The 121,896-nt window shown below is 41.4% G+C and overlaps 2 protein-coding genes across 3 annotated transcripts; one reads left to right on the plus strand and one right to left on the minus strand.

Moving 5' to 3' along the window:
• The first annotated feature begins 6,186 nt into the window (after positions 1–6,186).
• Positions 6,187–72,774, plus strand: LOC124554714 (thioredoxin-like protein 1). Of its 2 annotated transcripts, none has more exons than XM_047128359.1 (5): positions 6,187–6,382; positions 26,499–26,609; positions 35,476–35,598; positions 35,758–35,918; positions 71,401–72,774. In XM_047128359.1, exons 2-5 carry the CDS (start codon positions 26,574–26,576, stop codon positions 71,609–71,611), a joined length of 531 nt encoding a protein of 176 aa, XP_046984315.1. In that variant the 5' UTR covers positions 6,187–6,382; positions 26,499–26,573; the 3' UTR covers positions 71,612–72,774. The 2 variants fall into 2 exon arrangements, with proteins under 2 accessions (XP_046984315.1, XP_046984316.1); XM_047128360.1 differs by having other exon boundaries at positions 6,187–6,378.
• Positions 72,775–81,918: 9,144 nt separating this feature from the next.
• Positions 81,919–121,472, minus strand: LOC124554715 (uncharacterized protein C9orf85 homolog). Its single transcript, XM_047128361.1, has 4 exons — positions 121,377–121,472; positions 105,938–106,083; positions 83,127–83,577; positions 81,919–82,697 (listed from the first exon to the last, which is right to left on the minus strand). The coding sequence occupies exons 3-4, from the start codon at positions 83,575–83,577 to the stop codon at positions 82,561–82,563; spliced, it is 588 nt and encodes a 195-aa protein (XP_046984317.1). The 5' UTR covers positions 105,938–106,083; positions 121,377–121,472; the 3' UTR covers positions 81,919–82,560.
• Between the last annotated feature and the right edge of the window lie 424 nt (positions 121,473–121,896).

Raw genomic sequence — 121,896 nt, forward strand, 5'->3', positions numbered from 1 at the left:
GCGAGACAGCGTTCTGACATCATCACTTCGTCAGCAGTGTGGTACTGACACAGGGCCCCGAGCAGGTCGTCATGGGGCAGACAGCCTCTGGAGAAGGTAGCTGTGTCAACTGGAGTTGATGTACAGGTCAGTGCGGAAAGCAACAGAGTGTCCAGAGTCGAACAGTGGGCATCAGCGTGGATGGCAGAGTCCTGCGGCGATGGAGTGTGTCCACAGAAGACAGTGAGCGGCAGAGGCTGTCTGTACGGGTAATGACAGCTAGGTAGCTACTGTATGTGGCCCAGGAGTGAACCACAGACGCAGAAGTAGGAACCCTGCCGAGGATGGAAGTCAGCCAGCAGGTGGTCCTCCAACTGGTAGGCACCAAATCAGCAGCAACTGGACTCAGGTGTGACTAACAGACCAGAATCTAGTGAAAACGGTATTTTGCATTGTCGGCTAGATTACACATTTCAGGATGCACCTCCTCTAAAACTGGCCAAGAAAAAGTTTATGTTTTGTGCAGGGATGCTCAAATAAAGGATTATTCATGTTTTATTCGTTGCTGTAGTATCATTCTCAGTCTCTATCGTTGTCTGGCCATCACTTTTGTGTATGAAGTTATATGCAGGAGTATATATGGCTAGGGCGAATCACAGGATGGCAAAACGGCCTGCTTGACAGTAAATTTGGGAAGTATCTCGTGAAAGGATGCACATGGCTGAACTGATCATTAGCAACCAGAAATTTGCATCACATGGTCATCACTTCAGTTTGCGCATAGTTGTAATGACATGGTTCTGCAGTCCCACCACTCACAGTAGTTTTTCCAGTTACTGTAGACTTTGGACAACCACGAACTCGTCACATGGACAGAAAATAAATGCATATATAGGGTGTTACAAAAAGGTACGGCCAAACTTTCAGGAAACATTCCTCACACACAAATAAAGAAAAGATGTTATGTGGACACGTGTCCAGAAATGCTTAATTTCCATGTTAGGGCTCATTTTAGTTTCGTCAGTATGTACTGCACTTCCTCGATTCACCGCCAGTTGGCCCAATTGGAGGAAGGTAATGTTAACTTCGGTGCTTGTATTGACATGTGACTCATTTTCTGTGAACGTTTGGACAGACATTGTTGGTGATGTCTTGATTGGGCCCCATGTTCTTCCACCTAGGCTCAATGGAGCACGTTATCATGATTTCATACGGGATTATTCATGTGCTGCTAGAACATGTGCCTTTACAAGTACGCACAACATGTGGTTCATGTACGATGGAGCTCTTGCACATTTCAGTCGAAGTGTTCGTACACTTCTCAACAACAGATTCGGTGACCGATGGATTAGTAGAGGTGGACCAATTCCGTGGCCTCCACGCTCTCCTGACCTCAACCCTCTTGACTTTCATTTACGGGGGCATTTGAAAGCTCTTGTCTACGCAACCCCGGTACCAAATGCAGAGACTCTTCATGCTCGTATTGTGGACGGCTGTGATACAATACGCCATTCTCCAGGGCTGCATCAGCGCATCAGGGATTCCATGCGACGGAGGGTGGATGCATGTATCCTCGTTAACAGAGGACATTTTGAACATTTCCTGTAACAAAGTGTTTGAAGTCACGCTGGTACGTTCTGTTGCTGTGTGTTTCTATTCCATGATTAATGTGATTTGAAGAGAAGTAATAAAATGAGCTCTAACATGGAAAGTAAGCATTTCCAGACACATGTCCACATAACATACACTCCTGGAAATTGAAATAAGAACACCGTGAATTCATTGTCCCAGGAAGGGGAAACTTTATTGACACATTCCTGGGGTCAGATACATCACATGATCACACTGACAGAACCACAGGCATATAGACACAGGCAACAGAACATGCACAATGTCGGCACTAGTACAGTGTATATCCACCTTTCGCAGCAATGCAGGCTGCTATTCTCCCATGGAGACGATCGTAGAGATGCTGGATGTAGTCCTGTGGAACGGCTTGCCATGCCATTTCCACCTGGCGCCTCAGTTGGACCAGCGTTCGTGCTGGACGTGCAGACCGCGTGAGACGACGCTTCATCCAGTCCCAAACATGCTCAATGGGGGACAGATCCGGAGATCTTGCTGGCCAGGGTAGTTGACTTACACCTTCTAGAGCACGTTGGGTGGCACGGGATACATGCGGACGTGCATTGTCCTGTTGGAACAGCAAGTTCCCTTGCCAGTCTAGGAATGGTAGAACGATGGGTTCGATGACGGTTTGGATGTACCGTGCACTATTAAGTGTCCCCTCGACGATCACCAGTGGTGTACGGCCAGTGTAGGAGATCGCTCCCCACACCATGATGCCGGGTGTTAGCCCTGTGTGCCTCGGTCGTATGCAGTCCTGATTGTGGCGCTCACCTGCACGGCGCCAAACATGCATACGACCATCATTGGCACCAAGGCAGAAGCGACTCTCATCGCTGAAGACGACACGTCTCCATTCGTCCCTCCAATCACGCCTGTCGCGACACCACTGGAGGCGGGCTGCACGATGTTGGGGCGTGAGCGGAAGACGGCCTAACGGTGTGCGGGACCGTAGCCCAGCTTCATGGAGACGGTTGCGAATGGTCCTCGCCGATACCCCAGGAGCAACAGTGTCCCTAATTTGCTGGGAAGTGGCGGTGCGGTCCCCTACGGCACTGCGTAGGATCCTACGGTCTTGGCGTGCATCCGTGCGTCGCTGCGGTCCGGTCCCAGGTCGACGGGCACGTGCACCTTCCGCCGACCACTGGCGACAACACCGATGTACTGTGGAGACCTCACGCCCCACGTGTTGAGCAGTTCGGCGGTACGTCCACCCGGCCTCCCGCATGCCCACTATACGCCCTCGCTCAAAGTCCGTCAACTGCACATACGGTTCACGTCCACGCTGTCGCGGCATGCTACCAGTGTTAAAGACTGCGATGGAGCTCCGTATGCCACGGCAAACTGGCTGACACTGACGGCGGCGGTGCACAAATGCTGCGCAGCTAGCGCCATTCGACGGCCAACACCGCGGTTCCTGGTGTGTCCGCTGTGCCGTGTGTGTGATCATTGCTTGTACAGCCCTCTCGCAGTGTCCGGAGCAAGTATGGTGGGTCTGACACACCGGTGTCAATGTGTTCTTTTTTCCATTTCCAGGAGTGTATTTTCTTTCTTTGTGTGTGAGGAATGTTTCCTGAAAGTTTGACCGTACCATTTTGTAACACCCTGTATACAGACGCATAATTCATTTACTTTTCTCTTCGTTTCTGACCTCTGTTTCAGTAGGGTATGTGTAGTTGACAAATTAGCGCAGGCCCTGAAGTTATTAATTTCTAAAAGTTATTAATTTCTACATACAGTAGCTACCTAGCTGCCATTAATATTTTCTATCTCTTGCGTGTGCTCACTTGTTTGTGTTATAAACACCAACACATCGCAACAGCATAAATCGATGTAAGCAGCACTCTGCTGTAAATGTGCTAAAGCATTTCACTGTAGCCTGAATCTCGTGCACCTTTGAGAAGTAATTCAGAGTAGCTTGTTCAGCATTTATAAACACCGGCAACTGTGGTCTTGTGCTGTAGCGTGATTGAAAAATCCATGAATTTTTCTGGTTCAGAACAGCTTGTTCACTCTTTACGACCGAAAGCAGATGTGGACAAAGTAATGGGGCATCCAGCTCTAGCATTACTTTTCCTCAACAGTAATCGTCAGTACCAGTATTATTTTTCGAATTTTGGACAGGTCAGTATTATCACAGCCACTTTTCTAAAACTTTCCTATAATTTTATGCACAGTATGTTATATTTCAAGCTAAAATTTATGAAAAGGAATTACTTTATTTTGGATGTTATGATCGATAAGTACTAGTTCTGAATGTACAGTTAATTTATTTTAGAAACATTTGAAATTACGAATTATTTGGCACACTTAAAATGTCTGTCATTAATTACGCAATCTAGTACTATTTACTACATTTATTTCTAGAATCATTTAAGAAATAATAATAGAAATTGATTTGTCAAGACAAATTGTAAACCCTTTGGAATATTGTTATTTCGGCGGAGTGAGACAGTAGTAAGCATGCTTCTGATGGGATCGCACGTATTTTGGTATTTTGTGCGAACAATGTAATTTCAGCTTTGTTAATGTGATAAATCAAAAGACTGTATGGTATACTAAAATGTGACAAAGTGTATTAACGTAACAACAAAAATTCTGCTACAGTCTTCAGATTTATTTAGATCAATTCAACCATGAGGACCTAAAATGTAAGAGTTTCAGCTTCAAGCATCAGACCTCTAGATAAGAAGAATTGGAGCCACCTCTGCGTAATAGTTCAGTCTGATGCCAACTTACTCATTTTCTGCATTTTATTCATTGTCATTAAAACTTTGTGTGTTTGATATTATTGGGTAGACAGACTGCCAGGTACTGCACAGAGATTAGTGCCAATTGTACACAGTGGTCACACAGAATACACTTTATCCACAGATTTTGAGTGCATTTGGTTATTTATGGAGGTGAACGAACCAAAAACCGGTATGGACAAAGCTCCTGGCTACACTATTACTAAATGGTGGGAGGAAGGGGTGTGGATCAAGACATTAAGGTCCAGGGCAGGAGATGGGGGAATGTCACGGAGATAGGCTTGAGGAATGTACATATGATCGCCAGCCACATACGACATGAACTGAACGAGCTCAAGGCAACATTCCTTGCAAATGGGTACAGTAACAGAGACATACAATGAGCTATGAGGTACATTGAAGACAATATAGACAGAGGTACAAGAGATACTCTTCCTGTTCGTCACTTACCTTATGTAAGAGGCGTTAGCGATGGGGTAGGCAAGGAATCAAATCTATATTTCATAGTGGCCGCAGTATCCGAGATTTGTTGAGGCCCACTACCATAAGGATCTAGTGAATGCTCTCCACACGGTAGGCATCTACGAACTTCGGAGCGAATGTGTTGAAGGCGAAACCTGGAGACCCATTAGCACTCGTCTATTGGAGCACAAATGTTATGTATGACTGGAACAGAACAACAAATCAGCTGTATTGGAACACCGCCAGGAATGTGGCCGTTCTATCAGTTTTCAAGAAATTTGTGTGCTTGCTTGGCAACCATGGATGCAGCAACCGACAATAAAAGAGGTTATGAAATAATTAAATTGCATAACAATATGAACAGGGAGGGTGGCTACAAGTTACCCATGGTCTGGTTGCCAGCCATTCCAGCCAAGCAGATCACATCTGTTCGCCAGCCTGCAACACCGCTTGACCCAGGTTTAACACTATAAGCAGCGGCTGCAAGAGAACTACTGTGCGACCTTAATGCTTCACTGCAAGAAAACACTATGGCCTGGATACATGCTGTCGATTTGCTACTGCCTTCCAATCGCCAACGAGAGATTGCCTATCAATTACCAAAGTGGCACAGGCCACAGCGAGCTTATACAGTACTTCCTACCGATCATCTACTAGAGCTGCCTTCCAGTAAGTCACCCAAGTAACAAAGTCTGTAGCCTACTGTACAGTCACCCCTTCCATAATGACCTCTCTTCAAATCGTCCAATGGCACCCCAGTCATGTGACGTCAGTAACTATCAGATAACCAAAACAGACAGTATATAAGCGAAGACATTCACTGATGTCCAGCCGTGAACTGACACGAAAAGAACCGCACAAAATCGGTCGCAACGTCGGGAATTTAGTGTCTTTAGTAGTTTGTAACGACGCGGCCCAATATGCAAAATTATTTTATTCTAAATAGCAATGTAAATGGCCAAGTGCAGAGAGAAAGCTACATATTATTACAAAAGGGTGTAAGAAGAAATCAGTAAGTCTGTTGAATTAACCTTAACAATTTTTTTAACTTTTTTCCCTTTTGTAGAAAAAAAGTAGACAAAGATTCAACTTTGCCGATCTATCTACTTATTTTTCATGAAAGAAAGAAAATTCTTCATTTAAATCAGCAACAAAACTAAACGTTGCCACGAAAAAACAAACCAAACAGCGACAATGAAGTAACAACCCGTAAGTCATGTAAATGAAATGCACAACATTCCGGTTAGACACAAAAGGGATGCCCACGTGATGTCAATTTCCTGTCAAGAAACGTCAACGTACCGGGTTCATTCTTGCGCGAGACTTCCGCGCAAAATCTTCTTTGGTAACATCTGTAGACTCCCAAGACTCTTTGGCGCAATAGTATCCGGTGAGTCAGCGCAGGGTTAGAATGTGTTGAAATTGCATCTGTTATGAATTTGGTGTATTTATTTGTGGACGAAGAACATGTGTGTCACAGTTGTAGTGAGTGATAGCATATTGTGGTCGGAATTGTCGTCGTCGCCTTCTTCCAACAAACTAGTTGTGGACTTCACAGCAAGTTGGTAAACAAATTAAATGCATTTTTGTAACAAAGTAAATTTTTAGTATTGGCGTGGGAAACGTATGTTACGAGCATGAACATCGTTATGGACAAGAAAATACATATAAATAAATAAAGAGTTTAGTCACAAATCGTCATGTAGGCCACACACAATAGTACGTTGGGACAATAACTTCAGTAACGTAGGAATTATAGTGGCTGAAGTAGCCAATCGCTAGTAGGCTTCAATTCATGATCAAGTTAAATTCCAACAAAAAAATGCTTCAAATTTTCAAGTATTTAGAAGCTGTCCGGTGCCTGGTAGTGAGCAATGTCACTCCTTCATAAGATACTTGAAATGAAACCGGTATTGTCTAATTTTACTAAGCAGTTCAGCTAACTTAAGTATTTTAGTTAAGTTATCACTGGGGTTAGCAGTATCCAGTCCACTTTGATTGTGACATATTAAAATCTAATTGACTACTGTATTCAATTCAGTAGCAAAATTTCGACCATCGAAGCGTGTTACAATAGGGTAGTGAGGGTTAAGTGTAACGAAGCTATTGGTGGCAGCAATGTAATACAGTTACAGTTCTGATATTCGCAAGCCTTAAATCCGAACTTGGATGAGGGATCAGTGATAGCATGCCAATTTATTGTGGTAGAACTGGTTAATGAAGTTTTACTGCCAGATCAGTTACAAACTTATGGGGAGACACCAATTAGTCCTCTATAAAATCAGAGGGTACTGTACCTGGTTGTGTAAGTACGTATTATTCCCCATACGAGCTACATATTAAGGACCTTGCTGTGGATTGTCAGTCACTACCTTGTATTGATACTGTAATCGAGGAAGGAACTTTGTTACTGTCAGTGTAGGTACACAAAGTATCATTCCTCTCTTCATAGACAGACCTGGCAGAGGTAGCTATGCATGTGGATTTACTATGCACACACAAATATCTTTTTCATTCCTGAGAATGCCAGCAATACAATGTAACGGTGTAGGCTGTGATATTCTCAAACAGTCAACTATTAGAATTTTTTTCCTATATATACACTGATTATATTTAGTTAATGCTATATTTTCAGGCAGTTACAAAACAAGAAAAATTTTCTCAAATTAGCGTTAAAATCTGACTGCTTTTGCTGTTGCTATTAACAGCTTAATCTGCCAAGTTACTGGTATAATTTAGTGCTCTTTTTTTCTTTCTGTACTTGACTGAAAGGTGTAGCCCCCCCCCCCCACTCCCTCTCAAAAAATATACTCTCACTTCATTTAGTTTTATGCATGCCTAGTTGCCACAAGGAATCAGAAGATGCAATCCCCCAAAACTGTCAAGCTCCTTCAGTTTGTTAGCTACCAGTAGGCCTAATAATGAAGAGCAGTGCAAGACCTTCATACCAGAAAATAGAGCAATGTAGTGCAGTTGTTCCAAATCCCAATTTAGCTTTCTAGGTTTAGATTTTCCACACATTTCATAAATTAAGGCAAATAACAGTTTGAGTCTTAGATAGAGGGTAAGGCGGATTTCCTATGTTGTCCTATCTGAGCTTAAGCTATGCATTTGATCATCTTGATGCTTATGGTAAGGTAAACCGTAATGTGCCTTGCATAAAAAGTTCTTTGATTACCTGCAGCTTCAGATTTGGATAAAATCACTAGCTTTAGATTATTGCCGCCATCATCGTTGTCACGGGCTGATGAGTCTGTCAGTTGTGAAAGTCAGAAGGCTTCCACTTTTATGTCAAATGGACATCTCTATGACATAATTAAGCCAATCAGATGCCATCCTCTGGACATATAAGGTGGAGTCTTGCCAGTTTCGTGACAGGCAAACTGCACCGCTGGCATTGATAATGCAAGCAATAGCCTAAAGCTTCGGATTTTATCCGAATTTTATGTGATTAGTTAACCAAGACCTTTTTACCCAAAGACACTTGCCACATAAGATTTCTTACCCCTAATGTATATTCTTCCATGCCAAAAAATTTGGGTTGCATCAAATTATGAGAACATGAGGGTGGCTGCAGTAGTATAGGACCAACTCCAGTATATTGTTTGTAGTTGGTCACTAGTTATCATGTAGCAACTTACAATAATATGAGCAGTAAACAATATTTTGTCTGTTCTTTCTACATGCATGTTGTATCATTGCGCACTTAGTCATGAGGTAATCATTTGCTGACAATGATTACAGCACACACAGAGGCATTCAAACAACAAATGGTACAATAGGACATACCCTCTGCCAGGCACTTCAGGGTGGTTTGTAGAGTACAGATGTAAATTTAGATGACCCTGTTTGTGATTTGGAAAGAGATTTGTATTGTGGAATTGGAGTAAATCATAACCTTCGATATTTAGGAGGGTCGTAGTGTTTTAGAAGGCTCACACTTATTGGGTACAAAAAGTGTGTATGCCCTACCTCAAACTAAAGGTTTATTGTTGTATGGTTTTAAATTTTAACAACAATGGACTTTCTTCTAACTTGCTATAGTGAACTGAACCACACTCAGATCTTCTATCAGAATTCTCAGCCCATACTAGCTGTGTACAAGCATGTCAGTCTATCAATTACCTTTTTCATGGACTATGGGTGTTACTTTCAATTCATAATCTATAAGAAGGTAAAAGATTCCAAGGCTGGTAAAGAACGCTAGTCATAGGTATATTCTCAAAATGTGATGCCATATTTTGTGAATAAAACTGTCTATATCACTTAACTCACAAAATAACCACATTGCTCACAGATTTATTCAGGATATTTATTTCCTTTATTATTAAGGTTACATATGTTTCTTAGATGGCATCTGAGACATATTCATTTGTAAACTTTAATTTTACGTATCGCTTGTGTGTTTTGTTTACAATATGTTGATTAGACTATTGCTTGTGAGTGGAGGGTAAGGTTGTTATGTTTCCTAGACCTATATAGGTCTAACAGAGATGGTGATCCATTGAGGGGGACAGTATTTTGTGTTGTATTGTATACTGCACCTGTATATGTATTTTATAATGAGGCTTCAGCAACAGGTTCTAGTCGCATGGAGGGCCCGTAGTCAAATTTTATTTTGCTAATGTTTTCATATTATCAATTATAAATCATCTGTCATTTATTAAGACTCATATGTGTCCCATCTTAATGATATTGATCTATTTGTCAAGTACTGTGTTATTTAAAAAAAAAAGAACTGGGATTGCCAGGATGGTTTCCATCATCACCTAGATACTGATGTGACAAATGTGGCATCTACAGTTGAAATAATCAAAATCCCAAGTGTGACAAGTTATTTACCAGAAATATGAATGCCTCCGAAATTAGTGCAATCACATACAATGTGCCATTAAACTTTTCATAGAAATGAGAAGTAGGATCCTTCCTTGAAAAGTATGTCAACATTCCACACCATGAGGGTTTTGAGAAAATCATTGGGTCACTGAAATCTCTTAAATGTTCTGCTAACGGCTACTTGCAATGGACGAAAGTAGTGCATCTACATAGATACTCTGCAAGCCACCGTATGGTGTGTGCCAGACGGTTTCCTGTCTCACTACTAGTCATTTCTTATCCTGTTCCACTTGCAAATAGAGGGAGGGAAAAAGACTGTGTGTATACCTCCATATGGGCCCAAATTTTTCGTTTCTGGTCTCCATGGCCCTTACGCGCAACATATGTTGGCAGTAGTAGAATCATTCGGCAATCGGCTTCAAATGCCAGTTTTCTAAATTTTCTCAATATTGTTTCGGGTCTAGTGTAGCAGGGGATACAACCCGTCGGCTTTGGACAATGACGTCACAAGTCGCCAGAGAGCAGTTTACCGTTTTCGCTTTTGCTGTTATGTTTCAGTTTAGTTTCTTTACTGATTGCTTAATAAAGTGGATCTGTGTATTCTATCTCGTGAGATTTTTTTTTTTTTTTTTTAAGCCAAAAAACACTTATCAGCCACTGAAGGGAGCTACAATACTAAGAAGAATCGCTTCTCGATTGGTGACTTGTGACGTCATTGTCCAAAGCCGACGGGTTGTATCCCCTGCTACACTAGTCCCATTGTTTCTCCTAAAAAAAAAAGTCTCCAGGGATTCCCATTTGAGTTCCCGAAGCATCTCCGAAACATGCGTTGTTCAAACCTACGGGTAACAAATCTAACAGCCCGCCTCTGGATTGCTTCAATGTCTTCCTTCATTCCGACCTGGCACGGATCCCTAACACCCAAGCAGTACTCAAGAACAGGTGAAACCAGCACCCTATATGCAGTCTCCTTTACAAGTGAATCACTATTTCCTAAAATTCTCCCAACAACCCAAGTCGACCATTCGCCTTCGCTACAACAGTTGTCACATGCTTGTTCCATCTCTTATCTCTTTGCAACTTTATGCCCACATATTCAAACAACGTGACTGTGTCAATCAGGACACAGTAGTACTGTATACAGACATTACAGGTTTGATGTTCATACTCATCCACACCGACTTAAATTTTTCAACATTCATCACACCAGATGGAAATTTTGCTTAAGTCATCTTGTATCCTCCTACAGTCACTCAACTTCATCACCTTACCATGCACCACGGCAAATGACCACTGATTCCTGCCCACCTTGTCCATCAAACCATTTATTTATATATATATATATAGAGAGAGAGAGAGAACAACAGTGGTCTTATCACACTTCCCTGGGGCACTGCTGATGATGTCCTTGTCTCTGATTAACACTCACCGTCGAGGATAACATACTGGGTTCTATTATTTAAGAAGCCTTTGAGCCACTCACATATGTGTGAACTTCTTCCATATGATCATACCTTCATTAACAGCCTGCAGTGGGGCACCGTGTCAAATGTTTAAAGGACCCACTTTTCTGGAAACAATGCTCTTCATTAAGAGCTTTACCTCCACAGCATGGTTCATTTGATCTTCTTCTTCCTTCTCTCTCTCTCTCTCTCTCTCTCTCTCTCTCTCTCTCTCTCTCTCTCTCTCTCTTTTCCCCCAGCATGTATACAGCTTACAAATACAAGGACAGCATGATGTAAGACAAGGACTAAGGACTAGGTTTTTGAGTGCTAATAATTTTGTGGCACCAGTTTAGAGTGAGCGTGGTAGATTACTAATTATACTCCTACAGCAACACTAATTAGATTACCATTGACCGTATGCAATCGTGGTAATTGGTCGTCTTAAATTCCTGTTTGCTGTGGTGTCATAGGCAGAGTGCAATATCTGTGGACAGTGTATAATAAAAAGTTTTGTGTGTTGTCTTGCAGCTGGCCGAAGTGGCCGTGCGGTTCTAGGCACTGCAATCTGGAACCGCGAGACCGCTACGGTCGCAGTTTCGAATCCTGCCCCGGGCATGGATATGTGTGATGTCCTTAGGTTAGTTAGGTTTAACTAGTTTTAAGTTCTAGGGGACTGATGACCTCAGAAGTTGAGTCCCATAGTGCTCAGAGCCATTTGAACCATTTTGTTGTCTTGCACAAAATTGGTAAAAAAAAAAAAAAAAAAATGGTCAATAATTGGAAGAAATAGGTTACCTCATTTGGAGAATAAGGAAACTACATACATGTGAGATTGCTGGAGCTTCCTACCCCCGCTCCCTGCGGATCTGTGGGTTAGAATAAGCCCGCAGTATTCCTGCCTGTCGTAAGAGGTGACTTACAGGAGTCTCACGCATTTCGACCTTTATGTGATGGTCCCCTGTAGGGTTTGACCTCCATACCATAAATTTTCCCAAAGAGCGAGCCAATTGAGGAAGAGCGCCTTACATGATGCAGTGTGTCCATCGTGCATGGAGATCTTTAGCCCTCTTTCTCATCGTCGCATTGCAGTCTCACTCACTCTCCATCTCTTGGGTGGGGATACATACTTGGGTGCAGTTTCTGCCATCCAATATGCTATGTCGCTTTCTGCGCCGACGATGACCATGGACATCTTTGCACCTGATATCCATCACAGTAGCCAGTCCATTGTAGTGGGGTCGCCGTGTACCCTGTTGGTTGTAGCCCCCTGACAACACAGGGATCGCTTTGCTGATGCCTATGCCGTTAACTCCCCATGTATGCCAAGGAGTAGACGCCTATCTCCCTGGGGAATTGGGACTCTCAGCAACGGCCTTCCTGCCAGATGGCCCCTGCTGCGCCAGGGTAGCGCCCCTGGGGAAGGCCCTTGGTTGGAGTGGGTGGCATCAGGGCGGATGGCACGCAATTAAGCGTGGCACATTTCTCTTGCTAGTGGCCAGCCACCAGCAGTCTCTAAGCATTCCAGGACTCAATTTAATGCAAATATGTATGACCCCAAATCGTTTCCCTTTCTGGCCACTCCATGGGAGCAGCGAAAGGCTAAGAATGGCAGCGAAGCTTATTCGCCATGCTGCCTAGTATGTACAAGAGCTGATGGGGAATCCTTTGTGTCCATGAAGCCTTAGTTCTTTGTAGAGCATTTAGAGAACAAGTTTGGAGAGGTGGAAGGCTTCTCCAAAATGTGCTTTGGGTCAGTTTTGATAAAAACAGCTTCCTCTGCCCAGTCATGGGCATTACTCGCTTGTGACAAGTTGGGGGCTGTCTCAGTTACCATCATGCCCCATAAGTGTTTAAATATGGTCCAGCATATTATATTCCACAGGGACCTTCTTTTGCAGTCTGATGATGAGCTGCTCGCCAATTTAGAGCAACAAGGTGTGCATTTCGTCCAGCGCGTTCATCGGGGTCTGAGGGATAATCAGGTTGCCACCGGTACCTTCATCTTGGCCTTCGAGGGTGATACATTGCCTGAGAAGGTCTAGGTGATGGTCTGCCACTGTGATGTCAAGCCCTATATCCCTCCCCTGATGTGGTGCTTTAAGTGCTGGAAGTTCGGCCATAAGTCTTCTCGCTGTTCTTCCAGACTCACATGTAGAGATTGCAGGTGTCCATCACATCCAAATACTCCATGTGCCCTGCCTCCCATCTGTGTCAGCTGTGGAGAGCATCATTTACCTTGCTCACCAGACTGTAGGATTTTACTGAAACAGTGGAAAATCATTGAATATAAGATCCTGGACTGACTGACCAACACTGAGGCTAAGAGGAAATATGAACGACTCCATCCTGTGTGAATGACTTCCTCTTATGCCGCCACTACAACAGTGATAGCCCCATCAGTTCAGCAAATTCCAGTCAGCTCCCTGGGCCATAAGGCTACACCTGCCCCCTTGACTGTGGGGGGGGGGGGGGGGGTACTACCCTCCCTGTTGCTCCTGCACCACCTACTTCGGGAGCAACGCCCCCCCACCCATCGGGGATGTCCATCCCCACTTGTAAGCCAGAGAAGCGTCCAACATCTTCAGCTCCTTTCACTCGGAAGGGGTCCCTTGGGTCCCTCCCTTCGCAGGTTTCCACCAGTGGAAGGATGATGCCCACCAGTGGCGTAAGTGCCCAGAAGCAGCTGGTCGAAGGCTTCACAATCGTCCTCAGTCCTGGCGAATGAATCAGTGAAGCCCTCCCAGCCAGTGAACCCCAAGGAGCAGTGAGAAAAGTCCAAGAAGAAGACCTCGAAGACCAAGGAACTTGTGGTGGTGCCCACCCCACCACAACCTACAAGCTCTGCGTGTGAGGATGGGGTGGAGACTCTGGCGTCTGCTGAGGACCTAGATCTCAGTGGACCCTCAGACACTATGGAAGTCGATTGCACGGGTACTCAGTTGGAGGTAGCATGTGATCCACTGGCGTAATCTGCCTCCTCGCTCCCTTCGTGCCTTTTTGTACCACGGACAATGTCGTCCTCCAATGGAATTGCAGCGGTTTTTTCCACCACCTTGCTGAGCTCCAACAACATCTCAGCCTTCACCCTTTCTTCTGCATTGCTCTCCAGAAAACTTTGTTTCCAGCTATGCAAACTGCTGCCCTCTGTGGCTATCGGGGTTATTATAAGAATCGGGCAGCTTATGAGAGTCTGTGTCTACATCCTTGACTCTCTTTACAGCGTGTGCATCCCTCTTCAAACACCTTCAGAGGCTGTCGCTGTTTGGGCGTGGACACCTCAGGCTGTTACTCTATGCAGTCTCTATCTTCCACGGGATGGTGACGTCCCGCAGCTTGTATTGGCTGCACTGATAGCCCAATTGCCACCACCTTTTCTGTTATTGGGCGACTTTAACACCCATAACCCTTTGTGGGGTGGATTGGTGGCAACAGGCCAAGGCACTGACGTTGAGCAAGTGTTGGCACAGCTTGACCTTTCTCTTTTAAATAATGGTGCCTCCACACATTTCAGTGTGGCACATGGCACGTACTCAGCCATCGACCTTTCGGTCTGCAACCCTGGCCTTCTACCGTTTGTCCGATGGAGTGTGCATGACGACTTGTGCAGTAGTAACCACTTTCCAGTCTTTCTGTCACTGCCCCAGTGTCACTCACCTGGGTGCATCCCCAGATGGGCTTTGAATAAGGCTGACTGGGACTTGTTTGCGTCCATTGCCACTCTTGAGCCTCTTTCTCATGGCGCCATTGATGTGGTGGTTCACACAATCGCCACCGGCATCCGTTTCTGCCGCGGAATCTGCAATTCCCTGTTCTTCCGGGTCCCCTCGGCGGAGGACTGTGTCTTGCCACTGTTGGCACCCGTACCTCTCCATTGCAGGTTTGGTGCAAGATTAGGCGACTTCACGGGTATCAGACACCTGTCAGCGTACCTGGGCTTTCTCTGAATGGAGCAGTCTGTACTGAATCAGACACGGTTTCAGAACTCTTAGCAGAGCATTATGCTCAGAGTTCCACTTGTACGAATTACCCACTGGGCTTCCACTCCCTGCAAGAGCGGTTGGAAAGTCGGAGCCTTTCATTCCATACACGCCACCCCGAATCGTACAATGTGGGAATTCCGCAGTGCCCTAGCCGCTTGCCCTGATACAGCTCCTGGGCCGGATCGCATCCAATACCAAATGCTCAAACACCTCTCAGTGGACTGAAGGTGACACCACCTCAACCGTATCTGGATTGAGGGTGATTTTCCATCTCAGTGGCAGGAAAGCATTATCATCCCAGTGTTGAAGCATGGTAAGAACCTCCTGGAGGTGTACAGCTACCACCCCATTAGCCTCACCAAAGTTATGTGCAAGTTGCTCAAACACATGGTAAGCCGGAGGTTGAGTTGGCTACCTGAGTCTCGGAGCCTTCTGGCTCTGTCCCAGGGTGGGTGCCGTAAGGGCTGCTCTGCCACCAATAATCTGGTCTGCCTGGAGTCTGCTATCCACAGGGCATTTGCCCACCATAATCATCTGGTTGCCATCTTTTTTTACATGTGTAAGGCGTACAATGCGACACCATGCTTCATGAATGGGTTCTTGGGGGCCCGCTCCGCTTTTTATTCAAAATTTTCTGTCGCTTCATTCGTTCTGCGTGCAAGTTCCTTTGTCCCATAGTTCCTCCCGAGTCCAGGAGAATGGGGTCCTGCAAGGCTCTGCCTTGAGTGTCTGCCTCTGTTCAGTTGCTATCAATGGACTAGCTGCAGCTGTGGGAATGTCCGTATCGGCGTCTTTGTATGCTGATGACTTTTGTCTGTACTATAGCTCCACTGGCATTCCAGTTGCTGAGGCTACAGGGCGCAGTCTTGGGCCATTGCGTACGGTTTCCAGTTCGCGGCTGCCAAGATCTGCGTCATTCATTTCTGCTGACGTCGCACTGTTCACCCTGAACCACTGCTTTATCTTGACGGCGAACCTCTTGCCATGGTGAAGACACATTGGTTTTTGGGCTTGCTTTTTGATGCCTGGTTGACTTAGCTCCCTCATATTCGGCAGCTTAAACAAACGTGGCACCATCTTGAGGAACGCTGTTTGTTGCTTGAGTCACACCAGCTGGGGTGCCGATTGGTCTACCCTTCTACGACTGGATCAGGCGTTGATTCAGTCCCATTTTGATTATGGGAGCCTGGCTTACAGCTCTGTGTCACCTTCCTCATTGCGGTTGCTTGACCCCATACTTCACTGCGGGACCCGACTCGCAACTGGAGTTTTCCGCACAAGCCCTGTAGACAGTCTACTTGTGGAGGCTGGTGTCCCTCCGTTGTGGATCTGGCGCCAACGACTACTGGCTGCTTAAGCTGCACATGTTTGTAGCTTTCCCAGGCATCCAAATTACTGTCTCCTGTTCCCCACCTTGGTCGCCCATCTTCCAGAACGGTGGCCCTGGCCAGGGTGTACGATCGCGGTTCTCGTCCGGGCTCTTCTCTCTGGACTTGAGTTTTTCCCTCTCCCACCTCTTTTCCGGGCTCATATACATATACTCCTAGGGTGTGTGCCCCACCCATGCCTTTGGCTGGATTTGGCACAGGGCCCGAAGGACTCAGTCCCTCCTGAGGCCCTCTGCCACTGCGTTCTTTCCATCCTTACTGCATTTCACAGCTCTGACGTGGTCTATACTGACGGTTCGATGGTTGCTGGTCAAGTTGATTATGCTCTTACTCTTGGGGATCATTCTGAACAACACTCATTGCCGGTTGGCTGCAGTGTTTTCACTGCCAGGCTGGTCACCATCTCTCGTGCCCTACAGTATATCCACTCCTGCTCAGGTGAGTCCTTCATTATCTCTAGTGACTCCCTTAGTGGGTTACGAGTTATTGACCATTGTTTCCCTCACTCTCGTGTGGTGATGGCTATCCAGGAGTCCATCCATACTCGTGGCCATTGCGGGCACTCCGTGGTTTTTACGTGGACCTTGGGTCACACGCTGGCCAAACAGGCTGTCGGTGCACTGGCTTTGGAGATTGGCCTTTCAGAGTGTGATCTCCGTGTAGTTTTGCGGCAGGAGGTTCTTGGTACCTGGGATGATAATGGCGCACCCTGCCTTCACCCAACAAACTTTGGATCGTCAAGGAGACCACCGGTGTGTGGTGCTCCTCCTTGTGGGCCTCTCACAAGGACTCTGTTGTACTCTGCACATTGACGACACCTGGATGACCCACAGTTATTTATTGCGCTGCAAGGACCAACCTCTCTGTCGCTGTGGTTCAGCATTGACAGTGGTCCACATTTTGTTGGACTGTCCACTTTTAACTGCGCTCAGGCAGACATTTGCGCTGCCTGATACGCTCCCTGCCTGTTTAACAGATGACGCTGCCATGGCAGGCTTAGTGTTGAATTTTATTCATGCAGGGGGTTTTTTCGCTCGATCTGAGGGTTTGTCTCTTTCTTTTGTGTTGAGTCTGGCCTTTGGCCTACAGTGTTAGATTGGGCTTTTTAGTATGTCTCTTGGTGGTTGGCTTTTGCTTTCTTTTGTTTCCATGGTCGGCCAACCACTGTAACACTCTAATTCCTCTTTTCTGGTCTTTGTGTATGTCTTTCTTATTCTGTGACATCCCTTAAACTTGAACTGCAAGGTAAATTTAAAGCAGTCTATATTAGATTATGAACAAGTCTCCAGCAAGTATTTTGATGTATGCTTTTTACAGATATCATAAGTAACTAGAAAAGATGGAAAGGGGCGCCAGTACGTAACTTTTGCCGTTTTTTTGTGTCATGCATACAAATGTCAGGAGCCTTTTTTATGTATAAAGTGCCATTCTGTAATGCCATTTACTCACCCAAAATTTTTAATATTATTGAAGACTTAAATAACTAAAATGTCCACCTCCCAAAACTCAGTTTCCTGCTGGGGTCTTGATATTTTGGTAGTTAAAGTACACGTGATTGTATGACCATCACTCACCATACTGGTCAGAATTGAACTTTGTGTTGTATTCTTCAATAGTTCTAATTGATCACTGAGGTGCCTACCACCCCTATATTGTGTTAGGCTTTCAAATATTTTATGCCTATGTCTAAGAGGACCTTTACTGTTGTTGAACTGCAATGAATCCCAGAAATTAAATAAGTGACTTATAATGGATTGTGTGAGCCATTGATTTGTACCAGCTACCAACTTACAAAGATAGATTTTGTGGCTAGGGCACTGATGACGTTACCACATAGCACCATAAAACATAAAACACCAATCGTATCATATCCTTGGCTATTCCTGTACAGTTAGCAGCAAATAATAATAGTAAAATGATCCAGCTTGTATGTCAGATGCTGTTTGTTGAGAATGTGTGTTCCTAAGGGACTGGGAGGCTTAGTGGGTACTTTGTAAAATGTAAAGAGGCTTCTTAACAGTCCTCACCTTGTTGTAATGCATTTAGGGGAAGAAACATTGTAAGAGTAATGTGTCGAAGGAGGATTAGGAGTTAATTTGCCGTCAATAACAAGGTGATTAGAGACAGAACAAGCAAAGATTTGGGAAGGAAATCAATAAAGTCAATTTCAAAGGAATCTTCTTGGCATTTGCATTAAGAATTTAGGGAAACAATGGAAAAACTGCATCTGTTCTGTTGTGGTTCAATAGTCAGGTACTTAAGTGTGAATTGCAGAGTAGTCATGTAGATGTACTCGTACATGTCTGGATTGGTGGATGGGGATTTGAACACTGGCCCCCCAGATGTGTGTCATGTCTTTTACCAATGTACCTACTTGCTCTGAAGAGATATGGAGTTACAAAACTTGTTCTGTAAAAATATGGAGTTATGGAACACTTTGAACTTTGTAAAAGAGTTGATACATATCAAGATCTTCCCCTCAGAGAGCCCAAGCTATTGCAACATCTACTTCCTCTCCTGTGCGGCAGTCACTCATCTCTGAATATCCTTCCTTCTCTTACTCTCTTTCTCATGGTGACAGCTTTCGATGCCAACCCAGCTACTCCCTGGATTTTGCATTCCTTTCTCAGGACATTCATTCGCGTACTTTGCATCACATTTTGACTTAAGTAATTTTTGGTCATTTTCTAGGTTTGACTTTCATTTTCCAAGTTTTTTCTATGGTGTGCGCACTATGTGCATAGGCTCTTGTATACACTTAAGTCAACTCAGTAGCCCATCTGACGTAATGGGGTCCCACTTCAGTGGTGCCCATGGCTCCTTTCCTGCTGGCGATCTAACACTCATCCCCCGATCTCGTGGCTTTGCTACATTGGTCACTACATGATGACCTTTCTGACAGTGTCCACTTTCTCATGATGCTGTCACTTCCTTGTCGCAGATGAACCAACTACCATGTTGGCGGCTTTAAAGAGCTTACTGGCAGTTGGATGAGTCTGCTGTTACCTTACCCCCACTCCGCCCCTGTCAGACTGTCAACGAGGTTGTGCAAGGCATCTCCAACGCAATCAACCACATCACTGGAACTGCTATTCTTCTTTCAACAGGTCCTGTTCATCACCAGCTGGTGCCATGGTGGATCAGAGAAATTGCAGTAGCTGTTCAGGATCAGCAGCATTTCAAGACACACCCTTCGCAGACCAACCTCATCACTTTTTAAGTGACTTTGTGCTAAGGCTAATTATGTAATTAAATACAGTAAGAAGGAATGTTGGGAGTGCTATGTCTCCTCCCAGAGAATGAATGCCTCTTCATCCTGCGTGTGGGCCGAGCTCCATAGTCTTCTAGGCCACCAAAGATCCAAAACTCTGCCGGGTCTCTTTCTTCAGGAGGGTCTCTGTGCTGATGCATCAGCTTTTGCTGAACACTTTGCAATGGTTTCGCATCCTCTTCTTACACACCTGTCTTCCACATGCATCAAGTGACAAACTGAAGATGTCCTCCTCTCCTTTGTCCCCTTAGCATTCCGAATTATATCATGACCTATTCACAGGGTGAGAACTGCTTCAGGCTCTGGCCTAGTCTCACAATATGGCCCCAGGCTGAGTCCATTCACAGTCAGATGATTCAACATGTGACTGTTGCTTAACAGCTCCATCTCCTCAGGATCTTCAACCATATTTGGCTTGATTGTGTCTTCCCTTCGAAATGGTGAGACAGTCTCATCATTCCAATCCTTAAGCCCAATAAAGACTAAACATCTGTTGGCAGTTACCAACCCATTAGCCTGAAAAATGTGCTCTGCAACCTGCTTGGAATGATGGTTGTCCACCGTTCATGCTGGGTTCTCGAATATCAGGGCCTTTTGTCCCCCTATCAATGTGGTTTTCAGGGAGGGATGATCCACAACTGACCATCTGGTGAGGTTGCAAACAGCAAATTAGACAGGCTTTTTCTAAACGCCAGTCTTTCTTGACCTACATAATGCATATGACACCATGTGGCACCATCACATTTTATTTGACTCCCAAGACTAGGACATTCAAGGCTCCCTGCCAGTTTTTATCCTGTCAGTTGTTCCAGTTAGAGTTGGCCCTTCAATCAGCTTGCCATCGGTCGAAGAGAATGGCATCCCTCAGGGCTCTGTACTGAGTTTGCTCTCTTCCTCATTGCCATCAGTAGGCTAGTGACCTCTGTCGAGCCATCAGTCACCCTGCACCATATGTTGACTTTTGCACGTGGCACAGCTCCCACTCGGTACCCCTCAGCTAAAAGCCAGCTCCAAGCTGCCATCTGACAGGTATCTTCTTGGACCCTTTTCCATGATTTCCAATTCTCTCCTGAAAAAACGTGGGTTGTGCATTTCTTGTTGTACCGTGGTCCATCCTGGCCCAGAACTCGGATACACAACATGTGGACATTGTTACACAGTCCTGATTTTTGGTACTGCTCTTTGACAAGAAGAATACTTTTGGCTGCCACATATTTGTAAACTAAAACTAACTGCATGCAAAAGATCATGTTATCTTCTTCCTTGCCCATACCTCATTGGTCAGGGATCACGCCACATTCCTTCATAACTGCTGGGCCCTAGTCCAGTCCTGCTTCAACTATGGTAATCAGGTTTATGGCTCCATGGTGCCCTCAGCTTTGAAATTGTTAGACCCATTCCATCATTGTGGAGTTTGACTTGCCACCGGCGTCTTCCAGACTAGCCCCATTGACAGCCTCCTTGCTGGAGTGGGGATCTTCTGTTTTGAGTTCTGACGATACCAATAATTAATTGAAACCCTCAGCTGCCGACAGGTGTTGTTGACATACCTTGATGGGGACAGCTGAAAACGTGTGCCCCGACTATTAGGAACATTACGTATGTAGATTGTGGACAGTTGGGATTGCGGATCTCGCGGAAAGCGTGCAAGGGGTAAGTCCGTGCAGTCACGCTATTAATCTGTGTCCTTGGTGGCTCAGATGGATAGAGCGTCTGCCATGTAAGCAGAGGTTCGAGTCCCAGTCGGGGTACTTATTTTCAGCTGTCCCCATCAAGGTATGTTAACAGCAGCTGTTAGCAGCCGAGGGTTTCAATTAATTATCATTTATTCTAGAGAAGCTCCGCGGTCATCAATGGTATTTCTTCTTTCAAGAACAGTTACTATCTTCAGACATAAAATGAATTAGCAACGAACATAAATCCTGGTTACTAGCAATAAATTTTGGGACTCTATTTTCAAAGAAGTAATTGAATTCTGTGTTACTGATAATTTAATCAACAGGCACACAGGCTTCCAACTGGGCAAGGCAAGGGTGCCAATACTATCCTCCATCAGAGCAGAAAGCAAGATTCAGAATGCAAGGTGCAACAGGGATGGTGGGCGGAAGACAACTGAAACTCTCCCCCCAATAATGCGGCTGCACACACCCCACCACTGAGCACAGCGCGGGGCCGGTGAAGCCCAAACTCTGGACCAGCAGGCATAAATACCATAGGCACACAGCAGACGCTCATTCCATCAGCACCACGTTACAATGGCAGAACAGTTATTCACCAAAATATTGTGCACCTTCAATGATTGGATCTGGCAGTACATCTGAGAACCTTGTAAGCAGGATAGGATATGTCGGATCTCAGGAAATTGTCGAATGGTGATTGCATAGCTGAGGAAGAATTGGTACTGTCAGAACTCAAAACAGAAGATCCCCACTCCAGCAAGGAGGCTGTCAATGGGGCTAGTCTGGAAGACGCCGGTGGCAAGTCAAACTCCACAATGATGGAATGGGTCTAACAATTTCAAAGCTGAGGGCACCATGGAGCCATAAACCTGATTACCATAGTTGAAGCAGGACTGGACTAGGGCCCAGCAGTTATGAAGGAATGTGGCGTGATCCCTGACCAATGAGGTATGGGCAAGGAAGGAGATAACATGATCTTTTGCATGCAGTTAGTTTTAGTTTACAAATATGTGGCAGCCAAAAGTATTCTTCTTGTCAAAGAGCAGTACCAAAAATCAGGACTGTGTAACAATTTCCACATGTTGTGTATCCGAGTTCTGGGCCAGGATGGACCACGGTACAACAAGAAATGCACAACCCACGTTTTTTCAGGAGAGAATTGGAAATCATGGAAAAGGGTCCAAGAAGATACCTGTCAGATGGCAGCTAGGAGCTGGCTTTAGCTGAGGGGTACCGAGTGGGAGCTGTGCCACATGCAAAAACCACTTTTGGTTCAGCATGTTTTGGCTATGTGTGTCTTTCAGACATGATAGCTCTCAGTTTGGCTGGAGATCTGTTCACCATCCTTGCTGACATTGACACCAGTGGTACATGAGTTCTAAAATTATGTGAACTGTTTGGCCTTTTCCATAAAGTGCTGAATAGGAGTATTGGACTTCAAAGGATTGTAAACTACTATGCATGCGGGGACAGCCTTCATCAGTCCATCCCCCTTTCCGCTCCTCGCCACCATGTGAATGGCATGTTGACTTTTTGTCGGGGCATTCATGAGCACAATTCTGAGCACCACACATCCACAGTTGGCATCATTATCAACAATAATCCCTGTTAAGATACTAGGACATGATTTATGATATCTGAACTCTTACCCAAAAACATCACATAAATATAATGCAAAGTCAGTTCTTAAGAATCTGGGTGGCAGAATATCAACAGGAATGAATCTGACTGGCTATCATTGACAGTTTTCTGTTGTTGTGTTTGTTACAGAAGACTTTTAAACGTGGATTGATACATATCATTAGCAATAAAAAGTACTTCAGATTTTCTAGAGTCTAAAGGTAGAAACAGCAGCTCTGTGTGAGGCCTACGTGTACATTTACTATAGCAAAAAACTGTCATTACTGCTCCCCCCTCTGCAGACATATATCTTAGTGTGTCACAGGTATTCTCCTTGGAGACACTGGATGCTAATGTGGCCATTGACAGGCTGAAACAGAAAGTAGATTGATCTGACTAAGGAACTGTTCGCAATGTTTTCTGGTGTAATGGTTAACAAGAATACATGTACAGGTTACCTTGCGCAGAGCCCCATTTTCTGCAGTGTGTTATGAACAGTATGTTTTCAAACACTGCTTCCATCCCTAGCACTTTTGTCTACTACCCATCGTGATACAGATCACTGCGTATTTCAGTTTACAGCAAATACCCATATCTATACTAATAATTAAACTGTAAAGCTGTCATGGTTAGATTAGATTAATACTTGTTCCATAGATCATGAATACGACACTTTGTAATGATGTGGAACGTGTCAGGTTAATAAAAGATGTCTGTACAAGATATTACATTACACAAAATTATTATATATATATATATATATATATATAATACAGCCAATGAGTAGAAGGAGTTATCTAAAAATTCTTTTAATTTATTTTTAAATGTTAGTTGCCTATCTGTCAGGCTTTTGATGCTGTTTGGTAGGTGACCAAAGACTTGAGTGGCAGCATAATTTACCCCTTTCTGTGCCAAAGTCAGATTTAACCCTGCATAGTGAAGATCATCCTTTCTCCTGGTGTTGTAGCTATGCACACTGCTATTACTTTTGAACTGGGTTGGATTATTAACAACAAATTTCATAAGTGAATATATATACTGCGAGGATCCCTAGATCCTTAAATGTCTGTCTGAATTTGCTATTCTCCAAAATTACTAGATGAATTTTCGTGGGGTTTTCACAGGTAATTTGGCATAGCTTAGGCCGACATGTGCTTTATTTCATCAAAAACAGAACACAGAGGAAAAAGATACTGTCATTCAGAGTTTTATCTAAAATCGTCTGCTTAGTGCAGTAGTTCAGATGTTTAATCACCATGGTTTAGTATACCAAAGAAGCAATAGTTGGCACTGTTAGTTTTGTAGTATACCAAAGAACCAATACATAGTGACAGAATTAAGCGCCACAATCTTATCTTTACAAATAAAAACTAACATTGAATTTACTTGGCTAGGATGTACAAATTTACTACTTTCATTTTGTGTATTAAAAACTTTATGACATTGCTTTGCCTCTTTTGAAAGGTTTTATGCACGTTCTTTGCTAGGAACAAGGGATTTATTAAGTTTGTGCTGTGATTTGGGTGTGTACTCATTACATTTAGATTTAGTGTTGTTTACAAATAAAAATGCTGTGATACAGTCAAGTGTTTCTGAAAACATTAGAACAATTAAGACTGAAGAGTATGCGGCCACAAGAACTCAATGAAGATTGTGAGGCGAGACTTGCTGCAGCATGAGAACATGAGCCTTTAACTTGCTCTTTCGAAAGTACTTCTGGAAGTGAAGTGTGACATAACTCTGATCTAGAATGTCACACATTATCTTGCTCCTCAGAACCCTTCACTTACAGAGGCATAAAGTTATGTGTCTGGTATGTAACAGCAGAGAAGGTGAAATTTTGATGAGAGTGGTGCAGGTGAAAGAGTTCCACAGCTGAACCAGGAAGATCTCGTGTATTGACAGGCATGGACTGTAGAGCATCAAGGAAAGTGTTGTAAGAGATCCCATGAAATTAGTGGAAGGAATCACTCACGAGTTTCAAAGTGCTACCAGCAGTGCTCACTGTGCATAGGGAGTTAAAAAGAATGGGGTACATTGGTGCAGCAATTCCTCATAATCCATGCATTTCGGCTAATGCTGAGCAATGCTTGAGTTGGTGTAAGGAGCTGGACAGTGCATTACTGGAAACGAGTTATTTGGAGTGTTGAAGTATGCTGTACCATGTGGCAATCTGAATGAAGGGTTAGGGTTTGGCAAATATTTGGAGAACTTTATCTGTCATGATGTGTAGTGCCAACAGTGAAATATGGAAAAGGTGGTGTTACAGTATGGAAGGTGTTTTTCATGATCCCCTTATTGCCCTTAATAAAATGCTAAATATGGAAGGATATGAACACATTTTACAGTATTATGTACTGCATACAGTAGAGGCACAGTGTGGAGACAGTGATTGATTGTATTAGCGGGGCAATGCACCCTGCCATAGAGCATCTGCGAGACAATGGTTTGTGGATGACATCTTTCGTGAAGCAGACTGGCCTCCTCAGAGTCCTGACCTGAACTCAATGGGACACTTGTGGGATGACTTAGAACATCCCAGTATCCAATGTAGACGCCTTCTCTTGTTTCAGCTCTTGAAGAAGAATGTGCTGCCATTTCTTCACAAACATTGACACGCCATTGAAAGGGCCCCCAGCATAGTTGAAGCCATGCTGAAGGTGAAGGGTTGACAAACTGCTCTAATAAGTGTCCATACACTTTGATCAGATAGTGTAACTCAAAGGTGGTTAGTTTAAACTCAAATCTCTGAAGTAGTTGTGAGACTGGTGCCATTTGCCAATCAATGGTGTGAAACTGTACAGGACTGCAGAATGTTTTGTCTCCACATCTGGACTACAAGTGCAAAGATAACGAGATAGTGTATATTGTGGTACAGCACGTGACCCTCCTTTGATGTGATCAGATTTAAATAGCAATAAAATCACCAAAATTCCGGGTGGTTACATATATTACTGGGTTCAGTATCTGAACACTGTGACATATACTGCCTAACAAACCTGAATAGTGTGAAATTCACCTACCCAGCCCTATTACAGCTGGTTATATGGTCCCTTTCAATTATAGAGGTGCTAGTATTGCTTTGTATGTGTCATGAGCTAGTTTTCGTTGTCTGACAGTGTTAACTAATAGTTTTGTACTCTGCATGTGTATGTGTGGCCATATACTGAAGTTAGTTAGTATTATCAAATCTTGGACATATTATCATGGTTGTACTGTTTCATGGGAAGTAGTTATTTGCATAATTACTGATGATATGCATACAGACTGGATGATGTCACAGTGGAGCTATTCTATTTTGGTATCCTACTTTCAGTGTACTCTCTCTCTCTCTCTCTCTCTCTCTCTCTCTCTCTCTCTCTCTCTCTCTCTGTGTGTGTCTGTGTGTGTGTGTGTGTGTGTGTGTGTGTGTGTGTGTTTACATTTATGAACTAATGTGTTAAATGTTTGTTTGTACGCCAGGTAAAAATTAATACAGTGAGAGGTGCAGACCCAGCAGGCCTATAAAGGAAAATATAGCAGCCCATCTCAGCAGGAATGTCAGGTGAAGCGGAGACTAGTGTACAGGGCCACGTAAGTTGTGTTGACCAAGTTTAAGTCATGATACGAGAACCTGAAATATTTCACACCTAACATTTTCTTATGCTTTTTGTATGTTGTATACAGTGTCAGGACTGGGAAAAGAAAATTGAGAGTGAAATCTTCTGAGTTATTAGTTTGTCACTTTCTCTGATGTTGTTATCTCTGTGCCAATATCTTTTTCCAGTCTTTTGTTATCTGCATGTGGCCAGAAACTCAAATAAATTATCTACACTTACAAGATTACCTGTAGAATTTCCGTCTCTTTTTCACACTGAATATTTTACTCAGTGTTTAAATGTTGTACTTTTTAAAATGTGTGTATACAAACTTTTCGCTCTAGATGGAAATCTTAATTACTTCACAGAGTGCCAAATGAACTCAGGAAATATGTATCTTTTTTGTAGATACTATAAAAGTTTAACTTCTGTCTCTCTCTGTCCTGGCGAGTAATTTGTTTTTAAAATGTGTGGATAAAAATCCTAGGTCAATATTGCTAAAATTCCTTCATTGATTGCTAGTTTCAACTGACTGGTGAGTTATGATACTGATACACACTGAATGAAGTAATAATTTTTGTTGATCTGAAGATGGCTCACCAATTACCTGAAACTAGTAATCAATAAAGGAATTTTAGCGATCTTGACTTAGGATTTTTTTTTTTTTTTTTTTCACCACACATTTTAACGTAACAGATCAACTGTCTTCCAGTTGACAATGTCAAATAACAATGTGATTTGTTTTTCTTAACAAGAATTAACTTGAATTCTACCAATATTCAACTTTCCAAACTCACAAAAGGCAAATAGCATGATAGTTTGTAACAAAAGAGAGCTGTGACTGAAATTTTAGATGTTAATTATTCTAAATGTTTAATGGCTTTCAGAAGGAACTGTAAGTTTCAATATCCTTTACAAATAGTCAAATGTGTCATATGAGGGTGCCAAGATTTAACAAACAGGCACGAGGTGATGTGGTTGAGATGTGAGACTACTATTGTTTCAAATTAAAAATGTAATAAAATGGGCTAGGCTATTTTTATTATATTTTTAATGGAATTTTATGACCACTGACATTACTTAAAACCATGTTTCAAAGAATTTTATTGTTTCAAAATTGCAATTTGTGTTCGTGAAAGAATGGCAGGTCAGAAATTGGCAGAGTATTTTATTTACCGTGAGCATTTAAAGGAACAGCATTTTTTTAAAATGGAAATTTAATGTGAAGGTACTTGTTCAGTGATTTATTATTATTATTATTATTATTATTATTTGTGTAAAAGCTTAACAACAGTGCCTTATATAACTTTGCTTAACTTTTGGTAATCAATCAGTATTAGAAAAAAATGGTTCACAGTATTTCTTCAAGGCTTCCATCAGTGATAAGTTTTGTGAAGGTCAGTCAAAATCAGTTGTTGTTCTTCCCAAAAATAGGCAATATCATGCACGTGATCGAGGGCGATTGGCATATGGCCCACCGTGAGATAGCTAGGCGCCCTTAGCCATATTAAAGACTGCATTCATCTCACTTTGCATGAACATTTAGCTGTGAAAACATCTCTTCATGATGGACTCTGCACAATTTGACCAAAGCTCAAAAATGGGCTGCGTCAATTGGCGTAAGGAAATGCTCAAAAATTTGACTGAGGAAAGGCAAAATATGTAGACAACATTTAACAGGAGACAAAACTTGGATAGAATTGGGGAAATAAGCAGCAATCAACTCTTTCAGAGTTCCCAGGTGAAATGAAGCCAACAAAAGTGGTTCATTAACAAAGCACTTCCAAGAAATATCACTTTTCTTATCAAACAATGGAAAATCCAGGATGGAATGATGACAATGTTATCAAAAGGATAGATTGGCTGTTTGGCTGAAACCTCACTTCTTAAGTCTTTTTTTTGTAGAGCCTGTCTGCAACTTAAAATCTCTGCTAGATGGTGAGTAGCAATATATTCTTTTCACAATATTGTCACTCTTTAATCAGGTTACATTGGATGTGGCATTACCATTCTTTCAGAATATTGACGAATGTTTGACAGTGAGCGGTATACAGTGATTTGTTTGCCACAAGTCCTCAATGAAACCAGGCAAAACAAATAAAAATGTTGTGTTCTCAAGCAGAATAATGTCAGCAATCCAATAGCATGTCAAACAGTTGATTATTTGATAGAGAAAAACATTGAATAAATGTCTCATTGCCCCTATGCACCTGATGTATTTACTAACAACTTCTTTTTGTTCCCTTATGTCAGACAAAAAATTCAAAAACAGCAATTTTTGTACTCTTAAAGAAGCTGTTGAATCCCTCCAAAACGATGTTTTTTTTTAAAAAAAAGTTCCAACATCATAGTGGAAATAATGTTTCCAGAACTTGACGCATTCCAAAGGGAATAAGCTTTAAAGATCCAGATTTTGAGAAAAAGTAAAATGAGTACCAAAAATTGCTTTTCTTTCATTGTTTTTGTGGAAATTTGAAAGGTGAGTTTCATATTCAAGTGCTATTCACTGGGTTGAAGTGTTAGGTTTTCTAAGATAAGACATTGTCATACTGTTAAAATGCCAATATAGTCCATAGGTTAATGGCACTGTCAAATGCCAGGATATAAACTCAGAATGATGAACACCCCCCAGGGGGTCCACAACTCTTTTGTGGATACATGCGTAGCGAGCACGGGACCCCGAGCTAATGTGACCCTCCTTCCTTTCCAGACTGCATACCTTCCTTTTCCGCATCCTTCCCTATCCCCCGTCTTCGCCCCCTCCCCTCACCTCTGGCTCTTTCCTTCCCTTTCTCCCCCTCTGGTAATATGGTTTGTGCCTACGTCCGGAGACGGACGCTCGTAAGTGTAACGCATTCTTCGCCTTTTCTGCTTGTATGTCTTCATCCTTCCTTTGTCCTTCTTTTTTCCTTACCTTTTCTCTTTCCCCTTTTCTCCGCTGCAGCATTTGAGACCTCTCTTCTTTCCTTTCCCTTTCTTTGTTTTTCCCTTTCTCTTTCTTCCTCCCTGTGCTTGTCTGAAGGCCGACCCACGCATTTTTGTGCGTAGCCGGTGACAGGGTAAGGCGTAATTCCCCGCCCCGGGTAGACAGGTAGGACACGTACGTACCCCCTGGTAATGGCCAGGCCCAGGGAGGGGTGATTACCCGAGCTGATACCTTCCGAAAGTGCCGATTGGTCCCTCCGTCCATTTCTCGGGAGGTGTGACCTGAGGTGTGAACAATCACCGAAGGTGGGGGTGCCCTCAGAGAGGGCCCCCACAAGGAAGAAGCACGCCATCGGAGACGCCGGTAATCATGGGGGATACTTTCGCAATGGTTTCCTCATCTTCTACTATGTCTGCTCACAAGCGTAAGTTCAATGAGTCTCAGCCACAGACAATCCTTCCATCGTTGCCACAGTTCCTTGTTGTTTCTCAGTCTGACGAAGGTCGTGACTTCTCCACGGTCAACCCTTTCATTATTCAGAAAGGTGTCGACACAATTGCAGGTCCTGTAAAGTCTTGTTCCAGATTACGAAATGGCACCTTGTTGTTAGAAACAGTCAGTGCCCTCCAGGCACAAAAATTGCTGTGTACTTCACTGCTCCACACCTTCCCTGTCCGGGTTGAAGCGCACAACACTTTAAATTCCTCGCGTGGAGTCGTTTATACACGCTCCCTTGATGGATTGTCTGACGAAAAATTCAGCACTACCTGTCTGACCAGGGCGTAACGGCTGTTCATAGAGTTATGAAAAGGGTTGACACGAACATCATTCCAACCCGCACTTTCTTCTTGACATTTGACAAAGTTCAACTCCCATTGAAAATCAAAGCAGGCTATGAGATAATTTCCGTTCGCCCTTATGTCCCAAACCCTACGCGTTGCTATCGGTGTCAGCGGTTCAATCACACCAGCCAGTCCGGTTCCAATCCGGCCAAATGTGTTACATGTGGCAAGGATGCCCATGAGGGTGCTTGTCCACCTCCATCCCCTCGCTGCATCAACTGTATGGGTGACCACGCTGCTTCCTCTCGAGATTGCCCTGTTTTTAAAGATGAAAAGCTCATCCAGGAAATCAGAGTGAAGGAAAAGGTGTCGACCTTTGCTGCTCGAAAATTATTCGCCAGTCGACAGCCCACCGTGCCTCAGACAGGAAAATACAGCACTGTCCTTGCTTCTCCTCGGCCAACAAAGGAGGCGGCCACGCAGACTTGCGACCTCACCTTTAGTGCCACGGTCGTCAGATTGGCCAGCACAAAGATCGCCCGCTCAACCTCACCACTTTCGCCTGCCCACTCTATGGCTCACCCTTCATCGGGTTCTGCTAAATCTCGAGCCCAAAAGTCAGACACCAAGACTTCGAAAAAAGAGCATACTCGTGAAGATTTTTTACGTACCCCAACTTCACAACCATCGGTTCCTCCTTCATCTAAACATCGTATTTCCAAGAAGGCTACTAAGAAACCCAGTTCATCTCCTTCTCCGCCAAAGCGTGTCCCATCTACAGCACCACCTGGCGGAAATCACCCTCGGCCGTCTTCTGTGTCACCGAGGCGCACTGCTGGCGGCCAATCAACCAGCCAATCGCTGGTGGCAGGAGCTGCTCCTGAACAACCTATGGATCAGGATCTTCTGCCTTCGGCTGAATGCCATTCCATGCTGTCGGTCGCAAGCTCTGAGCAGTTGTTGAGTTGACGGCAACCTTGGTCACATTCCTCCATTTTCTGTTCACCCCATGTCCATTATCCACTGGAATATCCGCGGCATTTGAGCCAATCGGGATGAATTGTCGATCCTCTTACGATCCTACTCGCCGGTCATCTTCTGTCTTCAGGAAACAAAGCTGCGTCCCCATGACCGCTTTGTTCTCCCCCTTTTCAGTCCATCCGATTTGATCTCCCCTCTGTTGAAGGCACTCCAGCACATGGAGGACTCATGATTCTTCTCCATGATACTCTCCATTATCACCCAGTCCCCTTAAACACTTCCTTCCAAGCTGTCACTGTCCGTCTTTCCCTTTCTGGATATACCTTTTCTCTTTGTACTGTATACATTCCATCGTCTACACCAATGGCATGAGCTGATCTCCTTCATCTTCTTGGTCAGCTTCCACCCCCCTATTTGCTGGTTGGGGACTTCAATGCCCACCACCCGCTTTGGGGATCTCCACATCCTTGTCCACGTGGCTCACTATTGCTAGACGTCTTCCACCAAGCGGATCTAGTTTGCCTCAACACTGGGGTCCCTACATTTTTGTCTGCCTCCACGACAAATTTCTCTCATTTGGACCTTTCGGTCGGTACTGTTCCGCTAGCTTGGTGCTTCGAATGGTTCACCCTTGATGATACACACTCGAGTGACCACTTTCCATGTGTCCTTAGACTGCAGCCTCAACTGCCATAGATGCGCCCGTGACACTGGAAGTTTGCCCAAACCAATTGGACACTTTTTTCGTCTCTAGCGACATTCGATGACCGTCACTTTCCCAGCGTCGACGATGAGGTCACACATATTACCGACGTTATTCTTACAGCTGCGGAGCGTTCAATACCACGCACCTCCGAATTGCCCCGGCGCCCCCCAGTTCTTTGGTGGAACGAGGCGTGCCGTGACGCAATACGTGAGCGGCGACGTACTCTTCGCGTTTTCCGCCACCATCCTACTTTGGCCAACTGTATCTGCTATAAGCAGTTCCATGCGCGGTGCCGTCGCGTCATCCACGATAGCAAGAAGGCAAGCTGGAAATTCTTTATTAGCTCATTTAACACCTTCACTCCCTCCTCGGAAGTTTGGAGTCGGCTTCGACGGTCCTCAGGCGCGCCTAGTTTCTCCTCGGTCTCTGGGCTCACTGTCGTGCATGATACTTTAGTGGACCCCGTCGCAATTTCTAACTCATTGGGTCAGCGCTTTGCTGAGATTTCGAGCTCTTCAAATTACCCGCCAGCATTTCTCCCGAAGAAACGTGCAGCAGAAGTGCGACCTCTTGCTTTCTCCGCTCAAAATCGCGGAAGTTACAATACTGTTTTCTCCATGTGGGAACTCCAACATGCACTCTCTTCTTCTCGCTCCTCCGCCCCAGGACAGGATGGTATCCACGTCCAAATGTTGTTGCGTTGAAGCATGTGGCTGCATTAGGCATTTCTCTGGCAGCAAGATGCAATGTGCTGGACAGATAGCAGCTCTGACGGAAGGCCAAGTTCAAGAGACACCTAGTTGAGGATTGGGAACCCAGGACCCCTCAGAGATGCCCAGGAGCCTGATGATTACCTGAAAGAGACCCCAGCAGAACACCAGCACAATTAAATCTAGAAGCAACCCATAAGCCAGCAGTTAGCAGAGGCAGCAGCTAGTTGGAGATGAGGTTGGGTGGTCCACATTTGGCCAACAGGGCTAGTGCATAGTAGTCCTCGGCATAGACAACAGACAAAAACAAATCCCGCTAGGCCCATACGGTGAGTATTTATGGCAAACTTGCCCAGCTTTGTTATGACTGGGGCCATGCCACTGGTCATGTAAGGGGGGTGGAATTTCACAGGCAGTATACTGACCTGCCCGGCTAGGGTTGTGAAGTCTGCTAGGAAGAGTGTTTCGCAATGATACAGAAGTTGCATTATTGCTCCGAAATTTGAAAGTTGCAGAGTGGATGCCATCTGCATTTCCCTCTGATGATCATACTAGAAATGATGATTTTTGATGACAGGCACTTTTTCATTGACCGTGTGTGACCTTAGAGATAATTTCAAATGATTAGCCCTTATGGAACTCGCTCAGTTTGGCATACCTGGGTTACTGATCTAGGAAGTGGTTTATTCCCACTAACTATATACCACTGTGAGCTTTGTGCATGTTCCAGTGTCTACCATGGGACACGACAGTGGAAATTTGTTTTTCCCCAAGTACTTTTCTCTATTTATAATTCAGTGGAGGTAGAGATATCTATGGAACCTTCTCAAACTAAAGTTCACTGACTTTCAAGTTTTTCTCTGTGCAACTGCTGTGAATCTTCAGCTAAGCCCAGGAAGTATTATTGTAATTGGTCAGGAGGAAAAATCACTCAAGTCTGAGAAAAGTAAGGCTATCAACATGATAAATGTGCTACATACAGTGGTCAGTTTTTTCCTTCTGCGCACGCAACACACAGGAATGGTTCATGTTGTCTAAGGTGAGACTTCATCTCCAGCCCACTGGTGTGGCCTCGTCACTCTCCTGAGCTCAACATCTCACTAATCATTGGAAGATGCTGACTCAGTTTTTCAGGTGGATTGAGGGAAGAATGCGAAGACATTTATGAGGTATAATTGTATGTTTACAGGCTTGGAGTCGGTGCTAAGGGCGTAGGAACAAGTTCTTGGTCCAGGAGTCACAAGTGGTTGTCCGTAGCATGTGCAGTGATGAGGTGCAAAACTATATTTTTATATTATAAGTTAACTGGAGCAAATTGTATGTAAATCGAAGAACATCGTACAATAAGGGGCAACTGAATGAGGCCATCTTGATTTAGGCTTTCTGTAGTTTACCTAAATCACGTAAGGCAAATGGCAGGATGGTTCCTTCATTGAGTCAATGGCCGGCCACCTGTTCTCATAAAAATTATTTTATGATGACGAAGCTTGTATCATTGTGAGATGAACCCTGGATATATAAATAAATAAAATACATAAATGCTGTAAAGCTACAGAATATAGAAACGCTATGTTCACTCACACTAGAAGATGTGAATTGTTTTGGTTATTAGGCAACCTGAAGTGTAAGCTTTCGAGATTGTATGTATGAGAATAAAACTGAACAAATCATGAAACAGAAGTTTTATTCTAAAGACAAAAATCCCTATATGTCTCTTAAAACATAAATTTCTTCATCAACAGCAGTTTATCAATTCATACATAATATTGCTCAATATAAAATTCATCCGAGGTATCATCTGATTCAGGCTTTGAGCTATTAATTGACCCATACTAGAATTTTGCTTGAACACTGTTACGTGGTCCTTAACCAACATTATTTTGTTACCTTAGGTACACAGGCACACTTTGTTCCATGGGAAGTTGTAATTGATTTATATTTTGACAATTAGTCAAGTTGCACCATAAATTTCTTTTCTGTCGTAATTTGTTTCAGTACCTCTCCCCATTTGTTATTTGATCTACCCTACTAATCTTCAGCACTCTCCTGTAGCACCACATTTAAAGATTGTCTATTATCATCTTCTTATGTGTACTCTGTATCATCAATGTTTCACTGTCATAGAAAGCTACACTCCAGATGGATACATTCAAAAAATAGATGCTAACATTTAATCTTATTTTCAGTGTTAATAAACTTCTCATTTTCAGAATGGCTACTGTTGCTGTCACCAACCTGTATTTTACATCATCTTTACCATTGTAACTTGCTGCCCAGTTAGCAAAATTCATCTACTAATTTTAGTGTCTCATTTCATAATATAATTCTTTCATCAGCGCCCGATTTAAAGTGATTGCTTTCCACTGACCCTTTTCTTTACTTTTGTTGTTCTTCTTACAACCTCTTTGCAGGACGCTATCCATTCCATTCAACTGATATTCCAACTGTTTTGCCACCTCTGACAGAATTACAATGCATTCACCAAAATTAAAAGTTTTTATTTCTTTCCCTGAACTTTAATTCCCTTTCAAAGTTTGTCCTTGGATTTCTCTACTGCTCACTCGATGTGCAGATGAAATTACATTAGGAATAGGCATATTGTTAATGAGAAGCAAAATGAATTCTGTGTTTGTGATAAGTGAAATATTTTTGCATGAGTGTAACTGTTCAAACCATATGTTCAGTACTATGTGTGTGCACATTTTTACCAACACAAATTCTTGTCGCCAGCTGATATATGCCATATGCCTTTTCAGGTGGATCTGGCCAGTTTTTATGATAAAAAGCAGTGTGAATGTTTGAATGAATCTGACGAAAATGGATTTAAAAATTGCCTCACAAATTCTCCAAGTTATCTGGAGTCTGACTGTGATGAACAGGTTAGTATCAAAACACACTATGAAAAAGACTGTCTACACATTTGTCGATTATAAAAGTTATTTTCATGTCCTGATATGAAGAATATCAACTGTATTATCATCATTTGTAAATGAAGAAATATGTTACATATTTATTCTTCCCATCCCTTATCTTTGCAGCTTATAATATCAATTTCATTCATGCAACCTGTGAAAATCCATTCAATAAAACTTAAAGCTGATAAAGAAAAAGGACCAAAAACCATAAAACTCTTCATTAATCGCACACAGACCCTTGATTTTGACTCGGCAAATTCTTATGCCCCAGTTCAGGAATTAATGTAAGTATGTTTACTGCTTTTGCTTATATTTGATGTATTTATGAGGTTAGTTACAAACTAAATTTGGAGTGCTAGTCATCATTAGCCATTCATACATGTGGGCCTCAGCCTTATTTTTCTTTTTTTTTAATCATTATCAGTTGTGCAGTGTTGAGATGGGGCTGACAAGTGTTTTGATGAAATATTTGCTAACAAGAAATTTGTGATATACTTTAATTGTAATAGGCTTGGTCATTTTACAGTATATTGATAATTTTTACTTTTTGGACCATCTGACTACCACTGAATGAAGTTTGCAGTGACTTTTAATTGCCCTGATGATGTGTGAAAACAGTGGTTTCAAATATTTTTCAAAAATAAGGATCTTGGGAGTGTACTGGTTGGGAACTGATAACACACAAATGTCTCCCTAATAGCAGCGTTGTAAGAGATTTCTTAACACAAACTTTATCTGAAACTAATATGAGTAAAATTACCTGCAAGTGTTAATGCAATGGTTGACCTGAACTGAAGCTATGGTCCCTGTGCTGTCAGATAAAGTGTTGGGCATTGTCTCAACACAGCCCCATATTTATCATCCAGATAAACAAAGCAAGCAAGCCAGCTAACCCCATCTATAAAGATGTCATCTCTAACACATGAAAAACACACTGAAAAGCACTGTGTACCGAAAAGGCATGTTCAAAGTCATTCGACTGGTCTCGTCAGAGTCGGAAGAACACCAACCGATAGATGACAAGGACTTTAAAGTCTGCTTGAGAAAACAAACCATTCCCTCTGTTAGCACCCCACGAATGTGGGTATACTGTGACAGAAATTTAGTAGGAGGAAGGATAATGCAAACTGTTAAGACAGTTCCAATCCTACAATAGAATGTAAATTGGTTGAGGGTACATGTGTAGTAGATTGTAGATTGTATTTTATTGGTCCTGTTGTCTACATAGCAGCTTATGCATAAGACATTGGACAAGTCAAGTTATAAATATACAGTCTGAAAGTAATTTCAAGGCATACATATTTAAGCTTACAATAATACACTTTACACATAAGTATTTATATAACACATTTCATAAATATAAATATTCTTCAATGGAGTAGAAGCAGTGATGCAGTAAATATGACTTTAGAGATTTTCCAAATGTATTGACCTCAGTGATAGCTTTTATGTTTTCAGGAAGTTTGTTATAAAGCTTAACTCCCATGTGAAAAGTACCTTTTTGGCACAGTGCTGTGCTTATTTGAGTCATATGTAAGTTTCTGTTTTGTCTGGTAAAGTGCTCATGTATATCACAGTTTTTTTGTAGTCTCTGGTCCTTGCCTATTACATTTAATTTAAAGAACAAAAGGGTTTCCATAATGTATACACATGGTAATGGGGGAATACCAGATTTCTTAAACAAGGGTTTACAAGAGTCTCTAGGCTTGCACCCAAACAAGATTCTAATGGCCCTTTTTTGTAGTTTAAAAGTGCTATTAGCTATTTTAGAGTTTCCCCAGAAGGTGACCCCATATCTAAGACGAGAATGAAAGTACGCATGATATGCATTCAATACTGTTTTCTCACTACAGCATGATTTTGATGAACAAAGAAGATAACATGTTTTGCTCAGTTCTGCATTGAGATATTCAATATGCTTATTCCATCTGATGTTACTCTGCAGCCAAAGTCCTAAGAATTTGGTTTCAGTACTGTTACCAACTGGTTCATCATTGATAGAGACTGATGGGATAAACATGTCCTTATTAGGAACATTGTGGAATTTTAGAGCAACAGTTTCCTTACTGTTTATTACAAGCTGATTACTCTGTGCCCAGCTGCTAAGTTGTTTCGTGACCGTGTTAGTAGTTCAACTGTTAGTACAGAATGGGCTCCTATACTTGTTTGTACAAGACACACATTTTAGTGTCGGACACCTATGCGCTAAGAAGTTAGCGCCTCCACAGAAAGGTCATCATCATCGTGACAATGCTAAAGAAAAAAGCTCTCTTTGTAGATAATGCAACACCGCCTCACACACACACACACACACACACACACACACACACACACACACACACACAAAATCAAAAACAAGCAGTTGTTACAAGATTGTTCAGGGTGTACATAAAGTCCGGGAACACTTTCAATTAAAAGTTTTTTTTTTTCATGTATACTACCACAGCGTAGTTTGGTAATTTGCCGATAGTCAGCGCTAGTCACAAACGTGGAAAGTTCAGGTGCGGACAGCTATTTCATGAAATGGCCTCCCCAATCACCAGATCTCACTCCGTGTGACTTTTTTCTGTGTAGACACATTAAAGACCTGGTGTATGTACCAACTCTACCACGTGATGTAGCAGAGCTCTGGGAGAGAATACGGAGAGTATACGGGAAGCGACTGCCACAGTCGACGATGCCATGCTGGGATGGATATAGCAAGAATTCAATTACTGTATTGACATCTGCTGGGTCACTCATGGTTCACATATCAAATGTTTGTATACAAAAAATTAAATTAAATTAAAAAAAATTCAGCGCTTCTCTTCAAAATGCAATATGTATGACATCTGTACAATGTTTAGTTCTTGTGCAATAAATAGTGTGTTCCCGGACTTTATGTACACCCTGTATGTGTTTATAATGTCACTGCTCCCTCCATCCCCATCATCAACAAGAAACTTTCACTATTCACACCACCCAGTTTCCCCATCCATTCCTTGTGTTTAAGGCTGGAGGAAGGGAGATTAATAGCATTGTCCCATGTATTCAATAAGCCACTTGTGTCAGACGGGTCGCATTAAATAGTGAGTACCTCACCTCATGAAGCTCTGTCGTTCTTGGGCTGGTTATGAGTTTAGAAAACCCCTGGGTTCCTGTGCTAGGGACTGGTGACCACTGCCAATCCTCTGTATAGTCTGTTAACTGAAAAGCAAACGGTGCTTATAGTGGGAGAAATGTCCTCTCCTGGAAGAATGCCACAACTTCCATGCTGGCACATTGAGAATTACTTTCCTCATTACCCTTGTGACAGTGAAGTGCAGTGCATTGTGTGATGATTTACATAGATTCTGTTTGTTTGTGATTGTATCTGTTAACCACTGTTTATTTCTGTTTATATATTTACTGGCAAACTTAGCGATTTAGTGAGGGAAAACAGTGAATAAACTTTCTAGACTGCAAGACAGTGTTCTCAATACAAAAAAAAAAAAGATATCTGCAATGATCCTACCCCTCTTCTGTTGTTAAAGATTCAGAAAATGAAGGTTACTCAATATGATTCAAAATTGTGTAGTTACCATATGTGCAGCTTCCTTATAAAAAGTTATCCATGTAAAGCATTAAGTAATTGGACAGTAAAATAGGTAAAGTTGTAACTCAGCCACACACTACATAATAAACAGTATTTATTTCAGATTGGATCTCACACATTTAGTCACTACACGCATGTGTTCTGCTAATTATCTCATGAACAGCAATCCAGTAACAATAAACCTTTCTAGAATGTGCAGTCGCAGTCGCTTCGAAATAAAGTAATAAGCACTTCTTTGCAGCCCATACTTCGTGGTATTCAAGCCATGTGATAAACTTGTTAAGTAAACAGAATAAAACATTGAGCTCTCTGATGATATTGCTTCATTACACACAATAAAAGTAATTCTTTTTATCGCAAAGGAAAACCTGAAACAGATTGTTATTCATGTAAAACAACTAGTTTACTGTTACCAGTCATTGTTTATTTATATCCACGGTGCATTTTGAAGGTTTAAACTTCCATCAGGTGGATTTAAATGTTTTAGTACAACATGTGTTGTGTTAAGACTTTGGGTTAACTTGTGGCACTGTGTCCAATCGTCAAAAGTTCCTTTTTCTGTCGTGACACATCATATGTAAATTTTCATATTTTGTAAACAAAGATGGTGTCTGTATATTAGTGGCAGGTCACCACAACATTTGAAATCCACTTTATATGAATAACATTTATTGTGCAATTTTTAATTTTGCTAAACATTTGACATTGTTCTATTGGATGTGACTGGTGAATGTTTTGAAAGGCAGCATGCCACAAGTATGGGTCATTTAATATGTGGCTAAATACTTCATTACCATAGGTGTCTAGGGCTAATACCTTTAGGTGTGATCTAAAAACTCTTCACCGTGTCCTGTCAACTTCATTCCACCCACAAAACTTGTTTATAAATCCACATAATTGGAAGCCACACTTTAAGCAACAATCCATATTAAGACATACATTGTAGTTAAGTTGCACACTTCATTGTCTCCACATATTAACACTTTGTTTTGCTGTCTTTCAGCTGTGATACATTGGAACATTGTCTTTAAAAATTGATACCTCGCACTATTGTCTTTAAACAGTAACGATTCACCACATTGTCAGTATCCAAGTCTTCCAGTAAAATATCACTTCACGCCACTTTGTCCTTACAAGTGCTAAGTGTTAAAACACCCCAAAACTAACTTCAGAGTCTGAATTTATCTTAGTTATTCTCAGCTATATTGCCAACTGTAACTGAGCAAACCTCTAACATGTTTACAGTAAAATCCCAAATTAACGAACCCACTTTTAAGGAAATCTCACTTTTAACAAAAATTTCAGTCAGTCATGGCAAAACTCCTGTGAGTACAATGTTATTTCTCCCTGCCTTTAAGGAACCACACTGTAATAAAAAGTCTGCTTTTAAGGAATAAACACACAACATTTTGCAAATTGAAATCCAGTTTTTTTTACATGATTCCCAACAAGTTTCTTTCATTTCATACAGGTCGTATATTTTGTCGTGTGCTGCAATAAATGATGATTGATTCATCTGGTTGACACGCTTAGTCATCAATAACTCGACTTACCTTGTAGCAATACCACCAGATACGTTGACAGAATGGGAAATAGACTCCCTTGTGACTTAGGTCACATGGTTGACGTCGTAGTCTCTGCACCAGAAATACTCGTGGGCCTCACACTAAATTTACGAAGCACGAAAAGTGTGGTTGTTTGTTTACTGAAGTTTTGAAGTTACCAGTTTTACTTTTATGCAGTTATGGCCTGCAAACATTGAAAACTCACAGTGCAGCAAAAGCTGACGTCAATGACAATCTTAAAGAAAATATTTCCGACATGGCAAAGAAATGTAATTTAGTATCATCTACATGTGCAGCATATTCAGAAATACAGACGTGTTCTTAAATGCCAAAGCTAATGATTCCCATGGGTCCAAAGAGTATGAATATCTGTAAGCCTATGTTCAGTGATGTGGAAAATATTCTTCTAAAGTAGTTTCAATGACTTGAGGAGTGGAAGCTTTCCTGTGAACAGAAATGTACTGCAATGAGAAATCTCTCAGATTATCAACATTGAAAACCCCAGTGCATCAAATGACTGGTTGAATCATTTTGAAAAACATCATAATCTGTTGTTTCAAAGTGTGTGTGGAGAAAGTGTGGCTCGGGTCATAGAAAATGTAAACTATTGCTACGATTGATACAGGGTTATCAGCCCAGATACATTTTCAACACTGATGAAACTGGCGTCTTTTATAAGTTACTGAAAAATCATATTCCATTATGGGAGAAAAATGCCACAGAGGTAAAGAAGGTAAGTAAGTGTGACAACACTATTGTATGTAGATAGCGATGGGAGTGCAAAGTTGCATCTTCTGTTAATTCCCAGATGTTTCCAAAAGCTGAAATGCTACTTTGTACTTATGAGTACCTGGAAACGTCAGAAGTCTTTAGGACTTTTTCATGCATGTAAATGCCAAGATGGGTGCAGCATGAAGGAATCGGACTTATTCTTGATTTATGCCCTGTACATCCGAAGGAAACATAATTTCTGAGGAATGTAAATGTTGTGTTCTTTCTTCTGAACTGCATAAGCCATCTGCAACATCTGGACCTGGCCATAATACACATTATTAAATCCAGCTACAGAGTAGCAGTTATACAGAAGTCAGTTTCATTCTTTGAGAGGAAGGAAGTGGTGAGACTCGGGCTTGTACAGGCTATGCCTATGTCTGTTGCTCCCTGCAATTCTGTAACACAATAGACAGTGTTAAATTGCTTTACAAATGGTGGCTGTGATACATGAGTTGCTGATGAAAACAACATTGTTCAAAGAGAAGGAAGGAGTAGCAAAATTTGTATTTCTGAAAATGCAACATTCCAGGAGACAGTTGTGATGATGATGTGATGACTTCTATACCTGAGATTGAAACAAGTGAAATGCTTGTAAGGGAACATAGGTTGCAGCTGGCAGTGACATTGAGCTAGAAGTAGGAAAAAGAAGGTGGCTGTTGCATCAAGTTTTGCTGCTGCTGTGCAAGGAACTGATACTGTTAAGATTTTTTCCCCTCTTTTAATGTAGATGAATCAATTTTAACTTATATCAACTAGCTGGAGCAACAAATTCCTTTACTACAAGATGTCAAAAGGACAAAACAAAGACGACTTCTTGATTTAAAAAAAAAAAAAAAAAAAAAAAAATTAAAACAAAGTTTGTGTTCTCTGAAAAATGTACTGATTGTATATTTACTGCATTTAAATTTGTAGCACAGGGTATTGGTAATTCTGCAATTAAATAGCACTTGTATCACTTAAACAAGCTTGAATTATGATTCTGTGTCACTCCTTCCATTAACTCTGCCACTGTGGTACAGTGAAGTGTCATGAACAACGTACTACTATTCCTGACCGATTGTAGCATTCTTCCAGAATAGGTGACTTCCTCCACAGTGAGTGCAGCTCACTTTCAAGTTTACAGACAGACTATATCGCCCCAGTATTTCCTGTCCAGTTCTTTTATGTAAGTAGACAAAGTAACTTCACTGAGCTCATGTTAATGGAATGGAGTTGTTAAGTAAGTCTTTATTTGCAATTGAGTTAGTTTTCATCTAAAACATTCCTATAAACAATGGCTGAGAAGAACTTTTTTTGTAAGTGGTGTTGTCAGTAACCTATGTAATTTTGGCGGGAAATGATTGGATGTGTAACTTAATAAACTGAAAATAATTCCACTGTGTAGAAATGAGTGCAGTAATGGTATTTTGTTCTACTCTTATGAGAGAACTGGACAGGAAATGCTGGGGAGGTATAGTCTGTCTGTAAACTGAAAAGCGAGCACCACTCATGGCTGGGGAAGCCGTTTTTCGTGGAAGAACGCTATAGCTACCATACAGCAGGGTTAAGATTCAGTTTCCCTCTAATATTGTAGAACAGTCTATAGAATTTTCAGTATAATCTTTCCATATGTGTTTCTTTGTGTTAGTAATTCATATATGTATTATACATTGTGAAAAATACACACCCTCGGATATGTCTACAGTTGCATCATCAGTGGTTCATAAGACGAGCTGTGGAAGGGTCGGTATAACTTTCTGAAACACCCTATAGTCACTTTTTGTGACATTATCTTAAAGCAGATAAGGAAAAAGGACCAAAAACCATAAAACTCTTCATGAACTGCATATAGACCCTTGATTTTGACTTGGCAAATTCTTATGTCCCAGTTCAGGAATTAATGTTATTATGTTTACTGCTTTTGCTTATATTTGATGTATTTTTGAGGTTGGTTACAAAACTAAATTTGGAGTGCTAGTCATCATTAGCCATTATTACCTGTGGGCCTCAGACTTTTTTAAGTATCAGTTGTGCACTGTTGATATGTAGTTGACAACTGTTTAGATGAAATATTTGCTAACAAGAAATTTCTGATGTACCTTAATTGTAATAGGCTTGGTCAGTTTGCAGTGACTGTCAGACGTCAATCGCCGTGGGGGTAAGAACCACTGACCTAATATAACTCAGGAGATATGACATAAACACTGAGAGGCATGAAAATTGCCACACCGTCCTTGATATTTAAATTATTACTCCTTCACAACTAACTCTATTTACAACATATTTCACAGATAGTATCCACATTTGCCACTGTATGCATAAGTGTATGCCTCACAGTTCAAGAGATACAGAGGTTGCCCAGAAAGTAATGCACTGCATTTTTTTCTTCAACAAATCTTTATCGAACATAATGAGAATTACACACATGAAAGAATGGTGTTTTATCTACACACCCGATTTTCCCCGTAATCTCCATCCTGTTCTATGACCTTCCTCCAGTGCGAAACAAGGGCATGTGTGCCCTGTCAGTACCAGTCCTTGTCCTGGTGGCAGAGCCAGTGCTTCACTGTGTGAATCACCTCCTCATTGTCCTCAAAATGTTTTTCACAAATGGCATCCTTTAAGGGCCCTAACAAATGGAAGTCCTAGGGGGGTAGGTCAGGACTGTAAGGTGGATGGGTAACACTGTCTAACCTTGTTTCGCAATGTGTTCAGCAGTCCTCAGACTTCTGTGGGGCCGAGCGTTATAATGTTGGAGCAAAACATCTCCTGGGTTGCTGTGGCGCCAAAGTCGCCAGGAGCGTGTGTCTAGTTTTGTTAATGTGTTGACATATGCTGCTGAATTATGGTACTGCCTCTTGGCATCATATCAATGAGAGTAACAACTTCACAGTCCCAGAACACGGTGCTCATGACTTTACTGGTGGAAGCAGTTGCTTTGAATTTTTTCTTCTGTGAGGAGAGGGAATGGCACCATTCCATAGACAGTCATTTTGTTTCGGGCTGAAGATGGTGAACCCAGGTTTCATCAACTGTCACAATCCGGGACAAGAAGGCCTCCCCCCCTCAACTTCAAAATGTTGCAACAGATCAAGACAAATGTTGTTTTTTTTTTTTTTTTTTTTTTTTTTTGTGTGATTTGTGATCCACCGTTAGACACTGCGGGACTCACCTTGCACACACTTTTGAATATCCAAGAATGAGGATAATTGCATCCACATTTCCTTTGCTGATTGACAGATGTAGCACCAGATGCCGAGCCATTATGTCTGTCCAAGTGAATGACATCATCAGCTTGCTGCAAAAAGTCAGGTGTGACAGCCACGGATGGTCTCCCCGACCACTGCAAATAGTGGAGCTCCGCCGAACCATCTTCCGATAACCTCACCCTCCACGTCCAGCCACTAACTGTACTTTTGTCAACAGCAGATGCTCCATAGACTTTGCACTAGCTTTTTTTGTGAATATTCCCCACAGTTTCTTTGTCTGCAGTGAGAAATTCAATGACGGCACATTGCTTATAATGTAAATCACCTACAGACGCCATTTTGAAACTGTCCTGCAGCTACGCTATGTGTCAGAAGTGATGGAAACTTGGCAAGCTCAATCAAGAGACTTCAGATAATACATACGTATCGTTTTGCATCCGTAACACTGTTTTCGGCTGAGGAAAAAGTGTGGTGTGTTACTTTCTGGGCAACCTTCATATGGCGTCACAAACAATAAGGTGCATGGAAACTTGACACATCGTGCCTGAAGTTTTAATACATTTGTTCTTTATTACTAAGACATTTGTACAGTAAAGTCAAATTAATGAAATATCTGACACCTGGCAGCACTTTTGACAGTTTTCAACCACCAAATGCGAACAGCTGTAGGTGAAGACAGTAGCTGTCTATAGAGCTATGAACAGGTGTTGCCATAGAGACATTTACAAAATTGCATTGTAGACACGTAAAGCAGCTGTGCCCATCATACAAAAACTGTCTGGGATCATGTTTCTTAATATAGATACTGTATACATTTGTATATTATGCATATTTCTTTGTATGACTGTTTCGTAATTTCGAAGGTGTTTTCAGAAACATGTGGAAATGAAATTTTTCGATACTTCATTACAAGCTCAATCCATTTTTTGTTTTCATTACTAATAGAAAATTGGCAAAACTAATACTTGGAAAATGCTGGGTTAGTCAGCTAGTTTAACAATGTACATTAATTTTATGCCATTTAAACATTATTTTTAATAATCTGAAGTTTTCCATTCTGTGCATCGTGGAAACTTTTAGACCATGCACTCGTGCTCCATCAGTCAGGCTATTTGTTTCATTCCCCCTACCATTGTACAAAAATTTGAGAAATTATGAATTTTTTCCCATAATTTTCCTTCATTGGCTGGACTGCAGATTTAAATTACAATTTTACAAGATACATTACATACAAGTAATGTGTCAAGCTTCCTTGATACATCACATATTGCAAGTACCAAGCGGCCTATACACAACCTAGCCACAATAGGCCATATCAGAAAAGAACGCCAAAGTAAACTACATAGTTTTGTGGAATTGCCAAGGAAGAATGCTGAGGATGTTGCAGGAAACCAGTTTTTATAGAAGCTTTGACAAATCAGTAATTAGATATACAGTGGAGGACTTTTATATAAATCAAAAACAACTGCCAACATAACACTATGCACTACTTGTTGTGAAACAAAGGCTTTATTTGCCTTCGCAGAAAGATGTGCCCAAAATTTTTTGTGAAGTGTGGAAGTAACTTGAAAGCAAACAAAAAAAAAAAAAAAAAATCTGGTACAGAGGGCTGATATAGTGTAGTGGTGATGTAAATGCTTGATACAAATAAGAAAATTAAAGAAAACCAGAATTTTATTATGCTTTCAGATTGACAGGTATTATGGTCTATATTAGTAGTAGATACGTAAATCCTGTCTAGTCTTTTAATATTTTTTCTCAAGATAATGTACACTGGTGTGTCAAATTAAAGGGACGAACCACTATTTCCCTGTCTTGTGTTTAATTGACCATATAATCATACAGGCATTGCAGTCAGTGGACGACGACGTCAACAATGATGTCGTGTCACCTATCAAACGGCGTAGTGTTTTCCAGGTAGTCCCAAATCCGATGGTGCAGTATGGCACAGAGAAGGTGCCTACCAGACTATCTGTGATGGAGAGCCATAAGAAGAATGGAAGCAGGAAAGTCGCATACTGATGAGGCCCAATGGCTTAATGTGAATTGTTCTGTTGTTTCTCGGATGTGGCAACAATTTATAGAGACGAAACAGTATCCTAAAGGCCAGGGCAGCGCCGACCATGTGTGATATCAAAAACAGAGGGCGATTATTTGGATATAATGGCACAACAGTACCGCCTTAGTACTGTGTGACACCTGGCATCTGATGTCACAGCATTCACTGGATGTGTTGTATCAAGGCAGAGTACAGAAGGCTTTGGCAGAGTGGCATTTATTGTTGGGGACCTACTGTATGTGTAGCTCTGATGTGTCTTCACGGGAGGGAACGTTTGGAGTGTAGTCATCAACATGTGACGTGGGCAGTCTAACAGTGGGCCAATGTTTCTTTCGCAGATGAATCCCGACTTTGTCTGGAGAGTGATTCTCGATGCATTTGCACCTGGAGGGAACATGGGACATGATTTCGGGACCCAAACATTATGGAAAGAGACAGATATCCAAGAGGAATGTTGTTGGTAGGGATTATGTTGATTGACCACATGAAATCGTGTGGGTGGATCGGCAAGGTTTAACTGTTGTCAGGTATCGTGATGAGATCTTGGGTCCTCCTATGCGGTTGTTGCGAGGCAATGCGGGCCAGACTTTGTATTGATGGATGATAATGGTTGACCTCATAGACCAAGAATGGTTGATGTTTTCTTGGAAATGGAAGATATTGCATGCATGGCCTGGCCTGCTCACTCTTTCCATTTGAATCACATAAAGTATGTCCAGGGAGTGCACTAAGGAGACCGGCTGCAGCATCCACCAACCACTCTCTAAGACGTGCGAAAAGCTCTCCCGGAAGAATGAGTGTTATTGCCTCAACGTGAGAATAATATCATTCACAGCATGCCCTCTCATTGTCAGGCCTGTATTGCTGCTAGATATGGTCACACCCCATACTGAGCACATTAACTAGTTGTTGGAATGCGTGTGCAAATCAGTTAAGTTGGAAAAAACAAAGAACATTTTTGTCTACCGTTATGCATATTGCAGTTGTTTACATTCTGTATTCTTTACATTGTTTCTACTTTACTATCACCTGTTTATACTTTTTGTGGCAAAATACACACAACCTTGTAAAATTTCCATTTGTTGCTGAATCTGGACACCAGTGTAGTTTATTCTGTAATGTTGTGATTTCAGAATATCCCATGTTTTATATTTTGTATAGTGTTAAACATTTAGCGAAAAATAAGCACTGCCTGAACATTGCAGCACAGTGCATCATCACTCATTAAAAGGCATGCTGTTGTAGTGGCGGTATAATTTTTTGAAACTTTGTGGGCCCTCTTTGGGACATAGCATAGTAGAAAGAGCCTCGACTCTCCTGTGTGCTCTTCAGTTTACCAATACACTATAACCTGAATCTTTGTGCATGCTTTTGTGGCCATGTGGTGGTGGAACAATGTCTGTCACAGGTATCTTGGGTTGCCAATCTGGTATGAACCTTAAAACCTCAAGTTGTGCTTCATGCCTGTGGCTGTTGAGGCAAAAAGTAGTTGGTGGGGAACCTTTGAAGAATCTTCTGCATGCTAGTTGTATAGTGGATCTCACTCTGGGTGGATCTTTACAGGTCAACAGAATGGGACACCAGTGGATCCTACAAGCACCATGAACACTCACAGCTATATCAGTGTTGATTGGGCTGTGTACCACCCAACTAACAAAGAGACCTTCTGAGGCTTGCGCACCTGAGAAGTCAATCAGTGGTAGAGGAAGCACTGTCAGTAACAGGCCACATCCTGCAGTAAATAACAGCATATTTATTGTAATTATGCACATACACAGCACTTTTGAAAAATGTATCCCTCGATGTACGCAGTGTAACAGGGACTTTGAAGGATACTTAAATCCGTCAAGAGGCTGTGTAAAGTTACACTCCTTGCAGAGACAGTCCATCTACCCAAATACCAAACTACCAAATTGCAAATTGCTTGGTGAGTGTGATACAAACAGTGAGCTTCACACTGTGCTAAATTACAGTAAAGTTGTAGTAATGTTCTGGGGACATCATTAATATTGATACCAAAGAACTGTAACAGGAATGGGAATCCAAATGTCACTGAAAGTAAAGCACATAATGAAGAGAGTAATCAGTAACCTTGAAAAGAAAGCAGATTCACTCTGGTTTACACTGTGCAAAAGTTGTCAGTGCACTTTGCAGCAGTTTTACCAATCGTAAAATTAGGTTGTATGTAGCTACTGAAGTTCAACACTTAAGTCACACTGCCATCTTATGTGAAGAACAGGCTGTGTTGGAGATGCAGTTCAGCTGCCTACAAATCGCATGTTCTATTCTTTGCTCTGGCCTGTGTGTTAGTTTCTTTCAGCACCATGCAGTTGGGAACAAAGAATGTCAAGTCTTCATAAAAACAAAGAAAATCCAGGAAACAACGGTTATACAAGGCACCTTGTACTTAAGTGAGGAACACATTTAAGGCCATGCAGCTGGTTACTTTCACAATTTCATTTGCATCAGCAATGAAGCTGCCTAATGTTAGCACCAAGGCCTTGACATCTGATCTATTGTCCCTGTGAATGTAGCTGCAAACCTGCTCCGCTGACTAAACCAGCAATTATATGCTGAAACAATAATGGTACCAATACCTATTCTTGAGAGCAAAAATATGCATTCAAGGCAAGTAGTGAAAAAGAAAAGCAAGAAGACTGTATGTTTCTGCTAAAACAGCCTTAGCAGCATCCCCTAAATCCACGCAATGGAACGCAAACAACAAGCGAAAAAGATGTGGTACAAAACTATCACACCGTGCAACCTTGTCCCTGTCTGATAGATCAGATAGTGGTGACCATTCGTACAATAGTACAGATGTCACTGTCAGCTTGAGGGAACCAGCAAGTCCCTCAAGAACACCCCCACTTCCGTCTGATGAAACTCCCCACCATGGAGGAACAACAGGATGAAAGACAGAAAAGATTTCTCTTGTGCAACATGTGGATGAACTATGAATTGTAGCAAGTGGAAGGCCAATGTGTGTAGGTGTATGAATGTACTTAAATTTTATTACACTCCAGAACTATTTGATGACAATCCCCACAATAACCACCTTAGTGGAGAGAGAGCTAGTGGAGTAGCGGCTATTTTTGTAAACAATATGTACCACTCTTCACACCTCCTTCTTGTCACCAGTCCTATAAATGCATGAGCATCACATATTAACAATACGTTTGCTATATTTGCCCTCATGCGGAGTTGTACTCATTAAGCAGTTCCTCCTATTATGGAATTGAGACACACACACGCACACACACACACACACACACACACACACACACACACACACACACACTGTGCCATGGTGCTCAGCAACTACTTCTTCCAGGGCTAGAGCCATTGAGAGTGCCCTAATGTCACCATTGACATGTCTCTTGATATGCGCTCCAGCTGTCGGATATTATGCTCAACATGAGGTGGTTGATAACTTGCACTCCAGTGACCAGTCCTCGATGTGGATTCATCTTCCAGTATGAACAGTGACCAAAAGCAATCTGTCTCAATGGGTGCTCAGCAAGGCAAAGTAGATACTGTACAGCTGACTGTGTTTGAATGTAAAGACATTACCAACATGATCCACATTTCTGCAGATGTACCCATGCCAAAAGTCTTTAGCATGTATTAGAAGGTAATCCGTTCACCACTTGAATGAAGAATGCCACTGTGTGATCAAGGACAGGCACCACCTGCTGAGAACCTTTCAGCCTTTTGGGTAGTGAGGGCAAAATGCTGTTATATAAAGGTGAGCAAGAAAAGTTAAAACACCAGTTCAGTTAAACTTTTGTAACAAATGGAGGGTGATTTCAAGATGAGTTAGGAACTGCCCTGTTACTGCTATAATGAGAAATGAGTCTCCTGACCAGATGAGACCTTGTCCAGACCATAATATCAAGCACTTTGCATGAATCACTGCCGCCCAGAATTCAGCTTCCTGTCGCCTCCAAGCAATTACCGAGAGGCACAGTTCGGATATCAGTTCCAAAAGCACTGAAGCTTATAAATCCCACTTCTCTATGTGAGAGCTGGATTCAGCAATGTTGTACATGACATATCAACAAGTCATGGCAAAATCTGTGATTGTGTGTTATGGCACTTCACCAAAATGCAAAGGAAATCCTACTTGACCATTTTAACTTAATATGAGGACCACAAGTTACCACATCATGGTAGGAAGCTATTTTAATCTCTCTCTTCAATCCTGGTAAGGGTTTCATTGGCCCAAGTACCTATTGTAATATTACTCAGCAGGATAACTATCAGTGTTTTAAGGCCAGAATCATGATACAGTGTTTTGAACAGCTCGATAGTGAACTCACATTGATGCCTTTGCCACTCTGAACCCAATGGTACACATCTATCAGGCACCAGCTCTGTGCCCACCAGCCCATAATTTGCAGTTATTATGTGGCCTGCACATAGACATCCGGTGCCACACATCTGTGGTAAACTGCCAAGGACTAGTTGAATCTATGCCACATCGAAATGGCTGCTCTATTGAATTCTAAAAGTGGACCAACACACCTGAAGCCAATGAAACTATACAGTTCCAGGTACCTTTCCAAGTCTCAAACATCTACTGTATTTTTGAGATTTGAAAAGGTCTTCGGAGCCATATAATTTCATTTGATTAAAACACCTATCTCTATGTTTCAGGCAGGATCCCTCATTTCATTCAATGCTGAGGGGCTATTCCAATATTGTTGCTGTTCGAGTTTACCAAGTGGACTGGGGCGTGAATGGGAATTTGGGTTGAGGAGGGAGGTTGCTAGGGTAGTCTGTGCAGTTGTGCAAAGCCTCTATGTCAGGATGGCATAGTGGTTAGTGCAGCTGCCTAGGGAACAGGAGACCCAGGTTCAAATTCTGGCCTTGGTACAAATTTTCATTCGTGGCTTCAGTCTGCATATATACACATTAAGCAGGTGGTCATAATGTTTTGGCTCCTCAGTTTAGAAATATAATAGGAGTGGAAGACATTTACAAGTCAAAAATGTAATGAAGTGATCAAGCAGCCAACTAGAAATTATAGCTTAATTTGTTGTGACCTTAAGCTCTCCAACTATTCTTGAGTATATATCAGCCTAAATGTGATGCTACATGTCCTTAACACAATCTGCTGTTTAAAAGCCATGGACACACCATCACAATAGGTAATGGAAGTGCAATATGTGGAAAATGTGGCCAAGCTGCACATGTAGATGGAAACCCTTGTTCGGCTCCTGTATTCTGTAGGAACAACAGAGGCAAATTTTAATATTTGGTGCTCTACCTGTAAAGGTTTTCCGGATAAAAAGAAAATTCAGAAATTAAGTCACAAGGAAAATTGCTTATTTGAAAATCAAAACAGTATATGTGGTTCAGAAACTGTCAAACTTTGTCATCAGCTTCAGTGGCTAAAACATCATTAAAAAAGGTGGTGGGAAGGATTCCTTATTACAGAATTTACCAACTGAAACTGCCAAAACATGTACCTACAAGAAGAGTAGCAGTGGTGGTGGTGCTGTAAGGGCAGTTCTCTCTTTCATAGAACCAACGAAGCTCACAAACTCACCCCCACAAGGCCACAATAGCCCTGCTCGCAAGCAAAAATCTAGCAGAATAAGAGCAACGTACTTACAGTGCAGTTCAAAGAGTACAATAGACAGGCTAAGTTGTAACCAGGAACACAATTATATGAAATCATCATCAGCTTTGAACGAAACCAAAATAAATATGGAAGACTTTAAATCACTCAATAAGGAACCGAAATGATGGATTGATAAATTTGCAGCTTTCAGGGTGGCCTGGCAGCAAAACAAGGTCGTATTACTGAAAATCCCTATACAGGTTTCAGTCCGGTGAGCACAACCACGCAAGGCGGCAACAGTTTATCCTCGCACTTTACTAGGAAGTCAGTGGTGCTACATCACCATGCATGAAACGATTGAACACGGCTTAATCACTGTGACCATTCGCAGTGACCAATGGTGTAGGAGCGGGTCACACAGTCAAATCGCCAGTGTGCAAGCTGCCTATTGCCATCTCATTTCGATGATCTGAGTACCAATTCCTTTGGTACATGTAGGTGTTGTAATTCCGAGTGTTCTTAGAGTAACACGTCAAGGAAAGGTAGTTGGCTGCTTTTTTAAACATTCCAGCATGGATTTTATATGAATATAGATATAGTTTAAATGTATAGAGACTCAAGCTTTTCCACTCCTTGTCACCACGTCACAAACATGTCCATGTACCAACAGAAACACGTTTGTTTCAACTTGGGGCATTCTACTGCCTTCACTTCAAAATCAAATTGAATGGGCGATGCAATCAAAATGAAGCATATTTGAGAAAGACCGAGGAAGAGAAGCCAAAAATCTTTGCTCTATTTTACACTATACCAGTATCTGGAAAGATTGGTAGACTCCTATGGAAACATGGCATCCAGTGTATTTCATTCCCTACAACCGAAGTAAAATATGTTCTTGTAATGTCAAAGACGATCTAGGTCACCGAATGCCAGAGATATATATATCATGTTTCATACTAATGTGGCATGTCTTACGTGGAGCAGACTGTCAGAACAGGCAAGAAGAGATGCAAGGGACATCAGCAATAGACAAGACTAAAGCAAACAAGCACATCAGGTTGTCTGCGAGCACTGCCTTGAATATAATTGTGAAACAAAATAAGAGACCAGTATCGTGGTGCAAACGGCAAGTTTCTGGGACAGTGTCATTTAGTATGTTGCAATAAAAATGTCAAAAAACCTAATAAACAGAGACAGATGCCTAAATTTAAACAAGGTTTGTGGCCCAGCACTCAATTTATTAAGATTTCACCATCTATTCTCCCCCCAGGGGGGCTCACCACTCTTTGGTGAGTACGAGCTTGGTGACCATGGGGCCCCAGCCCTCGCAGCACCACTTCTCTTTCAGCGCTGCTTGTCTCCTCTCCTGTCCTTTTCCCCTCTCTAGGGGAGATGTCTCGTGCCTCCATGAGCTCTTGAAGCTCATTTGCGTTGGTTTACTGGCAGGTCTCTTCTCTCTTGTACTGCTCTTTCCCTATACGGTTCTTTCCCTGTATCGCTTTTTCCCTACACTGCTCTTTTCCTGTATCGCTTTTTCCCTGCGCTGCTCTTTTCCTGTATCGCTTTTTCCCTGCGCTGCTCTTTTCCTGTATCGCTTTTTCCCTGCGCTGCTCTTTTCCTGTATCGCTTTTTCCCTGCGCTGCTCTTTTCCTGTATCGCTTTTTCCCTGCGCTGCTCTCTTCCCGCACTGCCCCCTCTTCCCGCACTGCCCCCTCTTCCCGCACTGCCCCCTCTTCCCGCACTGCCCCCTCTTCCCCGCACTGCCCCCTCTTCCCCGCACTGCCCCCCCTCTTCCCCGCACTGCCCCCCCTCTTCCCCGCACTGCCCCCCCTCTTCCCCGCACTGCCCCCTCTTCCCCGCACTGCCCCCTCTTCCCCGCACTGCCCCCTCTTCCCCGCACTGCCCCCTCTTCCCCGCACTGCCCCCTCTTCCCCGCACTGCCCCCTCTTCCCCGCACTGCCCCCTCTTCCCCGCACTGCCCCCTCTTCCCCGCACTGCCCCCTCTTCCCCGCACTGCCCCCTCTTCCCCGCACTGCCCCCTCTTCCCCGCACTGCCCCCTCTTCCCCGCACTGCCCCCTCTTCCCCGCACTGCCCCCTCTTCCCCGCACTGCCCCCTCTTCCCCGCACTGCCCCCTCTTCCCCGCACTGCCCCCTCTTCCCCGCACTGCCCCCTCTTCCCCGCACTGCCCCCTCTTCCCCGCACTGCCCCCTCTTCCCCGCACTGCCCCCTCTTCCCCGCACTGCCCCCTCTTCCCCGCACTGCCCCCTCTTCCCCGCACTGCCCCCTCTTCCCCGCACTGCCCCCTCTTCCCCGCACTGCCCCCTCTTCCCCGCACTGCCCCCTCTTCCCCGCACTGCCCCCTCTTCCCCGCACTGCCCCCTCTTCCCCGCACTGCCCCCTCTTCCCCGCACTGCCCCCTCTTCCCCGCACTGCCCCCTCTTCCCCGCACTGCCCCCTCTTCCCCGCACTGCCCCCTCTTCCCCGCACTGCCCCCTCTTCCCCGCACTGCCCCCTCTTCCCCGCACTGCCCCCTCTTCCCCGCACTGCCCCCTCTTCCCCGCACTGCCCCCTCTTCCCCGCACTGCCCCCTCTTCCCCGCACTGCCCCCTCTTCCCCGCACTGCCCCCTCTTCCCCGCACTGCCCCCTCTTCCCCGCACTGCCCCCTCTTCCCCGCACTGCCCCCTCTTCCCCGCACTGCCCCCTCTTCCCCGCACTGCCCCCTCTTCCCCGCACTGCCCCCTCTTCCCCGCACTGCCCCCTCTTCCCCGCACTGCCCCCTCTTCCCCGCACTGCCCCCTCTTCCCCGCACTGCCCCCTCTTCCCCGCACTGCCCCCTCTTCCCCGCACTGCCCCCTCTTCCCCGCACTGCCCCCTCTTCCCCGCACTGCCCCCTCTTCCCCGCACTGCCCCCTCTTCCCCGCACTGCCCCCTCTTCCCCGCACTGCCCCCTCTTCCCCGCACTGCCCCCTCTTCCCCGCACTGCCCCCTCTTCCCCGCACTGGCCCCTCTTCCCCGCACTGGCCCCTCTTCCCCGCACTGGCCCCTCTTCCCCGCACTGGCCCCTCTTCCCCGCACTGGCCCCTCTTCCCCGCACTGGCCCCTCTTCCCCGCACTGGCCCCTCTTCCCCGCACTGGCCCCTCTTCCCCGCACTGGCCCCTCTTCCCCGCACTGGCCCCTCTTCCCCGCACTGGCCCCTCTTCCCCGCACTGGCCCCTCTTCCCCGCACTGGCCCCTCTTCCCCGCACTGGCCCCTCTTCCCCGCACTGGCCCCTCTTCCCCGCACTGGCCCCTCTTCCCCGCACTGGCCCCTCTTCCCCGCACTGGCCCCTCTTCCCCGCACTGGCCCCTCTTCCCCCGCACTGGCCCCTCTTCCCCCGCACTGGCCCCTCTTCCCCCGCACTGGCCCCTCTTCCCCCGCACTGGCCCCTCTTCCCCCGCACTGGCCCCTCTTCCCCGCACTGGCCCCTCTCCCCCGCACTGGCCCCTCTCCCCCGCACTGGCCCCTCTCCCCCGCACTGGCCCCTCTCCCCCGCACTGGCCCCTCTTCCCCGCACTGGCCCCTCTTCCCCGCACTGGCCCCTCTTCCTTGTTTTGGTTTTCCCTGTTCCGCCCTTTCCATGTTCCGCTCTCCTTTTCATTCGCTGTGGCATTTAAGGCCATCCTTCCTTTCTTCCTTTCCTTCTTATCTTTTCTTCTCCTCCCTGTGTGTGCTTGACGGCCACCCATGCGTTTGACACGTAGCAGGATACTGGGTAATGGGTAATTCCCAACCTCTGGTTGGCATGTGGGGTCCGCATGTAGCCCCAGTCACAGGCCAGGCCCAGGGAGGGGTGATTGCCTGAGCTGTTACCTTCCTCCTCTGCCGATTGGTCCCTCCGTTTGTTGTTCGAGTGGTGTGACCTAAGGTGTAGACAATTACATAAGGTGGGGGGGGTCTCCCCCTTGGAGGGCCCCTGCTCTAAGGAGCACGCCATCGGGTACGTGTGGGTTCCTCCTTATCCCACACCTTTTCACAGGATAACGGGGTGCCTCAGGGCTCTGTACAGAGTGTCGTCCTCTTCGCCATAGCCATCAACCCCATCATGGACTGCCTTCCAACTGGCATTTCTGGCTCTCTTTTTGTTGACGACTTTGCTATTTATTTCAGCTCCCAGCAGTCGTGTCTCCTGCAACGCTGTCTTCAGCGTTGTCAGGACTGTCTCTATTCATGGAGTATCACAAATGGTTTCTGCTTTTCTGGCACCAAATCCGTTTGCGTCAACTTCTGGCGGTACAAGACGTTTCTTCCACCATCCTTGCGACTGGGCCAAAATGCTCTCCCATTCCTGGATGCAACAAAGTTCTTAGGGCTCTGTTCATTAAGAAACTCAGTTGGTCTCCCCATGTGTCCTACCTGGTTGCACGCCGCACCCGGTCCCTAAATGTCCTTCGTGTATTGAGTGGTACCTCTTGGGGAGCTGATCGGACTGTCCTCCTCCACCTCTATCTCTTGTCTGCTCCAAGGTGGATTATGGATGCATTGTCTACTCCTATGCATGGCCGTCTATCTTACACCGTCTAAATACAATATGTCATTTGGGGTTCCATCTCGCCACTGGTGCCTTCCGTACTAGCCCTGTTGATAGTCTCTACCCAGAAGCCAGTGAACTACCACTGTCATACCAGCGGGACATCCTTCTCAGCAGGTATGCGTGTCGGCTTTCTTCCATGCTAGGCCACCCAACCTTTGACCCTTTTTTGATGACATTCTAGACCCCCAGTACGAGATGTACGTTTCTTTTCTGTGGCATCCCGGTGTCCGCTTTCGTCTCCTGCTTCAGCAGCTGCAGTTCACACTTCCTGCCACTTTCCGAAAGGGGAGAGCCCTTCACCACCTTGGCTTCAGACACAGCTCATTCCCGAAGGATTCGACTCCTGAGCTGACCTATTGCTGCAAATTTCTCAAACTTCGCTCACAACTTGCCGGTAGCGTATTCTTGTACACTGATGGTTCCAAGTCCTCCCAAGGTGTTGGCTGTGCTTTTGTTGTCGGGGCTGATAAGTTTCAATACTGGCTTCTCGACCAGTGCACAATTTTTATACCAGAGCTTTTTGCCCTCTGTCGGGCTGTTCACTACGTCCGGAGGCACCAGCTCACTTGCTGTGTGATCTGCTCTGACTCCCTCAGTGCCCTTCAGAGTCTAGATGATCCCAATCTGGTCCACTCCATCGCTCGTCGGATCCAGGACTGCCTCCATTTGTTCTCGGATGGGGGAGCCCAAGTGATGTTCATGTGGGTTCCTGACTATGTTAGTGTGCCTGGGAATGACGCTGCTGATGCTGCAGCCAAGGCCGCAGTCCATCTCGGTCGGCCCGCCTCTTACTCTGTTCCCTCGCAAGATATTTGTACTTTTCTCTATCAACGTATGATGTCACTTTGGCACGACCATTGGTGCTCCCTTCATGGGAACAAACTCGGAGCAGTCAAACCTCTCCCAACAGCCTGGTCGACTTCCTCCCGGCCGTCTCGCCATGAGGAAGTAATGTTAGCTTGGTTGCGAATAGGGCACTGCCGCTTTAGTCATCGCCACTTGGTGAGTGGCGACCCTGCATCACGCTGTCCTTTCTGTAGCCAGCCATTAACAGTCAGACATTTCCTGATCCTCTGCCCCTATTTTAGCCAATTACATCTCATGGTCGGGCTGTTTTGCCCGCTTTTCCGGACATTTTAGCGGATGACGTGCAAGCTGTGGCTCGCGTTTTAAGTTTTTTAGAAAGCAGTAATATGGCAAGAGAGATTTGATTTCTACCCGGTGACTCGGTGTCTTGCTGGCGTCTTTTAGATACTCTTCGGTAATGTCTTGATGTTTTAGATTTGTTTTTTTCTTTTTTTGTATTGGACCTTATATCGACTTTTTACCCTTGCGGTCCCAGCATTCTATGGTCCTATACTGGCGCTTATGACCTTAGATGTTTTGCGCCATAAAACCCCACAAGAAATGACGTGCAGCAGCAACAATGATCATAGAGACTTGAATCCAAATGTGGTCTCACAGTGCGTTGTCAAACACATCCCTAGTAATTCAGAGCCACTCATTGTTAATTTGCAAAGGTTGCCAGCCATGGCAAGTCCGACTACAACCGACAACACCCGAACGGCGGCAGGCTCCACGTCTTAGCGGACAAGCAATACACCTGTTATGTTTATGTTCTGGAGGTGGGAGACATTGTTGTGATTTCAGTTCGTGCTGTTAGAGGCTTGTTGGTCATGGTCCAAAAAGTTAAAAAGTCGAAAATTTTTGATTCTGCTAAGATATAACGTTTAGAACGTCGTTCATGGAGGCCGAGGGGCTCCTTGAGCTTGGGAGCCTTGGGGCACTGCTCCGCTTAGCTCTATGGTAGCTACGCCATTGCCACTGGCGCAGGCTATCAACTTCCCACAACATGAACACATGTTCATGGGTTTCCTTCCCCCAACATTGGGCGCTCTGAAACAAGAGCTGAGTGTTATCCGCTAAGCTGACACAATGCGGATCTCTGCTAGATGCAGTTCTGAGTTTGAAGAAGAGGTTTGACACTAAAATAAAGATCTGATCCTGCTTGCATGCTTCCATCCAAAAGTCAACACCAACTGGATTTATCGACAACATGCCTGTGTGAACAAGGGACATCTGCTGGAAGCCACACTTCAAACAACTGTACGAGACACAGACAGGAAGAAGCAGAAGTACTTGATGGCAAAGAGGAAGATTTTTCTGCTTTGAGAGACAAAATACACTTGACTAATGCACTCAACAGGATCTTGAACATTTTTACTAATTTCAACAGATATACAGACACTTCATGTGTTTCCTTCAGTCAAGACTCTCTATTAGGTATACATACAGCCATATCAACTAGTGCAAATGAAGAGAGAATTTTCATATAAGGGGGTATCAAGTAGAGGGCAGTGAAGGGGAGGTTATTTACAGTTGAGTTAAAACTATCATTTTAAAAGTAACTGTAATGATCATTACTTTTTATGCATAGTAACCTTATTATAATATAGTTACTTTAAAAATGTAACTTCTCCAATTTGCCTTGTTTCTGTTAATCCTAGCCTAGCTATTAGTGAGTTGTGCAGATGTTGTTGTAACTCTTGCACTATCGTGGTAGGCCATTTTCCATTGCACACCGTTATAATTAGCTGTCTCATTGCTGGAATAGTTTTCAGAACAGATGCCACTTGTTGCCAATTGTAATGGCTGCAGTGCACTTAAACATTCGTTCAAAATTCACCACTTACCAGCTGTGAGAATCTGAAGATCGGAGGGGGAGGGGGTGAGTGAGAGAGAGAGAGAGAGAGAGAGAGAGAGAGAGAGAGAGAGAGAGAGAGAGAACTCTATCAAATGGCGATAAACTCAGCAAGCCTGAAATCTGTAGATAAGTAATGTAACTGGAAGGTAGTGACATAGAGTAAAAGAAAAGACAAGACTGCAGCCACGCAAGGGCACGAAAATGAGACTCTAATAATTGGCGACTTGATGCTAAAAAAGATATCGCTGTCACCAACTGGAAAATGGAAATGAGGCCGGGAATTAGAAAGCAACAATTGGATAAACATTTTAAAAATATGGTAAATGGAAAACAAGCGACTATGAAATCGGATTCTGAAACAAAGCGTAATTACAGAGGTGTCGTTATACACATCGGAACGAATTTGTTTGGCAAGAAGTATCTATGCGGGATTCTAGCTGATACTGACCACCTCGTGAATCTGATGAGTGAGTAATAAATATATCTCCAAAATAAACTGTGCCATCAAATTACAGTGTTACCATCTTGGGGCAGTTTTCATTGGCCCTAGCAAATTTCTATGTGAAAACTGCCTAGGAAAGGATGGCATGAATTTGAGTAGATTGGGGTCAGTAACACCCAGCAAAATGTCTACAAATGTCTGCAATATACTCAGAAGCAAGGGGAACTAATATGGCATGACTGGGAGGGGGAAAGGGGGGGGGGGGTGAAATCAGGTGCTACAGCTGGGAAAAAGGAAAAAAAAATATTACCACCACACAAAAAGTAGGGGCTGTAGAATGTGTTCTAAGAATGCAGCCCACAACATGTAAGTCAGCAAAATAAAAAAAGCGTAACAGCACTACATTAAAATATTAAATACATGAATAACAAGAAACATGCAGTAGAAATATTTATAAGTGAGATACAGCCAGACCATGTATCAGTGAACGTGGGCTAACTGAAAGTCAGGTAGCTAACCTAACAAAGGACTATGTCTTATCCAGTTACTTCTGTAGATCTAACCAAAAGGTGATGAAGTTTCTACACATAGACTGAAGAGCCAAGGAAATTGGTACACCTGCATAATGTCATGTAGGGCCCCTGCAAGCACGCAGAAGTGCCACAACAATATGTATCATGGACGCGACCAGTGTCTGAAGAAATGCTGGAGGGAATTGACACCATGAATCCTGCAGGGCTGTCGATAAATCCGTAAGAGTACGAGGGGGTGGAGATCTCTTCTGAACAGCATGTTGCCAGGTATTCTTGATATGCCCAGTAATGTTCATATCAGGGGAGTTTGATGACAGTGGAAGTGTTTAAACTCAAAAGAGTGTTGCTGGAGCCACTCTGTACCAATTCTGGACATCTAGGGTGTCTCATTGTCCTGCTGGAATTGCCCAAGTCCGCTGGAATGCACAATAGACATGAATGGATGCAAGTGATCAGACAGGATGCTTACGTACCTGTCAGAGTCATATATGGACTTATGAGGGGTCCCATATCACTCCAACTGCACACGCCCCACACCATTACAGAGCCTCCACCAGCTTGAACAGTCCCCCACTGACATGCAGGGCCCATGGAGTCATGAGGTTGTCTCCATCCACTCGATACAATTTGAAACACGACTTGTACGACCAGGCAACATGTTTCCAGTCATCAACAGTTCAATGTCCATATTGACAGGGGAGGCGTTAGGCTTTGTGTCGTGCAGTCATCAAGGGTACAAGAGTGGGTCTTCGGCTCCGAAAGCCCATATCAATGATGTTTCATTGAGTGGCTTGTGCAGTGACACTTGTTGATGGCCCAGCATGAAAATCGACAGCAATTTGTGGAAGGGTTGCACTTCTGTCATGTTGAATGATTCTTTTCAGTCGTCATTGGCCCTGTTCTTGCAGGATTTTTTTCTGGCCAGAGCATCGTCGGAGATTTGATGTTTTACTGGTTTCGTGATATTCAGGGTATACTCACGAAATAGTCGTATGGGAAAATCCCCACTTCATTGCTACTTGGAGATGCTTGTAATCTCCTTCCTTCTTCCAACTATTGTCCACATTAAACAATGCCCAAGCCAAGCAATTAATAAACAGTCTTTTATGAAGATTTAAGAGGAGCGAAGATTACAATAAACTTTAAAGTTTAGTTAGCTTGTATCGAGATGGCTCCTGTTCTTCTTGTCTAGGGGTCTGATTCTTGAAGCTGAGAATCTAACATCAGGTCCTCACGGTTGGTTTGAACTAAATAAATTGGAAATTGCTGTTACAGAATTTTTTACATAAATATACTTTCCATTGATTTTCTCACTTTTAGTATATCATACAGTATTTTGATTTTTCACATTAACAAAGCCAAAATTACATTGTTCGCACCTATTATACAGAAAAATGTCCGATCACATCAGAGGCAAGCATACGACTTCCACACTCTGCGAAAATAACAAGATCCCAAAGGGTTTACAATTTTTCTTAACAAATGAGTTCCTACTAGTTTTCGTTACATTATTAAATTCGATTATTTCATAAATGAATCCAGAAATAAACAAAGTAAACAGTACAGGATTGCGTAATTAATAATAGAAATTTTAAGTGTGCAAATAATTAGTAATTTGAAATGTTTCTAAAAAATAATTTTAACTGTCCATTCAGAACTAGTACTTATCGATTATAACATTAAAATAAAAATATTTTATAATGTAATTAGTTTTCATAAATTTTAACTTGAAACATACCTTTCTGTGTATAAAATTATATGAAAGTTTTCAGCAAAGCAACTGAAATAATATTGACCGGACCAAAATTCGAAAAATAATACTGGTATCAACAACTAGTATTGAGGAAAAGTAATACGAGAGGAAGACGTCCCGTCACATGCTGTGTCCCATCGCTTTGTGTGCCTACTATAACACCACGTTCAAACTCACTTAAATCTTGATAACCTGCCATTGTAGCAGCAGTAACCAATCTAACAACCGTGCCAGACACTTTTTGTCTTATTTAGGCAGTGCCAACCACAGTGCAGTATTCTGCTTGTTTACATATCTCTGTATTTGAATATGCATGCCTATACCTGTTTCTTTAGCGCTTTAGTGTATATTAAAACAGGAAAGCCTCTAAACACTAAACAATAAATATGTGAGGTTACCTGTAGCTGAGAAAAGACTTTGAAATTACTGTTACAGTGACAGATGACTTAAGTGTGTTTTGTGTGGACGTATTACTGGGTGGCAAGATAAGCATCTGAAGGAAAAAAATCCACCTTGCTAAGAATTAAAATGAAGGAAAAAAAATTATGTGGAGGCTTCAATATTGACATCAGAAAAGGAGCAAGAACAAAACAAGATTTCAAATTATTAACACAGTATAATAAGGAGGCAACACCACATGCATGAACAAGAGTGATTGAAGTGAGACTGCTATTGACAACATCATTACTAATATTAGTAGGTGTAATTATGTCTCATGTAGTCCAAACAGAAATATCCGATTATCATGGGCAGCTGATTGGCTCCTGCTGTAGTAATGACATAGTGTCAGACTCAGAACGAACAACCAAAGAAATCAAAATCATCAATGAGCAAAATGTTAACATGTGTTGAACAATGTTAAGTAGGGAAACCTGGACGAAGCCCTACAGATGCAGAATGTAAATAAAAAGTATGATTTCTTTATTACAACCATTAAACTCTATTTTAATGTAGTGTTCCCTGAAGTAAAGAGACGAGAAAAGCTGCAGCATCTAATACAGTGGATCGCCAGTGAAATAACAGAACTACATAAGGGCTGCAGGCTCAGAGACAGGGGCAAAGCTGAAAATCATAAAATATTACAAAAATAATATGGAAAAATAATAAGAGAACAAAGGTAAGACCGAGCGAGGTGGCGCAGTGGCTAGCACACTGGACTCGCATTTGGGAGGAAAACGGTTCAATCCCGCGTCCGGCCATCCTGATTTAGGTTTTCCGTGATTTCTCTAAATCACTCCAGGCAAATCCCGGGATGGTTCCTTTGAAAGGGCACGGCCGACTTCCTTCCCCGTCCTTCCCTAATCCTATGAGACCGATGACCTCGCTGTCTGGTCTCCTCCTCCAAAACCAAGCAACCAACAAAGGTAAGAGCAATTAATGCCATAATGAACTCAAAAAAAGTTAAAGGCAGTTTGAAATATAATTAATGTTGACAGAAAGGAAAAAGTGGATCAAACAGAGATTAGGTCAATGAAAATAGACAACACAGTGGTTACAGATGGTAGAGAGGTAGGTAATATATTCAGTGATAACTACATAACTAAAGATTGGAAAAAAGGTTACAAAGGTATATAAAAAAGGGGCAGAACCATTTACTTCGAATAATTTGCGTAAGATGAACTGAGGAAAACTGTACAAGAACTGAAGTATAAGAAATCAGCTGATGAAATATCAAATCACATGATAAAGCTAGTATGAGTGCAAATCTAATAATTACACCATTGCTGGATATAGTGAACAACTCTATCATAAGTGAACCTTTTTCAGAAAAACTGAAGATAAACAGGATGGTGCCAGTATTATACAAGAAAGAATGATCCCAACAGAATGAGGCCTCTTAAAAATCATGGAAATGCTGATGTATAATGGATTAGCTGATTATCTGGATAAACATAACTTTCTTGAACCATTGCAGCACAGTTTCACAAATGGTAAATTCTTAGAATCAGCAGTTGCCAATCTGGCAGAAAAAAAGTTGTTTCTGCAATGTTTCTGGATCTCTTCAGAGCATTCACCAAGATTGACCATTAAATACTGATACAAAAATTGGAAAACTAGGATATTCAATGGAAATTGGGGGAGTGGATGGAATCATACGTATGCAACAGGAAACGATATATATCAGTAAGGGAACACACATTTATCAGAAACCAAAGCCACCAGACATGGAGTGCCACAGGGATCAGTAATGGGGCCATTGCCATTTAATCTGTTTGTTAAAGATGTAAGAGTTGGGGGGAGGGGGGGGGGGGGGATGTACGCACGAGATGACTATACTAAACGGTTACCAAAGTGTGAACAGCTTGAGAAAAGATCACATGCTTCTGCAAATATCACATCTTGATGGCTCTTGCAAAATGGACTGGTTATAAACCTAAAAAAAGCATGTGTGTGTGCACCATGTTCAAAAACAGAGAGAAGAGTGCACGCATGGGTATTAGACTGGATAAAACAATGCTGGAAGAAGTAGAATCCTTCAGATTCTTGGGTACTGTTATGGATAATGCGCTGAAATGAAAACAGCATATTAATTCTGTCCATAAGAAACTCAGATCAGTCATATTCATAATGAAGCAGCTATCACAGTATGCACAGAAACGGATTCTGTGCACTGTATACCATGGACTGTTTGAACCATACATGCAGTATTAAGTAGCAGAGTGGGGAAACTCTAACATTCAAGAAATAAAAAGTGTGTTCACATTACAAAAAAAGCAATTAGGATCATTTTAAGAAGAGATTTCTGAAACATGCAGAAACTGCTTAAAAAATGTAAGCATCTTAACTTCTATATCTTTGTATGTATATAAAACAATAATATATGTAAAAAAAAGGTAGCACAGAATGGATTAAAATGCTAGTGTACACACCCACTACACATGGAGGAAGAATGATACATGAAGCATACACCATCGACTGACAATGCTTGGAGGATGACCTGATTACACAGCAACTGCACCTTGTCTATATGCGCCCACCATACACCTTGTGCCTAAATTCCTATATGACACTAACTTTCCAAAGAACCTCAAAGACACTGGTGGAAGGGGAATTTTGCAGTATTGAAGAGTACTTTTAACATTAAATTTGTATATATTGTTATTGACAATGAAGCACCAAAGAAAGTGATTTAGGCGTGCATATTCAGATACAGAGATATGTAAACAGGCAGAATACGGCACTGCGGTCAGCAACACCTATATGAGACAAGTGTCTGGCGTTGTTGTTACATTGGTTACTGCTGCTACAATGGCAGGTTGTCAAGATTTAAATGAGTTAGAACGTGGTGTTATAGTCGGTTTTCTGTATGATCATTTCACATGTGTATCGTAAATATTAGGAATCCAGTAAAACATCAAATCTCAGACACCGTTGCGGCCAGAAAAAGATCCTGCAAGAACAGGACTGACGACGACTGAAGAGAATCGTTCAGTGTGGCAGAAGTGCAACTGTTCTGCAAATTGCTGCAGATTTCAGTGCTGGGCAATCAACAAGTGTCAATGTGCGAACCATTCAGCGAAACATCACTGATATGGGCTTTCAAAGCCAAAGGCCCTCTTGTGTACCCTTGATCACTGCATGACACAAAGCTTTACACCTCGCCTGGGACCGTCAACATCAACATTGGACTGTTGATGGTTGGAAACATTTTGCCTGGTCAGACGAGTCTCGTTTCAAATTGTATCAAGCAGATGGACATGTATGGGTATGGAGACAACCTCAGGAATCTATGGACCCTGCATGTCGGCAGGGGACTCTTTAAGATGGTGGAGACTTTGTAATGATGTGATGGGAGGGGGGGGGGGGGGGTAGTTGGAGTTACATGGGACCCCTGATATGTCTAGATACGACTCTGACAGGTGACATGCACGTAAGCATCCTGTCCAATCACCTACATCCATTCATGTCCATTATGCATTCCGAGGGACTTTGGCAATTCCAACAAAACAATGCAACACCGCACCCGTCCAGAATTGCTACAGAGTGGCTCCAGGAACACTCTTCTGACTTTAAACACTTCCGCTCACAACCAAACTCCCCGAACATGAATGTCATTGAGCATATCTGGGATGCCTTGCAACGTGCTGTTGAGAAGGGATCTCCACCCCCTCATAATCTTACAGATATCTGGACAGCCATGCAGGATTCATGGTGTCAGTTCCCTCCAACACTGCTTCAGACATTAGTAGAGTCCATTTCACTTCATGCTCTGGCACTTCTGCATGCTTGCGGGGGTCCTAAACAATATTAGGCAGGTGTACCAGTTTCTGTGACTCTTCAGTGTATAATCAATTATTTTAGAATGTAATAAAAAAGGTTAGGAAGTACATGATAATGGATGTTTTCTGTTTTTGACATGTCCTGAATTACATGCACATTTACCAAGCGAGGTGGCGCAGTGGTTAGCACACTGGATTCACATTCGGGAAGATGACGGTTCAAACCCATGTCTGGCCATCCCGGTTTAGGTTTTCCGTGATTTCTCTAAATCCCTTCTGGAAAATGCTGGGATGGTTCCTTTGAAAGGGCACAGCCAACTTCCTTCTCCAGCCTTCCGTAATCTGATGGGATCAATGACTGCGCTGTTCGGTCCCCTCCCCCAAATAAATCAACCAACCAACCAACATGTACATTTAATGTACACACACTAATGCTACACAATCAAATACAATAAAATTCAGTTTGATTGAGAGGTCATTGGTCACATAAATAGATTGTGTAGAAGACCATGTCCTAGAGCGTCTGTCACTATGTAGCACTCCCACCCAGTCAGCTGTAACTTATCTTGTGACCAAAATCATGGTTTGTGTACATCTTATCACTTAAGTTGTGTATCAATTCTAATAGCTTTTAACTGAAGCTGAAGAATCTGGATGATAACTATTAGATCATTCTACTTGAGTAGTGACAAATTGTAGCTTATATATGTTGGTTTAATAGGTGAAAAACTTGAATAAAAATCATCCTTTGACAAAACAACATCCAAGTATTGATTTTTGTAATTGATACCCTGTGTGAACTTCTATTGGTTTAATGTGAGTATAACATTAAAAAATGCAAGAATGATCCATACTGACTGTCAGCTAGGTAGCAACTGCACGCTGTCTATATGTGCCCAGCATATACTTTGTGCAGCCATCATTGTTAGACTCTGAAAATAGCTCATATTGTTTATCAGTGGTTACAGATTTGGCTGGTGCACTGTAATACTATGCCTGTGCAGTGATAACAGGCATAGAGAAGTAAATAAATAATTTTTAAAAAATGCTATGGTAAGCATGCTGCGCTCATAAGCTGAACATTCAGTCCTACTGGCACAGAGACCAAGTTAAGTAGTGTGTTCACAGCACTGAACCATGACTGTATTCTGAACAGTTTACAAATGAAAATAAATGAACAATAACCATCAGGCAATGCTGCATGAAAGTTGGATACCGAATCCAATTAAAATAGAGGTATTGGCAACAAAATCTGCCAGAGGGAACCAGCAAGTCCCTCAAACCCTCCCTCTTTTTCTCTCATGTCACCACCCCACTGATAATATGATAGGAGCAAAGAGAATAAAATACTCACAAATAAAATGGCCCCCATTTTATTAATGGAAAACAAATGAATTCAGGCCACATGTAGAGGAAATCGGACTTCTAGCACTGGGCAGAACTTCGGGCTTGTGTTTATAAAAAATGCGTAAATTGTATGACATCCCCATGCCAAGGGGTGGTAGCCTCCACACAGATGAATGAAGTGGAAAGGGAACTGAAAGAATAGTAGCTGTCTGTTCTTGATGCAGTCCACTCACTTTGTTTTCCTGCCAACACTAGCCTACAAGCAGTTACTATTATAATACACATGCATCATATCATTAGTGTGTGTTCCGTTTGTCTCACAATGAACCAGTTGATGTAGAGATTCCTACTAACCTTACCACTTAACTTCCCCATCCTTTTTCCTTTGTAAGGATTTTAATGTATATGAAGTGCTTTGGGGCTGTGCAATTGATTGTTTCAGGCTCTTGTTCTGGAGAGGCTCTTGTTAACAGGTTTGTGTCTTGTGAACACACAACAGTTTTGTCTCAAGATCATTCTCTGCCATGATATTTCTTTATGCTCTCCATCCCTAGTATAGATTGGTCAGTGGAAAGTGGTCAGTGATCTATGTGAATGCAGGCACAGTAGGTATATGACCACCTAAGGAGTGTTTTGCCATAACTGTTGCAGTTAGCACTTGATCTCTCCTTTGTTTGATGTTGGTTGAAGAAGTCATCTTATCAAATGACAAAGTGTTGTCAGTGGATGACAAATCTGAAGCAATTTGTTTACATCTCTGAGATAGCTGACACTCTCCCTGTTGTATGAAGAAATGAACAGAAGTTTTCATATATAATTAAATCTTCCCCAATACGAATTTAAGTTTGTGTTGGGGAGGACACTGGAGTTGGGCAGTTCGTGCAGCAATGATGTCCATAGTACTGTGGTGGTGTAAGAGTCAGCATTCCTGCCTAGTAAGAAAGGAGACCTGGATTCGAGTCCCAGCCATGGCACAAATTTTAATCCTTTTCTTCAGCTTCCATTATCATCATAGCACTTTTCATAGCTTATTTGCATGTACCGTTGTACATCATTGTTCTGGGGCTCACAACTGCATGATATTACAAGTCATGCAATCTCACTTCTTGACATATTTTGCTGATACTCAAGTAAACCACTCAGAATAGTCGCAGCCACCAAACCTGTTGTAATGAGTGAACTGTGAATGGAGAATAACCTGACACACACTGTGGTGACAGGTTCTTCACATCATTCTATTGTATTAGTCCATAGATAATTGCAATGAAGTGGACTTCACAAAATTCTCTCTCTTTTTCAAAGCAGTGTCTAATGTGTCATTGTCCAGGTGATCACACATACTTCTGACATGGCAGATGTCATCTGGCTAGCTACTTCAGAACAATGTTGGCATTGTTAGTGAATGTATACTGTACAAGTAGTCTTCTTAAATTTAATTAGAGCCATGATGATGTGTTGCTATATTATGGACAGTGTTTTGAAAGTGGCTGTAGTGACACGCAAAACAACAAGGGATGCAATCCCATCGAAAAACGCACCACCACTGTAACACCACCGCCTCCGAATTTTACTGTTGGCACTACACATGCTGGCAGATAATGTTCATCAGACATTCACCATACCCACACCCTGCCATCAGATCGCCACATTCTGTAGAATGATTCGTCACTCCACACGTTTTTCCACTGTTCAATTGTCTGATGTTTACGCTCTTTACACCAAGCGAGGAGTCGTTTAGCATTTACCGGTGTGATGTGTGGCTTATGAGCAGCCACTCTACCATGAAATCAAAGTTTTCTTACCTTCTGCCTAACTGTCATAATACTTGCAGTTCGGAATTCCTGTGTGTTGGTCTGAATAGGTGTCTGCCTATTACACATTATGACCCTCTGCAACTGTCGGCGGTATCTGTCAATCAACAGACGAGGTTGGCCTGTACACTTTTGTGCTGTATATGTCCCTTCACGTTTCCATTTCACTGTCACATCGGAAACAGTTTAGGAGTGCGGAAATCTCGCGTACAGACGTATGACAGAAGTGACACCCAATCACCTGACCACGTTAGAAGTCAGTGAGTTCCACAGAGCACCCCATTCTGCTCTCTCATAATGTCTAATGACTACTGATGTCGCTGATATTGAGTACCTGGCAGTAGGTGGCAGCACAGTCCACTTAATATGAAAAACATATGTTTTTTGGGGTGTTCGGATACTTTTGATCACATAGTGTGTGTGTGTATCTATAAAAGAACTACTCTGGCAAAATTTCAGATGTTGTTCAGGGATATTTCTTGAGTATCTTAGTACAGGGACCAATAGGCTCCAGTGGGTCTTTCAAGAGTAACAATGTAAATACAATGTATTCAGTTTGTTATCCCAGTTTACCTTTGTTTCTTAATGTACAACATAAAATATGGAGTAATGCAACAGCAGTCAGATGCAAAAGTACTGTAATGAGGTTAGTTTTGCTCTGCAAACAGTTAATCATAGGCTTGTTGTACCACTATTTTGTTTCTTTCAGAGAACACATACACAGAGTGCATATTGGCTAACTTTTCCGCAGTAAACCTATCTATAGTGCTGTGTATCACTGTTAAATGTACAACTAATACTGCCAGAAGAACAAACCAAAGACAGAACCAAGCAATATTGAATAAAAGCTTGAGGGCGAGGAGTAAAATGAGCGTTAGTGTTGTCAGCAGCAAGTACCGAGAGCAAATAGAACGAGTTTGTTTACAAAAAAAGACATATACGGTGCATATTGTTGACATTTGCAATGTTGGGCAAATATTTCCATTGTAATACAGATATAAGGATAAATAGGGACAAGAAATAAAACAAAATTCAATTACTCTGTATTGAGCCATTAAATATTATGGATTCCTTAGACCAAAATACTCATAAAATATCCCTGAACAACACTGAAATTTTATCACAGTTCAGGCTCACCCTGTATAGTCCCAATGCATCCATCAGTTCAGATATAAATTTTTCCACAGTGGTGCTAATGTGGAAGATTTGCATGATATCGAGTCTTTTGAAATTGTTGGTATTTACTTATTTCCATCCACAAGCATCTCTCTCTCTCTCTCTCTCTCTCTCTCTCTCTCGCTCTGGTGGTCACACAAAAAATATTACAATATTGTTTTGATACAGGTCATGAACAAATGAGGTGCACTGAAAGGTTTGCTGCCATCCAAGTATTTCTGAGTTTCCATCTATTTGTGTGTGTGTGGGGGGGGGGGGGGGGGGGGGGGGTTCAATTGTTTCTGAAGAACAAGGTATTACAGTTGAAGCTCTCACTTTTCAACTGTCGTTAATGACATTTTTTAAAATAGCAATTATATTTTTGTAACTCCATTTTTTGTGATTCTAAATAGGGTCATTTGAAACTGGACCCACTGTAATTAAGTCTTAGTGTATGTTTGATGAAAATATTTAAAGTAATTTCGTGTTAATTGTTTCAGACTTACACCAAGTGACCTCGAAGGGAAGCCTATAAACTTAAAGTTTGTAAAGTTCCAGAATGTTCAAAATATTCAACTATTCATCAAAGACAATCAATCTGGAAGTGAAGCGACTCAAATTGAATATCTTTCATTTATTGGTTCAGCTATATCGACTACAAAAATGGGTGACTTTAAGAGAGTCGCTGGGAAGAAAGGTGAAAGTCATTAGAAACATTGGAATTTACTCACAATTATACTATCATCTGCCTAAAAATGACAATACTTATGTAATGCTAAATCAGCATTTCACACCTTTTCGTACAGTTTGGCAACATGATGGAGAAATAATGTTTACTGCTGAAAATCATTTGTTTATTCAACAAGAATGTCTGGTTTGTGTGACATGATATTGAGTAGCATTTTCAACATTAGGGTGTTTCACATTTCTGTGATCAGTACTAAATTTCTACACAGATGAGGAAAGGACAAACATGTTACCCATTCAACAAAGTACATGCAGTACCTCCTTCTGATATTGTGCTGAACTATTGCTTCAAATTTGTATGCCTCAGTTGTTTATTGCACTGTTGATTAATTTGCATTCTTCATGTAAACAGCTTGTATGATTGAGATGGCATGTCCTACATGTAAGATACAGTGGTATAAACTCATGTATTTAATGTTCCATAATACAGTATTATTAGTTTCGCTCTACATGTGAAAGGTGATGTGCATTTTTATCTGAAATTGTTTAAAGGCACAGTGACAATGAAATTTAATTTGACTACACATAAAGAACGATGTGTAATTACTTCAGGATATTAGTTCAAGTTACTTAACAAAGTAAAAAAAAAATCCAAGTGAGATATATACTTCAGATTTATTATTACTGTTGTAGTTCCAATTATTTTCCTCAGCAGAGGTTAGATTAAACCACCTTCTATAATCTCATTCAGAAAATTGTTAAATTCACTGAAAGACAGATGTTTTTGCATTTAACTACTATAAACTAATTCGTATATTTGATCTGTCAGCTTGATGTATCTGAAACAGATGTGTTGTAGGAATATGAAATTGCAGACAGAAGTAAATGTCGTTAGCCTTACATGTAATTGATTTAAATTTGTATATTATTAGTCATCTCACCGGCATCTGTGTATATGTTGATACACCATATAATCACTAACTGAAATGAACTAGCAGCTGTACAATGTGCGTGTGTGTGTGTTTTTCTGTTTCTGTATCAGATCATTTTCTTGTGTTGTATGCTGAGTAACCATGGACAGAACAGCCATGCCCTCAATGAATTCAGTCGTGTCATTTTTTTGTTTTAAAGCTTTTGAGAATCATAATGCATTAATATGGCTAATAAATTTTGTGGATGCTGCTGCATAGTGTTTTGTTTGTGTTGAACGAAGCTGACCCTTTGCCAACAGAACCCAAACCTTTAATGATTAGGTGTGTAATTTGATCTGGTATTCTGGCTGTTATTGCTGTGATCTGTTTACATTTGGTTTACGCCCTCTATAACCATCTCCCTCATTTACTGTGCATAGTTAAATTTATTGAATATCATGAGCACCTGTAACAGTTGTTGTGCAGGTGCCTTCAATAACTTGTATTTTCCAGTGAATCATGGAGAAAACTGACTTTCTACCAAATTTGTTACTTGATATTGTATTCATTGATGGGATATTGTTCTTGTTTACGATTTCTTGGATATTACTCTTGTGAAATGAACATATTTAATCAATGCTTATAGTAATCTCTAAAAGAGTGCAAATCTCAGTGATTGTTGATACAGTATAATCTATTACATAAGCTGGCTGTTTGGGTAGTGTATTATGTTACCTATGTTAAGACTCAAAAATTAAATGTTCAATTTCTTATTAAACTGCCATCTAGCAGTCATAAAAAAAGAATAGCACAGACACTGTCATTGTGTTATAGGCCACATTGTAAGTACATTTCAGACTATTATTATCATTTGTCTCAGAACTGTGAATGGTATGATCACATCCAGTGTCAGGTCTTTGTAATGCATGTTGGTATCCCTTCTATGTAAACATTCATGAACTGGTCATGTAAAACAGTAAAATATTTCCAAATTCAAATGCCATGTTTCTGTATGAAGCCAAGAATGATAGTTATTTACAATCAGAAATCCAAATTCAGACTCTGAAGATATTGGTTTGCATCAGTGTAAGTACTGTTGATTATTTGTTAGAATGGAAGAGCAAAGGAAATGAGCATTCAGTATATGCTGAAGGAAAGACACTAAATAGCTTTGTAAAATGCAAGCTGTTTATTGAAAGGATGGCCTTTTCTGTGCATTAACAAGAAGGCTGAGTTGCAGTCATCATGTCAAGGATGATCTATCAAGTTCAAATCTTTCAGGCCTGGCTATACTAATTATAGAAAGTACACTCTTATATTCCATTCCCGTAATCCTGAAACAAAGCAAATAACTGCAGTAAAGTGCTTCCAAATGGAAGTAGAGCTTTGGGTGAGGACAATAAAGAACAGTCTATAGGAGGAGCTGCAGCAAATGTGACTCATATTTCTGTCTTGTTATTGTATCACAGCTGGTTTCTCAACAGCACCTATTCAATTGTAAATCTTCACTGCTTTGTTAGGAAAAACACTTATTTCAAAAGGGCAGTATCACTGTGTGAACACAAATTATAAAATATATATAATTCGAATATGTGAGAAGGTTAGATTAAGAATTATGAAAAACATTGTCATTTACACCCAAGTTACCCCAACCAACACTACCCAAAAACTGATTCTCTTAGTTTCATAAGATGATGGCTGAAGATGACATAAATATGATTCTAAAATGAAAATGCTGTAATTGACTGTAACCAGTGTCTTCTAGGTAAGTCAAAGAACTCATCGCGGAGGACATGCCAACAGGTTTCGCACTGTCTTTTTAAAGATTTTAATTTTAATTTTTTTTTTTTATTTTTTTTTTTTTTTTTTTTTTTTTTTTTTTTTTCCACAGCCTTAAAATACACTAGTGCAACATTTACACAGAGATTATCACTTGTCGGAAGTAATAAATGTTAGCAAGCATTAGTCTGATTTATTTATACGGGGTGAGTCAGAAAGGACTTAACAACTTTGGAATGATATAGAATTTATTGAGGTAACTTACATACGGCATTTTGTAGCAAAGAACCTCAAGTTTTATTCACATAATGCATCAACCCCCATCCTTCCTTGAAACAAACTCTGCAACAACTTTTTGGCATAAATTTCACACCAAATACACTAAAGAATCTCCAAGAAAGCCTACAACTTACCCTTGGCCCTAGAAATATTTCTTCGTGAAGAAAACTGTCACCGGTGTTGTGTATATGGATATGTTTGAAAACTTTAATTCCACGTATCGATGAAGATGACAGAGGTGGGGTGGTTTACTAGTAGCAAGATGGTGAACTATCTTATTTCCTCATGGAAGTTCAAGGCTTCCTCAATAGTCGCTTATCAGATCAGTGGATTGGTCTTGAGCCAATTGCATGGCCACCTCGCACCCCAGACTTGACACCACTGGATTTCTTTCTCTGATCATGTGTATGTTCCTCCTCTACCAAATAACATAGCCAACCTGAAAATTTGAATATTTGCTGCCATTGCACAAGTTATACCAGATTTGCTGCAACGGGTGTGGGAAGAAATTGATTACTGGTGGGACGTTTGCTGCATCACGAATGGTAATCACATCGAACCAAAATGACACTTGACACTTTTATGTGGAACTTGAGGTTGTTTGCTACAAAACGATACCTCTACCAATACTGTAAGTTACCTCAAATTTATCCAAATTTTTAAGCCCTTTTTGACTCGCCCTGTAAAAGGGACATAACAAAATGGTGCTGAGAAACGTAAAGGAGTTGTACAAGGTCTCTTAAGAGACGAGTTGAGTACAGGAACCCATTTCCAGAAGCATCATCCAAGAATGCTACAGAGCATGGAAGTAAAAGGAGTCAATATCTCCCACTAGGTCACCCCTTTGGCAGCAGAGTTTGTTTGCTGATGAATGAAATCAGAACTCACAATGGGCCTGAAAGTATTCAGGATGCCAGATGGCATCCAACACATCTTTACCTGTCACAACACAAAGGGAGACCACTACGTATAGCATAGCAATTTACCGACTCACACTTCCCGCCAAAACATTTACCTCATGACAGGCAGTGGCTCCTAAAGTTTCAGCACTGTGTACCTCCATCAAATGATTTCAGATATGGCTTCCTATCCTCAGTTGCCCCTCAAAACATTCTCTACAATGCCTTCAACTTTATCAGTAGATTTTGTTACAGCCTGTATCTTGCTCGTGTGTACCCTGTTAGCAACAGCATCTTCATTTCCGTAATATGGACCTTACAAAGTTTACAAATACTCACAAAAAGTATGTCATTCAAACATAAAGGATATACCTAAACTCCACTGACAAAATTTCCAATCTTGTTAAGAAATATTTTGGTACCAGGTAGCTTGTTACAGTAACTGCATTTCATTTGATTTCTACCCATTTATCTTTGAATTACACTAAAGTACTCAATTCACACACAGTACTTGTTGACAATAATAATGCCCACTTTACTCTTAGCCCACTGGCTTCCATTCAGTATTGTTCTGCCTTAGGTCTGGTTTTCCCTTTTTTCCCTCTCTCCCCCCTCTCCATCATTATTAATACATTAAAAGTGATATGCCGTGTTGTGGGAAGTTTCACTGATGAAGAGCTGGCTGGCCCCTTGTGTACGGTTTCACTGAAGGAATGGGCGAGCAGTGTGATGAACACTACGCTGAGATGTTCCAGCTGTGATGGCAATGATATTAGAGCACTTTTGCATCTGCCACCTTTCATCAGTGGACAGAAATTTGCTAATCCTACAATTAGGCTGGCAAGAAGCATGCAGATAATAGCACAGCGAAAGCTCTTCTCGAAGCCGGAACTGGCAAAAGTGACCTTTGCAGGTGTCTGACCAAGTGCTTTACATAAATATGTAGGCTATGTCTGTCGAAACATTAAAGTATTGTTTCAAAATTTGAAGTAAATTGGGCAAGAACTTCTTGACAAATTTGGTAACAATGATAAACATCTTGGTCTTTATATTGCAGTACAGATTAAAGTGCAGCTTCCTCATTGCATTATCCATACCTATTACTGATGGTGTAGTTATTCCAGAAACCGTTCAGACTTCAGTATGAAGTTATTAACCTCTTCTTGTTACACCATGTTAGTAGGTTCACTAAGATTTTCATCAGTTTTCTGCAAATACTGTGGGAAATACCAAGTCCTACTACATAAGTGCTCAAGATCAAAATTCCAGCATAACCAGCACATCTAATTCTTGGAACTTAATACTAAATATTTCTTTGGTAATGACTCAAAGGACCCAGTGCACTTGAAATTATGCCCACACAACAGTTTCCTATTCTACAATTAATTTCCTACAATGCACACCCTTGGATATCATGATGAAACCACCGATGTTTTAATCTGAAGACTTTGGTTATTTGGCTCATCACATGCATTTATTATAGAAGTTCTTATTCATAATTTAGAAAAACTTTTCTACTGTTGTCAGTGCTTTGATCCATCAGCACGTGCAGAGTGATGAGAGAATTTGTTGAGACATTTGGAAGAATCTGGATCTAAACACTTACCTGTATTACCAAGTCCCCCTTGTTCAGAAGAAACATCTCACTGGGAGTCCCATTTTACCATAGAAATTTCTTATCTAAAGCAGTTGTATCTTACTCACCAACATTCCACATGCCCATCCCAAAAAAAGTATGATGTATTATACATTGGGATTTTGGAATCTCTCTCACTTTTGTTTATAATTTTTTCAGCCAAGTTACACTAATTAAAAAGGGTGGGCCTGTGAATGACTACTAATACCTGTTGCCTATAAAAAGCTGGTAAACTGCAGATGATGTGAAAATATATCTACTCTTACCTTCTGTGGTACAAAATTAGGATCACATCATAAGTGACACTGCAAATTGTCTCTATTGGCATGAAGACATTTAAATGTGATTTTTACAAATTTAAGACAGGTCAATCTCAACAGCTTTAATCTCCATCTGTGTGAAACAGTTGTTGGACTGCATTGGTAGAAACAGAGGGTGTTTATTTCTATGCAGTGAAATACTTCCAGTCAGCCATATTGATGAGTAGTCAAGCAGGCTTAAATCTTAAGACTTAGGTGCCAAAGGCTTTTCAATAGCAAGTGTGTTCATTTTCTGAAGTTACACAGGAAACTGTATTCTAATGATTTTTAAGGCAGTGCTAATAATTACTCACTTAACCCTGTAGTTTTTTGGTATTTTTTGATCAACATCAAACAGCTGTATACAACACTATAATGATACACATCTTCATCTAATTTAGTTTGTAATGCCATATTGTATTCTTTGAAGCAAACCTGTCTCACTATTAGCCAAAGAAAAAAATGCTGTTTGACTACATAAATTGTTACTAAGAAGTCATAACTATCAAGATATTGAAATGCAAAACAAATTATATGAACAATACAATTTGCCGCTTCTGTTTATCAAATTCATAACAGTCACAGACCTCGTGTAGATACATATATCATAGATACAGTTAAAATTTAAAATACATATTAGTTATTGAATGAATTAATAGGGATATCTATTGTTCTGAATCACTGTAATTATGTACCTACTTGTACACCATCAACCGTATAAGAGATTTGAGTAAAGAAATTTGGGATCTTTAACTAGAATCACTCTCCAAAAGACAAGTGTGTGTGTGTGTGTGTGTGTGTGTGTGTGTGTGTGTGTGTGTGTGTGTGTGTGTGTCCTTGTTATAGTCATCCCACTTATATGCCTTTCTGTGTCTGCTGCTGAACATATGCTTTCTTTAACACTCCAACTGCTGTAGACTTGCTTGCTACATGCCATCTTGAGTTTCTGTCATTATCGTAAAATTCTGCTACCTGTGTTTAGTGCCTTGCACTTTGGCCTTATAAGGTACCAAGTTACTTTGATGGCCAGCATCATCCTATTCTGAATACATCTGGAGCATTAGCAACCGGTCTTGTCACTCAAGTTTTGTCACTGCCAAGTTAAACTAAATACAGTGACTTTACAAATTATTCAGACAATTAATTTCTGACTTTGCACCTATGTAAATTACTTACAGTAATGAAAAAACATCTACATTACTACACAATTCACAGTAAAGTTCCTGCCAGAGGGTCCATTGAACCACTTTCACATTATTTCTCTAGCTTTCCACTCTTTAACAGCATGTGGGGAAAAACAAACACTTAAGCCTTTTCATAAAAGCTGATTTCTCTTATTTTATTATGATGACTGTTTCCCTCTATGTAGGTGGTTGTCTATTGAATATTTTCACATTCGGAGAAGGTTGGAGATTGAAATTTCATGTAATGAAAAAAGTCTTTGTTTTAATGGCTGGCACTGTCCAAGAGATAGTCTCCCCTATTTCACGATTATGCAAAATGAGCTTTTCTTCTTTGAACTTTTCCAATGTCCTCCACCAATCATACCTGGTAAGGATACCATACCGCACAGCGATACTCTAGCGAAGTATGCACAAGTGTGGTGTAGGTGCTGTCTTTAGTGGTGTGTTGCATCTTCTAAGTATTGTGTCAATAAAATGCTGTCTCTGGTTCACCTTCCCCAACATTATCCCAGTCAGGGATGCACAGACCTCGAACTGCAGGCCCCTCACTGTTTGTTCTTGTAATTTTTTAGTTTTTTCTTTTTACTCATATTTCATTGCCTCCTAAAATGAAGGGAGAGGGGCCCTTGTAGAACTTCTTTTGAGCCCTGTCTAGCTGGCACTGGGGTATGGGGATCCTAATGCAGAATAACATCTTGTCTCATGGCACAATATTTTTGAACTTGTAACCCTTATGTAGCCACACTAAGTGGTTTGTTGCACGTGGTATTCGCAAGTCTGTACACCCCTGGTGTATGTGATAATTCCAATTTAAGTTGTTCTTAATTGTCCCCTAGGTATTTAGTTGAAATGACAGTCTTCGATTTTGTGTGATTCATCGCGTAACCAAAATTTAACTCATTCCTTTTAGTACTCATTTGGATGACCTCACACTTTAATTATTTAGGTTCAATTGGTCCTGTCTAAATCATTTTGCAATTGGTTTCAATCCTCTGATGACTTTACTAGATGGTAAATGTTCTGCAAACAATCTAAGATGGCTGCTCACATTGTCTCCTAAATTATTTATATAGATGAGGAACAGCACAGGGCCTGTAACCCATCTTTGGGGAGTGCCAATTATCACTTTTGTTCTAGTCAATGACTTTGTCAGTTACTGCGAACTGTGATCTATCTGACAAGAAATCACAAATCCAGTTACACAACTGAGACAATACTCTGTAGGCAAGCAATTTGATTAGAAACCCTTGTGAGGAACAGTGTCAAAAGCCAAAAAACACACTCTCATTTTTCACTATGAATTACATGTTTATTGGTTGTTTGCTATGTGACTTTTCTTTCAGAAAAGTAAAGTGTCAACAGTTACATGGATAATTCATTATAGGTCGCTATTTGATGGAGAGCAAATTAAGCTGTGTGCTGTTTTTCATGATCATCTCCATTACTTTCGCAGGAGAGTTTTATTAGCACGTCTGTGGCTTACTCTTTTCCTTAAGTAAAAAAACTTTCGTCAGCTACGTGTTTGTGTTCTATTTAGCTTTTGCGTAGTTTTGGAACACCTGTATCCAAAACAAATGTTCTCTATGTTTCCAGTAGAGGACAGAGAACAACCATATCTTGGCTTACACTAGAGTGTTCATGTAGCAAGAAGTATCCCATTTTGTTACACAATGAATGAGAGATAAAGACCATTTATGCTTTCGCTCTATCAAAGTGACAATCACTGCATCTTCAGTAATAACTAGTTTGCTTCATTTTTGTTGGATGTGACCTCTTTAGTAACTTCATCTAAGATATGGTCCTTACACTGTAACAATCTGGGCACATTAATTATCTGTAATAAGAACATTATTTATAACATGACTATGGCAAAGATTCTGTCATCCTGTTTCGTAGCTTATATTTTGAACAATGTATTGTGCACTAAACATGAACAGCATGCAGCAGTGTTGGAAAAGCGTGTTATGTCACCCTCTGATGCTTGCTTCTGTAGCAGATTAGATTAGTTTTTCATTCCATAGATCCGTGTTGAGGAGATCCTCGTGGATGTGGAACATATTTTGTTCTGAATTTTAATTTTATTTTTTTAAATAACTTTCAAGAAAACTGCTGTATAATCTGAAATGCCCAACCACCCCTGTGATAAGCACAATAATTCACCCACAGACAATCTTCAAAACCAGTACATTTGTCTGTTGGAACAGTTCCTAGAAGTGTACCTACATATTTTGTGTGCATAAGCACAACAAATTGTTCCAGTGCTAAAAGGTACGAAAAGTGAGTACTTTTTGTTCATGTGTGCGTGAGTGTTTTACTAAATATAAGTACCATACTGTCTAATAAAATTCCAATCTAAGTTTTTCTGTGCAAGAATTTATTGGTGAAAACGTTCAACATCAAGGTCTTAGTTGTCAGAATGATATTCACACACAGCAGATGTATTGTCAATCTCTGTTTTTGTTGGGGGCCATCAACCTGTATTTTTAACAATGTTTTGAAAAAGTATTACTGTCCTGTATAGTTGATGGTGTTAGGAATTTTTCTTTGTGTCGGAAGACACGAGGCAGAGTGCAACACACAATGATAGCTTGCATGTTTTGCATTTTTATTTGATTTCTTAGCATACTTGGGCACCTATGCATTAGCAGACATATCTTGGATTGTTTCCATTTTATTGCATACGCTTCTAAAGATTTTCTCACCAGAGATAGATAAAACATTATTTCAGGAGATATATATTAAAATGATAGGTTCACAACAAGGAAAATGAACCTTTTACATTGTTTCACAGGTGCCTAAGTGCACCTGAATGAATTTCTAGCACTTGGGAGTGCTACCAGATACCATGAATATGCTTGTCTACAGCTCTATGCCAATGGCAGTTTGGCATCCACAGCATCTGGGGCAAGTTACAACACTGGGGTCGTAAGACATACACAGCAAAGGCTTCAACTGAATAACAATCAATACAAATCCAAAACTGTTCCAAGCATCGACTTTTAAACAATTTCCTTTTGCTTTATTATTTACTATTCTATCTTTTCTTTTACTTGTTTCCTTCCCGATAATACCAGTCATTACAGCACTAATTATCAGCCACAGTGGTGAGGGTGTCTTCAGAAATTAATATAATGGCTCCTGTTAATTAAGTGTAGCTACATATTTACTTTCTAACATAAAAAAAAATCTGTAAAATGTATTACTAATACTGCACTGTCAATGTGCAACAGCAGTGGATCTGTTGTCATAGTGGACACTTCATAATGAGGAGCAGAAACTAATTCACTGTCCTCAGATTGATTATGAATTTACAGATTCGTGTTGCATCGAAAGTGAAAAGCATGTTCAGTTGTAAAAAATCATAAGATTTATTTTCTGTAATATTTGATAAAATGTCATCATCAGAGGAAAAAAAATTCATTGTATTACACTATGTGCTGCACGAATTCTTGTTAAATTTTAACTTAAATGCAAGTTTGTCCATTTGCTAGGTATCTTCATTCACATACTGTCTAACAATGCAAGACAAAATTCTAAATAGTTATTTGTAAATGTTGGGAAGTACGTTTACTGGTTAAAGCACTGGTTCAGCATCCCAAGACAGGCCCTACAACACCACAACATAAAATTCTATATGAAAGAAGACAAAAGCTGCATGAATCAGATACAATATTTGCTGAGCACATCTAAAGTGCATGGAAAATTTACACAGGAATAAGGATAACATGTGAATTGTAGCTAACTTTGGGACAAATATATTTATTTCCAGTTAACATGAAAGTATAGTATAAGAAACAGCTATGCTATATCTACTCTATGTAAGAGAAAAGAGTAAAAATAGGTTTGTTCCTTCTGAAGCGTATTCTAAAGCTGCACATGCACTACTAGCAAGAAAACACATTATGTACTCTACATGTTTCGGGAATATATGAAGGATATTACTGAAATAAGTTATATTCTTTGGTAAAATCTTTGAGATAGAGTAATCAATCATCATCACTTTCATCAGTAAGATCATCTAATAAGTCATCCAAAACATCATCTTTGTTTATTTTCAGTGATTCCAGTTTTTTTGTAACTTCTTCCTGCAGTTTCCTCATTTCATCTTCTCCCACAGCAAAGCCTGGAGTATGCAAAAAAAAAAAAAAAAAAAAAATCCATTTATACATTACAAAACATTAAGTTTAATAAAAACACACACACACACACACACACACACACACACACACACACAATGAGAATATAATAACAATATGACAGTAACACGTTTTTCGCTGAGAAAATGTAGTGAACATGTAAAAGTGAGATTTTCAGAACTCCAATTTTACGTTCACAGTAATGACTGTGACTGGAAAACAATTTAACCCAAAGATCTGCAATCTCTCGTTCTAAATTATAAATTTTCTGTCACAAATAGACCTAACTCAAAAACACTTTTCTTACAGTCCGTAAAGAATAAACATAATAAAGTTTGATTTATTCCCTGATTTTCTTTATAACAGTAATCAACACAATGCATTGCTACCCCTAAAAAGTATCAAGTAAATATTACCTGAATTTGTACCCTTAGTAAGGCTAGCAATGTAACGTAGAAGTGTTCGTCGTCTTCGCAATGACAGCAGCTTTATTTGTCTCTGGAGTTCAGCATCCTTTTTCAGTTGTTCTTCAATAGAAATGAGTTTTTCAATAACTTTCTCATTTTTACCACATTTTGGGCATACATTCAGTAATTTGGCACAAGGGAAACAGACTGTATGGTACGCCTTTTTTACACTTTTCTGTTCACATTTCACACATTTTTTTGGAGCCTTTAGGGGCTTGTATTTTTTGTATTTAATTTTCCATTCCAAGATGCTCTTGCATCTTTCACACACACCAGACAGATCAATATTATTTATAAGCTTTGTCTGAGAAGAGGTATCATGTAGGTCATTTTTAAATGCTTTCGTATTTTGGTGTGCCTGTGGCCTGGTTCTCTGTGTATTTCCCCGTTGAGTGCTCATCTGTGAAACAGAAAGAAAATGGGATGTATGAATACGACAAAATAAGCAACAGTTATGTTAGATGCACTGCCTATCAACTATAACCATTGTTCCCCACCTCCTGAAATGTAATATTCAACAGTAATAGGTATTACACAAATGCAGCCAGACTACCTTCCATTTGCTATTTATTCCAAGTTGTGTTGCAATGCAAAGAGCACGAATATGTGCCAAAAACTACAGGATGTTCATCTGTAGGGCAAGGCCATCAGTGTTATAATAGCTGTACAGTTGCTTCATGGTAGAACACAAAGCACTGCAAATATGTGCCTGGCCTGTGTGGCATTCACATTACTACAATGTGCGAGAGAGTGCGTGAATACACTTCACATATTTGGTGGAACTTGCTGAAGGTTACTGATGCTGTCTCACTTAATGACAGCTGAGCGAGCACCTGTACACGGACATGGGGATGACACAGCCGAGTAAGCAATTGTTCACAGCTATGCGGATGTCACGCACCTGTATTTGCTTGCACGCAGGCTGCGAATTTGCAGTGTACACTTTGCCTACCACCCGAGTTGGGTGAAATTTATTCAAACAATAAATACAGATAAACATTATTGTTCATTATTCATGAATGACAAGTAGTATTCAAAATATTCACTTACATGAATAAAATCATTTATTCTTCCTCATTGAATAAAAGTTGATAAACATAAAAGATAAATTTGAAATCCAATGGCATTTGTCATTTATTAAATGAATGCACTCTGTGTTGCCTTTAAACTGTTTTTCAAACATCTCATTAGAAACTTCACTTGATTTTTTCAAGATTTTCCATTACGGCTGCTAAAGAAAATACATTATACACAAGCAAGGAGGATATTGGTGCATTCGATCTCCTGAAGTTGGCTTTATTTCATGATAACAATATAGGACTTTCAATTCTGAATGTTCTTCAGCAAAAATTGAGAAACCATGAATCCCACTGTAGTTTTTGGCAAATAATGTGGTGCGATTCCATGTTAGCTTCAAATTCAAAATAAAATTTTCTTTATACATCATATCATCATTCAAAACTCTTTACCTGATTTCTTGGGCTATTATATGTCTGTAGTTTGTTGTACACCTACACCAGTTATGGACAGCAATACAGGTGAACTACTTGTTTTTTAAATTGTGGACAGGACACTACTGCAATAACTGCAGTTGTTATAGAAAGGCGAAAAACACCTTCAGATTGTCTCTTGCACTTTCACGATAAAAAAGTTGTTAGTGTGCTGCAATATTTTGATGTCTTATGTACTCAAACTATTTAATTTTAAAGCTCCATTTAACTGCATTGACACATGTCAGATTGAAGAACTATTCCATATTCTAACAGAAAGCTTACTCAGTGTTAATACTAATACACTTTCAGATGACTTTGGACATCCAGCACAGCATTCCACGAACATTTTAGGAGTTCTTTAGGTTTAGAGTCTATTATGTTAGTCATTAGAAACCGAATTCTTACTTGTGCACTCATTCTATAGCACAACAGCCACGAGCAAATTGCTTAATTATATTAACGAGACGCCCATCGCTGGTGGCGTTGGTTATATTGGTACAACGAAGGAAGGTACTGCAGATCAACAGTTCCCATTGGCTGCATTCTCATCTTTGGCTACTTACTTACAATACTTCCGCACGTTGACAAGGAGAGGGGTGAAGTACTGGCACATGCAAAGTTGGCTGAATTGAGCCATGTTGGCCATGCAACTGCTACGGCTGTGTGCCTATGAAGTATTTTTGTGTTGCATTTGTTACACTGTAAAGCTGTGCTCATTCCAAAGATCGGTTTGGACACTGTAGTGCTTTACTAGGCATGGTGGTGTGCCCTTGACTTCCTGCCACCTCTGAACTGACTTTCACATCCTACAGTTCAACATGTACTCAGAAACACAGTGCGACTTGACTCGGCATTTTTCTCACTGTTTGAGACAAAAGAAGTGACAAGTAATACATAAACCAATGGAAGATTGAATACAAAACCTCTAGATTTTTTAGTCCAGAACTTAATCCACTGAGGTGCATTTATGTACAATCTATTAATAATTTATTTACAAAAAATAGAAACTGTACTGACCTAAGGGAAGAAACACTAGTCACAGAATTTGGTACAAGGAATAAACAATATAAAAAAAATGTAGTGGCATTCTGTATTATTCAAGTTATGAATAACTTTTTTTTAATGATATACTTATTCAAATAATGCCCATCTCTGCTTACTACTAAACTTGCACTTCCTTCCTCTTACCATTACTTGCAGTTAATATTATCAACTGTAATAAGTCCTATTAGTTCATTTGCTCAATTTACTCTTGAGATCCTATAGTGGAGATGGAAAAAGCTTTATCTGTTAATTATACACAAAGTTGACAATTATAACCTGTTGTCAAGGTCCTCAAGATAAATCTTTTCCATTTGTTCTGTCCAAAATGTGTCTCAATGTCACTGCAATATGAGCATTAGTTCATCAGCTATTCTTTCACACAAATTTACATTTCCACAGCTAAATCAATGATCTTCAATTCAATCCAATATTTCATTATCACTTTAATATTCATTATACGTGATCATACTCAAGTCACTGTGGTAATACTTGTTGAATATCAGGTACACAGCATACACTTTTTCCCAAGAAAACATGCAAAATTGACAGCTAAAAAGAAATCCAAATTCTAAGTGCATTCCAATGTTTTCCAGGCCTATTGTGGCAAAGCTGAATAGAGTGTACGTTTCATTATCCATGTGACAGGGCCACGCACCTGTAGCCCAGCACTCGGTGAGTGCACGCCACATGATACCGATAGAGAAAACTGCTGGGCATGTTCTTCCACAATGCATGCGAAGCAAATGGTGGGTAATGAATGCTGCTCAAGCAGTTCCATCACATGTGTGCAATGCTCTAGTAGGCTACAATAATGTTCAAGTAAAAGAATATGCTAATTCTACATAAAGTGCAGTTTCTTATATGGTTTATGAATGCTGCGTACCTGTCTCATGGACATTCAATACTTAATTCATGAAGTTCACAGTGAACAGCTCATGAATGCAACAATGGTTCACTGTTGGGTAATACAAACACGCATAATTTGAAAAGCACGGAACGGTTCTCTTTGGGGACAGAAACTGATCGACACTGTGGGAAAGAAGACTGAGAGAACCAAATATTAAATATGACAACTTGGTCTTGTCATTTCCCACAGGATATCTGCAGCAGGAAATTACCTCCTACGGACTCAAATTTCAGCTAATTGTCTGCCTGTTGGACTCTGTTTACAAAGAGAAGGCTACACAAAGTAGTGATTATGAAGATTATTAGTTTATTGCACAATTCTATGAGGAAGGTGACAACTATTTGAATCACTCGATGACTTTTTGAATCACACAGTGGCTAGAAGCAAAATGCTGGCACTGGATGAATTTCTGGAAACAATGCAGTCCCTGTCCCTGTAGTGGAAGTACACATCATAATCACAGAAGACCAAAGATAGACTGGTGCTGACCACTCGGTGGCTCCAGCACATGGTATAAAGAGACAATTTGTACCACATATTAACATTATGATGTGACATGCAACCCCAAGTACTAATGTGTACACAAACTGCATAATGCAATCCAAAACAAGCACTGCTGTATATTGAGATAGGTGTTGTTTTAGACTTCATTCCATCTGATTTTCATCTCTTCATGCTTCTGAAAGCTTATTAAGTTGGCAAGAGCCCCCAGTATAGTGGGAACATCAATCAAAAGGCAAGTTGATGAATATAGTGACATGACGTTAATAGCAAAACAAATGATGGGTATGTGGACACATGCCATTGCAGACACAGTCAAGATGTAAACATGTTTGTTTCTTTTGTTTTAGGGCACAAAAACAACTAGGGTCATACACACCCATCTCAAAGCGTAGAACACAAAGACAAAGAGAGGACCTCAAAACAACTACATGTCAGCACCAATCGACGGAAGAGAGGACAGCTTAAAACAGGGAAATGGAGAAAGGTCTATAAAATATGTCATGGAGAAATGAGAGTTCAGAACGACAAATTAAATGGCTTTCACCATATTGCTGTGACAGATAAAAAGTAAAATGTGGTCGACAGTTTGCGCGTTGTTCAATAAAACGCCCAATAACCCAGACAGCAAACAGATATGATGAGAACGTAAGCGGTTTAAAAAAAAAAAAATTGGGGTGGGGGGGGGGGGGGGGGCATTACGTCAGGAAATGGTGGACCATCAAAAGTCGAGCGAAATGTGCACAAAGTGGTTGGGGAGCACCACTTAACAAATGGCTATGGCAACCTAGTTAAAATGATCTCCTCGCGGTGAGAGGGCCGAGAGATGGTCATCCAAGCCGCTGGGAGAGGCTTAATAACCTGGAGATTGTCCCCGTGAAGGAAGAACCAGTGGTAATGCCAAAGTGACACCAACTACTGACAGAAGGCAACTCCGAGATCATCGGGGGGAATGTAAGAACTAGCGGGCTGAGGTACAAGGACTGCATCCTTGGCAGCAGCGTCACTGGCCTCGTTTTCCGTCAGACCGACATGACCAGGGACCCACATAAACATAACAGTGGCTCCATCAACAGTGAGCAAGTGACAGCTTTCCTGGACCCGTTGCACTAAGGGATGAACGGTGTACAGTACACAGAGGCTTTGAAGGGCACCGAGAGTCGGAGCGGATGATGTAATTAAAAAGCCTGTGTCACCAGATGTACTGTGTGGCCTGATACAGGGCAAAGATCAGTGCTGTAAATAGTGAGCAGTGTTCTGGAAGCCGATACTGAAAAATGTCGAAGCCAATGATGAAGGCACACCCGACACCTTGGTCAGTCTGAGAGCCATTAGTATACACAAAGGTATTATCGAGAAGTTCCATGTGAAGGTCGTGAAACTGAAGGTGATAGAGCAAGGCTGGAGTAGTGTCCTTTGGAAGCAAATGGAGGCCAATGTGAGCACAGGCCGTCACACAAAACCAAAGTGGTGAACAGTTCACACCCACCAGGACAGTTGCAGGTGGCACGAAGTTAAGCTGCCAGAGCAAGAGCCAAAAGCGATCTCCAGGAGGTAACAGAGAAGAGAAGAGGGACACGTCACATACTGGTGATGAAAGGAGACATTGAAGAAGGAGGCATAGGATGGGTGGCCATGCATGGCAGACAAACAGCATGCGTATCTACTGAGGAGGAAGTCACTGTTTTAGGGCAGTGATAGTTCAGCAGCTTCTGCATACAGACTGTCAACTGTGCTAGTGTAAATGGCACCAGTGGCCAAACGGATGCCACAATGGTGGATAGTATTGTGACGGCGTAAGAGGGACAGACGTACAGATGCATAAACGAAGCACCCATAGTCTAGTTTCGAACGGAAAAGGAACCGGCACAAACGGAGGAGGGTGGTTCGATCTGCTCCACAGGAAGTGCCACTGAGGGCACGTAGGACATTGATGGACTGCATACAGCGGGCTGTCAGGTAAGACACATAGGAGGACCAAGAAAGTTTCCTATCGAGCAGAAGTCCCAGGAATTTCATAGTTTCAATGTACGGAAGAGGAACAGACCTAAGATGTAAAGACGGTGGAAGAAACCAACTGCGCCACCAGAAATTCATTTAAACAGTTTCATCAGTGGAAAAACCAAAGCCACTGTCGATGCCCGACACGAGTAAAGACGATCGAGACATTGCTGAAGGTACCGTACAATGAGACAAATAGATGGCAAAATCATCAACAAAACGGAGTGCCGGAGGTGCCAGACGAGCCATTACAGGGTTAATGGCGATAGCAAAGAAGACAACACTCAGCGCAGAAACCGTAGGCATGCTGTTTTCCTGAATAAAGGTGTCTGACAAGGCAGAACCAACACGTAACTTGGAATATCAGTCTTTTAAAAATTCCTGAGGGGAAACAAGGCATGTAGCCATGGAAGCCCCACATGTAGAGAGTATGGAGAATACCAGTCCTCCAGCAGGTGTCTTAGGCTTTCTCCAAATCAAAAAACATACCCACAGTCTGGAATATCCACAGAAAACCATTCACGACATGGGTGGACAAAGTGATGAGATGATGAACTGCAGAATGGCACACTCAAAATCCACACTGTGCAGTGGTTAGTAAATTGCGAGACTCAAGCCACCATACCAGCTGGGCGCGAATCATACGTTCCATCACCTTGCAAACACAGCTGGTGAGAGAAATGGGACAGTAGCTAGAAGGAGGGTGTTTATCCTTACCAGGCTTAAGTAGGGGTATGACAGTGGCTTCATGTCAGCATCTGGGAAATGTGCCCTCTGCCCAGATGAAGCAGAAAGTGCGCGGAGGATCGGGATGAAACAAGGGCGTGATCTAGCTCCCTCATAGTAAAGGCGGCACTGTAGGACCCACGATTCTGAGAAGAGAAGGGTATTGCCTGAGCCCCCTCCTCTTCCAATGGAGGAAGGAAGGGTGATAGTGAGAGGAGCTCGAAATCTCTGCAAAAATGGCAGCCCAAGCTGTTGGCAATAGCAATGGGGTCCACTATGACTTCACCTGCTACTGTCAAGCCAGAAATTGGGAATGGATCTTGGTCCCACAGAGCTGTTGGAGGTTGGCCCACATGACAGAAGAGGGAGTGGAACTGTTAAAAGAACTACTGAAAGAAATCCAGCTAGCTTTTTTGCTATTCCGAAGAACACAATGACACTGCGCACGCAACTGTTTATAACGAATGCAATCTGCCATCACAGGATAACTATTAAAAACATGAAGAGCACGTCACACACGAATTGTATCGCGGCATGCATCTATCCACCAATGGACCGGGACACAGTGTGGCAAAGACGAAGCGTGAGGAACGTAACAGTCTGCGGCTGTAAGGATAACATTTGTAAGATATTCTACCTGGTCATCACAACTGGGGAAATGTTTGTCGAAGGTCACCAGGGAAGAGTAAAGCCTCCAGTTGGCCTTTCTAAGCTGCCATTTGGGTGTGAACGTAGGTGGGGTAAGAGTCAGTAAATGGGTAGCACATGGGAAATGGTCGCTCCAGTATGTGTCAGAGAGAACGGATCACTTGAGATGATGGGCAAGCTGGGCAGTGCAGAAGTATAGGTTCAAATGGGAATAGGTGTGTGTGGGGTCTGAAAGGAATGTGGGTGCTCGTGTGTTAAGGCAGAGGTGGTTAAGTTGACTGAGAAGATCAGCCAAGATGGCACCTCTCGGACAGGTCCTGGGAGAACTCCAAAGTGGATGGCGTGTTTTAAAGTCACTGAGCAGCAGAATGGCGTGAGGTAGCTGCCCAATAAGCTGGAGGACATCTGCTCTGGTGACACTGAACAATGGAGGGATGTAAACAGTACAAAGGGGAAAGGTCAAGTGAGGAAGGAAAAGGCGAACTGCAACTACTTGAAGACAGGTAGTCATGGAGATGGGTTACCTATGAAGTTCATCCCGTGTGACTCCCCCACAAGATGGAATGCTGTCCTCAGGGGGAGGGCCAAAATGGACAGGGAAGAAATGCCAGAGATGAAAGCGGTCATGAGAATGCAATTTTGTTTCCTGGAGGCAGAGAACAAGCGGACCCAACAATTCTAAGAGCAGCCGTAAATCCTTTTTGTTTGATTGAAGGCCACGAATGTTCCATTGAAGGAGAGTTTTAATGAGGAAAGGGGAGGAGGAAACAAATGAGGGGGTGTCATCTCGGCGGCTGCCGAGTGCCAGCCTCCAAAGATTCCCTGCTACAGGGCATAGACGCTGGAGGATTCTGCTTCACGAGATTGACAGAGGCATCAGCATTCTTCCTCTGTCGATCTGTGGAGTCCAGGGCAGAAAAACGGTCGGTGGTGCGCACTGGCGACACAGGGGTCAGTCGGGTGAGGGTACCACATGGCGACATTGTCCAAGAGGATCTCGAATCGGCGAAGGAGAAGACTGTTTGCCTTTGTTTGACTTCCTGGAACCTTTCCAGTTGGCAGAGGAAGACTCAAATGTTTTTTGTCTGGAGGGCATAAGAAGTCTTCGCCGAAGTATTCCTTCCGTCTTGCCGGACATGTCACAGGTGACTTGCCTCAGGAGATGAATGTTCGGTGGCTTGTTGCACAGCTGGACGAGGAGACGGCGATGCTACTGGGCACTGGGCAATTTTACAACCAGTGCTGAATATGAGGTCATTTGTCCGCATGGCCGTGTCCTTCACAGAGTGAGATGTAGCAAGAACAGTACTGTAAGTGCCAGATGGTAGAATGCAGGGTTTGCGACTAGCCAATAACTTGTGAGGGACCGGGTAGGCACTTTTTCCTTTACGTGGATCTCCTGGACAGGCCACTCATCGAGATAACTGGACAATTTCAAGAGGAGGTGGATGGTCGCCACTGCAGTTGATACAGCAGGGAGGAGGAGGCGGACAGTCACCATGGTGCACATCCCTACCACAGGTTACACATTTGGCCAAGTGTTGACAAGACATTTGAATGTGGTTGAAATGATGACACTGGTAGCAGCACATCGGGTTTGTAATGTATGGTCAGACTGTGATAACTTCATTCCCTGCTTTGACCTTGGACGAAAGCACCACTCTATCAAAGGTGAGAAAAAGAGTGAATGTGGGCACTAAGGATGCATCTACCTTTTTGATCACCTGATGGAGGGCAATGGCACCCTGATCAGCAGAAGTAGTCTCCAAAAGCAAAATGCCATCGCGTAAATTAGAGCAGGATTTCACAGGGCTGGCAATTGCATCAACACTTTTCTAAATAAGAAATGGATTTACCGTTGCAAAGGACAGACGGTCTTTAGTATGTGAAACCACGAGTCACCGTGGTGCAGCTGGGAGGGTCTTTGAATCTGAAGCTTCATTCCATTTATGTCTGGTAGACGTGAGGCTCCCCCCCCTCAGAGGGGGGGGGGGGGCGTCACCCACCTTAGGTGATTGTTCACACCTCCCAAACACCTGACAGAGGGACCAATCGGCAATTTGGGAAGGTAGCAGCTCAGTTAATCACCCCTCCCTGGGCCTGGTTTGTACCAGTCACCTGTCATGTGTCAGATGCGTGGTGTGGCCTTCAGGAGTGCACAGGGAGGAAGATGGAAAAAAAAGGAGACTCAAATGCCAAAGCAAAGGAAGGATAGGAGAAGGTGAACAAGGAAAGGAAAAAAGGAAGAAAAAAACAGTGGTGAGACCATTCTTATGTCAACTACTGAAAATGCGGAACAAGTTCCCCAAGGGAAGGGGAAAAGGATTAACAAGAGGATAGACGTGCAGGACAGAAGGGAAAAGATGATGCAAAGGCTGGGGGCCCATGGTAGCCAACCACGAATGTGCCAAAGAGCGGGGACTATCAATATGTGTATTAGATGTATCAGTATAGTCACACATACTCCAGTTGTGGAAGGAAATAGGTCATGACCTTTTCATAGAAACCATTCCAGCATTTAGTGGGAGGGGAACATCTGTATCCCATTTGAGTGCACACACTCAGGTGGCCACATAGGCCAGACTTTAGGGACTGACAGTGTAAGCACTGTCACCAGACAAGGAGATGTTCCCTGTTTTAGCAAAATTTAGGCATCTCAATGAGTTGTAGTCATTGGTACTTTTCCTTTGTGATGTGCTTTTAAATTTTTTGTTAAAACCTGCATGAGCAAGTGATCAGGATGAATGGTACTCACTGTAGTTTACACACATCAGTTTTTGTTTGATGGAATGCTTATGTCCAGCAGCTGTCCACGATTTCCACAGTTTGATTTGTGTGTGCAGTACCAAAAAATATATAAATATGCATACATTTAAAGCAATGGATGAAGTGGGGAGTGGGTCATACAGTGTTACATTATAGGAGTGTACTTTTCAGGATGCATGCCTCTTACAAAGGCCAACATGAAGACATCAGAATCAGCTATTATATTTTGGTCCCTCTTGGATACAGAAAACACAACTAATGTCCTAACATTCCAAGTTAACTGCATAGTTCTTTGTGTGCAAGGTTAAGTCTGGGTGAAATATAATGCCCTGAACCATACTGACATTCTCACTGGGGTGTCAAACTTGTCACAAAGGAGCAGTACCCATTATAGGGCAAGGGAAAAGAATGCTATACATAAAGATAGTGGTCAATCATCAGGTAGATGACCATGTCTTTTCGTACTGTGCAAGGGATGCACAATTGGTAGCATCACATCATAAAATAAGGTCCCCATCAGCTATAACAGGATATCAATCTGACAAGAGACCCAAGAGCAGCACTTTTAACTTGTTATTTGCTATGTGGCTAAAATTAGTACCATTCCTATACGGCTAAATATTTAATGTCGAATACACTAAATAGTCTAGTGTACAGCAACATGTAAGATGTACAAACACAACAGACAATGACATATTAGCTTTATTACAGTTTTCTTGACATTCTGAAAATAACTGGAATTGATCAGATTAAGGTTCATTTGTTTTATTTACAATGTTCTGAATCTATTTGAACTTAGTAACCAATAATTTGCCTTGTGAGTGTTATTAAATAGCAATTTAAAAAAATCAATCTGTAAATAAATAATGTGTGATCTGTAAACTGAATGTATTGCTACAGACATCTCTCACACGATACAAATGAAAAATTTTTCATACTAACAAATGACAACCAGAAAGGAATATATATATATCTGTGTGTGTGTGTGTGTGTGTGTGTGTGTGTGTGTGTGTGTGTGTGTGTGTAAGAGAGAGAGAAGGGGGGCAGAGAGAGCTACATGAGGAGAGCTAACTGAGGACTGAAACCATATAGCCAGGAATATACCACTCAGCCACCTAAGTCATACAGAAATGTGGCATTAAATACTTATGAGAGACAGTGTGCTATGCCGTATATGAATAACTTTAATGGTGTTCATTGGCCAACTACTAAACTCACTGCAGCACAGCTGTTGGTAATAATGATGTGGCTTTTCTATTCATTCTTGTGCAACATATAAACTGTATACTGAAACACTGGATGTCTTGAAACAGTAGTAGATACAATACAATGTTTTTGGTTGGACTTTATAGTTAGTCTGTACAATCATAAGTGGGCAGCAGTCTTTGTGGGGAAAATGACTCTTCCCGGAAGAACCCTGTGACTGCACTACACGTACTCCCCAAAATCAGTTGTCCATTACTAGTCCAGTGACAATTCACTCTGATTCTGTTCATATCATTTTAGTTACCAGCATCAGTCAGTTCAGTTGATATATTTAGTTACTCAGAATATAAATGTGCAAATTACAAATGAGAGATATCTTTGGAGTAAAGAGCAGTCTGTCATCTCTAATGCAATTATAGCCGGTATTGGCAAAAAAAGAACTGGGGGCTAATATTTCCAGTCTCAATCAAAGGGCTGCAGTTTATACAAAAGTCAGTCTTGCCTCAATAGAACACATCAGAAAGTAATGTAAAAATAAACCACACAGTTCACTAGAATCGCCAAGAAAGAGCACTAAGAAATTTGAGAAGAAATTAATCATTTTAATCAGCCTTCCAAAATTGGTCATTCAAGAAACAATGGAGGACTTTTAAATAGATAAAAAGATAGTAAGATAGTGCTGACATTATACAAATTACTGCTGTAAAACAAAATATCCATTTTCCTTGGCAGAACGATATTTTGCACAAGACACCTAGTAAAAGGTAATTAAATAAAAGAGACCACTAAATAAAAGAAAGATTCTGGTAGAGGGAACTGATGTAATTGACTAGTGATCCAAATATTTCATACAAGTAAGGAAATTAAGAGAGCAAGACGGTAAGTTCTCTTATATCGACAAAACTTGGGAGGACAACAAACAATGGCATTGAACTTGTAAGCAGTATTCCTTACTGATTGTTTTACATTGTGGCAGGAAGTCATAGACCCTACACTTTTAATCTTGAAGAACATTGGCACACAGCTCGCCGTCAGACTGCAAAAGAAGGTCTCTGTGGAATATAATACCCTGGACCATATTTCAGCTCTTACGAGGCGTGATGATAACTTGTCCTCTAAATGCTCTACTACAAACTGAGGCTTCATCGAGATGGAGTCCCCATCAGCTCTCGTACATATGAGGTACCGGGGCAAATGAGGTTCACTGCCATTCTTAGCCTGGCGTTCCTCCCATGGTGTGGCCAGTGAGGGGAACGATTTAGGATCATACTTCCTTGCATTGTACCGAGACTTGGAACGCTGGCGTTTGATCACCAGCAAGTGATGTCGTGTTATCCACCCTGATGCCACCCACTCCATCCAATCAGGGGTCCTCCCCACAGGCGCCACCCAGCCGCAGCAAAGGCCACCTGGCATGATGGCCATTGGCGGGAGTCCATGCCCTAGGGCGACGGGCATCTCCTCCTTGGCATACGTGGGGAGTTAATGGCATAGCCATCAGCAGAGCGATCCCTGTGTAGTTAGGAGGCTACAACCAACAGAGTACACGGCGGCCCCACCACAATGGACTGGCTACCATGCTGGATGTGAGGTGCAAAGAATTCCATGGTCCTCGTCGGCACAGAAAACGACAATGCATAGTGGGTGGAGGAAAACCCACCCAGGAAGGTGTCCTCACTCAATAGATAGAGGATGAGTAGGACTGCAATAGTTTTCTTAAGCCCCATCCGATGAGCTGGAAGCAAGCATATGCTGTAGTTCCAAATAAAAAGAAAGAGGTTTTATCTTAGTAGCCCAAGGCTGTCTTGCTGCATATAGCAATGGAGCTTGTGGTGTCACCGCCAGACACCACACTTGCTAGGTGGTAGCTTTAAATCGGCCGCGGTCCATTAGTACATGTCGGACCCGCGAGTCGCCACTGTCAGTGATCGCAGACCGAGCGCCACCACACGGCAGGTCTTGAGAGACTTACTAGCACTCACCCCAGTTGTATGGACGACTTAGCTTACGATGCAACACTGACGAAGCCTTGTTTATTTGCAGAGAAGATAGTTAGAATAGCCTTCAGCTAAGTCAATGGCTACGACCTAGCAAGGCGCCATAGCAATTGATAGTTATCGTATGAAGCATGTCTCATCAAGAACGATGTATACATATGATGGATTAAAGTTAAGTATTCCAGAAGCTACGTACTTTTCTTTATAGCATTCATTACGTATCCTGTTTCAGACCTCACGCCATCCTGCGTGAGCTTATAGCGTGAATTTCGGCCTTCTCTAGCTATATAACAGAGCTTGCCACAAGAGCACTGCTTGTGGCGTTTACACCACCGTATCAACTCAAGCTATACTTCTTTTCTATTTTAGTACATTTCTCCGATTCTTTTGCAGGAGGCGAAAAGTATATGGTTCCACTTAACACCTTAACTTAAAACACTGAGTTATTTCATATTTATTATTTTAACAGAAACTTAAAATCCCAAGTATACTCGGGCAACTCAAGGAAAGACCTTCAAAAACAATAAAACCTCACTTGTATCCATTTCAGCATTGATAGGTAAGTGTTCGGCCACTGGAGAGCACCTGGTACTACATTTGTAGCCTGGCGGTCATGTTTTGGTTGAGGCGGTTCCCACTAGATATTGTCTTTACTATGTGCCGCTATGGATACTTGACAACAAAATACAAGATTTCAGACACTCTCCTGTATCGTTGTTTAGGCACTGCTTCCAAAAAGCGATGATTTCAGTGATCCTGAGTTTGATACTGAATGTAGCAGCTCAGAAGGTGATGGTAAATGTGATGTTACTTCATTAGAGACTGAAAGAGATGACATTTCGTCAGTGCTATGAGATCAATACATCCATTGTGCTCCAGCCAGCTCCTCCAAGATATATGTTCACAGGAAGCCATTGTGAAGTACATGGTTAGACTTTATAGCTACACAGGAACTAAAAAATTACTTCATGTTTCAAAATATTTTAGTCAAAGTCCAGTGCACATGTATACTTGGGATTTTATTATTGGTGATCTCTAAAATTTTGTAACTCATTATTTTTAGCTCTAAAAGCTGGCTTTATATGCCTATATGTAATGTTATTCATAATAGGATTTTTCATTAATAAAAAATATTATTTTTTGGAACATAATTTTTAAAAAACCATTAAGTCAATGGGCTCAAACAACCATATTTGTTTCAGTAGTTCGACTGATACCAGACTTCAGAACGTCATCCCCACAAAAAATTATGTGCACCTCAACACACTATCAATTGCAGAAAACTTTGTTTCAATATCTGGAATCATTTATGAAGTAAAAGGGGTGTTATATCCAGGGTGTATACGTAAACAAGAAAAAAAAATTCTGGATTTTTCCCCCGGATTTCCTGGTTAAAAATACACTTTCTCCCGAGTGACAGTATATTTTCCCTTATCAATCCTTTGAATGGTTATGGTTTTATACACGAGAGTACAATTTCCCAGCACTTTAGAAAACAAAACTCAGGGAAAAAGACGCACTTTGGAAATATCTTTGATGTGCAGCAACATGTATGCTGCGTATTTTCATATTACGAAAGCATAAATTTGAATTCCACCAAACACCGCATTTTACTTTCCGAATCATTGAAATCTAGATTTCGATGCGCTTTTGTAAGCCGTTCGTAGCTCATGTCATGTGATCTCGCCAGCCAATGACAGAGGATACTCACGTGATGTAGTCAGCCAATAGCAACATCACTGTTAAGTAGCACGAACACACGAACAGAGAAAGTTAATAGTTAAAATTAATATACATAGTGTTGCTACAAGAAAAGAAAAGCTTTCACATATAATATTGCTCTCAAGCTGCAAGAGAAGCTAAGCTTTCCCATATACTGTTGAATTTTTAATAGTGACATAAATGTCAGATCTTCAGGGTTCGAAATTCTTCTTAATGGCTCATCATCAAAGAGTTGATTTTTAAATGAGAGTCAAACGCTCTGCGATTTAATAAACTCGTGGTACATTCTTGCACATAGTTCAACTTACCTAAAAGGATATTTACTTTGAAAATAACGCTTTTCAAACCACTATTCGCAATATTTTCCCGCGAACTGTTAGAAATAGGTTCGTTTCAGCAGTTGCCAGAGAGTGCAGATAACAGGCGACACCGCACTTGGGTAGCTCTCATGACGTAGGAAGCCCCTAGGTACGTACGTGTAAAACATTGAAAGATCATACATTATGTCATAAAAGAAACAAGACATCAGAGGATACAGCAAGAGCATCGGAATTTCATGAACCATATTAAAATGTGCACATTTTAAATGCATACAGGGCACATTCGTATGTCCAGATTCCCAATGAAGTAGACCTCGACCTGATATTAAGCTTTTCACTGTGGTTTTTGGGATGTAAATTTTCTTGAAGCACCAGTACTGTATTATATCATGTTTGGTTCTTTATTATGGCATAATGCCATATGTGCTAGAAAATGAAAACGTGCACTTGAAATGCAGCGAACAGCTGAAACTAGCCAGTACTGTGGAATTAAACATTTTGTTTCAAATACATTGACTGCCTCTGCGGAAAAGGTTAACAAAAGTCAAATTTCTTTAGCAAACAGACAAAAATAACTTCATTGTTCTGCAAGGTGATTAATGCTTGACTGTCAGAAAGGTGAAAATAAAATAACATCTGAAACTAATGACATATTTCAGCCTTCGTAATTATGTGAATGTGTTTTAATTCACTTGATAGCTCCCAGCCACAGATATATGTTTTGTTTTCATTTGACGTGACAGTAAACAAAGGGGAAACAGCAAAATCACTAAATGTATACACGAGTCATGTGGAGACTACCCACTATAGCTCAGACTGCTCTGCGCATCAGCCTCGGATCTACATTTGCGAACCGGGTCGATACTAAAAAAAAATCGAATTTTCAAAATATGTTCATCTCGTAGCGCACATTTTTCCGAAAAGTCTGAAACAGAAAACATATGCATTCGAGGAAATGTAAGACATATTATTTGGTCGTAAGTATGCAAAAGTGCAGTGCCACGCCTATTCATCAAGCATTTTTCTACCGCACGTCCAAACTATATTCAGGACAGTGGAAACTGAAATGTCCTTTGGTGCCTCTCCTGCTCCCAGTCGGCCGGTTTGACAGCCTGCCACTCTTTTAAAAAAAATCTCGCAATTAATAGCGGATGGGACTATCTGTAACCTAGAGAACAAGAACTCTTCAGAAAATCTGAACCCTTTATTGCCTACTAGTTAATAACTTGCTGTTTTGTGTGACACAAAATTAAATATAGGCTACATAAAACCAATAAAGACAAGAGATAAGCAAGAAATTATGCATTTCTTCAATTCTTAGCTCCTAGCATTTTTTTTCTCCAATCTTGCTACAGCTTTACATGGCATGCTTTCTTTTCTGCGAAAGAATCTATTACGTCATCAAAGTTCGTCAAACATTTTGTTACATGAAAAATCGAAATGTCGTTATCTAACACTGAAAAAGCTGTTAATACAAATAATACCCAAGACTGGTGTGGTTTCTCGATCGATTACGTCTATTTTGTCACTGTCTGCTAGATAAAACAAAACAGGCCTTTCTAATATGGCAGCAATTTTGTAACACGCCAAGTAAACGAGACTGTTTTGGCACAAATGACCATTTTTATAACACGACAGAATATAATCCAGTAAGTATCAATATCAAATGCCTATTAATCCTACTACAAGCAAAAAGCTCTACGTTAGGAAATAATTTCACATTTCATTCATATGCACCAGCTCCTAAGGCATGAGATCGAAAAGAAGTATTACAAAATTTTTATATAAATTTGGAATCGTCTTATTCTTCCATAATTTGTGTGATGTCCCCATTTCTTCTCCTTCCTCATTCTAACAAACAATCTTGTCATCACCAATTCTGTAGCTATTGCTGTCACTGTCAAAATTTGTTCGCCGATTAACTTCACTAACCCTGCCAGAATCACAGGTTTAGTTATCCAGTGAATATTTTCCGATTACGCGTTATTACATGTTCGAACAACACGTCTTCTGTGTTACTTCCACAACAGAACTGAAGCGGCTGCTAGCCGGCGACTGTACTATTGGTCCTTACTAGTGTAGCGATCTGGCCAAAAATTTTCTGTCAAAATTTCATTTTCTTGGATACACCAAGAAGATAATACGTTATCTTTCTCGCCTGTTATTCCTGTCAGTCGTTTATTTCCATTCTGGTGTTCTGAATCTGTGGATTTTGCTAGTAATTATAACAATGCTGATCATTCGCAAACCCAATCAACCACATAATCAGACAGCGATTGGCATTCATCCGTTCGGCTTTACTCCCTCAGCTCGGATAGTCCCGTCCCCTTTTGTCTGCAGAAAGTTTATTTCTAGATGGGACAAGGATTCTCCTGACAGAGATATCACGTACACTATGCATGCATTCAAAAGTCAACTTATGGTTCATTCTAAAATCAACTTAAAATGTGTTAAAAAATGTTCAAAAACCAACAGGGAAGTGTTTCAAAATCATATGAATAATCGATAAACAAACGTGCGCTGGATGCTAGGTGCTTTGTGAAACAATTTTTTTCCCTCAAGAATATGAATTTGGCGCTCCCTTTTCCCGGTAGCATCTAGCTGCTTGCACAGCCAACAGCCACATTCCTATTGCCAGAAGTGGGAGAATCTACTACTCAAACGTGACTCAACTGTGCATGCACATGAGCCCGCACGTAACTGCTAAAACAAATCGAATGGAAACATTGCGACTTCACACTCATTGGAGGCAACTTGTTATATGAAGCACTGCATAGTGTTCCTAAAGCTTTGACACATTTTCAATTGGCAGATGTTTGCATGAGCACTGTGTGTCGTTGTATATGGCGCATTTCCTTTGCAATTTAAGTTATTTTCGTTTTTTCTCTCGTTTATGTTTTATTGTTTAAGTATTATTCTGCAGTAGCGGGATACAGTAATATCCTTTGTTAGAGTATCGGTTCTTACCAGTCAAAACTACAAAAATTTAACTGAGAACTAAAACAATGAAAACTTCCTGGAATTCTAAAAATATTCCAGGTTTTTCCCGGTTTTCTCCCAGATGAAAAAATTCCCGGGTTTTTCCCGGATCTCCCGGTTGTCCCGGGTTGTATACACCCTGTATATCTCACATTGCTCACCCTGTATCTATCACATTTTTTCTGACCTATTGTAATTGGATAGATCTACACAGCAAGCAGCAGCAGCAGGAGAACACACATATAAAGTATTGAAATTTGCGAGTTTTTGGAGCCAGTGGCTCCTCCTCCTGGCAGAATGGTTGAAGGGGAAGGAAGAGAGGTGAAGGAAAAGGCATGGTGAGATTTAGAGGATACATGTCTCCCCTGAACTGGGGTTCTGGGTAACTTTTCTTAACTCTCCATTTCCTAAATCTCACCTGTCCTTTTCCCCTTCACCCTTTTCCTTCCCTTTCAGCCCTTCTGCTAGGAGGAGGAGCCACTGACTACAAAAGCTTCCAAATTTCAATACCTTTGTGTGTGTTTTGTCCTGCTGCCACTTGGTAAGTAGATTTTTTATCTATTCAATTACATTATATTTTCAAAAACTGATTGTTTTCATTGACATTTTGCTAACAGATGGTTATTGTTACAGGCAATGTTAGATTCAGAAAAGTTGCACAACAGAATCTTGTGTGATGCTCAATTTTGAAGAGAAATCATTCATGAATAGTGGGAAAGAACAGCTTACACACACAGCAAATCCTCTAAAATTTCTTCAGCAGTATATGAGGAATCTAGTGATAAGACTAATCTGCCATCACCTGAACTGAAACTGTGTACCCCAAGAACAACTTACAATGCTAAAACCAATGTAACACCAAAAAAAGTGTGAAGCATTTCCAGACCTGAAAGACATTACAGAAATACGTGAGAGACAAATTAAAAGAAAACCTGTATGGACGATGATGATGATGATAATACTCAAGGAAGCTTGTACTGAAACAGAAAATTTGTAATATGAACATATCTTTTAAAAAACATATCTTCCTACTCGTAAAAAATTAAGGGTACACTGTTGTTCAACAGAAGCTCAAATAATATTGCCCATGTTTTCAGCAGTTTCTGTTTCCCTTATTGTTCCATGGCACTGGGTGAAATGCAATGCAAGAATAAAAAGTGTAAAAAGGTCCTATTTTGACAAAGATCTCCCTCTAATTTTAGTTTACAAATTTCCAGCAATATACAAAATTTTACAAAAACTGGGTATGGTATTACTTGGCCTGTCTACAATTAGATACTGGATTAGTGCCACAAAATTCCTACCTAGCTTTAACAAAAATCTTTTAGAAAGGGTATATGTAGTGTCTTCTGATGGGACATCAATTATGCAGTGTCTGGAATGCACTAAAAATCTAGATTTACTAGAAGGTCTACAGGATTCAGGTGATGGGGGGAAAAACCACTTCCTGCAAATTATGCACTTGTTTTTATGATTAGAGATATCTACAGTAACTGGAAACTGCCCGTTTCATACTTTCTGTTACATACAGGAGTAAAACGTGTGAATTTATTGGGACTCTTACAGGAGATAATTATTTTATTGGAAACGCAAACCTGGAAACAAAATTAGTCATTCGTGATCAGGAAGCCAGTAATATAAGCATGCTCAAGATATTACAGGTTACACCAGAAAAACCTTATTTCACTGTAAATGGACAGTAAGTGTTTGCTATTTGTCATTTTCCACATTTATTCAAAAACATTTGAAACAATTGGCTTAGTGGCAACTTCACTGTCAATAATGCTGTTATCTGTGATTTGAAGATGTTAGGATGACATACGATTTGACAAGGAGGACAAAAAAAGTAGAATGTTGTTGAAACAACACTCATTTAGAACCTGATTCATTCCCTATAATGAATGTAAAAACAGCAGTTGAGGTCCTCAGCCACTCTACTGCTGCAACTGTTAGAACTTGTACAGCAACTACAGAATTGCAGAGTGATACAGCTGCAAACACAGCTTGTCTTATAGAATTTATGAACAACTGTTTGACATTTTGAATAGTAGGACAACATTTTCCACTGCAAAAGAAATTTTAGGTACTGTACATAAAACTGACAAAAAGACATGTAAAATCACAAATCACCATGTATTACAAGGACTGTTAATGTTACTGTTCTATTTTTGTAGAGGAACAAATTGTTAGCATTAAGTTTTTACTGACTAGCAGACTGACTCAAGATGCCCTAGAATATTTACTTTCAGTGTACCATAAGAAAGGCTGCAACAACTGGAACCCACAGCAAGAACACTATGGTGCTTGTTCTGAACCAGCACTATTAATTCACTAATGAAACCTAGTGACATTTCGAACTGTGAAGAGGATACTGATAAGATGCTGTTAATGAACAACTGAGAGTTGCAAAAGGAAGACAATGAACCTCAGCTGTTGGAGATCTCTGGAAACATGGTAATCCCTAACATTTCTGGTCCCTCTGTGACTCTTCAGCTGGGCTCAGCACTCCAACCATTTAGTTCGGCAATGTTATTGAAATGTCGTTCCATGCAGACTCGTCCTGTTTCATACATTTAGGATCCTTACATGAAATCCATAACTGAAAAATTTCACTGTATGGATTATGAGGAATGTAGAGCAGGTAGACTTTATATTTTAAATCACCATGCTAAAGGCAAATTATGTTATAGTTGCAGAACTATATTCGAAGATAAGTTTTGTAAAACTCTCCCAAAACTTAAGCTACTAAAAATATGTAGTTTATTTATACTGTGCTGAAGTGATGAATTAAAAAATCTGTTACAGTAATTGATTTGTCTTTCCTTCATCACTTTGTACCATTTAAATCTGAGCAAAACAGTACTGTTTGTGGCAGTGGTAGATGCGATGACAGCATTTTGGAGATTTTTACAGTCTCACAATTTTCTTTTTTTTTTATTAATAACATTCTTGAATATATAGTTGTTCAGTGCATAGGTGAAATGACATTCACTTACAACTAACTGTAATCAGATGCAAAATATGGTTGGGGTTCTGGTTAAGAATGCCTACAGAAATACTCACAAAAGAAGCCCAAATATGTAACAGGAACTCTGATCAAATCATTTACTTGATCAGTGGTTGTAATGAGCTTTCTACACCCGTTACCCATCAGTTAAGTTTTTATTTGCTGCAGTGAAATCTGTGTGTTTATTGTACATGTTCATTTTAATGTCAAGCCAGAGTAGTCAGATTTAAGAATAACAGTAAATGAAAGAGTAGTAGCTGCTTGTCTACTTGTGCCATCCACAACTATTGTGTATCACTGGAGCTCACAGGTGATTTCTTACATTTGGATAAATTTATTCATATTGTTGCTACTGTCTGATACTCAGGAACTACAGAAATCACTATAATCTTATTGGAAACTGTAAAGAGCAAAGCAGGAAACAAATCACTGAGACAGCGGTAGTTGAATTTTCTATAAGACTTCCCTCTCTAAAACAATCAGCTTCCGACAGCTCACAATTGTTTGTTTATAGTTGCATTCGTGCAACATTTGTCAATAAACTAATTGATAAAATTCAATGACACTGGCAAGAATTTGAATGCTTCCTAGTGCTATATATGCAAGTGGAGATTTTTTGTATCCACGTCATCTATATCAAACAAGCTGCAGGAAAGAGACCACGGAGGGCAATGAATTTCTAACTATGCGACTGCATAAACCCGACAATATATCACAAAGCTTTTATGACAGTACACTTTGTATTCAAACTCTAAGTCATTAGGAATGTTTACAAAGGTTACTTTTCATTTGTTTCATTTATTTAACCCGCATATAATTTTAAGGACTACGCCTACAGAAGAAATGAATTTCATTTATAAAATTAGAGGAATTAATCAATGTATGACCTTCAGCTGCAGTCAGCTGTGGGGCAAACACACATGGTGTCTAGAGCTCTGGCCTTCTGCTAATCAGTAGCAAACCCACCCTCACACATTTCACTGAAGAAACAGCACTGCCAATTCTGTGGCATGTGTAAGTCAACGAGCATCATAGCATTGCCTGTGACATCTGCTGTCCAGTGCAAAAAACTATTTGCCTGTTCTGCCGTAAGGATGATCAATCTGTTTCTTTCATGATCTAGGATTAAATTGTAAGTCTGAGACTAGGATTGCAGCAATGGAAAAAAAAAGAAATCCTACAGTGGATCAGGGTCCTAGGCTTGGAAGCACATGCTCACAAGAAAGTCTAAAGATCCTTGGGAACAGGATGGCATTTCTGAAGAGCATGGAGACAGCACAGAGGAAGAATAATCATGTTTTTCAGCCACATCTCTTTATATTTCCCACTGACATTCCTCACATCTATACACACAATGATAATGTACATTCCCACACAGCTTTTCAATAAAATTCTAAAACTAACTTTAGAATTCCTGAATAAATGCCCAACAATAATGTTTACCTTCACACAAGAACCTTGATGAGATAGCTCCAGACAGATGCTGTGTTGGCAGCTATGTACACATTAGAAACTTACTTTCCAGCTGATATACTTCACCACTACTACAGTGACCAACACGATCAAAATACGAGGGCTGCCAGTATAATCTGAAACAAAGTAATATTAACTGCAATAATGTAGACAAAAGTTTGAATGTGTACCTACCACTTGTTACTGTCCTTTTTGTTACCCACGCCTTTTATTTGCTATTATGACATTTTTGTAAGAGGAAAAAAAAGGACACTGACAAGACTCAATGTGAAAAATATGGATAAAAAAATTGACTCTACAGAACCCAGTCTCATGTTATAATATAAGCTTCTTTCCAAAGCTTAAAAATCTCCTCTGGTAAGTCTTTTATATCCATCTCACATTGATATTTGTTTTGCAATGTTACTGTAATGGTTTGGTGGTGCTTACTAAAATTAAATGAAGCAACTCATCTTATAATCAAAGATTCAGCTATAAAATCAATTTCAGTTAAAATGTAGTGTACCAAACCAGTTTTTGGGGACAGATTGTGATGCAAAGACATTTACTGCTACTGAAGATATTAACTTCACAATTGTGAGGATCAAAGATTTAGCTGCCACTGTGAACACAATTTTAAGCAATGTGTAAAACCGAGAATAGAATAAATTATATGGTCTAAATCAATAGTGTCACTTACCGGAGCAATGCAGAAATAATGCTTATTTCATCTATAAGGTGCATATATATAAACAAATAAATTGTGATAGCTGAATAAAAGAATTTAGCAACCAGATGAAACATAAATATTGCAAAATATTGATAAAAATCACTATCATAAGAAGTCAAAGTTTACTATAGGGGCAGTCCCCGCCACTCACTCACCCCATACGATATACACTGATCAGCCAAACATTATGACCACCAACCTACCGTAGATATTAACCCGTCCAGGCGATAGCAAGAGTCACATGGCAGGGAATGGCTGCTAGTCATACACACGCACAGTGTATGTAGTATCAGTGAGAGTGCTTCCGTGTGCAGAATGGGAAAGGCTCGTGATCTACCTAACTTTGACTGAGGGTAGGTTGTGAAGGCCCAGATGCTCCGCACGAGCATTTTCGAAACTGCACAACTTGTTGGGTGTTCAAGACATGCTGGGGCGAGTGTGTTCAACATGTGGCAAAACAAAGGTGAAACCACATACTGACATCGTGGAGTTGGGCAGCTACCCTTTATTACAGATGTCGGCATAGGCTGGGCATACTGGTAAAACAACAGGACAAATGTTAGAACTAACATCAGACCTCAATGCTGAGCAAAGTACAAATGTGTGTGAACACGCAGTGCACTGAACACTCCTACCAATGGGTCTCTGCAGCCAAAGACCTGTGTATGTGCCATGATAATGCCATGACATTGGCATCTATGACTGAAATGGGCACGTGACCCTAGGCACTGATGTTGGTGCAGAGACAGAGCATTACATGGTCTGATGAATCTGGATACCTTCTTCATCATGCCCATAGGAGGGTGAGAATCTGTCCTCTTCCAGGAAAACAGCACCTCGACACCTGTACTGCGAGACAGAGACAAGCTGGAGGCAGCTCCATTATGGTCTGGGGAACATTCACATGGGCATCCAGTGTCCAGTGGAGTTCGTGCAAGGCACCATGACGGCCAAGGAGTATCGTACACTGGTTGCAGACCACGTACAAACTCCCTCCAGCGACCTACCAAGGCCTCTCTGCTGCCATGCCATGATATGCCACAGCTGTTATCCATGCCAAAGGTGGACTTATCGGCTATTAGGTAGGTGGTCATAATGTTCTGGCTGACCAGTGTATAGTTAAACAGCAAATCAGTTTCACAGACGATGGGACGATAATTTGGATACAGAGGAATGTTCAATGTGAGTTGTGCTATGACTAGTGACGCAGGAAACATGCGACAAATGTCATAAACAATATGATGACTATAACGTGATGTTATTGGTGTTCTTTTCAAATGAGCTAAGCTACAGATAAGTCTGTCACCACAATCAGATTTTTTTTAGTATCAGATTTATTGGTTTTGTAACTCACAACCAGTCATCTTCCAATCTTACCTAGACCTCGGGCAAAACTACAGGTCAGTCTGTCAAGAGAAATCAAGTTTTTTTTAGCATCACCTTCGTTGGCTTCGCCAACTCACAACCAAACTGCTATCTTCCAACCTAGCCTATACCTCAGGCTAAGCTGCAGATCATTGTGTCACCACAACCAGTTTGTTGTCTTTGCCAACAACAAAACTGTGACTATATTCACCAAAAGATGATGTGACGGTAACCATTAACATTATATCACTGGCCAACGCCGATCACTCGTACTGAATATTTGTCTTGACCTAATAATTCCATGTAATTAGTAGGCGGTGAGAAAAGAGATTATGTATTTTGCGAATCGAAACTATTCAATATTCTTCACAGAGTATTTTTGATTAGAGTGGATGATGATAGGTTACTTTCAATATTATTTCACTGCTTTCTTAGAATAAGCTTGCCGTAACACACAGACCTGTTTCATAGCTGAAGGTCTATATTAGATTGGAAAGTAACAGACTGGTTGTGGATAGGCAACAAAGTATAAACATGTACAACCACAAAAAAGATCCAACAGTACCATGAAACTGGAACACATGCAAATGTTCCTTCGGATGGTACTTACATGAGGAAGTGGAGAGAAAAATTAATTTGTACACTGATAACAGTCTTTTTATCTGACTTTACCACTGAACTGAATGATAGTTACATACATGCGAGCAGTTTTGGTAATGGTGTGATGTTAAGTTGGAGAACGTAAATGTTACAGCACATATTTAATAATCTCACTTTTTCAGATATAGTGGAGAGGTTTCAAATTTAGATCTGGGCATGCTATATAACTTGGTGATCAGGGACTAAGTGTCAGCACTACCCCTCCTACCTCCCAGCCGCCATTTTAAAAATATATGACAATGAAACTGTATGCTATTTAAGGATTGGACACTACTATATTAATGTGATTTGTCAACAAAGCCAATAACATTCACGATAAAATATGAAGCACAGTATGCGAGTATGTAATATCAATTTTCAAGCTAGGTACTTTGCTGAAATTTGCATCACTTCAAAAAGTGTTTATTTAATAAAATTTTGTACCAGTGCATGGCCTATGTCAGAATCCAGGTCAAAGAAGTGTACTGAAAATTTTGTATCAGATCCAATAGCACTTCCAAGGCGATTGGAGTTCATGTGGTACATGATAAACCATTTAATAGTCATACTGGGCCTGTGACTTACAAATAAAATGTCTCCCCCGTACGGGAATAACATTAATGGGATGTAGAAGTACAGGTGTGGCACATGAATGATGACATATGGAAGTTTGGATCTGGCCTTGAGTCATGCTCAGATAGCCAAAGCAGTAAAGACAACTGCTTGCATAAAGTGAGAAATACAGGTTTGAGTCACAATTTGGCACAAATTTTCATTGTTGTCATTCCATTATACAGCTGGAGGTGGTTCATATTCACAACTGTGAATAAATTTCATCCCATTTAACATTCAGTAACATGCCTAAAGTGAAGCATCAGCATTGCTTGTACAATCCCATGGGATGATTAGAGTACAGCAAACATGGCACTTCCAATTCAGTCCAGGAAATGAGTAGTGGATATACCATAATGTCCAAGCGATGACAATAAGCTTTACTGATGAATTTTGTGCAAGGAACAGCATCCATCATAACTTGCCATGAAGTTCACATGCAGATACACTCTGTAGATATATTAAAGAGAATGATCATATACACTCAGTCACAGGTAAAGAAGGTGACAGACTTCAGTTCATCTGTAGATACTGGAAACACTTAATCAGGCTACAAAGAAGATTGATTGCAAAACAATTGTGCAACTCTTAGAATATTACTCAAGCATGTGGAACCCATTCCAAATAGGACTACATACACTATACAGGGTGAAGCAAAATTCGCACACTCAGGCTTCGCAGTGCGACTCCTCACACGCGTGCGATAAAAAAATGTCTGTCCCAAAATTTCATCTGGCGAGTATATCTGGCAGAAAAAGGACATTAAAGAGTGACAATCTGGCAACACTGTAACAACACGTATGGTAACTACATCTGACAGGACATTTTAATCTTGCTGCACACTTGGCACAGTGGATAGAGTTTTGGGTTACCATGCAGGAGGTCGAGGGTTCTATCCTGGGTTGGGGTGCATTTTTTTTATTTGCTAATTTCATCCTGACATTTGATACTGTAATATACGCCATTTCTTATGTCACATGTACCCTAAATTTACAACATTTTGCAACGCTGAACACAACAAATACATGGTTAGACAAATAAGAAATAGCCAGTTCAACCAATTAATCAAACCATGGTGATAACACATACAAATAGTAACCGAGTTTGGATGTTATTCGCAAAGCACGTTGCTAGTCCTACTGATAATGTAAGGCCCTAATGAAATGTAGTGGACCTGAACGAGGCAAGAATAATAGTTGGTACTAATCTATGTTAACATTAGAGGAAGTGGTGCGAATAAATTCGAGCCCATGACGTGGAAAGGGCATCTTTCAAAGCTGACCACTCTTCCATTTCTACAATTGTTGTATGTAAGTGCAAACGTTTTCCAGAGGACCCGCTGCAATCGCTGTTGATGATTAAGATGTCAGATACTGTACCACTTGGACTACATTTACCAAATAAAAAACATATGCTTGAACCCAGGATCAAATCCTCAGCCTCCTGCATGCTAACCCAAAACTCTATCCACTGCACCAACTGTACAGCACAACTACAACATGTTGACAGAGCTAGTTACTATACATGTGGTTACAGTGTTGCCAGATTGCCACTCTTTAACATCCTTTTTCTGCCGGATGTTCTCGCTGGACAAAATTTTGTGACAGACATTTTTTTACCGCTGGCATGTGAGGAGTCGTGCTGCGAAGCTCGAGTGCGCGAATTTCACTTCACCATGTATACAAAGAATGGCAGCATGTATGGTCATTGGTTTGTTTGAGCCATGGGAGTGTGTCATGGAGATACTGAAAAACCTAAATTGGCACACATTTGAAGATAAACACCAACAACCCTGCAAAAGCCTACTTACTAGGTTTCAAGCACCAGCATTAAGTGAGGAATCTAGAAATATACTACAACATCCTACATATTGCTCCCATAGGCACCATGAATACAAGATTAACTAATCGCAGCAAGCACACAGGTATTTAAGCAATTATTCTACTCGTACTCCATATGTGACTGGACTGAAAAGAAACACTTACATGTGATACAATAGGAAATAGCCTCTGCTATATGCTTCAGAGTGATTTGCAGAATATAAATGTAGGTATACTAAATAGGTTTCACAGATATACCTGAACAGTACAACAAAGATAATTCTAAGCTACTGTACCAAATAGTACGGTAGTGGTGAGTCTGATCAAGAGTGTCCACCAATATGGAAGAAAGTAGAAAAGGGTCTTTAACAGCATGCCCAAAGAAATATCGACAAAACAAGAGTTAGTTACACGTTCAATGGAACATTTGGACAATGAATCACAATGATGTGGAACAAGCCATTTTCCATTCACATAGCAAATTAATTTGTAAATACGGCAACATGCTGAACAGTTATAAGGTGTTTCTTAAACAGAAATTCTTCTATGGAAGATCTAAGGAGTTGCAAAGGAAAATTTTTTTTCAGTTTGTTCTCAAACTTTAGTTTGCTGTCTGTCAAGACATTTAACATCACTGGGTAAGTGATCAAAAATTTTCGTTGCAGCATTGTGTACCCCTTTTGTGCTAGAAACAACCTTAATGATGTAGAGTAATAAATGTCATTTTTTTATTTTGCCATTGTAATTATGTACCGTGCGATCGAAAAGTCAGTATAAATTTGAAAACTTAATAAACCACGGACTTATGTAGATAGAGAGGTAAAAATTGACATACATGCTTGGAATGACATGGGGTCTTATTAGGATGGTGCTCCACCCCATATTGCTAGATGCGTGAAAGATCTCTTGCGCGCTTCGCTTGGTGATAATCGTGTGCTCAGCCGCCACTTTCGTCATGCTTGGCCTCCCAGGTCCCCAGACCTCAGTCCGTGTGATTATTGGCTTTGGGGTTACCTGAAGTCGCAAGTGTATCGTGATCGACCGACATCTCTAGGAATGCTGAAAGACAACATCCGACGCCAATGCCTCACCATAAATCCGGACACGCTTTACAGTGCTGTTAACAACATTATTCCTCAACTACAGATATTGTTGAGGAATGATGGTAGACATATTGAGCATTTCCTGTAAAGAACATCATCTTTGCTTTGTCTTACTTTGTTATGCTAATCATTGCTATTCTGATCAGATGAAGCGCCATCTGGCGGACATTTTTTTAACTTTTGTATTTTTTTTGGTTCTAATAAAACCTCATGTCATTCCAAGCATGTGTGTCAATTTGTACCTCTCTATCTACCTTATTCCACGATTTATTCAGTTTTCAAATTTATACTGACTTTTTGATCACCCGGTATATCAACATTCCTTTTGAACTGCAGTAGATTACTCACAACGAACTACATGAGAGACTAAATACACTATGAAGCAGTATTCAAAATGCCCAACTTCTGAAACAGATGTCTACATGATGAGCATGGGTGGGCACTACATATTATTCTTACTGTATTTTTTTCAGCAATGAAGACTACCACAGAATAATTATTCCATGATATCACTAAATGGAACTGACTTCTGCCTCCCTGAGATTTCCAAGTGCAAATATGGTTTAACTAAAAAATTTTAGGAGTTTCAAAATGTGCCTTTTCCAATTTAAATTCTTATCAATACAGACATATGAAAATTTTGAAGTTTTCACCCAATTTATTATTTCTTCTCCATATGTTACACTTATCACTGGTGTAGTACCTCTAGATGTGCAGAACTGAATATGTTGTCTCTTATAAAACTGAAGGAGAGAGACCATTCACAGAAAATCAGTCAATGACACTGTTAAGAAATTTTTTTACCATTTCTCCCATTGTTGTATTACTTGTGTAGTACCTCTAGATGTGCAGAACTGAATATGTTGTCTCTTATAAAACTGAAGGAGAGACACCATTCACAGAAAATCAGTCAATGACACTGTTAAGAAAATTTTTTACCATTTCTCCCATTGTTGTATTACTTGACCACAATGTTATTGCACCTGGGAGAGAGCACTTGGACAAGCTGAACCACTTGACAATATATGCACAACTGTCTTTAAATCACTGACAATGTGATGCACTTTCCTTACTCATCTGTACTTGTTTAACATAATGCCACCATGTTTCTGATATTGGCTGCAGGAGGTCAAGTGCAATAACATCATGGTTGCATAGTATATATGCTTGGATTGATTATAGTATTAGCGTCATCTGCAAAAGAAACTAATTCTGACAGTTGTATATTAGACAGACAATTATTTACACATGAGCAACAATGGTGGACCAAGATAGAGCCTTTAGGAACCCCATGTGTGACTTGTCACCAGTCAGAAGAATCTCACCTGATTACATTGATTGAATCACTAAGTACAACTTTCTGCATTCTTTCGATTACATGTGACATTCCCTCCCAATGGTTGGCTATACCATCAATTTCATAAAACCTCAGTTTATCTAGGAGCATAATGTGATTCATACAGTTAAATACCTTAGACAGGTCACAGAAAATAACAACTGGCACTATTTTGTTACTTAATAATTGTAAACTTTGGAGTGTGTGTGTAAATGGTATTCTCGAAAAGGAACTCTTCTGAAATCCAAACTGTGATTGTTAGTGTTGCTCTGGTGGGATATTAATCAAGTATACATCACCACCACAAAAATTTTGTAAAATGTCAGCAGTGAAACAGGTCAGCAATTATTGGCATTTCTCCTATCACCTATCTTATAGAGTAGTTTAACAATGGCATATTTCACTATCAATTTTATTAAGTTGGTGGAGACATGATCAAAGCAGCTGATCTACTAAGAATACTGTAGCTTCAATGAGTATCACATTCAATATGGGAGGGCAGAAAAATTACAGTTGATTGGAAAAATGGAATAATAGCACCTCTTCAATAAAGGAAGCTGAAAGAAATGGAGCAATTATAGAGGAATCACCCCACTGTCTCATGCTTGGAAAATATTTGAGGAAATACTTGATAAGACTAAGGTAAATAACAGAACCACAACTACAGAAAGAGCAGTACAGATTCAGGGAACCCTGCGCAACTATATATTTCATATCTACACTTAGAATGCAGCTGGAAAAGCAATGGAAGAAAGGCAGACATAGATCTCACGAAAGTGTTTGATAGTGTTCCATGGAAGTCCATACAGGAATACTTAGCAAAGAAAAATGTACCTACAAGGCTAATTTAGAAAGTTAAAATGCTTTACAAAGGCTGCTGCAGTTGCATATTGGTACGAAATGATATTCTGATTGGCTCCAGACAGCTAAAGGAATCCAAAAGGACAGTGTCCTTTTTCCATTACTTTTCATCACTGTCTTGGAAGAAATTACGAAAGGAAAAAGGCAGAACAACAATGACACCAACACATTTGTATTTTCATTTGATGTAGTAATCCGGGGTAATACAGAGGAAGAAGCCCATGAGGGACTATCCACCTGAAACGACAATCTAAAAGTACAAAGACTAACAATATGTAAATCAAAAACAGTTATAATGTCAATATACTAGCAGAAAAACAAAGGAAAAATAAGGCTGGAATATACACAGCCAGAAACAGTACACACATACAAATCTTGGGTACATCATTTCAAACATTAACAGGACACAGCACGAGATCAATAATTGAACTCAAAAATCAGCTCAGTTCTACCACGACGTTCAGAATCAGCTCTGAAGCAGGAATATTCTACAATGGGTCACATGAGTGACCTGTAAGCAATAGTTCTCCTTTGTAGACTTACTGCATTTCTCCAGTATTTTACCAAAACCAATGTCTGCTACATGTTTTACCCATTATTGAGCCTATGTGATCATTCCATTTCATATGTCCCTACTAAGTGTTAAACCCAGGTATTTGTACAAGTTCACAGATTCCAACTGTGACTCACTGATTTATAGTCTGGGGATACTATCTCTCTTCATTTTGTGAAGTGTACAATTTTGCATTTGTGACTATTTAAAGCATGTTGCCAGTCTTTGCACCACTATGAAATCTTGTGAAGGTCAGACAATGTGTGTACACCATTCATACTGTACTTCATTGTAGATAAATTCATCGTCTATGAAATGTCTGAGGCTACTATTAATATTTTCCACAAAATCATTAATATACAACATGAACAGCAAGAGATCCAACACATTTCCATCTGGTACACCCAAAGTTACTTTTACACATGTTGATGACTCTTCATCCAAGATGACTGCTGCATCCTCCCTACCAAGAAATCCTCAATCAAGTCACAAATTTCGTCTGTTATATCATGTGATTGTACTTTTGATTATAAGTGTAGGTGTTGTGCTGCATCAAATGCTTTATGAAAATCATGAACTACTGTATCTACCTGACAGCTTTGATCCATGGCTTCCGAGATATCATGTGAGAAAAGTGTGATAAGTAGTACGCTGATACAACACTTTGCTGAATCTCTCAAGAAACTGGACTTTAAACCCTTTTCTACTCATTCTCCTCAACACTTTCAACAATATTTCAAAATTCTTACAACATGCTAACAACACAGAACGTGCAAGACCAGTAGAGATTTTCTGTCTTTTAATGTCATGTTCTCATGAGTATATTCCAACAGTTATTCAGCCAGCAAATGGGTGGACAATGCGACACCCCACACGCCCAGAATTGCTACAGAGTGGCTCCAGGAACACTCTTCCGTGTTTAAATTCTTCTGCTGGCCACCAAACTGCACAGACATGAACATTATTGGGTGTATCTGGGATGCCTTTTAACATGATGTTCAGAAGAGAACTCCACCCCCTTGTACTCCTATGGATTTATGGACAGCCCTGCAGGATTAATGGTGTCAATTCCCTCCAGCACTACTTCAGACATTAGTGGAGTCCATGCCACGCTGTGCTGTGGCACTTCTGCATGCATGCAGGGGCCCTATTAGTTTCCTTGGCTCTTCGGTGTATTTTAGCATGTTAGAATACACACCATCCCTTGTACCCATAATACACTCCTGGAAATGGAAAAAAGAACACATTGACACCGGTGTGTCAGACCCACCATACTTGCTCCGGACACTGCGAGAGGGCTGTACAAGCAATGATCACACGCACGGCACAGCGGACACACCAGGAACCGCGGTGTTGGCCGTCGAATGGCGCTAGCTGCGCAGCATTTGTGCACCGCCGCCGTCAGTGTCAGCCAGTTTGCAGTGGCATACGGAGCTCCATCGCAGTCTTTAACACTGGTAGCATGCCGCGACAGCGTGGACGTGAACCGTATGTGCAGTTGACGGACTTTGAGCGAGGGCGTATAGTGGGCATGCGGGAGGCCGGGTGGACGTACCGCCGAATTGCTCAACACGTGGGGCGTGAGGTCGCCACAGTACATCGATGTTGTCGCCAGTGGTCGGCAGAAGGTGCACGTGCCCGTCGACCTGGGACCGGACCGCAGCGACGCACGGATGCACGCCAAGACCATAGGATCCTACGCAGTGCCGTAGGGGACCGCACCGCCACTTCCCAGCAAATTAGGGACACTGTTGCTCCTGGGGTATCGGCGAGGACCATTTGCAACCGTCTCCATGAAGCTGGGCTACGGTCCCGCACACCGTTAGGCCGTCTTCCGCTCACGCCCCAACATCGTGCAGCCCGCCTCCAGTGGTGTCGCGACAGGCGTGAATGGAGGGACGAATGGAGACGTGTCGTCTTCAGCGATGAGAGTCGCTTCTGCCTTGGTGCCAATGATGGTCGTATGCGTGTTTGGCGCCGTGCAGGTGAGCGCCACAATCAGGACTGCATACGACCGAGGCACACAGGGCCAACACCCGGCATCATGGTGTGGGGAGCGATCTCCTACACTGGCCGTACACCACTGGTGATCGTCGAGGGGACACTGAATAGTGCATGGTACATCCAAACCGTCATCGAACCCATCGTTCTACCATTCCTAGACCGGCAAGGGAACTTGCTGTTCCAACAGGACAATGCACGTCCGCATGTATCCCGTGCCACCCAACGTGCTCTAGAAGGTGTAAGTCAACTACCCTGGCCAGCAAGATCTCCGGATCTGTCCCCCATTGAGCATGTTTGGGACTGGATGAAGCGTCGTCTCACGCGGTCTGCACGTCCAGCACGAACGCTGGTCCAACTGAGGCGCCAGGTGGAAATGGCATGGCAAGCCGTTCCACAGGACTACATCCAGCATCTCTACGATCGTCTCCATGGGAGAATAGCAGCCTGCATTGCTGCGAAAGGTGGATATACACTGTACTAGTGCCGACATTGTGCATGCTCTGTTGCCTGTGTCTATGTGCCTGTGGTTCTGTCAGTGTGATCATGTGATGTATCTGACCCCAGGAATGTGTCAATAAAGTTTCCCCTTCCTGGGACAATGAATTCACGGTGTTCTTATTTCAATTTCCAGGAGTGTATTATTATATGCATGATGATATCATGTTTACCCTATTCTTTCCAAGGTGTAAGGTTCCACTGTGACTTTTTATCTTAAATGATTGTACTCTTCTGTTTTTACTGTCTCTTACTTTTTGCACGAAAATGATGATAGCTCTAGGTTAGACTTTAAGTTGCACTATGACAGGTACACATTGCAGAAATAAGATACACTGCAAGCTGTCACTGTGCTGAGACCCTTATTGTTACAAATATTTGTGAACTTGTATGCTCCAACATTTAAAAAAAAAAGAGCAGCAGCTATCTTGTTGCCCACATAATACCTCCAGGCTTTAGCAGCCTGCTTGGGATAGGTTCTGTGAGCTTTACGGTATGTTGGTGTCTGCTGAGGGTGGGCACTGTAAGTTTTACTCTTTTGTTGTCTGGGGTGCAGGTTCTCTGGGGCCTCCCTACTCCCTGAAGTGGTGCGCTTGTGGGTCTGTCGAGTTTACGGCGGGTAAGTGCCACAACAACAATGTTGTAAACTATTGCAGGGTAAATACTGTAATTTTCCTATTAGGCATGTAATAATAAGAATATGTAAAGGCGATTGTCAGAATTAAATGTGTTTCAGTTGTTCGTAAAGTACAATTTTGTACCCTTTACTATTCTGAAAGACCACTCACTCAAGTAGTTAATTTAGTACCTTACACACCATTTAAAGTAGATTCACACAGTTTAGAAGATGTCCAGCATATGTAAACAGTTGTGCTATTATGTGCTGTGTTTGTGTGATGCAACAAGGAACTGTGAGCAATATATTTATGGACTTAGCCTACTGCGCAAGATGCTTTATGTTTTTAAATATTTTAGTGATGACAAACCTTTTATAATGTCCTATTTCCATCCACTTGACGTCTTGTGCATGAGGTCAGTGTAAAATGAACATGTTTAACAACAAACGATTTTAAGGTACGTAAATGTACAGGCCCACTCCCAGTTTTTATAAAACCAATCTAAAACTTTTACATCAAATGCTACATCTTAATTTTGAGACATATTCCATGATATGCACCTTCTTACAACCCAAAGATGACAGTATAGTGTGATGAAACCAGTTGTCTTAAATAAAAACATTACTTTATGTGATCTTGGCTGGTGAATGGTTTATGACAATTAAACAGATGGCCCTTCAGTTCTCTCAAAATGAGAAAATTCATTCAATCTCTTCCTCACCTGCAGAATTAGTTGGCAAATAAATTTGTACTACTGTGGTACCCGTGGGCATCACATCTCTCTTGGCTACGAGAATGTCTTCACTCTGCCGTTCATAGTAGCTCACCTGTATTTCTATTTTCTTATGGAGAATGCCTGTTTTGTTTCTACTGATGACGACATCCTCATGAGAAGTCCCTGCTTGGAGATCCGAAAGGGGGACAATATTTTACTCAAGAGGATGCCATCATTAATTAACCACACAGTAAAGCTGCATGCCCTCAGGAAAAATTACTGCTGTAGTTTCCCCTTGCTTTCAGTCATTCACAGTACCAGCACAGCAAGGACACTATGGTTCATCTTACAAGGCCACACCAGTCAATCATGCACTGTTGCACTTGCAACTGCTGAAAAGGGTGCTGACCCTCTTCAGGAAGAACCACGTGTTTGTCTAGCCCCTCCACAGATAGCCCTCCATTGTGGTTGCACCTTCGGTACAGCTACCTGTATCACTGAGGCACGCAAGCCACTGCACCAACGGCAAGGTCCATGGTGGTGGGGGGTGACACAAATGTAAAGTACAATTATGAAGACTCAGCTTGGGTCTTAAATGTCTCAGAACATATCATGAAGCGGAATGCTGCATATCCTAAAAGTTACATATTAATCAAGCAATGCACTGTACAGCACTAAAACATGAAACACAATGAGGGAGTGCAGGAAGAGGCTGGGAGCTTCTGAAATGTTGTCATGGCAGAGAACAGAAAAAATTAAATGGCTTGACAAACAAAGAGATGCTGAGAAGGATGGGGATGAATGGCAATTACTAGACATTTGTGAATGTCAAACAAGAAATTTGATTTATTGCATACTGTATACTGAGGTATTATTGAAACAGTTTTAGAAGGGCATGCAAGGGGAAAGAGAAAACTTGAATGGAAGAGGACTCAGATACTGATAAATATGCTCAATGGATAGTGTTACGAACACCCAAATAAGGAAGCTGCAAGCAACAAGGACTTGCTCACAGGACAGAAATCACTAATGAATGGAGCATTACACACTACTCTACAGGAAAAGCAAAAGTAAGTGAAGTTTATTTAAAAAAGAAAAAAATCAAGTACCTTAAAAAAACAGTGACATCTCATTCCTTATGGTAATAGGAGTAGGTGAAACAACGGAACAGGGAGGCTCATCAGTTCCACCAAATGCTTCAGAATTGACAAGAAGCAGTCAACAATAACAAAAAAAATCTTTTAAAGTTACATACAAATGGGGAGCAACAGAATAATTCTCTGAATTTTCCAGGCATGTTACTCATTACAGCATTATGATTAATGATAGCTGTGTAGCCACCTGCAATTAAACCTGAAATAACGCCCATTAAAATCCAATACGTGTAACTTGAAGCCATTACAAGAATTATAGTAATTCTTGTTATCTTGTTGACTTCGCCCAATAGCAACCAAAGTAGAGTAAAAGTTACGTAGTGGTCACCCCTCTCCATCTTCCGTGGTTTAGGTATGATATATGAATAATAAGCATCGAAATACTAGCGGGAGCATCAAAATACTCGCATAATACTTGTCCATAATAATATATATTAGTTTTCTCGCTCTACATTACAGCGGTAGTTCTTATGACGAAATGTGAGTTTAAACATGTCGCGAACGTAAACATTACGGCACAGATTAAACTGTTATCACGAACACATTCGTTGACTTCGGTCAACTCTCAACTTTATCATTACCTTTGTGCCTAAGCCAAGCGCTACGTTAGAGATCAGTCTGTCACCACACCTAAGATTTAAGGGCGAGCAGGGGGTGGGGGGAGTAGTTGACGGTAGTATGTCAGCACTACCTACGATATATGTCAGAAAATAATTTGGAAGCAAAATACAAAGTTTCTGCATTCTGTTCTATTTGTTTCCACTTGTACGACTCCATACGATACATTATTATGCCTCGGCACAAGGCCAACATCTGGTAAAAGATGTATGTTTGCAATAATGTTTGTACCAAATTTCCAAAGTTATCAGCAGCGCGAGATGCAACATTTCCTACACTGAAAACAATGCGAAAATTAAAACTATTCAAGTCTCACTGCAAGTCAACACTAATGAAAACACGCAAGACTACACGTATTTGATTTTCGTTATTAGTAATCTCTGCTTACTAGGAGTTCCTACGCAAATTAGCTAAACCGATACTCTTAAGCAGAATGCAGGAAATTACAGTACTCTCTCACCGAATAATGGCATCTCACTTGCACAACAAAGTAAAAGAAATAAAATCAATACCACCAACATGAAGCAATTACAACCATATACAAAATGTAAGTCACGTTTTCAGCCCATTAACGTTTTATTTCTTCGCCCCACCTGATATGATGCCCTAAATTTTCCAAAACTCCCCATTACTTAGTGCCTGGCGTCTGTCCATGAAACATCGGCAGATTTCTCTTTTTCTTTCCGTTTAGGTAGCTTACAAACAATAGCACGCTGTTTTACAACAGTGTGATGCATGCAGTTACTAGAAAATCGGACACCACAAGAATTTCTGTTCCGTTTAAGGAAACAAATAAAGAAATACTTACCACACCACAATAATTGAACTATACACACAACCCAGCCTAAACAATTTACACTGTCGTTGACATTTCATCTTTGGTATGTTGACAGGGAATCCAAAGAAACATCACTGAACAATCTGAAAAGAAAAATATACCTTTTCCCACATTACGTGACACCGTCTTTATTAAATGAATTTTTCATTTAGTATTATTATAACAGAGGGGACAAAGAAAAGAACTGTAAAGAAAACTGAAAGAAGTTTCGGACAGAATCAATTTACCAACAGATCAACTACGAGATACATCTCGCTCTCTATAGACACTTTATCTTAAATGTCACATGTAAATTCACAATGTTTAATAACCTTACTGTATTTTTCACACTAAAGTAAAAATGGAACGAAGAATCGGTTTTATTTGGTTATTACACTGCAGCCACGGCGGTTATCGATCTGCGAGACAAAGTGGACACGATATCTAAATACACTTGTTTGATCTTATGCTCTGCTTGTGTAAATAGTTCGTTGTAGGAGGTGCTTTTATA

This window comes from Schistocerca americana, chromosome X, assembly GCF_021461395.2.
Source record: "Schistocerca americana isolate TAMUIC-IGC-003095 chromosome X, iqSchAmer2.1, whole genome shotgun sequence".
Classification (NCBI taxonomy): domain Eukaryota; kingdom Metazoa; phylum Arthropoda; class Insecta; order Orthoptera; family Acrididae; genus Schistocerca; species Schistocerca americana.

Bases quoted from the DNA above. Each gene is read 5' to 3' on its own strand.
- LOC124554714 (XM_047128359.1), top strand. From the start codon at position 26,574: ATGTCAGGTGAAGCGGAGACTAGTGTACAGGGCCAC. The intron at 26,610-35,475 runs GTAAGTTGTGTT...ATGCCTTTTCAG, and splicing joins AGACTAGTGTACAGGGCCAC to GTGGATCTGGCCAGTTTTTA. The intron at 35,919-71,400 runs GTAAGTATGTTT...TAATTGTTTCAG, and splicing joins GCCCCAGTTCAGGAATTAAT to ACTTACACCAAGTGACCTCG.
- LOC124554715 (XM_047128361.1), bottom strand. From the start codon at position 83,577: ATGAGCACTCAACGGGGAAATACACAGAGAACCAGGCCACAGGCACAC. The intron at 82,698-83,126 runs GTAATATTTACT...TGCATACTCCAG, and splicing joins TACTAAGGGTACAAATTCAG to GCTTTGCTGTGGGAGAAGAT.